The sequence below is a fragment of the Leopardus geoffroyi genome, chromosome A3, assembly GCF_018350155.1.
Source record: "Leopardus geoffroyi isolate Oge1 chromosome A3, O.geoffroyi_Oge1_pat1.0, whole genome shotgun sequence".
Lineage (NCBI taxonomy): Eukaryota > Metazoa > Chordata > Mammalia > Carnivora > Felidae > Leopardus > Leopardus geoffroyi.
Window position 1 is genome coordinate 66,876,985 of NC_059336.1, and position 143,038 is coordinate 67,020,022.

The following is a 143,038-nucleotide window of genomic DNA, read 5'->3' on the forward strand; positions in this document are numbered from 1 at the left end:
TCTGTCTGTCTCTCTCTCTCTGTCAAAAATAAATAAATGTTTTTTTTTTAAATTTAAATGAATTAAATAAGTAAAAAGTTTAAATAAAATAAATTCTTAAAAAGAAAATTTAACACCCATTTATGATACTCCCAGGAAACTAGAATTTAAAAAAAAAGTTTTTCAACCTGAAAAAGGGCATTCATAGTAAAAAACTCACAGCCAATATAATACTTTATATCAAGCAATTGAATGCTTTCTCTCTAGGATCAGGAATAAGGCAAGAATGTCTACTTTCATCACTTCTATTCAGTGCAATAAATAATATTTAAAAGAAAAGTAAAACATTTTTTGAAGATAATATGTTTGTGTACATATCAGAGCCTAAGAAATCTACACACAAAAAAAAGCTGCTAGATCTATTAATGAATTTAGCAAGGTTGAAGGGTATAACGTCAATATATAAAAATACATTGTATTTATGTATACCAGTAATGAACAATTGGAAAATGAATTTACAATACAATTGACCCTTGATAATACGGGTTTGAACAGCACAGGTCTGCTTATAAGTGGATTTTTTACAGTACTTTATTAAAAAAAATTTTATAGTACTGTACTTTAATTGCATTTTCTCTTTCTTATGATTTTCTTAATAACATTTCTTTCCTCTAGCTTGCTTTATTGTAAAAATATAGTATCTAACACATATTATAGTACATAACATAAACTTTTGTTAATCAACTGTTTATGTTACTGGTAAGGCTTCCCATCAACAGTATGCTATTAGTAGTTAGGTTTTGGGGAGTCAAAAGTTACACTGGGGATTTTTTTTTCTTTTTAAAAAAAATTTTTTTTAACATTTTATTTATTATTGAGAGACAGAGCGAGACAGAGCACGAGCATGGGAGGGGCAGCGAGAGGTGGAGACACAGAATCTGAAGCAGGCTCCAGGCTCTGAGCTGTCAGCGCAGAGCCCGACGTGGGGCTCCAACTCACAAACTGAGATCACGACCTGGGCCAAAGTCTGTTGCCCAACCAACTAAGCCACCCAGGCGCCCCTACACTGTTGAGGGTCAGCACCCCTAAACCTTGTGTTGTTCAAGGGTCAGCTATAACATCAACAGATGAAATGCTTATGGTTAAATTTAACAAACTATGCATAAGATCTTTACACTGAAAACGACAAAACATTTTGAGAGAAACTAAAGTGAGTTCTAAATAAATGGATAGACCTTGACATACACTAGAAAACTCAATATTACTAAAATGTTAATTCTCCCCCAAATTTGATGTATAGATTTAATGTGATCCCAATAAAAATCCCAGCAGGCTTTTTCATAGAAATTGACAAGCGTAGTCTAAGATGTATATGGAAATGCAAAGGACCAAGAATAGCTGAAACAACATTGAAAAAGAACCACAACATTGGAGGGCTTCTGCTCCTTGATGTCAAGACTATCTTAACCAAGCTGGCAGAGTCCTAGAGCAAGGACAGGCACGTACGTCAACAAAACCAGAGAGTTCAGACATTGACCCCACACACATATGGTTAACTGAGTTTTGATAGGTGGCAAGGATAGTTTTTTCACTGTATGGTGCTGGAACAACTAGCCAGACATGTGAGTTAAAAAACAAAACAAAATGAAAAAAAAAAATACGCGCACAAAAACCTTGACTTTAAAAAAAAAATTTTTTTTAATGTTTAGTTATTTCTGAGACAGAGAGAGACAGAGCATGAGTGAGGGAGGGACAGAGAGAGAGGGAGACACAGAATCCGAAGCAGGTTCCAGGCTCTGAGCTGTCAGCACAGAGCCAGACGCAGGGCTCGAACTCGCAAATCGTGAGATCATGACCTGAGCCGAAGTGGGTTGCTTAACTGACTTAGCCACCGAGGCGCCCCTTGACATTTTTTTTTAACATAAATTAACGTATTTATTATAGGCTATCAGTGTTTCAAATGGTGGAGCTTCTACTGGTCTTTCAATTCCTTCAGTCTCCTGATGGCAGATTTTCCTTGTGACGGCAGAAATGGTGTTTGTTATAGATCCGGGCTCCACCAGCCACCGTTTTCATGAAGGAACCACAGTGCCAGATCCCCACAGCTCATCTTTTCATCTTGGTTTTGCCACAGAGGGAGCAGGTGTACTCGGTGTGCTGGCTTATTTCAATTTTCTTCACCATTTTCCTGAACGAGGCACTTCAACAGTTTCCTGGTACGGTTAGCCATGTTGCCACAGATGAGATCCCAGCCCAGTCAAAAACTTTGACTCTTATATCATACATAAAAATTGACTTGAAGTAGATCATAGATCTAAACTTAAAAGCTAAAACTATGAAAGTTCTAGAATAAAATGTTGAGAAGACAACAAAAAGTTGGATGATTTCCACATAAATAATAATGGAGAGATGCGTGTGAGAGAACTTTGTAAGAGAGAACTGTCTTGTACAGTAGGATAGGAACATGTACCATGTGAAGCTGGGGAGAAAAAGCAGCTGACTGCCTCTAGTGGAACAGGAATCAGGGTGGGGAAGGGAGCTCCTGGTTTTTATTTTAACGCTTGTAGTACGATTTGACTTTTATACTATGTACATGCATTTATTTGATAAAAGTAAAAATCTGTATTATTTTTAATTACAATAGATTTCACCTAATGAGTATCTACATATTAATGTAGGAAATAGTGTACTAAATAATTATTATGTAGCGCTTTACATTTTATGAAAGAATTTCAAGGGCCAAAATATATAAAAAACAGTTTTTTTCATGGTTAGGAGCTAGAAGTTTTGATTTGGAGACAAAGTTAACTTTTTTAATTACAGATAAAATGACACTTGATAAAAATTATACACATACATATGTGTATATATTAAGGTGGGGCCCGAATATACAAATGCAAACTAGTTTTATAAACCTAAACCAAACTGAGTAATATCCCCATTTTATCAAGAGTACATCCAATGAGGGGTGCCTGGGTGGCTCATTCGGTTAAGCATCCGTCTTCAGCTCAGGTTATGATCTCGCAGTCCGTGAGTTTGAGCCCCGCGACAGGCTCTGTGCTGACAGCCTAGAGCCTGCTTCTGATTCTGTGTCTCCCTCTCCCTCTGCCCCTCTTGCACTCTGTCTCTCTCTGCCTCTCAAAAATAAACAGGAAAACAATTAAAAAAAAAAAAAGAGTACATCCAATGAAACCCGGTTCTTTAGAATTAATGAACACATGGCATCAAACTGTTTGACAATGATAATCTAGGAGAGAGAGAGGTTTGCTGGGTAGTGGTCAAGAAGAACTTTCATTCTTCAATCTTTTTTTTAAAGATTTTATTTTCACGTAATCTCTGTAGCCAATGTGGGGCTCAAGTTCACAACCCCCAGATCAAGAATTGCATGGGCTACTGACTGAGCCAGCCAGGTGCTCCTCATTCTTCCCTCTATATAATGTACCTTTGTTTTCTACTAATATATTATTACCCATGAAATATCAAAAATTTTAAGAACTAATAGCCCATTATAGTAAACGTTTACACATTACACTTCCTTTTAGCCATCTGCAAGAATAACATTTATCCTATTTAAGGTTTCATTAAGTTCATATATTATGTGTGTGTGCAGGAGTGCGCACACACACACACAGACATATACTCTAAACCTATGTGAAGAAACTAGTATAGGATATTAACTAGGTAATGTTCTTTTTTTTTAATTTTTTTTCCAACGTTTATTTATTTTTGAGACAGAGACAGAGCGTGAACAGGGGAGGGGCAGAGACAGAGGGAGACACAGAATCTGAAACAGGCTGCAGGCTCTGAGCAGTCAGCACAGAGCCCGACGCGGGGCTCGAACTCACGGGCGGTGAGATCATGACCTGAGCCGAAGTCTGACGCTTAACTGACCAAGCCACCCAGGCGCCCCTAGGTAATGTTCTTAAAGAGCACTTCTAATTGTTTCTTAAGGAACATAATTCTTTTCTCCAATGCTGATTATATTTAATATGATATATTTTTGTTTTAGAAGTATCCTTTATATAGTCAAGAAAAACTCAAAATCCAAATCCCTATTCAATCAATTAATACTTTATATTACTCATTGAATTTTTTGTATTATTTTTTTAATATTTATTTTTGAGAGGGGGGGAGGGGGAGGGGCAGAGATAGAGGGAGACACAGAATCTGAAACAGGCTCCAGGCTCTGAGCTGTCAGCACAGAGCCCAACGTGGGACTTGAACTCATGAACCACAAGATCACAACCTAAGTCAAAGCTGAATGCTTAACTGACTGAGTCACCCAGGCGCCCCCCATAAATTTTTTTAAGTGTTTATTTTGAGAGAGAGAGAGAGAGAGAAAGAGAGAGAGAAAGAGTCTGCATGCAAACAGGAGAGAGGCAGAGAGAGAGAGAGAGAGAGAGAGAGAGAATTCCAAGCAGGCTCTGCACTGTCAGCACAGAGTCTGATTCGGGGCTTGATCCCACCGAGAGATAATGACCTGAACTGATATCAAGAGTCTGACACTCAAATGACTGAGCCACTCAGGTCCCCCACCCATTAAATTTGTATTAACTACTTTCTCTCCTTTTCCATCCAGTCTTTGGCTTTGATGTTGTTTTTTCAGAAAGAGAGAGCATGAGAATTGGAAAGAGGGACAGGGTGAAGTGAGGAGAGAGAATCTTAATCCATGTTGAACACAGAGCCTGAAGCCTGACTCAGGACTTGGTCCCATGAGCCTGGGATAATGACCTGAGCCAAAATCAAGAGTTAGGGTCTCCATCACCTGAGCCACCCAGGAGCCCCTGATGTTGGCTTTCAAATTTGATTCTTATTTGATGGAATGTAGGAGTTTGGTCAGAAAAGTTTAATTTTGGGGTGCCTGGGTGGCTCAGTCGGTTAAGCATCTGACTCTTTTTTTTTTTTTTTTTCCAACGTTTACTTTATTTTTTTTTGGGACAGAGAGAGACAGAGCATGAACGGAGGAGGGGCAGAGAGAGAGGGAGACACACAATCGGAAACAGGCTCCAGGCTCTGAGCCATCAGCCCAGAGCCTGACGCGGGGCTCGAACTCACGGACCGCGAGATCGTGACCTGGCTGAAGTCGGACGCTCAACCGACTGCGCCACCCAGGTGCCCCAAGCATCTGACTCTTGATTTTGGCTCAGGTCATGATCCCAGGCTCATGGGATCGAGCCCCACATCAGACAGTGCAGACCCTGCATGGGATTCTCTGTCTCCCTCTCTCTCTGCCCCTCCCTGCTCACTCTCTCTCAAAAATAAATAAACATTTTTTTAAAGTTTAATTTTTAATTTTGTCATATTTCTTTCTTAGTCAAATATATCAAACTGGCTTCTGTCAAAATTTAAAAGCAACATCTGTAAAATTTGAGAATAGTTTTAGGAGTATACCTGGGTATGAAATCTTGCAAAAATATTGACATTTCTTCCATAGGGCACTGGAATCACAAAAGACTAACAATCAAAGCATAAAATGAGAGTAATTTTGAGCAGTGAGTGAGAAATTACAAAGGTGTTAAAGAGCTATAAAAATAGATAATATCTTGGGGCATCTGGGTGGCTCAGTTAAGCCTCTGACTCTTGGTTTCATGATCTCGCAGTTCGTGGTTTTGAACCCCACATTGGGGCTCTACACTGACAGTGTGGAGCCTGCTTGAGATTCTCTTTCTCTCCTTCTCTCTCTGCCCCTCCCCTGCTTGTGCTATCTCTCAAGATAAATAAAATAAACTTTAAAAAATGTTTAAACAGGGGCACCTGGGTGGCCCAGTCAGTTGGGCAACCAACTTCACTTAGGTCATGATCTCACAGATGGTGGGTTCGAGCCCCGTGTTGGGCTCTGTGCTGACAGCTCAGAGCCTGGAGCCTGCTTCACATTCTGTGTCTCCCTCTCTCTCTGCCCCTCCCCCCACTCATGTTCTCTCTCTCTCTCTCTCTCTCTCTCTCCAAGAGTAAATAACATAAAAAAAAATTTTTTTAATGTTTAAATAAAAAGTAAATAATATCTTGGATGTGTATTTAGATACAGTGAGTTAGAGATTAATGTGGTATTTTGTCAATTAATAATCATTTACTCAATTCTCTTAATTTTGATGAACAATTTAATAAACAGCCTTCAAGTTATAAGAAGATGAGGTAACAGAGTTAGATCTGGCAATGAAACATTTTGCAAATAAAGCCACAAAAATTAGTGAGATTATTCTTGGGAATAGTATGTATAAATTTTTTTTTTCAACGTTTATTTATTTTTGGGACAGAGAGAGACAGAGCATGAACGGGGGAGGGGCAGAGAGAGAGGGAGACACAGAATCGGAAACAGGCTCCAGGCTCTGAGCCATCAGCCCAGAGCCTGACGCAAGGCTCGAACTCACAGACCGCGAGATCGTGACCTGGCTGAAGTCGGACGCTTAACCGACTGCGCCACCCAGGCGCCCCGGGGAATAGTATGTATACTTTGGGGGTTGGCAGTGTGCAACTTCCTGAAAATACCCAAAATGCAAAAGCAACAAAAATCAGGTTGATAAATTGTTCTTGATTTGATACTATTCATTTCACTTAAATTGCTGAACAGATCATAAAGTTCCAAAACCAGGTCTAGCAACTCAGATTTACAGGTTTAAAAGACTGATAAGATTTCCTTATGAAGTCAATAATCAAATAGTTTTTTTAATGTCCTAGTAAAATTCAAATTATACAGGTAGCCATTGTAACACAGTGACTATTTACATTAATCAACTGACAATAATAGGAAGGTACAACTTAAATTATTGCTCAATAAAAGCATAAATTTTTACTTGATATATACTCGAAAAATCAAATTTAGTTGAATCTTAAAATTGCTTTTTCACCTTTCCTCTTTTGCACTTACTCTGATGATATCTAAAACAGAAAAAAAAAAAAAGCCAGAAAAAAAAAGCCTCCCCCCAGCCAAAAAAAAGCCTTTTAAAAACAGGCTGTCATATTACAGCTAGTCCAGATAACATTAAAAACACTCGAGTCATTACAATTATTTTAAGACTGTAGTAATAGCGTGTTGTAGTTTGAATTCATTTGCAATGAAATTATTGTCCTTCGTTTCTCTTTGTATTTTGAAAGGACTATCGACATTGTTCTCCAATATTAATCAAAGCTGGAATCATCTCAGTTCTCAGCATTTGGCTCTTTGGGAACATATTTTCTTACATCTTCAGGTGCTAAAAATGCTTATAAAAATGGGGAAAGAATGAGAATAATTATAAAGAACACACGGATTTGTCATCTCCTGACAGCCAGGGAGAGTTTTCTTTTCTAGCTTAAAAGAGTAAACGGCCAGGTAAAGTTCAAAGGTCGACTTTTTTATTGTTGTTCCGACGGTTCTCCAGCTTCCCTTTACATTCCATTTTAGCTTCCGCCTTCCCAGACCCCTCACTCTTTCCTTCAGACCTCATTTCTTCAAGGTTTCAGAGTCGTGCTCCTTCTGGTAAAGGGAAGCCTCAGTTTTTTCAAATTTTCTCCGTAGCTACCAAGGTTCCCTGCCGGCTGTCAAGGTCATAGCCCACCGCCCCTCCAGCTCCACCAGCAGCCACTGCTGGAAGCACCTGCTGGCGGCGTGGGGCGGGGCGCCGCCCACGTACACCTGGGGACGGGGTGGTACCCCCCCCCCCCACCCCCGACGGCCTCGCCAGGTGTGGGGGAGGGGAGCTTACTCTTTCTCTCTCCCCCGCCCCCAGGCGGTGACTCACCGCCGGAGACCTGCGGCTGAGGTGTGCAGCCCGGGGCAGGGCCCGGGAGGCGGGGCCGCCAGGTCCGGCAGGTCTGCTCCGCCCCGCCGCGCGCGCAGAGTGAGCAGTTCCTCGGGGAGCTCGCACCGTCGGTGCGGTGCGGGTATAGCTCTCCGCCGTCCTCCTGACGCTGACCCGCGCAACCCACGCCCGTCCGCCGGCTCCTAGCGCCCCGCTTCCTCCGCACGCTCTCCCGCGAGACCCCAGCCCGCCTCGCGCCTCTGTCGCACAGTATGGCGCTCCCCCAGGTTCTCGCGTTCGGGCTCCTGCTCGCGGCGGCCACCGCGGCGGTGGCCGCGGCTCAGAAAGGTAAGCAGCAGAGTTGTGGGCTGGGGCCGGGTGGGGACGTCCCACGGCATCCGAGACGGAGATGGTGGGGAAGGGGCGGCCGGCCGCGCTTTCCCGTCTGGAGCGGATGGCGCGGGGCTGCAGCAACCCAGGCCCTCTGCGCTCTGCAGGCGGTGGGAAGGCTCCCGCTCGCCCGGCGAGGAGGAAACCTCCTCACTGTGCGGCTTTGCACCGCTCTCTAGGGAAATGGCCCGGAGCAGGGGCGGGGAGGCAGTGAACGAAGTGGCCTCGTTCGGTAACTCCTTGGCCTCGGAGTGGGCCAGGAGGGCTTGGGGAGGCGCGGCGGCCGCGCCACGTCTGGGCGCGCCCACCTACTCCCGCCGAGGCGCGCTCTTGGGGTCCTAGTGTGGCGGAACCAGCCGCGGCCGGGAGGGGAGTCGGTGGCGAAGATGGCCCGGCCCCTCCTCCCCCGGGCACCTGAGGCTGGCCCCGGATGTGGGTCTCGGGCGGGGGCAGGTGGCTGCGGGGAGGCCGTGGGGCCCGCTGCGCATCTGAGCGGGTAGCAAGTCGTCCTGGGCCTCGACTACCTGGGGTGTGAGAGTGGGTGTTTCCACTTCTTTAAGGATCGTGTAGGTAATGCCAAGTTTATTGTAGGAACCCAGAAATATCGGTAATTGTAAAGAGTAAAAAGAAAAACTCACAATCTGACCGCTTCAAGAGAATCTCCTAATAACTGACTATACTTTTTAGACATTGCTTTAAACGTTCCTGTAAACCGAAACACAGTTTTATATCTTGGTGTGTGTGTGTGTGTGTGTGTGTGTGTGTGTGTTTACTCCAACATAACATCCAGATTTTCCTTCTCTTTTAATCTTGGAAACCACAATTTAAGTGGTGATGGAACAGTCTCTGGTGTGGAAGGTCACGCCATTATCCGAACATTGGACATATGGTTTGATTACATTTTTCTTAGTTTGTTACAAACATCTTGGCTGCCATCTCTTGATGGTAAGATGGTGGCCAGAAGTAAAGTGGCAGTTGGCGGAAGCTTTCTGGAAAGGTCTTTAGACCTTCACCAACAGGGCTTGGGCTTAATTCATTACACTTTCAAACTGTGCAGTTTAATTAACTCATGTTTTTCTAGCTCCAATCTAAGGCTAAATACTTAATGTTAAATTGTTTTAAAGTGATGATAGTTGCTATAGAGTATGTTCAGAAAGCCTGTACATGATTGGTCTGTTCTAAATTTCCACATCCCTTGGGCATGAAAATGGGCTTTGGAGCAGGTATAGTAGAGTGCTGCATAAGACTTTAACTCTTGGAGGACAGCCACTATCTCCTTTTGTGATCCCAATACGGAGTTTAGTGCTGGACCGATTATATAGGTGGTTCATATCAATTATAATTTAAACAGGGAATAATTAAAGCCAACTTGAGATGAAGGATCAATATAAAAATTCTTTGGTTTGTCACAGTAATTTTTGTTAATGATTGTATTCTCTTAGCTAGACAAATAAACGGAATTAGAGGGGCTTGCCAATTTGAAATTAAAATGAGGTTTTGAGATAGTGAAAGATAATGACTATTAAACTGGCACTAATACCCAGGATAAGCTGCTTAATATCACCTTCAAAGTTGGGAACTTAGAATTCAGTTTAGTTAAGAAGCCCACAAACAAAAGTGACCCCTAAATTCACCAAAAGTATAATTTTTCTAAGATACAAAGTTGTCCAAGGGCTGAATATATTCCCACTAAGCTTAAATCTTTAAAGTTCAGATTTTAAGAAAATAGGCTGGGAGGAGGGAGGAAATGTGAGTTACTTACAGATCCTAGAATTGGAATTGTTGATTTTCGGGAAATGAGTCAGCTGACAAGCAAGGGTTTATCTAACAGAACAGGAGGAGGGAAGGATCTGAGACTGAGAGTATCATCATGGAGATAAGGCTGAATATGATGTTTGGAGGGCTGTATTCTTGGTTTAAAAAAATCAAAATGGGAATGCATGCAAATTAGACTATGTGTCTGTATAATATATACAAACTATTCACCATGATATCAGCCACTCAAATTACAGCTGAAAAATAAAACATTCAGGACCATTTTTTAAGGCTTTGTGGCCCTATAACTTAAGCATTATTATTAGAACATAATTTAGCTGGGACACTAGAGTTCATAGTTGGATCCACATTTTAAAGTGGGATTTTGTTTTTTAATTTATCTAGGATGTGTCTGTGAAAGCTACAAACTGACCACAAACTGCTCTTTGAACACACATGGTCAGTGCGAGTGTACTTCAATTGGTGCACAAAATTCTGTCATTTGCTCAAAACGTGAGTAGAATATCCTCATTGCCTTTAAACTGTATTTTGGTTTAGCCTTCCTTAATTGATGTGTCTTGAGTTGGGAAGTGTTATGTTTTGGTTTTTTTTTTTTTTTTTTGGTTCAAATTTGAATCATGTTATTTTGTCAAAATTATCTCCTGTAGCTGAACCATCTGAAAACTTAGAAAGTGAATATGGAACCATGTAAGTCTGCAATAATCTTTGGCTCTGGGAGTTTGGAGTTAAATTAAAATGTTTTTCCTTATGCATAAAACTGCAGTTACTTTTCAGTATGACATGAAGCTTTCTTTTCAGTGGCAACCAAATGTCTGGTGATGAAAGCAGAAATGACTGGCACAAAGTCTGGGAGAAGAGCGAGACCTGAGGGGGCTTTCCAAAATAATGATGGGCTCTATGATCCCGACTGTGATGAGAAGGGGCTCTTTAAAGCCAAGCAGTGCAATGGCACCACCACATGCTGGTGTGTAAACACTGCTGGGGTCAGAAGAACTGATAAGGACACGGAAATATCCTGCTCCGAACGTGTGAGGACCTAGTGAGTTGAGCTGTCAAATGTTCCTTGTTTTCATGCTTTTCAGATTCGTTTAATGACATTTATCTTTGAGTATGTAATGTGATTGGGTGGTTTAGAATTCAAAAGGTAGAAAAGGGTATACAGTGAAAAGCTTCCATTTTTTTTCTCAACCCCCCCCCCACAGCTACCCAGCTTACTTCCACAGAACCGATGTCACCAGCTTATTATATAACTTTCCAGAGATACTTTTATGAATTCACTAGCAATATATTTTTGTTATTTTAAGAATTGTTTCTTATAGTAGCCTACTAAACAAGGATTTTCCTCTTACATTTTTACTTAACACTGTTCAGATTTTAAAGTTGGATTAGTGTTAAATGTATATGAAAAATTTAAGCTGTTTATGTATTTGCCTATTTATTGCGTTTTAAAACGAGGTGTGGTTGTCTCGGGCTCATGCAATAAAAAGGAGCGGAAGCATACTCAAGCTAGCTTAAGGAAAAAAATTTTTATTTAAAAAGTGACTAGAGCTGGAAAGTTATCAAGACCAAGGCAGGCACTCTCTCCTTCGGTGTTCTGAAGCCTCATGGTCACTTTTCTCTGTTTCACTCGGTGCCTTTTTGTCTGTTCCCTTGAACGTGACCCAGCGTGAGCAGCTAAGCCTTGGCTTTATGTGACCTTGAGTTTAGTGGCCCAGCGCTAGAGGTTGACCTGTTGGAAGGGTGTTCTCTCCTGGATGAGTGCTTTATGAGCAACGTGTGAAGGCCAAGGAAGAAATTAAGGGCATACCTATTGCATAAACCCTTTTCTGTTAATTATACTGTAATTTCACTTGGGAATTTTCCTATTAGTCAATCAATAAATACTGTCTTTTTACTTTACAGCTGGATCATCATTGAACTAAAACACAAAACAAGAGAAACACCTTATGATATTAAAAGTTTACAGACGTACGTACTATTAAGTGCATTCTATTTGCACAGTTAATACTCAGATCTTCATTCTACACCATTAGAAAAAGGAAAACAAGTCTTAATGCTTTTTCATATTTATGAAAAATAAGATACTATAAGTAATATTTTAACCTTATTTTGGAAATAGAGTTGCAAGAATAATACAGATTCCTATAGGAGTCTTCACTCAGATTCACCAGTCACCAATGAACATTTTGCCCCACTTTCTTTTTAAATGTGTATGTGTGTGTGTGCTTTTTATATCTATCTAAACATGTATAGATGTTTTTTTCTGGAACCATTTGAGAGCAAGTTGTAGATATCATGCCCCTTTACCCCTAAATACTTTAATGTATCTTTTCCTAGGAACAAAAGGCACTCTTTTAGTTTCTTTTTCTTTCTTGTAATCTCTACGTGCAATGAGGGAATCAAACTCACAACCTCAAGAGGAGAGTCGCATGCTCTACTGACTGAGCCAGCCAGGCGCCCCCGAAAGGCACTTTTTTCTATAACCACTCTATAGTTACCAAATTCAGGAAATTTAATGTTACACCAAATTGTGCCACTTTTCCCAGTGTTGATCTTTATGGCAGTTGTTTCCCCCTTTGACCCAGAATGCAATCTGAGATCATGCATTGCATTTAGTTGTGATTCTTCAGTCCTTTTTGATATGGAACACTGTCTTGGCCTTCGTTGGTCCTTCATTACATTGATATTTGTGAAGAGTATAGGCAAATTAGTCCATAGAATGTCCCTCAGATTAGGATTTATCTGTGCAAGCTAAACATTTTTGACAGAAAAACTGCATAAGTGATCTTATGTCCTTTTCAGTACTTCACATTAGGAAGCACCTGATGTCTTGTCCCTTTATTAGCGATGTTAACTGTAGTTAAGGGGATATATATATATTAGGTTTGTAAGGTAGAGTTACTGTTTACTTCTTTGTAATTAATAAATATATGGGCAGATACTTGGGTACTGTGTAAATATCCCATTTTTAATCAAACTAGAACTCAATTATTTTAGCATCAATGGATGATTCTAGCCTGAATCAATTATTAGTAGTTGCAAAATGGCATAAAAATTTTAAAACAAGTTTGGTTAATGACAGTTCTAGAGCTTGAGCTACCTGCTTAGTTAAAAAGTAATGCTTCTTAATGTTGTGTAGTACACTTTTTTTAAAACACAGGTTTTTAATTATTTACAGTGCACTTAAGGAGGTAATCACAACTCGTTATCAACTAGATCCAAAATATATCACAAACATTCTGGTAAGATTTTTGTTTTTTTTTAAATGAGCTTTTGCAGAAAGTTGGTGGGATAGTATGGTTTGGGTATGAATTTTGATAGTGGTCAAACTGCACTTGAATATCAGTTTAAACCCTGGACGCTTAATTCAAATTTCCTGTTCTTTTCCTTCCATAGCCTTTGAAAACCTCAAGTTTACCCTTAAGGAAAATGTAGTATCTCTAATTTCTGTCATGCATGCCAGTCATTTTAGCCTGGGAAACGTCTCTCAATGATTGCTTTTGGTACATTTTCTTTAGGATGCCACCTAGCTCCCATCTTCTTTGGTTTAAGGAGCTAATTCTTAACCAGGTTACCCCTTCCTTGACTCTTTGAACTCTGGTTGAAAAATACTTGAATAGTGTAATGGAACTTTTTCAAGGCAGAAAAGTGATGTCATTTTTAAGGACAGGAAGGAATATACTTTTTTGCTCTGTAAAAGCAGAATGTGGTAAATGCATACTGCATTTTGGATTGTATTTCTTTAGTATTTTATTTTAAAAGTAGTTCTAACCAAATAAGGTGCTTTATTTTTTTATTTTGTTTTTATTTAAACTTTACTTATTTATCCTGGGGGAGAGAGAGAGAGAGAGGTCAAGTAGCAGAAGGACAGAGAGAGAGGGAGAGGCAGAGAATCCCAAGCAGGCTCCATACTGTCGGCACAGAGCCCAGTGCAGGGCTTGAACCCATAACCTGTGAGACATGACTGAGTGGAAATCTAGAGTCAGAAACCTTTTTTTTTTTTTTTTTTTTAAGTTTTTTTTTTTTTAATGTTTATTTATTTTTGAGACAGAGAGAGACAGAGCATGAATGGGAGAGGGTCAGAGAGAGAGGGAGACACAGAATCTGAAGCAGGCTCCAGGCCTTGAGCTGTCAGCACAGAGCCCGACGCGGGGCTCGAACTCACGGACCGTGAGATCATGACCTGAGCCGACGTCGGACGCTTAACCGACTGAGCCACCCAGGCGCCCCACCTTTTTTTTTTTTAAATTGTTTTTTTTAATGTTTATTTTTGAGAGAGACGAGACAGAATGCAAGTGGGTTGGGGCAGAGAGAGAGGGAGACACAGAATCCGAAGCAGGCTTCAGGCTCCGAGCTGTCAGCACCAGAGCCCAACACGGGGCTCGAACTCACGAGCTGTGAGATCATGACCTGAGCTGAAGTCGGATGCTCAACCGACTGAGCCACCCAGGCACCCCCCAAGAGTCAGAAACTTAACTGACTGAGCCATCCGGGTGCCCCTTTGCTTCTTTTTTTAAAGTAAGCTCTGTGCCCAATGTGAGGCTTGAACTCATGACCCTAAGATCAAGAGTCACATGCTCTATTGACTGAGCCAGCCAGGTACCACCCAACTAAGATACTTTAAGATCTTGTTTGAAATCTTTTGGGCAGAAGAAAATTCTCTTTTAGAAAGAAAATATGCATCATAATTATTTTTAGTTGTGTAGCTGTCTTACTTCCCTTGGATAGATTTTAAAACTTCCAAAGAGTTTTACATTATTAGTTATAAATTCAGTTACCCGCTAATGGAAAGGAACACTGACACATTTAGATTATAGAAAATAAAAAACTAAATATTCTGATTATTGAACAGTAATATTTTTACATGATTTTGGTTGTGTTGGTATTAATTTGTATTTTTCATATTTTCCCCCAGTATGAGAATGATCTTATCACTATTGATCTGGTGCAAAATTCATCTCAGAAAACTCAGAATGATGTGGACATAGCTGATGTGGCTTATTATTTTGAAAAAGATGTGAGTATAATCTTCCTCATTTAACTCCTGTGTTTAGAAATGCAATGCTAGGGGCGCCTGGGTGGCTTAGTCGGCTGAGCATCCGACTTTGGCTCAGGTCATGATCTCGCGGTCGCGAGTTCGAGCCCCACATCAGGCTCTGTGCTGACAACTCAGAGCCTGGAGCCTGCTTCAGATTCTGTGTCTCCCTCTCTCTATGTTCCTCCCCTGCTCACACCCTGTCTCTCTGTCAAGAATAAATAAAGAAAAAAAATTAAAAAACTGCTTTATAAATGCAATGTTGTATGTCATGCTTCAATGGATTCAGGATCTTTCATTATCTTTTTTTTTCTTTTTTAAGTTTATTTATTTATTTTGGAGAGCACGCAAGCTGGGGAGGGGCAGAGAGAGAGGGGGAGAGAGAGAATCTTAAAGCAGGCTCCACTCTCAGCACAGAGACTGACACAGGGCTCAATCTTACAAACTGGAGCTCATGGCCTGAGCTAAAATCAAGTCAGACACTTAACTGACTGAGCCACCCACCCAGGCGCCCCTTCTTTCGTTATCTTTTTCTTCACTTACATATCAACCACACCTCTGTTCTCCATATGATTCTTGTGCTGCAATTAATAACATCCTCATCTCTGCCTTGCACCTTCTGCAAACACCTTTCTGACCTGTTTGTTGTGTATGAGAGAATATCTTCTCATAATTCTTACCTGTTGTATCCTTGGTAGTTACTTAGTTTATGTGGATAGCCTCTTCTCCATTATAATGTCCATGAACAAGAGGTGATATAAGAAGTGCTATGTAACTAGTGTGGTTAAAATAGTTTGTTTCGACTTTAATGTGTTATCAAAAAAATAAATTAACATAGTGAGCTATGTTTTTTTATTAAAAAATATTTTTTAATGTTTATTTACTTTTGAGAGAGAGACAGAGCATGAGCATGGGAGGAGCAGAGAGAGAGGGAGACACAGAATCCGAAGCAGGCTCCAGACTCTGAGCTCTCGGCACAGAGTCCGACTAGGGGCTCGAACTCACAAACTGTGAGATCATGACCTGAGCCGAAGACAGACGCTTAACCTGCTGAGCCACCCAGGCACCCCTACACTGAGCCATTTTCTGATGAAACCTGGGATTTGCTTCAAAGTAATCTGGCCCAGGGCTCCGGAGGGGGAAGGGAGGAAGGAGAGAAGGAAGAATGGATTAAGTAAGGTTGGCCATTTGTTTATATTGTTGACTCCAGGTGATAGGTACATGGGATTTCGTTATGTTGTTCTTTCTACTTTCATGTGTGTTTGAAAATTTGCCACAATAAAAAGTTTTTTTGAAGTTTCAGCATACACAATTGTTACTGCTGAAACCAAAAAGACCCTTGACAGCAGTTCTTTCCATGTATAATTGGCATCTAATTCTATGTGGCCATGGTAGGTTTTCTTAAATATTTTAAATTGCTTTTCTCCTTCTAAATATAGGTTAAAGACGAATCCTTGTTCCATTCCAGTAAAATGGATCTGAGAGTAAACGGGGAGCAATTGGATCTGGATCCCGGGCGAACTGCAATTTACTATGTTGATGAAAAACCACCTGAATTTTCAATGCAGGGTCTGCAAGCTGGTATTATTGCTGTCATTGTAGTTGTGACACTTGCAATTATTGCTGGAATCGTTGTGCTGGTGAGTGTAGAACAAGTCCACTTTCTTTTTTTCTTTTTTTCTTTATTTCATTTTATTTTAGAGAGAGAGAGAGAGTGTGCAGGAATGGGGAAGAGAGAGAGGGGGGCAGAAAGAGAGAATCCTGAGCAGGCTTTGCATTGTCAGTGAAGAGCCCAGTGCAGGCCTTGATCCCATGACCCTGGATGATGACCTGAGCCAAAATCAAGAGTCAGAGGCTCAACCAACTGAGCCACCCAGCCATTTGAAGGCATATTTTTTCAAGAAAAGGTGACAACGTGAGAGAACTATCTCCATATTTTAGAACATATTAATGAAGCAAAATCTTCAGTTTTTATAATGCTCTATAGTGAATGAATCTCTTGCATCTGGCCCTTTTTTATAAAACGGTCACTTTATGAAGTAAGAAAGGATACTAATCTGAGAAAAGATCATAGCTGAGCACCGCACAGGTCAGTTACGTTGCCATCAAGCAGCAAATGTCCTTTAGTTCTCTTGCTGCAAACAGCCCGACAGCCCTGCCAGCATCAGTGCAAAATACCTGAACTCCCAAAGCGTTCAATGAAATGAAACAACAGAACACCAATTATTAAAGTTAGCATGGAAAGGGTTAAAAGTGGTAAATATGAGGAACGATTCTAAACAAAAGATTAGCAAATTTAATTTAGCAGTGCCTCAGCAGAAGAAGGTACCACCTGGACAGGATTTATTCTAGAAATACAAGGATGCTCAGCATTAAGAAATCTTAACAACATAGCATAATTCAGAAATAGATTTGAGGGTATGTGAAAACTTAAATTTTCAGTTCAGTGGAATCATCATACTTGGCTATCCATCTGGACAAAAACAAAAGTTGAATTTCTATTTCACCCCCCCAGGGCAGGCCATATTGCCCAACTCTGGGAATGGTACATTATGGAGCAGGGTGCCCATGTTCAAACAAATTCCCGATGGATTATAGTAACAAATGTTGAAAAATAGAACAAGCCTCAAAATTAATTTAGGAAATGTTTGTACAACCTTGTGGTAAAGGAAACCAAGCAAGACAAGAAATCTAGAGTACATGAATGAAAAGTTACATATTTGACTAAGTTGAAATTAAACATTTTTTATGGCAAAGACATTATAAAGTGAAAAATAGCAATGATATGCTGGGGGGAAATATCCATGATGCATAAAACAAAAAAGATAGTTATGCATAATATATGAATTCTTAGAGGAGAAAATTAAATCAAGAATAGCAAACGGCACAGATAGATGATTCACAGAAGAAATCCAGATGGGAAATAAACACATGAGAGAATCCTAGAAATCAAATTGTCCTATAGAAATGAAAGCACAGGTACATAGGAAGGACAGTATAGGTTATGTATTGCACTGTTGCTCGTAAGGGTGAATCTGGAAACAATTTGAGTGCACCCCTGTAGGAAAATGGATGAGGAGATTGTGGAATATCTATGTTACGGAATAAAGCTGTTAAAAAGAATGAGCGCAATTTATAGCTTTTGCTTATCGGAAGGTTCCTATGATGTTGATATAGGCTGTGCCAAGAGGGAAATGATACTGTGTGATCCCATTTTTTTAGACTGCCCCCTTTCCCAAAACTCATATGTATGGTTTTGTGTATGTTTGTATTAGGATGGAACAAAATGTGGAAGAATGCGTAACAGGCCATTAGATTTTATTATTAAAGATTGTTTGTTGTTTTCTCAATGCCTTTTTTTTTTTTTTTTTTTTTTGGTTTGTTTAACTGGTTGTTGTAGGCTTTTTGTTGTTACTGTTCCAGAAGATTTTGGTGGGGGCCGGGCTCAAAGTTTTTGTTTTTTTTAATTGAAATATAATAAACAGTGTTATATTAGTTTCTGGTATATAAAATAATGATGCAGCAATTCTGTATATTAGGGGCACCTGAGTGGCTCAGTCAGTCAGTTAAGTGTCTGACTTCGGCTTGGATCATGATCTTACAGTTTGTGAGTTCAAGCCATGCATAGGGCTCTGCACTGACAGCATAGAGCCTACTTGGGATTCTCTGCCTCCCTCTTTCTCTTTGCCCCTTCTCTGCTCGTGCGCACAAAGTATACTGTCCTTCTCCCAAAAATAAATAAACATTTTTTAAAAACCTCTTTAATTCTGTATATTACTTAAGTCTCATCATGGTAAGTATAGGCTTTTGTTTTTTTTAGTTTAGTAGGGAAATTTTAACTTAAGAAATAATATCTGTAGATTTTAAAATTAAATTTGTTCAGATAGGAATAATGTTCATTAAAAACATTTTATGTGTCAATTTTTCTTCCATTCAGGTTATCTCCAGAAAGAACAGAATGGCAAAGTATGAGAAGGCTGAGGTAAACGGATTACTTAATAAAAAGGCCCCTTTTTAAATCTCTTACTCCTGATAATCACTATACCTACCTAGACACTGATAGGACTCCATTATACTGGAGCCCCTTCATAGTATAGTCCTTAAGGTCTTAGGGACAGTCTTTCAATGTTTCCTTAAATTCTCCTTCATGAGTTCCATGGCAGACCAGCTAATATTGAATTCTGCCTCAACGCATAGTGGGATAGGAAACCTGCAATTTTTGTTTGACAAAGTGTCAACTTTTAATAGAATCTTTCAGAGGCTTACTCTGTGGATTCACATTACAGAAACTTAATGTGGCTGATGACCTGAGTTATTGTTTTTATTCCAGTGAAATAATTATTAAAAAAGAGCTTAATACATGTCCTAATGAGTCTCTTCCATGCTAACTAGTCACCTACATTAGTGTGAAGACAAAGTGTGAGATTGTTAGCGTGTCAGTTGCTTGGAGTTGGATGTGAACCACACTTGTTCCTGAACTCTGTCAATAACATTTTCAGTATACCCACTGATTTTTATATATTTATGCATTTATTTGTAATTGTGTTATGTGCATTTTATTAATCTTCTACCAAGAAACACAGAAATGTAAAAGAGTATTGAAAAAAAATTGAATAGAACTAGAAAGTTGTAGCTTTTTTTTTTTTCCTACACCATAGTTGACCATCTGGCTTACCTGGTTTGGTGACCACAGGTCTGGGGGACAGACTCTCCCTGAACTGAAGCATAACAAAGTTGGAATGACAATGTAGTGTTGTGGTCAAGAGCAATATAGATGTGGGTTTGATTACTTGTTAGCTGGGCAAGTTATTTAACTTCTTTAAGCCTCCATGTTTCCTTATCTGTAAAATGAGGATATACGTACAGACCCATTGTAGGATTAAACACAGTAGTCTGTATACAGTGTTGGTCCACTGCTTGGCACACAGCAGAATGTTTGTCAGTGGTCGTAGTTTCCATTCATCTTGTCTCAGTTCTGCTTGTAACTAATTGTGTGATCTGTGACAAGTCAATTCTGAGCTTCAATTTCCTCGTCTGTAAAAAGAAAATATATTGTTTCTTACTGGATGTAAAAATGGCATCCATTTAATAAAGACCTTATCCATTCTTAAAGATCTAACTCACCTGCTACTTCCCCATCACTTTGGCCGTCTTACCTCCAAATAGTAGTTTGGGTCTTGCATTCAGTGCATGCTTCCTTGTAGTACATTTTTTCTTTTTCCAAATGGGGCTCATAAACGTGGAGAGAATCATCTTGCTTTCCTCTTTTTTTTTTTTTGTAACTATTTTAAGGATGAACAAAAGACTGGAAAATTATTTAAATTTGTTTTCTCTTTTTTTCCTCTATTTCAGATAAAGGAGATGGGTGAGATGCATAGGGAACTCAATGCATAATGACTATAATTTTGAAGAGTAACTACAAGAAGGGAAGTTAGCAAACATTACAAATGTACAAACATGGGACAAAGAGATCTTTGAGGACTATTGTTTTGTTAGTTAACATCTGTTTGTAATAGTGAAACCTGTACTCAATATATAAGCAGCTTCAAATTGACTTTACCAATCTTAAAATTTGACCACAAGTGTCTTATATATGTAGATCTGATACAAAACTCAGAACTTGGGACTGCAGAGTTAAAATTGTTTCTGCCTAACACTGAAGTGTGTACCTTAAATATGCTTCCACAGTAGAGATTTAATGACTACTGTCTCATCCATTTGTGATTGAACGCTGCCTTTCTGTTTACTTTGAGTCTTGTACATACAAACTTTTTTTTTTTACAAACTGAAATAAAACATTTTAAAACTAAATTTCCTAACTTTGAATCATACAGAATCAAATTTCATAGTATACAAATAAGATAACAGGTTAAGAAATGCTCAGAATGCTAACTGCAAATTGGAGTTTTATAGGAGTATTTATAATTATGTGTATTCAGTATAAAGTGTATAATCTCTATGTAACTTCTACACAGAAAAATCAAACAGTTTTATTCTGAATGAATCAAGTTTCTGTTTTAAACAAATTGGCATTTTGACAAACACCTTAGGGCAGAGTTGGTGGATAATGTTGTGAACCATGAATGCTATGGTTGGTTGAGTTAAAGCACCAGACATTCAACATCTTACGTGACAAATAATTACAGTAAGACACATTTTGTGTGAGTTAAGAGTATCCTGAAATTTTGCTTTTGATAGGAAATTTTTAAAAACACTATGAAGAGAACAGCATTAAAGAAAATGTAAAAGCTAGATTGAACATTTACCAACGATTTTTATCCCTTCTGTAGTAGGCACACTTCTAGGATGGCCCCCAAGATTACTTATCCCTGATGTACATGCCCAAATAATCCTCTTCCCTAGAGTGTGGGCGGGGCCTGTGAATATGATGAGCAGTCACTCCCAAGATTAAGTTACATTTTATGGCAAAGGTGAGGGGATTTTAGATGTAGATGTGATTGAGATCCCTAAAGCTTGACTATTGAAAGAGAGATTACAAAAGAGTGCCTGAAGGTAGGAGACAAGAAGTAGAAACTATAGATGAGCTCTCCCATTAGCCTTAAAGCAAACTGCCATGTGGTGGAGAGGGTCACCTATCAGGAAACAGCAGGCTGAGAGGAGGGCCTCAGTCCCACAACCACAAGAACTGAATTCTGCCAACAATCACTGAGCTTGGAAGAGGACCCCAGCTCCAGATGAGATCACAGCCCTGGCCAACATTACCGCAGTCTTGAGACCGAGAAAAGGACCCACTTATGTGATGACTAAACTCCTGAACCGTGGAAACTGATAATGTGTTTATTGTCTTAAAATGCTAAATTTGTGGTAATGCATTATGCAGCAATAGAAATTGATACAGCGAGTAGCAAGAAGGGAATAGATAATAAGGAGCAGCCATTACCCCCAGGCCTGAGACAGAGCACCCAAAGAAGAGAATCTCTACTTCGCCTAAGCCCCACTCCTTGGGCTGAGATCTGGACCCTGTGGGAGAGGGCAGTGCAGCTCACTGAAGAGCAGGGAAGTTGCTATGATGCTACCCTGGAGGGACTTACTGAAAATCTGCCCCATAGAACTTGCTGGAAATAATGCCCTCTAGGACAGGAGTCCTCAGGAACTTTCTGGAAATAATGCCCTCTAGGACAGGAGTCCTCAAACCAGCCTGCAGCCTGGCCTACCACCTGTTTTTATATAGCCTGGGAAATAAGAATGGCTTCTGCATTTTTAAAGGATTGAATATTTCCTAGTATGTGAAAGTTACATGATAAAAATGTCAGTGTCTGTAAATAAAGTTCTATTGGAGCACAGCTACGTTCACTTATTGTGTGTGGCTGTTTTGTACTACGGCAGAAGACTAGCGTTGGACCCACTGGCTGGCAAAGCTTAAAATATTCATTCTGGCCCTTAACAAAAAGGTTGCTGAACCCCTGCTTTAGGGTGCTGGGGAAAAACTGTTCATAGGAACATGTCCTATTAGACACCAAAGGCACTCCGTAAAGCTGCCTCCCCCACCCCCCGAAAGAGCACAAGCAGTAGAGAGGGAGAGAATTTTAAGCAGGCTCCATGCCCAGCTCGGAGACAGGGCTCAATTTCACAATCATGAGATCATGACCTGAGCCGAAATCAAGAGTCCAATGCTTAACCGACTGAGCCACCCATGTGCCCTTAAAGCTGCTTTTTGTCATTTGGGTGTGGGAGCAGGTGCTCAGGGAAGCTGAGGAGCTGGAGAAGCCCTGGGCTCTGCAAACTGGGGAAACAGCAGGTGTTGCAAGGGGAACGCACTCCCCCTTTTTCTTGCACTGTGTGTCCTGCACCCTGTACTGACAAAGCTTCAGGTGCATTTTTACCCAGAAGGCAAAAGGGTGAATTTGCATGGAAGAGGCAGTAATTAAGGCACATTCTTCAGTCCCATGCCTTCAAGTGTCTGTCCTCTTTTGAAGCTACACTTCTAAAGACAACACTGACTACTAATTGCCAATGGCCTTTTTTCCCCAGTGTTTAATCATGTGATCCCTCCACAGCTTATCACTATGACTGTCCCATTTCTTACCTCAGTATGTTGCTTACAGATTTTCTTCTTTGGCATAACTGGCATTAGTCTCCCCTGGTTGTTTTCATCTTCTACTGACTCTGAAGTACTGATCCAGGATTTAGCCTTAGTATTTTCTACTCCTGTGGATGTGATCTATTTAAAAACTGTGCCTTTTCTTCTGTTAATCTGCCTTCTGTCGATTTAATTCACACACTCCCAAGAACTGAAACTAACAGGGTAGAGGAAAGTTTCTCCTCAACAAATATAACAGTTAATAATAGATACAACATAATTTCACAACTCTTTTCTGTCATCCTGAAACATGGCCCCCAAGCCCTCTAAACATTCCCACTGACCTCCCTAAAAAGCTACCATTCCTTCTCTCTTTCATATCAAACTTTTAATTTTTTAAAATGTTTTAAAATTTTAATTTCAGTATAGTCAACGTACAACTTTATATTAGTTTCAGGTGTAAAATAATCCTATTACTCAGTGCTCACCACAATAAGTGTACTTTTTATTTTTAGGTTATCTCCATACCCAACATGGGGCTCGAACTCAGGACCCCGACATCAAGAGTTACCTGCTCCTCCAACTGAGCCAGCCAGGCACCCCACAATAAGTGTACTCTTAATCCCCATCACCTATTTCATTCATCCCCCTACTCCCTCCCCTCTGGTAACCATCTGTTTGTGATCTAAAGTTAAGAGTCTGTTTTTTGGTTTGTTTCTTTTTTTTCTGCTTTCATCATTTGTTTTGTTTCTGAAATTTCACACTTAAGTGAAATCATAGGGTATTTGTCTTTCTCTGATTGACTTATTTCACCTAGCATACTCTGGATCCATCCGTGTTGTTGCAAATGGCAAGATTTTATTCTTTTGTATTGCTAATATTCCATTGTGTGTGTGTGTGTGTGTGTGTGTGTGTGTGTGTGTGTATGCATACATATACATACCCACCACTTCTTTATCCATTCATCAGTTGATGGACACTTGGGCTGTTTCCATAATTTGGCTATTGTTGGTAATGTTGTGATAAACATAAGGGTGTATACATCCTTTTGAATAGTGTTTTTGTGTTTTGGGGGTAGTCGTGTGATTACTGGATTGTAGGGTAGTTCTATTTCTCCTATCCAAGTACTAACCAGGCCCAACCCTGCTTACCTTCTGAGATCAGACAAGATTGGGCACGTTCAGGGTGGTATGGCCATAGACCGGGTACTTCTATTTCTAATTTTTTGAAAAACCATAACTGTCTTCCATGGTATTTGCACCAGTTTGCAGTCCCACCAACAGTGCTTATGGGTTCCTTTCTTCTTCACATCCTTGCTAACACTTGTTTCTTGTGTTTTTGATTTGAGCCATTCTAACAGGTGTGAGGTGATATCTCACTGTTTTGATTTGCATTTCCCTGGTGATGAGTGATGTTGAACATCTTTTCCTACGTCTGTTGGCCATCTGAATGTCTTCTTTGGAGAAATGTCTGTTCATGTCTTCTGCCCACTTTTAAATTGGATTCTTTGGGTTTTTTGGTGTTGAGTTATTTAAGTTGTTTATATATTTTGGATACTAACCTTTTATTGGATATCATTTGCATCTTCTCCTATTCAGTATATTGTCTTTTAGTTTTGTTGGTAGTTTCCTTTGCTGTGCAGAAGCTTTTTAGTTTAACGTAGTCCTGATAGTTTATTTTTGCTTTTCTTTTCCTTGGCTGCGGAGACATATCTAGAAAAATGCTGTTACAGCCTATGTCAGAGAAATTACTGTCTATGCTCTCTTCTAGGATTTTTGTGGTTTCAGGTGTCACATTTAGGTCCTTAATCCATCTTGAGTTTATTTTGTGTATGGTGTAAGGTATTGGTCCAGTTTCATTCTTTTGCAACTCCAGTTTTCCCAACACCATTTGTTGAAGAGACTTTTTCCCATTGCATATTCTTGCCTCTTTATCAAAGAGTGACCATACAATCATGGGTTCATTTCTGGACTTTCTATTCTGTTCCAATGATCAATGTGTATTTTGTGCAAATACCATACCGTTTTGATTACTATAGCTTTGTAGTATAACTTGAAATCTGGAATTGTGATACCTCCAGCTTTGTTTTTCTTTTTCAAGATTGCTTTGGCTATTCAGGGTCTTTTGTGGTTCTATACAAATTTCATGATTGTTTGTTCTAGTTCTGAAAAAAATGCTGTTGATATTTTGATAGGGATTGCATTAAATTTGTTAATTGCTTTGGGTAATAGTAGATTACTTGTATTTGTCTTCTTTCCAGATTTTTTCTTGTGGTTGATTTCTAGTTTCATAGTGTTGTGGTTAGAAAAGATGCATGGTATGACTTCAATCTTGAATTTGTTCAGGTTTGTTTTGTGGCCTAAAATGTGATCCATTCTAGAGAATGTTCCATGTGCACTTGAAAAGAATGTGTATTCTGCTGTTTTAGGATGGGGTGTTCTGAATATATCTTGAAATCCATCTGTCCAATGTGTCATTCAAAGCCACTGTTTCCTTGTTGATTTTCTGTTTGGATGAGCTGTCTATTGATGTAAGTGGGGTGTTAAAGCCCCCACTATTATTGTATTACTATCAATTACTTTATGTTAATTATTAACTGCTTTCTATATTTGGGTGCTTTCAAGTTGGGTGCATAAATGTGTATAATTTTTGTATCTTTTTGTTGGATTGTTCTGTTTATGATTATATAGTATTATTCTTTGTCTCTTGTTACAGTCTTTGTTTTACAGTCTATTTTGTCTGATATAAATATTGCTACCCTGTTTTTTGTTTTCACTTCTGGTTGCATAACAAATGCTTCTCCATCCATTCACTTTCAATGTACATGTGCCTTTACGTCTGAAATGAGTTTTATAGGCAGCATATAGATAGGTCTTATTATTACTATTTTTAAATCTATTCTGTTGCCTTATGTCTTTTGATTGGAGCATTTAGTCTATTTACATTCAAAGTAATCATTGATTAAGTATGGACTTATTGCCATTTTGTTACTTGTTTTATGGTTGTTTTTGTAGTTCTTCTCTGTTCCTTTCTTCAGTTGCTGTCGTCTCATGATTAATTGGCTTTCTTTAGTAATATACTTGGATTCCTTTCTCTTTATTTTTTGCAGATCTATAACTGGGTTTTTGGTTTTTTTAAATTTTTTAACACTTATTCATCTTTGAGAGAGAGAGAGAGAGCATGAGTGGGGGAGAGGCAGAGAGAGAGGGAAACACATAATCTGAAGTAGGTTCCAGGCTCTGAGCTGTCAGCACAGAGCCGGACACAGGACTCAAACCTACGGACTATGAGATTATGACCTGAGCTGAAGTCGGATGCCTAACCAACTGAGCCACCAAGGTACCCCTATAACTGGGTTTTTGATTGATTAGGTTTATATGTAACATCTTCTGCATAGAGCAGTCTATATTAAGTTGATGGTAGCTTAAGTTTGAACCCATTCTTTACTCCTCTTCTCCCCACCTTTTGGGTATACGGTGTCATATTTTATATCCTTTTATGTTGTGAGATGGATACACTTATTTTTACTGCTTTTGTGCTCCCTACTTTTCTTACTTTTACTTATAGTCTTTCCACTCAAAGAATCCCCTTTAATATTTCTTGTAGAGCTAGTTTAGTGGTCCTGAATTTCTTTAATTTTTCTTCCTCTGGAAAACTCTTTATCTCTCCTTCTATGTGAATGATAGCGCTGCTAAATACAGTATTCTTGCCTGCAGATTTTTTTTTTTTTTTTTTTGAGAGAGAGAGATAGAGAAAGACAGCATGAGTCAGGGAGGGGCAGAGAGAGAGAGAGAGAGAGAGAGAAAGAATCCCAAGCAAGCCCAAGAATCCTCTGTCAGCACAGAGCCTGATGTGGGGCTGGAACTCACAAACCATGACATAATGACCCAAGACAAAATCAAGAGTAGGACACTTAATCGACTGAGCCAGACAGGCACCCTTGGCTGCAGAATTTTTTTTTCTTTCAACACTTTGAATATATCATGCCACTCCTGGCCTGCAAAGTTTCTGCTGAAAACTCAGCTGACAGCGTTATGGGTCATGTATGTAACTGTTTTCTTTTCTCTTGCTGCTTTTTAACGTTTATTTATTTTTGAGAGAGAGAGAGAGAATGAGTGGGGGGGGGGGCGCAGAGAGCGACTTGGACAGAGGATTCGAAGTGGGCTCTTTGTTGACAGCAGAGAGCCTAATGTGGGGCTCAAACCCACAAACTGTGAGATCATGACCTGAGCCAAAGTCAGACCAACTGACTGAACCACCCAGGTGCCCCTGCTCTTGCTGCTTTTAAAATTCTTTGTTTATCATTAATTTTTGCTACTTTAATTACTATGTGTCTTAGTTTGGACCTCCTTGCGTTGATTTTGTTAGGGGTTCTCTGTGCCTCCTGGTTCTGGATTTCTGTTTCCTTCCCCAGTTTTGAGAAGTATTCAGCTATTATTTCTTCAAGTAAGTTTTCTGCCCCACTTTCTTTCTTTTCTTCTGGGATCTCTATAATGCAAATGTTATTACACTTGATGGTGTCACTGAGTTCCTTAAGTCTATTCTCATATTGCTTAATTTTTTTTTTTTTCTCTCACCTACTTAACTTGATTACTTTTCATTACTCTGTCCTCCAGGTCTCATTCTTCTGCTTCTTCTAGTTTATTATTTATTCTATTAGTGTATTTTTTACTTCATTTATTGTGTTCTTCATCTCTGATTTGTTCTTTTTATCTCTTTGTTAAGGATGTCATTGAAGTCCCTCTTAAATCCAGTGAGTATCTTTATGATCATTACTTTAAATTTTCTATCAGGCATTATTACTTGTTTTCATTTCACTTAGGTCTCTTGCTGTTACTTGGTACTGTTTTTTCATTTGGGATATATGCCTCTGTGTCCTCATTTTGTCTAACTCTTTGTGTCTGTTTTTTATCAAACTTTTTTTTTTTTAATTTTTTTTTTCAACGTTTATTTATATTTTTTGGGACAGAGAGAGACAGAGCATGAACGGGGGAGGGGCAGAGAGAGAGGGAGACACAGTATCGGAAACAGGCTCCAGGCTCCGAGCCATCAGCCCAGAGCCTGATGCGGGGCTCGAACTCACGGACCGCGAGATCGTGACCTGGCTGAAGTCGGACGCTTAACCGACTGCGCCACCCAGGCGCCCCTTTATCAAACTTTTTAAAAGATCTTATTTTTAAGTAATCTCTACACCAAATGTGGGGCTTGAACTCACAACTCCACAATCAAGAGTCACATGCCCTACTGACTGAGCCAGCCAGGCACCCCATCAAACTTCTTAAAAACAACAAGCACATCTTGCTTTCAGAATGAACTCTTCAATCCATAGAGCTTCTGTTCTCCACAGTAACTAACCAAAGAACATTCTCCAAAACAAGTGACTTCTTTGGGTCCTTTGACCACTTTTAAATTGGTTTATTTATCTTTTTATTATTGAAATGTAAGATTTCTTTATATATTCTGGATACAAGTCCCTTTGGATATATGATCTGCAAATGGTTTCTCAGAAGAACATTCAGAAAACATGAAAAGGTGCTTAATGTCGGTAGTCATTAGGGGAATGAAAATCTAAATCACAACCACAGTAAGATACCATTTTTTTTTGAAGCAACAAAACGTTCTAAAGTTAGATTGTGGTGATGGTTATACAACTCCTGATAATATAATCATATGCTTTATTATTTTTTTTAAATAGGTTCCACACACAATGTGAGGCTTGAACTCATGATCCTGATATCAAAAGTCACATGCTCCAGGGGCACCTGGGTGGCTCAGTTGGTTGAGTGGCCAACTTCGGCTCAGGTCATGATCTCCAATTCATGGGTTTGAGCCCTGCAATAGCGAATTACATGGCTATACCATATTTCATTTATACATTCATCAGTTGCTCCGAAGCAGTCACTCCTTTTATTACCAAATAATATCGAGTTGCATGGCTATACCATATTTATTCATTCATCAGACTGCTCTGAAGATGTCTCCCTTTCTCTGTGTCTCCCTCTCTCTCTGTCCCTCCCCACTTGCACTCTCACTCTCTCTCAAAAATAAATAAATAAATAAAAATTTTTTTTTAAGTCACACGCTCCAATGACTGTGCCAATCAGGCACTCCCTTTTTCTTTCTTTCTTTCTTTTTTTTTTTTTTAAGTTTATCTTTTGTAGTAATCTTTACACAATTAAACTCATAACCCCAAGATCAAGTGTTGCATACTCTTCCGATAAGGGAGCCAGGTGTCTGTATATACTTTACTTTAATAGTTTTATTATTTTTTTTAGTTTATTCATTTATTTTGACAGAGAGAGTGCACATGCTAGTGGGGGAGGGGCAGAGAGAGGGAGAGAGAGAGAACCCCAAGCAGGCTCTGCACCATCACTGTGGAGCCTGACATGGGGTTCAAACTCACAAACTGTGAGACGTGACCTCAGCTGAAATCAAGAGTCAGACACTCAACCTACTGAGCCACTCTGGCGCCCCTCCATAAAGCTGTTTTTATAAAAAGATTTCTTGGGGTGCCTGGGTGGCTCAGTTGGTTGGGTGTCTGACTTTGGCTCAGGTCATGATCTCACAGTTTATGAGTTTGAGCCCTGCGTCGGGCTCTGTGCTGATGGCTTGGAGCCTGGAGCCTGCTTCGGATTCTGGGTCTCCCCTCTCTCCGCCCCTCCCCTGCTCATGCTCAGTCTCTCTCTATATCTCAATAATGAATAAACGTTAAAAAAAAATTAAAAATAAATAAATAAAGATTTCTTAATACCCAATTCCGAGGACCCTTTTATTCCTCCTGTCATTGAAACTGCAGCTTCTGACATGGTTGACAGCACTTTACTTATTGTCATTTTTTAATAACAGAGTAATAGAACCACAAAAAAATTGAAAACTAGAGTAGTGACAAAATCTGTATTGAATGTTAATTTCTCATGGATATATTACAGAAAATTGAATTAACAATAATAATTTACTTTTAAGGTTAAAGCACCTTAACGTACGCAATACTTTTCTATACTTGGTTGTTTTAAAATAGTAATTATTATTTCTTTAATGAGCCTCTTTGTTAGTACATATGCTTTTTTACCCAACACGTATTCTGACTGTAAAAAGAAAATAGTCATTATTGTGAATTTGGAAAATACATGAGAAAATTAAAAAAACATGTTGGGGTCATGATTTTTTGCACCCTATCAGTCATGTCATGTCTTCCAGTTATATTTGTGTGAAAGTTCTCTTGCCAGTTGTTTTTAGAAATGCATAGTTTCCTATGTAGGACTGGAAAACATATGAAATTCTGTAAGATGCCACTATTTGACATAACTTTAGAAATTTATAATAAATAATGTTGGGGAGAAGGAAATTACTTCCTTTATTCTCAGAAGTTCTTCTGGTCGGATTAATAATTGACACAGATTAACAGAAGAAAAAAACAAAATTACATGGGCACAGAGGTTCAAAAAAAAAACTGAGACCAAAGGAAATGACAAATGTATGCAGCAGTGTTTATACATTTTAGACAAAGAAACATAAATCTGTGAGGAATTGACAGGACAAAGAAAACATGTTTGGGAGTTTCAATTAGTAAAAGAATTCTAACCAGAATTTGGGCTGGGGTAGTAAATTAGTAAAAACGACAAGATTTGTTTATATAGGCTTCTTCAGCCCTGAATTCCCACCTCTGGTGATACGGATGCTACTCTCAGTCTCCAGGTGATGTGGGGGGCACCTTTCACATGGGAGACTTATTTCCTGCATTCAGGGAGATAAAGGGTCAAGAGGCCCTTCTTGCATTGCTGCTTTTTCAGTAACTTCAATTTAAAGCCATCAACATTCCACTGTGGCATATCTTGGGGCAGACTGCACTGAGCTCCAACAACATTGAATCCATGCACATGACTTAAAAAAAAAAGATGCTCTTGGGGCGCCTGGGTGGTTCAGTTGGTTAAGCGTCCAACTTTAACCTTGGCTCAGGTCATGATTTCAGGGTTCGTGAGTTTGAGCCCCACGTCGGGCTCTGTGCTGACAGCTCAGAGCCTGGAGCCTGCTTGAGATTCTGTGTCTCCTCTCCCTGCCCCTCCCATTTGCAGCCTCTCAAAAGTAAATAATAAACATTAAAAACAAGATTAAAAAAATAAATAAAAAGATGCTTTTAAGACAAACTCTTAGACAAATTCATTACAAGTGCATGTCAAAGTTTTATTTCAAGCTTGTGTTTAAACAGGTTAATTTAAAGAACCCACTTCTTGGGGCACCTGGCTGGCTCAGTGGGAAGAACATGCAACTCTTGATCTCGGGGTTGTGAGTCTGAGCTCGATCCTCTTCTCAAAGACATTTTGTAGGGGAATGTCTGGGTGGCTCAGTCGGTTAAACATTTAACTTTGGCTCAGGTCATGGTCTCTCAGTCAGTGGGTTCAAGCCCCACATCTGGCTCTCTTCGTTCAGCACAGGACTTGCTTCGGATCCTCTGTCCCCCTCTATCTCTGCCCCTCTCCTGGTGTATGCTCTCTCTCTCTCTCTCAAAAATAAATAAACTTTAAAAAAAAAAAAGACATTTTGTAGGAAAAAAGCATGTTAGGATCATTGTTATTAGCCTGGATACAAAGCAAAGGATCATTAGGTATCTTCTATGTTTTGTTAAAAGTCACTGTCCTCTGCCGAGGCTGATAGTCCTCTGGAGGAATTTTCTGGACTTTATGCCCATTATAGTCCCTCAGAAATGGTTTTAATGGGTGCCTGGGTGGCTCAGTCAGTTGAACGTCCAACTTCAGCTCAGGTCATGAGTTTACAGTTCATGAGTTAAAGCCCCACATAGGACTCTGTGCTGACAGTGCAGACCCTGCTTGGGATTCTCTCTGTCTCCCTCTCTCTCTACTCTACCTGAACTTTCTTTCCCTCAAAATAAATAAATACACTTAAAAAAGAAACAAAGAAATGGTAATAATGTCTCAAAAAGAATGGCTAAAGACATCAGACTACAAAACTCAGGTTTCAAACACATTATCTTTTTCAGAACTGCTGGTAGAACTCCCCCTGCCCAGGAGCAACCACCATGGTTATGGTGTTTAGAAGGCTCACGCTTTGGAGATCCATCTTGATTAGCATGGTGCTTCACCCCTAAACTGTACAAATATTCTGAAATGGGGCTTTAGCTCACAATCTAGAGTGGATTTTTTCAATTTTTATTTTTTTCAATTTTATTTTTTAAAATTTATATCCAAATTAGTTAGCATGTAGTGCAACAATGATTTCAGGAGTAGATTCCTTAATGCCCCTTACCCATTTAGCCCATCCCCCCTCCCACACCCCCTTCCAGTAACCCTCTGTTCTCCATATTTATGAGTCTCTTCTGTTTTATCCCCCTCCCTGTTTTTATATTATTTTTGTTTCCCTTCCCTTATGTTCATCTGTTTTGTCTCTTAAAGTCCTCATATGAGTGAAGTCATATGACATTTGTCTTTCTCTGACTAATTTCACTTAGCATAATACCCTCCAGTTCCATCCACGTAGTTGCAAATGGCAAGATTTCATTCTTTTTGATTGCCGAGTAATACCCCTTGTATCTATATACCACATTTTCTTTATCCATTCATCCATTGATGGACATTTGGGCTCTTTCCATACTTTGGCTATTGTTGACAGTGCATACCCAATAGGTGCCAGGCCTTATGGCACACAGACGGTTAAGCATACAGAATTTGGAACAAGACAGAACTGTATTACTTACTACCAGCTCTGTAATCTTGGGCCAGATACTTCACATCTCCAAGTTTCCATTGCTTCATTGTAAAATAAGAGTAACAATAGTACCTAATACCTAGCGTTTCAAAGATTGAAAGAGTTAACACATGTAAAAATAAGGAAAACACCTGTCAGTGAATGGTGATGAACATTAGTCGTTATCATTAACTATAAAAACTCATTGGTGTCCTTTCCAGGTGTTTAGTAAAATAAGTGAACAGGTATTATAAAACAATGCAGAAAATATTGTTATAATATGAATAAGGTGGTAGGTACTCCAGAAGATAATGCAACTGACGACACCTGCAGAAACTGGGCAGGTTGGACTGAGGAGACATTTGGGATCGAAGACAAAATGATGACTGGGAGTTTGCTACACGGACAGGAAAGGGCCATTCTGGAGCAGAGAGACAAGTTTGTGTTGAAGCCACAACTCTTGAAAGGTAAAGGAAATTTAATTATTAAGTAAGCTCTGTGCCCAATGTGGGGCTTGAACTCAGGACCCTGAGATCAAGAGTCTCGGGCTCTACGGACTGTGCCAGCCAGGCGCCCTGGAAGAGGAATTTACTGGCCCAGATAACAGACCTGGGGTGAGAGGCGAGAGCACTGCAGGCTGAGGGAGATGTTAAGTCTGTGGGAAAATTAGTCAGCAGAGGATCCAAACTTTTTCTGTTTTCCAAGATATTTGAATTTTAACTGTAGGCCACTGGTTTCAAAACTGATTGTCGGGAATACCCAAGGATGTTTTTAAAAGGATCCCAAAACCCCACCTTCATAAATTCCAAGCTTTTGTATGTGGGTGTGGCCCAGGTATATCTTTGAAAAGCCCCTGGAGTAATTCTGCAGTTGAATCAGGGTTGGAGCTGCTTCCTTGGGTAAAGAGTGAGCCAAACAGGAGAGTAGGATACCTTTCCTAAGGCAGGTAACTGTGCAGGATGCGTTCTGACCTCCTTCAGATCTTTGCTCAACATTAAACCCTATCTTTATTTTCCACCTATACAGTTATCTTCTAACAATTTTCTTACTATACATTTACTTAATATATCATCTGAATTCATTCATGAGAATACAAACTGAACAAAGGCAGTGATTTTTCTCTTTCCATTTCTAGTGCTCCTCAGATTCTGGAAGAGGCTGGCACATAGAAGGCCACATAAATATGTTTTTAAATGAATGAATCAGTCAAGGAGAAACGAGAAAGAATATGGCTAATACAGAACAATAAGGAGGTTGCGGAAGAAACCTGTAATCTTGATGTTGGCAGTTTGCTTAAAAAGGAAAAGGGAGACAGGGAAAGAGGGGTGATTTTATTTTTTAATTTCAGTATAACTCCAGTGTTATGTTAGTTACAAGTGTACAATATAATGATTCAAGGATTCTCAGCATTACTCCCTGCTCAGAGAGGGGTGCAGTTAAAAAAAAATGTATTAGGACGGGAAGAAAGGCTAGTTTTTCCTTGTTTTCAAGTTTCTTTCTGATCTCACTCATACTTCCGGGTTCATAATAAACTCAAGAGAGCCAAAACGTCCCATCCGGCCGCCTTCCCTAGTTATCTATCCACCTGGATTCCTTTCGGATGGAGCAGAAAAAGTCTCGAGGACCTAAAATCTTTTAACGATGGCTGTCTGCCAGGGTCGGCGCGCGACCTAGGCTCAAGCATGCGCAGTAGACAGTTACCAGCGTGCGCGGGAAGATGGGCCGCGTCCGTTTGTGATTGGCTGCCGCGGCGGACTCCCACCCACCGAAATGCAGCGCTCGGTGCTGATTGGGTGACTCCGCAGAGGCCGGACGTCGCACGGGAGGGAGGGAAGGGAGGCGGGAAACAGCTTAGCGGGTGCGGGGTCGCGCAGTTTTTTTCTGGCAGGCGGTGGAGAGGTTCCGAAATGGCGGTGCTGCCGAAGGAGACGCTGCAGCTGGAGAGCGCGGCCGAGATTGGCTTCGTGCGCTTCTTCCAGACCATGCCGGAGAAGCCGACCACCACGGTGCGCCTCTTCGACCGGGGCGACTTCTACACGGCGCACCACGAGGACGCGCTGCTGGCCGCCCGAGAAGTGTTCAAGACCCAGGGGGTGGTCAAGTACATAGGGCCGCCAGGTGAGGGCCGGGACGGCGCGGGCTCGGGGGGACCCCGCGGAGGGGGCTCCTCTCAGGCAATGGGCGGCGTGCGATTCTTGGGCGAGGAGGCACGGGGGCGGAGACGTCGGTGCCTCCCGGGGATGGCGCTTTCTGCGGTCGCTGCCTGGCCAAGTGGGGCGCCACCCGCCCCTGCCCTGCCTCCGTCCTGAGTCTGTCCCTCTGCAGCGGCTTTAGACCTGAACTAAGAACGGACACGGGGAGAACGGACACGGAGAGAGCGTCCCGGCTGCCAGGCGTTGGGCGAGGCGTTTTAATACATTGTTCTTTCTTGATCCCCTGCAGTCGCGTGGGTGTCTGCCCGCCGCCCCACCTTGGCCCTGTGGATCTTCTAGCAACTCCCGACCAGGAGTGAGATTTAAAATAGAAGGTGGTCTGGGAAACCGTTTTATGTCACCAGTGTGATTTTGCCCACACGCAGTGCAGGGATCTGGAATGGGTTACTGTTGATGGGCAGTAACTGTTGCCAAGTGGTCAGAACCTCGCTTCGAGCCAGATTGCCTGGATTCAAGTCGCGATCCTCCACTTAATAGCTGTGTGACCTTGGGCTAGTCACGTATGTCTGTGCCTCAGTTCGTCACTCCATGTCCTCTGTGATCCCAGCCCCATCTCTCCAGCATCATCTCTCCCTCTAAGGCTACATACAAACTTCTCACCCTATGTGAGCTATATGTTCTAGATGTTGTGTGTTGATCTTTACTGCCTGGCTCCATTTTGATGATGGAAAGAGCATTCTGGCAGGAGTGAGGAGTCGTAGCTTCTAGTGCTACTTTTGTCACATGCAGATGGGATGTTACTGACAAAAAGGATGTTTCATTCCTTAGACAAAAATTTGTTGAGTGCTGCTGTATCACGCAGGGTTATGGACACTGGGAAAGACAGTATCCCTGCCTTCACAGAGATCTTTCTGGTGGAGAGCAAGGCAGAAATAACAATTCACTGAGAAAAATTGTGGAGGTGTGCTCCGTAGCAAGTTGAAGAGACAAAGAGGCAGGAATGCCAAAGATTGGAGACCTCAGAAGCACTGCATGAGAAGCTGAATTTCACTTGAGTCTTGAAGGACCGGGTGTTTGCAGCCGAGAGGATTTGAAAAGAGGCAGATTGCTGTTGCTAGAGCAGAAAACCCTGAGGAGGGTGGCTCAGGTGGATGGGATCAGATGATGAAAGGCTCTTTATGTTGTACTGAGTTGTTGGAATTTTATGCTGTAGGTCCCTGAGAAGTTGGATGACTTAAGTAAAAGGTGAAGTGATATGTTGGATCATTTGGCTGTAGGGTGGAGGTTGTTAGAAGGGACAAGAGTAGAGGTGTTGGGATCAATGAAGACCAGCCAGAGATCATTATGGATGGCTTCATAGTTAACGATGGTCTAAGTTGCTTTCCAGTTTTAAAGTTTTTCCAGGCTAGTGCACTTAACTCTCTTATTTTTGTATTATGCAGTGTAGAATAGTTTAAGCATTTAAAGTGATGTAAAAAGTTCTAAACATACTTGTATGTTTGTGTACGTTGAATCACTGATTTTTCTATGCACCTGTTAATGATTCTAATAGTTTTTCTATTTTAGATTATGAAAGGAATAATGGATATTAAGCATTATACCCATTTATTGGGAAGGAAGTTTAGTATAAATATCCAGGAATCTTTTATACTGGAGTGTAGGCTTTTAAAAAACAAAAATTTTCCTTTTATTGCTCTTGAAGGTTGAAATGTGTTTACTGGGCACATTTCTAAGAATAGAGTAACCTAGACTGTCACCTCCTCTTAGTCATGCTGAGAATGGCATTAAGGGTGAATTTAACTTGGGGTCCCTGGGTGGCTCAGTTTGGTTAAGTGTCTGACTCTTGGTTTCTGCTCAGGTCATGATCCCACGCCATGGGTTTTTGGGATTGAGCCCCGCATCTGGTTCTGCACTGACAGCATGGAGCCTGCTTGGGATTCTCTCCCTCCTTCTCTCTGACCTCTCCTGATTGTGTGCATGTGCATGGTCTCTCTGTAAATAAATAAACAAACTTTAAAAACAGGTGAATTTAACTTTTCAGAGATTAGCAAGTAAATGGGTTATTCCTAAGGATCTAGTTCTTATGTTAGACATTTATGCCAAATACACATTTTAGGTAAATGATTGTCCTAATACATGTTTGTGTAGGATAATAGTTACAAAAAGATCAATCATTTGTTACTAGAAATCAGCTGAAATAACTGGAAGAGGGAGGGACTCAAAAGCAAAAATGTACTGTAGATCTTCAAAGCTGATGTCTTGCAGTTTTCACTATGCAGGATGCAGTGTAACTGAAGATCTTTTTAAATGATGTTTTATTTATTATTAAAAAAATTTTTTTGAAGTTTATTTATTTTGAGACCCAGAGAGCCAGTGGGGGAGAGGCAGAGAGAATCCCAAGCAGGCTCCATACTGTCAGCCCAGAGCCCAAAATGGGGCTTGGACTCAAGAACTGTGAGATCATGACCTGAGCCTAAACCAAGAGTCAGATGCTTAACTGACTGAGCCACCCAGATGCCTCTTGATTTTTTTTTTTTTTTTAAGTTTTATTTATTTATTTTGAGAGAGAGAGAGAGAGAGCATGCATGTAAGCAAGGGAGGGGCAGAGAGAGGAGAGAGAATCCCAAGCAGGCTCTGCACTGCCAGCACAGAGCCTGATGTGGGGCTCCAACTCATGAACTGTGAGATCATGACCTGAGCCAAAATCAAGAGTCAGATGCTTAACTGATGAGCCACGTAGGCCTCCCAATAATGTGTCATCGTTGGTGTAAGGCTGCCAATACTTGTTTCTTGGGAGGAATTTTCCTTCAATTTAATACTATGCATAATGTTAAAGGGTTAAAAAAACCTTTTTCTTTGTTTCTCTGTTCCACCTAGAAACCTGATCAAGTTAAGGTTAGTTATGTTTCTAGGCATCATTGCTTATTGCAGAACTGTAAGGCATGATGAGGACCACGTGTACTTGCACTCTACAAATCTTGGACCCTGTGACCTTTTCCCATATTATTGAGCAGTTGAACTTGTTTCTGACTAGAGAAAATAGAAATTATTAGACGAGAAGTCCCTCAATTTCCTGCCCTCAAACCTATACTTTAGGTAAAACAGATTTGTTGAGATATTATTAATATACAATATGATTTACACACTTAAAGTAAACGGTTCAGTTTGTTTTTATTTTTACAAGTCCGTGGTTTTTGTAATAAACCATTACACATGGCACATTTTATTTATTTATATTTACTTTCTAAAGCAATGTATGTACCCAACATGGGACTCGAACTCAAGACCCTGAGATCAAGAGTCGTCTGCTCTACTGACTGAGCCAGCCAGGTGCTTCCATAGTAAATTTTAAAACATTTTTTGGGGGCGCCTGGGTGGCTCGGTTGGTTAAGCGTCCGACTTCGGCTAAGGTCATGATCTCACAGTCCATGAGTTCGAGCCCCGTGTCGGGCTCTGTGCTGACAGCTCAGAGCCTGGAGCCTGTTTCAGATTCTGTGTCTCCCTCTCTCTCTGTCCCTCCCCTGTTCATGCTCTGTCTCTCTCTGTCTCAAAAATAAAAACGTTAAAAAAAAAAAAATTAAAAAAAAATAAAACATTTTTTGTCAGCCCCCAAAATAAACCTGTACCTATTAGCAGTCACTCCCCACCCCTTCCACCCTCTCCTGTTCTCCCGAACCTAGGCAACCACTAACCTGCATTCTCTCTAGATTTGCTTATTCTGCACATTTCATAAGAATGGAACCATAAAATATGTAGTCTTTCATGACTGGCTTCTTTCCCTTAGAAATATTTTCAAGATTCATCACTGCTATTAGTACTTCATTTCTTTTTATTGCCAAATAATAATCCATTGTATGGATATACTGTATCTTGTTTTTATCCATTTGCTAGTTCACAGACATTTGGGTTATTTCCTGAACCTATACTTTTTTAAAAATTTTATTCATTTTTGAGAAAGAGAGCACATGAGTGAGTCAGGTGCAGAGAGAGGGAGACAGAGAATCCTACTGACAGTGCAGAGCCCAATGTTGGGCTCGGACCCACAAACCACAAGATCATGACCTGAACCTAAATCAAGAGTTGGATGCTTAAGCTACTGAGCCACCCAGGCATCCCTTGAACCCATACTTTTTAATGTCATCTGTACCTTCTTTCGTTCCCTGTTGTGTCAGTGAGGAGGGGGTCTTTTGCTATGGTCTGGATCCCATCCCCACTTCTCAGATGTGGCTTTCTGTTGATCCTTTCTTTCTTCTCTCTGGTTCATTCTATTAGCATTTAGACTTAGTTGCATCTTCTTAGCTACTTTTGATTTTCAACATCTAGTGATAACATTATTGTAATAAAGCCCTGTGAGATGGGTTAGTACCTAGCTCCAATTTGTAGATTAGGAATCTGAATCACTGAAAAAGAAAGTTACTTAGCCTTTTGCCTCTTTTGTTGTCAGATCTCAGCTTTGAAAGCGTCTCTTTTTGGAAGTCTTTCTTGATTCCCACGTTAAGATGGTCTGGTTAGCTGTGCCTCTTAGGTGTTCCCTGACCTGAGACTTTCTCCCTACCCTAGACACAGCATGTATTCTACCCTATTGCCCATCTATCCCAGTAGACTGAAAGCTCCTAGAGGGCAGGAACTGTGTTTTAACCAGTGTCTGCCTCTGAACCTCAGCACCTGGCACAGTGCCCACGTGTAGCAGACACATGGTAATTGTCAGCTGAATGAGGTTGGGGGCTCCAAATTATTCCTGAAGAGAAGAATCTTGTATGAACATGAGGCTGTTCCTTCTGCTGTATCCCAGGTGGAGGCTGGGTAGCTTTCTGTCCCTTATTTCATACCAGGAGGTCAGTTTTACCTCCCATCTGATTAGTTATGTTTATTTTATTTTTTTACAATGTTTATTTGTTTATTTTGAGAGAGAGAAAGCAAAAGCGTGAGCAGGGGAGGGGCAGAGAGAGAGAGAGGGAGACACAGAATCCGAAGCAGGCATCAGGCTCTGAGCTGTCAGCACAGAGCCTGACGCGGGATTCGAACTCACAAACCAGGCGATCGTGACCTGAGCTGAAGTCAGATGTTTAACGGAGTGAGCCACCCAGGCACCCCAAGTAGCTGTATTTTAGATGCTTGTCAGTAAATAAGACTTAAAATGACTGCCACCCAGTATGTCACAAAAACTCCTTTGAGAGAAATAGTATCTTTGGAGGATAACCTTGGCGGTTGAGCAGCCCTTCTGTACCTTAGCAATGGAGGTAGGGGAGGCCATGGGGGGAGGGGAATTACCTCATTTGTCTCTTTACCCCACCCACTCTTAAGAAATTACCTCTGTTGTGAACCTGTGTTCTGTTGAATTTGTCGGTTGAAAGACTTGACCGGATTCCTTCTACCCAGAGCCAAGTAGATAACATTGATGTGCAAAGTAGTTGAATTAATAGGGAGTGGTGGGGCTTGTGGATCTGAGAGTGCTTGTTCATCCGGTGATAGCATTCAATTTCGGATGCTTTAAAAACCCTGTACTGGCCAGACAGTTCTGCTGACACATCTTACTGGGTTGATGATTTAAGAGCTGTTTCAGAATTTTGCCAGACTGATGATTTTTTTTTTCCCTCTCAGAATTGTTTTTGCTGAGTTAGACTTTACATTTTGCCTTCTAAAATGTAAAGGAAGATTTGAAAAGCAGTAGTTTTTAAATTCATTGTATTTATTGGAAGTTGCTGATAATCTTCACAGTGGTGTTTATAAGTGTCTTTGGGAGAAATTCCTCTGTGATTTTTGTGTCAGTGCTTTCCTTGAGCAAAATTTTTTTTCTTATTTTAATGATGTTTCATCATGAATAATATTACTCATGTGGAATTCAACTGGATGGGTTGGTAGGATGACCAATCATTCTAGTTTTCTTGGGATGGAGAGGGCTCCTGGAACATGGGACTTTTAGTATTAAAAATGAGAGGGGGGGCACCTGGGTGGCTCAGTCAGTTGAGGGTCTGGCTCTTGATTTTGGCTCAGCTCATTGTCTTTTGGTTGGTGGGATTGAGCCCCATGGTTGGGCTCTGTTGACGGCATGGAGCCTGCTTGGGATTCATTCATTCTCTCTCTCTCTCTCTCTCTCTCTCCCCCCCTCTCCCCCTCTCTCTCTCTCTCTCTCTCTTTCTTTTTCCCTTTCCCTTTCCCTTTCTCTTTCCCTTTCTCTTTCTCTCTCTCTGCCCTCCCCCCACTCTGCCCTCCCCCCACTCATTCTCTCTCTCTCAAAATAAACAAACTTAAAAAAAAAAAAGACAGGGGCGCCTGGGTGGCTCAGTCAGTTAAGTGTCCTTCAGCTTGTGTCATGATCTCACAGTCTGTGAGTTCAAGCCCCACGGTGGGCCCTGTGCTGACAGCCTGAAGCCTGCTTCGAATTCTTTAAAAAAAATTTTTTTTTTCAACGTTTATTTATTTTTGGGACAGAGAGAGACAGAGCATGAACGGGGGAGGGGCAGAGAGAGAGGGAGACACAGAATCGGAAATAGGCTCCAGGCTCTGAGCCATCAGCCCAGAGACTGACGCGGGGCTCGAACTCACGGACCGCGAGATCCTGACCTGGCTGAAGTCTGACGCTTAACCGACTGCGCCACCCAGGCGCCCCTGAAGCCTGCTTCGAATTCTGTGTCTCCCTCTCTCTCTGCCCCTCCTCCACCTGCATTCTGTCTCTCTCTGTCTCTCAAAAATGAATAAATGTTAAAAAAAAAAATTAAAAAAACAAAACACCAGAGAGTTTTGGGCAAAGTGGAATGAGTGCTAGGCAAAACCAGGAAATAATTTAAATGGGACCTACCATTCCACTCAGGTTCTCATCATGAGTGAGTGTTAGTTGGGAGATGTGAGTCTGTTGCAGGCTGGAGGCCTTCGTTTTGGAGGATGCCTCTGAGAAGTGTGAGTACAGGCTTTGTTGAATGGGAGTATAGAGTAAACATAATTTTCATGCAACTTGCTTTCTAAATGCAAGCTAGAGAAACAGCAATCTATTCAAGTCTAAGAAAAATGTGACTGAATTGAAGACTGGTGGCCTAAATAGTGTTTTGCTGTAAGTTTGAACTGATTGCCTGTATTTTAAACATTGGGACATTTCATGAAAAAAAATCATATTTTGAGCTGCTTTTGAAAAGTCTGCCCAGTTGAAAACTCTGGGTGTGAATATCCCCGCAGCAAAGCAGTGGGTTTGGAGCTGAGTGGCTGCTCTCTGATGTGTTCTAGATTCCTCCTTTACTCTCATGTGCTTTCCTTGTTTTGTCACTGTTCCCACCACTCTATATGATCTCTTTTGAAGCCACTTGTCATGTCAGCTCTGTTGTTCTCTTCCTTTGGCTTCCTTTGCTCATTTGATACCTGGCCTGGTCCCTGTAAATACTTGTTTGTCAGTCCTGGATGAGATCACGAGGAATGTTCTAGGGAAGAACCTTAGGCAAGATTTGAGCCCTTTTTTGAGGGTGGCAGAGAGTGGGGATTCTTATACTAATAACTTATAACTAATACTAGTACTTACAACTAATGAAGAAATGTTGGGAATATTAGCTGTGTTTAGGTGTACAGAACAGTTGAATTATGTCATTTAATCTTCATGCTTATTTGTATTTGATATTTATACTTGACATGATCTATTATTTAAAAGAAATTTTAAAAAATGTTTATTTATTTTTGATAGAGACAGAGTGTGAGCTGGGGAGGGACAGAGAGAGAGGGAGACACAGAATCCGAAACAGGCTCCAGGCTCTGAGCTGTCAGCACAGAGCCCAACATGGGGCTTGAACCCAGGAACTGTGAGATCATGACCTGAGCAGAAGTCGGATGCTTAACTGAGCCACCCATGCATCCCTATTATTTTTTAAAAATACTTCTTTTTAAGAGAGAGAGGGAGGGAGAGACAGCACAAGTTGGGGGGGGGCGTAAGGGGGGGTACAGAAGATCTGAAGTGGGCTCTGCTAAGAACTGAGTGCTAGATGCAGGGCTCGAACTCATGAACTGTGAGATCATGACCTGAACCTAAATTAAGAGTTGGATGCTCAACTGACTGAGCCACCCAGGCATCCCTATTCTGAATTACTTACTTTTTAGTTTTTATTTGAGAGAGAGAGAGAGAGCAGGGGAGGGAGCAGAGGGAGAGGGAGAGAATTTTAAGCAGGCTCCATGCTCAGTGTGGAGCTTAATGCAGGGTTTGATCCCAGGCTTCTGGGATATTGACCTGAGCTGGAATCAAGAATCGGATGCTCAACTAACTAAGCCACCCAGGGGGCCCCTTAAATACTTTTAAGTGGTATTATCACTGGTATTACCTGTTATTATAAGAAAATTGAATTTTTATTCAATTTGATGGTGTGAGTGATTTTATAATTTTGTAAGAAATTGACAATTGCAAATCAAAACTAAGGTGGGACACTGTTTTCTAGTAAGAGTTCTTAACCTTGGCACTATTGATATTTTGGACTGAGTAATTATTGTTATGAGGGGCTATCCTGTGCATGTTAAAATTTTTTTAAAAATATTTTTATTTTTGAGAGAGAGACCAAATGTGAACAGGGGAGGGGCAGAGAGAGAGGGAGACACAGAACCCGAAGCAGGCTCCAGGCTCTTATCTGTCGGTGCAGATCATGGGAGATCATGACCTGAGCTGAGGTTGGATGCCTAACCAACTGAGCCACCCAGGTGCCCCAGTATCCTGTGCAAGTTTAACAGCACCCCTGCCTTACCCATGCGATTCCATTAGTACTCTGCTGTCCTCCCTCCCTCAGTTGACAACGCAAATGTCCCCAGGCTTTGGCAAATGTCTGCTAGAGAAGCAAGATTATTCCTAGCTCAGAACCAGTAATCTGAGATGAAGACCAGAAAGTTTGAAAACTCTGTGTTGCTTGGATAGGGGAAATAAAGGCACTCATACTTTATGGATGATAGTGTTAATTTACACAGCCAACCAAAGGGAATAGTCTGGCAATATTTATCAAAATCACTGTAGGGGCACCTGGGTGGCGCAGTCGGTTAAGCGTCCGACTTCAGCCAGGTCACGATCTCGCGGTCCGGGAGTTCGAGCCCCGCGTCGGGTCTGGGCTGATGGCTCAGAGCCTGGAGCCTGTTTCCGATTCTGTGTCTCCCTCTCTCTCTGCCCCTCCCCCGTTCATGCTCTGTCTCTCTCTGTCCCAAAAATAAATAAACGTTGAAAAAAAAAATTAAAAAAAAAATCACTGTATTCTTTGATAAAATCCAGTTTTGGGGCTTTACCCTACAGATGTACTCATATTGGAGAGTGAAGCATGTACAAGATTATTCATGCAGCATTGTAATTGAGACTGGAAACAACCTATATGTTCATCAGTAAGAGACTAAATTATAGTACATCCTCAGAGTCATTGGAATGTTTGTAGCTATAAACAGAAAGAAGCTGATTATGTACTGATGGAACAATCTCCAAAATATATTAGGTTAAAAAAAAAAGCCAAGATACAGAGCACTGTTTGTAGTTTGCAACCATTGATGTAAGAGAGGAACAAAGTAATGTTTGTGTGTGCATAGCCTGTGTTTGGAAATATATTTAAAAAAATTTAGTGTTTATTTTTGAGAGAGACAGTGTGAACGGGGAGGCACAGAGAGAGGGAGACACAGAATCTGAAGCAGGCTCTAGGCTCTGAGCTGTCAGCACAGAGCCTGACGTGGGGCTCAAACCCACAAACCATGAGATCATGACCTGAGCTGAAACTGGACTCTTAACCCACTGAGTCACTCAGGCACCCTGGAAATACATTTTATAAACTGATGGTACTTGGCTGGTGAACTCTATGTGTAGGGGATCAGTGTGAAAGGGAAGTCTCCTTTTTGCTGTACTTTTTTTTCCTTTTTTTAAAATTTAAACCAAGTTAGTTAAAATAGTGTAATAATGATTTCAGGAATAGAATTTAGTAATTCATCACTTATGTCTAACACTCAGTGCTCATCCCAAGTGCCCTCCTTATGCCCATTTAGCCCATCCCCTCACCCAATACCCCTTAAGCAACCCTCAGTTCTCTGTATTTAAGAGTCTGTTATGGTTTGTCTCCCTCTCTGTTTTTTATATTATTTTTGCCTCCCTTTTCTTGTGTTCATCCGTTTTGTATCTTAAATTCCACACATTAGTGAAATCATATGATTTTTGTCTTTCTCTGACTGGCTTATTTCACTTAGCAAAACTCTACTTCCATCCACATTGTTGCCAGTGTCAAGATTTCCTACTTTTTGATTGCCGAGTAATACTCCATTGTGTACGTATACCACGTTATCTTTGTCCATTCATCAGCTGATGGACATTTGGGCTCTTTTCCATACTTAGGCTATTGTCTATAGTGCTGCTATAAACATTGGGGGGGGGTGTGTGCCCCTTTGAATTAGCATTCCTGTATCCTTTGGATAAATACCTAGTAGTGCAGTTGTTGGGTCAAAGAGTAGTTCTATTCTTAATTTTTTGAGGAACCACCATACTGTTTTCCAGAATGACTGCACCAGTTTGCATTCCCACCTTGCTGTACTTTTTCGAACCTTTGAGTTTTGATCTGTGTTACGTAGAACATTTTGCAATGAATAATGACTAATTTGTTTTTGTGGACCTTTTCGGAAAAGTTTAATTTCATACAAATACGATATAGTTATAAGACTCTTTTTTTTTAATGTTTATTTATTTTGAGAGAAAGAGAGCTAGTGGGGGAGGGACACAGAAGGAGAATCCCAAGCACGCTCTGTACTATCAGCACACAGAGCACAACGCGGGGTTCAAACCCACAAACCACGAGACCACGATCTGAGCCCAAACCAAGAATTGGCTGCTCAACCAGCTGAGCCACCCAGGCGCCCCATGTAATTATAGAACTCTATTCAGACTTCTGAGAAACTAATTATAAGAAAGGACAAGTAAGTTTATCTATATATGTATTTACTTATTCTTTTATCTTTCTTAATTTTTTATTTTGATGTGTAGGTTCCATGAAAGCAGAAGAGCCATATCTGTTCATTTTATACCCTTCAATTATGAAAGTCCTTCAGATATGTAATAAGGGCTTGATAAACAGTTTATTGAAGAAATGAATTACTGAGAGAAGAATGTGGCTTGGGGGAACCATTGTGTTACTACTTTAAATCCTTAAATCTGTAACATGTATTTTTAATATTTTTCTTTAGGAACAAAGACTCTGGAGAGTGTTGTGCTTAGTAAAATGAATTTTGAGTCTTTTGTAAAAGATCTTCTTCTAGTTCGTCAGTATAGAGTTGAAGTTTATAAGAATAGAGCTGGAAATAAGGCCTCGAAGGAGAATGATTGGTATTTGGCATTTAAGGTAATTATCTTCCTTTTTAATTTGGTTATTTTTAAGAGTAGAAAAAATAAAAATGTGAGGGAATTCTGTGTGCTTTAATATTTTAACCAGGTTGTGATAATAAAATACTTTGAGAAACTAATATTCTTTAGCATGTGGTTTTTAAAATCACAGTTTAATAGCAACTTTGAAATTCACTAAATCGTTATTATGAGTATGAATACTCTGAGCTTTGTCAGTATTCCTGAAACCTAAATAATAAAATAGATTTTACATAAAGTTGAGTGCCAGCATTAGACAGATTTGATTTTACTGTTTTTAAAGTAATAATGTCCAGATTTACTGTATCCCATATATTTCCTACACATCTGTAACATGTTTGTATCTTTGTATGTGCCTTTCTCTTCCATTAAGTTTATAATTTTTGTAAGTCAGGGACTTTGTTTAATGATGATCATTTCTTGGTGTCCCTGGAGAGGCTTATTTATTTTTTTTCTTATTTTTTTTTTTCCTGGAAAGGACTGTTGACATGCGTGCTTCTGTGCCTTCATGGAGATAGCACTATTTTATTTTATATAATGACTGTCTTCATTGCCATTCTGTAAGGTCCTGTTTTTGGTTGTTCAACTGCAGGTTCTGTAACCTGCAGAGTAGGTTCTCAATAAATACTGCAATAAATGAATGGTTAAAATGTTGTTGGGGAGTTACAATTTATTCTTGAAAGGGAATAAATGTGTGGTAAGGGAGACAGTGCTTTGGGCTTATAGTCAGCATATTTCATTTCTTTTCTTCTCTGCCCCTCTGGGTGTCCTTGGTGTATTTCCCAACCGTCTCCTGTATCTGTTTCTCCATAAACAGTAAAATTAGAAGGTTTTTAATTATGTTTTCCAACTTGAAAGTCCTGTGAGTTTTTTCTTGTGAGGTTTAATAGAATATCTAAACATCTGATCTTGGTACTACCTCAAATATAACATTCAGTCTATGTTCCATACTGTGTCCTCCTTCCCCCACCTGCCTTTGTAAGTACGTCTGTATTTACTGAAGATTATATCTGGGAGAATTTAGCATTCTACATTATGGAGTTTTCTGGGAATTTTCATTGGTGTTTTACTGAGAAAAGGGGCTTTTATTAAGAGTTTTAGTCTGTGTCTTGAAAGATTTTAGTAGAAAATTGAGGTACCACAAAGTGGTGTTTTTTCATTTTTCACAGAACTCAATTAGTAATAACACCAAAATGTAGAATCCTGAATTTAAGAGATTACCATGATTATCATCCCATCATACCTCACTCCTCTGTGTCCTGTCAGAATCCTTCAAGATGAATTCACTTTAACTCCTACCTTTTAAGTCAGGGGGAAATTTTTTCAAGTATATGTCTACCAGGTTAAAAAGGTGGTATCTTAATCCTGACATTTTAAGAAGTTCAGATCTAAAACTGCAAAAACTGATTTATCATGACATTTTTTAGCTTTAAAAAATTTTTTTTTAAATGTTTTTATTTATTTTTGAGACAGAGAGTGACAGAGCATGAGCAGGGGAGGGGCAGAGAGAGGGAGACACAGAATCTGAAGCAGGCTCCAGGCTCTGAGCTGTCAGCACAGAGCTCGATGCAGGGCTCGAACCTACGGACTGTGAGATCATGACCTGAGCTGAGGTCGGATGCCTAACCAACTGAACCACTCAGTTGCCCCAGACATTTTTTAGCTTTTTGATTCTATTGTAAATATTAGTGATATTTAAAGTAGTTGGTCTCTTATGATTGATTTCTTTCCCATGTTCTCAATGTACAGAGTGGGAAAGGATCTTGGATACAATCTAGTTGACAGATTAACAGTCTTATGTTGAAGGACCGTTAAGAACCCAATTTCATTAGCTACTATTCCCTTTTGGAAGTTTAAAGGTGTGCTTTGTAACCTGTATGTGCAAATCTGAAAAATGTATGTAAAAATATGATGTTTACATTTGCAATTGAATCAGTGCTTTTAAAATTTGAATGCAAGATAACACTTTTTCCATTTCGTTTTTAAAAACTTTAAACATTTTATTTTTAAGTAATCTCTACACCCAATATGGGGCTCAAACCACAACCCCAAGATTAAGAATCACATGCTCTACTCACTGAGCTAGCAAGGCACCCAGCGCTCCATTTCATTTTTTTTAATTGATTTTTTTTTATTTTAGAGAGTGAGGGAGAGAGAGTGCTAGCAGGGGAGGGGGCAGAGAGAGAGAGAGAAAGAATCCCAAGCAGTCTCCACACTCAGCATGGCTCCCGATACGGGGCTTGATCTTGACCTTGTGATCATGACCTAAGCCAAAATCAAGAGTCAAATGTTCAACCGACTGAACTACCCAGGCATCCCCTTCGTTTTCATTTTTGATCCAGAGTTTAATCAACAATCCATAGTTACAGGATATTTAGAGTCATTTTATGGAAAAATAAATGATTATCATGATTATGATGCTAAAGTCCTTCAAGAACTGTTGGGGCACCTGAGTGGCTCAGTTGGTTAAGTGTCCGGCTTTGGCTCAGGTCCTGATCTCATGGTTCGTGACTTTGAGCCCCACATCCGGCTCTGTGCTGACAGCTCAGAGCGTGGAGCCTGCTTCAGATCCTGTGTCTCCCTTTCTCTCTGCCCCTCTTCTGCTCGTGTTCTCTGTCTGTCAAAAATGAATAAATGTTTAAAAAAAAAAAAAGAACTATTGAACTATTGATGGCTATTGGTTGCTTAAGTTTGGTTGTCACCGTGGTCATTGGACTCTTGGTGACTCTCCTGTTTCATACCATGGGTGGTCAGTTGTCTCAGAAAATGCCTCATGTTAACGGCTTCTTATCAGCTTCTGATCAGGTTGATATATGTAGTGTCACCCACTGACTTGACACAAAAGTGAAGAAACTTGACCCTTTACTTGACTTGTGCAGTCTTACAGAGAGATTTCTAATCTTTTTGAAATATTGAAAATAGGCCAAGGATCCTTTATTTTGAAATGACTGATGTAGAGCAGTCTCTACATTTTACAGATAAATGTATTGATAGAGAATTAACTTTCCAAGGTCAGTATTTGTAGCTAATAAAACTGCTCTCCTATGTGGTATAGCTAGTCAGAGAAAATACAATGTGCAACCAATAGGTAGGCATTTTGGCAGGATGTAGAAATTTAAGCTTACAATTGACAGGATTATCAATTTGGGTATCTTAATTATTGTGTGTGTATAAATCCAGCTGCCAAATTTCAAGTAGGCTTCATACCTGGTGCAGAGCCCAATGTGGGGCTTGAACTCAAAACCCTGAGCTTAAGACCTGAGCAGAGATTAAGAGTTGGATGCCTAACTGACTGAATGACTTAGGCGCCCCTCCAGCTGTCAGATTTCAAACTGAAAATCTTTTTTGCCCAAGTGTCCTGAAAATAACTGGAAAACTAGGGAGGATACTTTATAGAAAATAAGGTAATAGTAATTGGAATATATTGTTATAAGCAATTTTTTTTCCCAGTAGTAATTGGAATATATTGTTAGGAACAATTTTTTGGGGTAACTCTTGTTTGCTATGAAATTTTTTAAGTGCATTCAACAATTCTTCAAATTTTTGTTTATTTTTGTTAAGGCTTCTCCAGGTAATCTTTCTCAGTTTGAAGACATTCTCTTTGGTAACAACGATATGTCAGCTTCCATTGGTGTTGTGGGTGTTAAAATATCTACAGTTGATGGCCAGAGACAGGTCGGTGTTGGGTATGTTGACTCCATACAGAGGAAGCTAGGACTTTGTGAGTTCCCTGATAATGATCAGTTCTCCAATCTGGAGGCTCTCCTAATTCAGATTGGACCAAAGGAATGTGTTTTACCAGGAGGAGAGACTGCTGGAGACATGGGAAAGCTGAGACAGGTAAGGGAATCAAGTCTAGTGATGGAGAACCTAAGCCTAGGAAAGGTTCTAATTAACATGCTATTTTATTTAAGAAAAAAATAATTTAAAAGTCAAATTTTTTTGTATTTAATTACAGTAATGTTTTATATTGAGGATTATCTTGATGTTTATCTTTCACAGAAACTTTGTATATTTAAGAGGATTGTAGAACAAGTTGTTTCTTGTTTTACTTCAGATCCTTCCTCCCTCCCTCCCTCCCTCCCTCCTTCCCTCCCTCCCTCCCTCCCTCCCTCCCTGAAAGAGTAACAGAATGCCATCTTGAAGGGATCACAGCTGATGAAAGGAATGCTTTCACAGTTGTGAGGGGAGGTGATTGAGGTCCACTTAAAAAAAACCAATTTATTACTGTATTTAGCATGGATTTATCAAATAAATAAGATGCAGATCTTCAGTTTAAGATAGTTTAAGTGGGACCTTTAGCCTCTTATTTTATTGAGTCTTTTTAAAAAATTCTGATTATACTGTTTGATTATACTGTTTGTGTAAGTATATGATTTATTTAGGTATTTAAGGGATATTGTATCCTTGAAGGATTCTTTTCTTTTTGTGGGCTTCAGATACCATAAGAACTGCTTGGGAAATAGGAAATATATAATGGGCATTGTTAGCATAGATAGTATCTAAACAACTTTCCACAAGTATTATTCTGTTAAGAGGTTTTTACTATTGGGACTATTTTTGGGGTGGGGGTGCTATTTTTAAAAACCTTTATATGAACATACTTTTAAATTACGTGAAAACTTAGTTTATAGATTTTAAAAATATGTGTTAGTATGTATGTCTTCCCAGTGTCTTGCACATTGTATAGAAGCTTAATGTGGGTCAATAATTTAAGTTGTTCTTACTATACTTGTCAGTGATATGATTTTTTCTCATTTCTTTTTTTATTTTCCTCAAAGTAATTTAAATTATTTTTTGTAAAATAGGTTATTCAGAGAGGAGGAATTCTGATCACAGAAAGAAAAAGAGGTGACTTTTTTACAAAAGATATTTATCAGGACCTCAACCGATTGTTGAAAGGCAAAAAGGGAGAGCAGATGAATAGTGCTGTCTTGCCAGAAATGGAGAATCAGGTATGTGGATTATAATGTGAATTTACTCTTAAATTATAATCATGGCTTTTGGAAAGCTACTTCTTTCATATCTCTCCAAAGTGTAAACTGTGAATCACTGATATTAATTAAGCTTATTTTTACTGTGATTAAACTTTTGAAAAACTTGAGGAAATGACTAGAAAAACTGAAACATAACCTTAAATATAATTGCATTATATTTACACAACATATATCCTTGGAGCAAGAAAGAGTTTTATTGATTTCACAGGAAAGAGCCTGATTAATGTCACTTAAGTAGATGAGATAGCATAGTGGTTGTAGAGGGGAAAATGACCTTTCAGAGCTTTATAATGTATAAGTTGTAGAGTCTTTAATAAATTACTTCATCTTTCTTTTTTTTTTAATATTTTAAATGTTTATTCATTTTTGAGAGACAGAGACAGAACATAAGCAGGAGTGGGGCAGAGAGAGAGGGAGACACAGAATCGGAAGCAAGCTCCAGGCTCTGAGCTGTCAGCACAGAGCCTGACACGTGGCTCAAACCCATGAGCCATGAGATCATGACCTGAGCTGAAGCCTAATCAACTGAGCCACCGAGGGGCCTCAATTACTTTATCTTTCTGAGAGACAGTTTCATTATTTGTTAAATACATAATAGGTATTAAAGGATTGTTGGGGAGATCAGGAATAAGAGTGAAAGTATATGTATATATATAGCACATAATGCATAATAAATACTACATTTAAACAGTTTGGCTAAAAAATTGGCAGATTATGTATGTGTAGTGGTAGAAATGAATATGGAAACAATGTAACTTTTATGGGATTTTCAGTGGTTGATGTGTTTCTTTGTTCAAATTTTCGAGGTCGATGTGGCTTGAGATGTATTTTTATGGTAAAATATTGGAAGCTCTTGACAGGATATTTGTGGGTCACTGATAAGTAACATGGAAAATTCTGTTGTATACTTAAAAAGACAGGACAAGCTGTTAAACTTAGAATTCCCAAAGTAGATTTCAAACTAGAATGAACTGGGACTGTTACGACTGTCATGATTTTGTGGTTATTGTTTATCATGTAATAGTTTAATTCCTATAAACTCCGTAATTCTTTTACTTTTTGTGTGTGTAACATAATCAAAAGCCAGTATGTATGAGCAGTAATACTGGTATTAGAAACTTACCTCTTGAAAATGTGAAGAAGCTTTTAGGGCTACAAAAAGTTTTTATCTGTGCTTCCTGATGACACTGCAGGAAGTGCAGTGCTGGAGTTTGTCACGGACAGGTAGATGACTGTTTTCAGTTAGGGAAAGCAGGTACATTTCACAAGTCTAGTATCAAATATATTTTAATATGTAGGATTTGTCGTTGGGCTGTTGGTTTGATGTCCTGAACTACTTATGTTATAATAATAACATAGATTATTTAAATTTTTTATTATTTAAATATACATGTAGGAAAGTGCATATATCCTAAGTGTATAACTGCATTTTCATGAATTGCAGATCCCCAGATAACCAGCACCCATGAAGCAGAATAGAGTATCAGGACCTCAGACCTTTTTTAGGCTTCCTTTCAGTCGTTACCCCAAGGGTAACCGTCGTTCTTACCTCTGCTAGCATAGACTAGTTTGGCCTGTTTTTGTAGTTTACGTTAGTGGAATCATATGGTTTATATTCTTTTGTGCCTGGTTTCTTTTGTTCAGTATGGTTTGTAAGTTTTACCCATATTGTCATGTGTCACGGTTGATTGTGCTTCTATCTTTGGTTGTGTAGTATTCCATAGGGGTGAACATGCCAAACTTCATTCATTTTACTCTTGATAGGCATTTGAGTCATTTCCACTTTTGGCTATTATAAATAATACTATTCTAACAGTAAATTTTCACTTTCTAAAACTAATTTTTTAACCTTAAGAGAGTTATTTAAACTTTGTCTGATTTTCTTGGTTTGGATTGAGAAGGAACACAAAGGAAAATGATAGTGTTCAGAATTTATTTTCATTTTGCCATTTGTTTTTTAAATACCTCTAGGATTTGTTTATATATGTTTTTATATATACTCTAGAGAGTGAGGGAGACAGAATCCAAAGCAGGCTCCAGGCTCTAAGCTATCAACACAGAGCCCGGTGCGGGGCTCAAATCCACAAACTGTGAGATCATAACCTGAGCTGAAGTTGGGACACTCAACCAGCTGCACCCCTAGAATCTTTACTTAAAATTTTTTTTTTTTTTTAAATTCTTAATCTTAGGTTGCAGCTTCATCATTGTCTGCAGTAATCAAGTTTTTAGAACTCTTATCAGATGATTCAAACTTTGGACAGTTTGAACTGACTACTTTTGACTTCAGTCAGTACATGAGGTTGGATATTGCAGCAGTCAGAGCCCTTAACCTTTTCCAGGTAAAAAATAACATGTCTTAAAAAACTTAATGCTTAAAAAATGTTTCCTTTATTCTATACTGAGGAATATTATTAAGGAGCTTAAATATTTTGAAATCTTACACTTAGACATGCAGCTTTAAATTACTATATTTTTCTAGGTGCAAGCTATATAAATAGTATTTGTCCTGGCTTTATAAATAATTTTATTATATTAATAGCAGTTCTTAAAAAATTAATTTTAGGAAGTTTTATGTCTAAAACTACAGTAATTACAAAGTAATTTTGGTGTGGGGGAAAACACAGAAAATCTAGATTAATAGGTTGAAAGTTGAATTTAGGAAGAGGAGCTTTTTGTTTTAAGAAAAAATTATCTTATACACATTTTACTTAAATAAATTTAAAAATATATTTTTTAAGTTTATTTTGAAAGAGAGAGGCAAGAGAGCATGAGTTGGATAGGGGCGGGGGTTGGGGGGCGGAGAATCCCAAGCAGGCTCCACACTGCAGAGCCTGATGTGGGGTTCTAACTGTGAGATCATGACTTGAGCCTAAACCAAGAGTTGCACGCTTAACTGACTGAGCCCCCCAGGCGCTCCCCAGAAACCTTTTTGTTAAGTTTATTTATTTTGAGAGAGAGGGAGAACGTACACAAATGGGGAGGAGGAGAGAGGGAATCCCAAACAGGCTCTGCACTGGCAGCGCAGAGCCTGATATGGGGCTCAAACTCATGAACCATGAGCTCGTGACCTGAGCTGAAACCCAGAGTCAGATGTCCAACTGACTGAGCCACCCAGGCGCTCCTGCACATCTTACTTTAATAGCCACCAAGACAACTGTTTCATTTCCTCTAATGGACTCTGTCTACCAATTATGTTGGCCTTCAACATATGGCCATAGCAATACATATGAGTATGTATCATGCATTTATACACACATGCACACATTCTAAAGCACCATGAGACACAGGCTACACTTTCACACAACTGGGGGCCTCTCATGTGCAATTGATCACTGGTTTGCTTTACTCAAGACTTTAATGGGCTTGGTCTGGCCATTAGTCCCAGTTCCCCAGAGAGGAGTTAGTATGACATAATGGGTCACCACACTTTGGACATCATAAAAGAATGGAAATAGGCTAAATGTGAAATGGCATCTTGAAGCCTCCACTTTGACCATGTGGATTCAAAATACTCAGGTGCTGTAGTATAGACTGACCCCCAGCCTGACAGTAAGCCGGCTGAGGAAGAGGAACTTCTGTGCAAATTTCTCATTTAATATCTGAAGAATATAAGTGTTCTTGTTCCCAAAATTATTTAATTATTTTTCATAGCACAGTAAAGTTTTCACTAATGAGCATGCTATTCTTTTTTGTTTTTTGTTTACTAGGGTTCTGTTGAAGATACCACTGGCTCTCAGTCTCTGGCTGCATTGCTAAATAAATGCAAAACCCCTCAAGGACAAAGACTGGTTAACCAGTGGATTAAGCAGCCTCTCATGGATAAGAACAGAATAGAAGAGAGGTATATTACTAATGTACACTTCTGTAAGCTTTGGGTAACTTCTAATTACTCCATAGGATTATGCCATTTACTCTAATATGCAAATTTGCTCCTGTATTTTTGCATGTGACTGCACAGAGAGCTAGCTACATAGTGATAAGAGTAGTAATGATTTAGATTGATTTGATAACTTATTAATAATTTTTTTTCACTATAAAAAAGTAAAGTTTTATCAGAGAGATGGATGGATAGTGTTTCAGAACATAAACTTAGGAGCGTGAGTACCTTGATGCAAGTTACGTCTCTAGCGCTTATTAGCTGTGTTATCTTGGGACAGTTACTCAACCTCTGTGTTGCAGTTTCTTCCCTTCTAAAATGACAGTAATGACACACCTATTTTGTAGGGTTGTTATGAAGATTGGATAATTTAGTATATATAAAGTGCTTTGATGAGGGTGTAGCACATAGGAAGCACTTCCTCTTAATTATTTTGGAAAGGGTTTTAAGGCAACCTAAACATATATTTCAGAAAGTCACTTTAATTGAAAAAATGAAAGGTTCTATAATTCTGCTACTTGAATATGATTAACATTTGGGTATATTTTATTTTTATCTTTTGTTTTATATATGGGTTATAAGACTTTAAAAGAAGTGTACATAAGAGTATAAATGCTAAGTGTTGCAGCTTGGTGGATTTTCACAAAGTGAACACATCAGTGTAACAACAGTCAAATCAAGAAACAACATAAGTAGCATCCTAGTGACTCTCCTGGAATCTCCTGCTAGTTCTACCCCTCCTCACTTCAAAGTAATCACTGTCCTTCTAACATCATAGATTAATTCGTTTTGCCTGTTTTTTGAACTTTATATAAATGGAGACATTTTAAATGACTTTTTTTTTTAAATGTTTATTTTTTGAGAGAGACAGAGCACAAGGGGGGTGGGGGCAGAGAGAGAGGGAAACACTGAATCTGAAGCAGGCTCCAGGCTTGGAGCTATCAGCCTAGAGTCTGACGTGAGGCTCGAACTCAAAAACCGTGAGATCGTGATCTGAGCTGAAGTCAGATACTTAACCATCTGAGCCACCCAGGCACCCCTAAATGGAGTCATTTTAGATGATGCACTCTTGTATTAATCTTTTTTTTTTAAACATAGTTGTAAATCTTAATATAGTTATGTGCCCCAATTTTTCCCACTTATACGTCAATTTTCATAAGCATTTTTTACTGTTGCTGTTTTATCTTCTCATTCAACAATTTTTTTTTTTTTTTGAAGTTTATTTACTTTGAGAGAGGAGAGAGTGTGAGCGGGGGCGGGGCAGAGAGAGGAGGAGAGAGAATCCGAAGCAGGCTCATACTGTCAGTGCATAGCACAGTACTGGGCTATATCTTGTGAACTGTGAGATCAACCTGAGCCAAAACCAAGAGTCGGTTGCTTAACTGACACCCCTCATTCAATCAACATTTTTAGTTTTTACCAAGTACACTATTTTATTGACAAGATGTACTTTATTTTACCTTTATCCATAATTAAGTTCTTTTTTTTAATGCATTAATTTTTATTTTTTTAGAGAGAGTCAGCGGGGGAAATTGGCAGAGGGAGGGAGAGAGAGAATCTCAAGCAGGCTCCACACTCAGCACAGAGCCTGATGGCAGGGCTGATCCCATGACCCTGGGATCATGACCTGAGATGAAATCAAGAGCTGGATGCTCAACTGACTGGGCCACCCAGATGTCCCAATAATTAGGTTATTTCTAATGGCCTTACTTTGTACCTAATGTTTTCCATTTGGCAAATAAGTGACACTGCCAGAATGGGTAAAAGATTCAATTATTTTAAGGCTACAATGTCAAATCATTCAAGAATTTGTTGAATACCTACTGAATGCTGATGATATACAAAAGCATAATGATCTTTTGACTATTTGGGACATTGCCAGACATACATAAAATAGTTGATTGGTATCATAAGACACCCTGTAAATAATTACCAAACTGAGTGTTAATCCTGTGGATTCAAAGAGCGTTACAATAAAAATAACTCAGGAGGTTAGTGGTTTGTGGATGTGCTGATATTTTATTGAAAATGCCAAAGTTGAGCGGTATCTGGCTGGTTCAGTTGGTAGAACATGTGACTCTTGATTTCAGGGTTGTGAGTTCAGGCCCCACACTGGGCATGGAGACTGCTTAAAAAACAGACAAACAGGGGCGCCTGGGTGGCACAGTCGGTTAAGCGTCCGACTTCAGCCAGGTCACGATCTCGCGGTCCGTGAGTTTGAGCCCCGCGTCAGGCTCTGGGCTGATGGCTCAGAGCCTGGAGCCTGTTTCCGATTCTGTGTCTTCCTCTGTCTCTGCCCCTCCCCCGTTCATGCTCTGTCTCTCTCTCTGTCCCAAAAATAAATAAAAACGTTGAAAAAAAAATTAAAAAAAAAAAGACAGACAAAAAACAAGGAAATGCAGAAGTTGAGATGCTATGGTGACTTTCTGAAGTCAGGTTTACTGGGAAGAAGAGTGGGATTTAGTAACTTAAAATAAGAAATAGGAAGGATTAGATAATTGCAAGTCATTAAAGCGGTTTACAGTTTTTAATTTTAATTATTTGTGAATAAGTAATAACGTGTACGTTTCAAGATTCAAACAGAACAGAAGGTTACACAGTGGTAATTCTTCTCCTCTTGTCCCCCAGTTCCCTGGGATCTCTTTCTCAGGGCCTCTATGTTCGACAGCTCAAGGGACACATTTCTTACTGTACTGTATGTGAGTTGCCATTGTTGCCCTGGGAGCAATCAGTCTTAATCAGCTTTTGAGTATCATTTAATGGAGAGTCTTTCTATAAACAAGTAAAATTTTATGCTATTGTCTCTCATCTTTTAGTGTTTTGTTTTGTTTTTTTTTTAGAAAAATTAGGTAATTTAACTCTCAAGCGCTAGGTCATTGGTTATATTTTTAACCTTGGTCTCCTGTGAACAGAGCAAGTGACACTTGTCCCCTTCTGGCTTAACAACTAGAGCACGTATGTATTAAGACTCTTCTGAAACCTGAGATGTCATTTTTATATTATTTACCACAGTAACAAATTACTTTAGAAGATATGAAAATTAGATTTTTTTAGAGGATAAAGGTTTCTTCACAGCACATAGCAATAATTTCCGAAATCTGGTAGTCTATAAGGCTTATTAATTAGAAATAGGATTTGCAAGGATGCCTTTATGAGTCAGAATATGATCTATTTTTCTGCACCTGTAAGGTGAGAAGAAATATTTTCTCCTATTCATCTTGGTGAGAAATTTTTTGTTTGCCAGCAAGTATAAAAGCCCTTGGTTTTCAAGACCAAATGCTGAAATTCACAGATTAGGAGGAGAAAGTTATACTCCTTATACAGGTTCTTATTTGGACAGTCCCCTTGTTTTATCTCCTTTTCTCAGTTCTATCTGCTGCGATACCTCTGGCTTCCTAGTTTACACCTTCAGGGTTCTCAGGGCGAATTCATTACCCCCTTCTCTGAGCATGTAGGATTGATCTCTTCAGGGTAACAGTAAAATCAAGTTTTCTGTTTCTTACTGTCAACATTGTTATGGGATGATTCACAAAAGAGTAAGTAGTGGAAGTCTGTAAGTGAAGAGTTTATTTAATTTTCTTTTTTAAATACATTTTATTTTATTTTTTAATAAACTCTACCCCCAGCATGGGGCTTGAACTCATGACCCTGAGATCAAGAGTTGCATGCTCTACTGATTGAGCCAGCCAGGCGCCCCAAGAGTTCATTTTAGGGGCACCTGGGTGGCTCAGTTGGTTGAGCGTCTGACTGTGGCTCGGATTATGATCTCTGGGTTGTTGGGTTTGAGCTCTGCATTGGGCTCTGCTGATAGGTCAGAGCCTGGAGCCTGCTTTGGATTCTGTGTCTCCTTCTCTCCCTGCCCCTCCCCTGCTCATGTTCTGTCTCTCAAAAATAAATAAACGTTAAAAACTTTTTTTAATTTTGTTGCTGTTGGGTGAATTCTGTTAAGGAAGGAAAAGTTTTCATTTTTCTTTTTTCATTAGAGGAGAGGTAGGGACAGATGTGATAAGATCTGAGTTTGGTGCATACATCTTATCAAGGACAGTAGCCCAGTTGATAGGTTCAGGAATAATGATGAAAATGGGATTACTTTTAGGTTATTACCAAGCTCTTAGGAGAAGGAGGATGATAAGACTGGTATCTACTTTGTGTCTGGCACTTTGCTAAGCATCTGCTATTCATCAGCTCTGATGTGGTGGGATTGGTTTTAAAGCCAGGCTGGCCTGACTCCAGACCCCTTGCACTTAATTGCTATACTGTATTTATTGCTTCTATCAATGGTATTTAATTTGATCCAAATTGGATTTTAACACCAGAAAGGAAGCATATTATTTTGGTTTTATTTATTTAAATTAAATCCATGGAATTGCTTTATATGTTGTCATGCTCATGTTTCCATTCACTAAAACCTACTTGCACAGAGACTACAAATGCTGCTTATTTTTAGCTAATGGCTTAAATACTTTTTATCTCCAGTGAGAATGATAAATTATTACCTTTTAGGAGTGAGTATCTAGGTGTTTCTTCTTTTTTGTACTTTATCTAACAAATTAGGAATTATAATAACTGCCATCTTTTGCCTTGTTGCTTCTGAGAGAGCAAGAAGGGTCATCCTACTGGAGTCATCTAAAAAAAAATTGGCCAGGGATGCCTAGCTGGCTCAGTTGGTAGAGTGTTCAACTCTTGATCTCAGAGTAGTGAGTACTAGCCCCACATTGTGGACAGAATTTACTTTAAAAAAACACAGAAGGGGCGCCTGGGTGGCGCAGTCGGTTAAGCGGCCGACTTCAGCCAGGTCACGATCTCGCGGTCCGTGAGTTCGAGCCCCGCGTTGGGCTCTGGGCTGATGGCTCAGAGCCTGGAGCCTGTTTCCGATTCTGTGTCTCCCTCTCTCTCTGCCCCTCCCCCGTTCATTCTCTGTCCCAAAAATAAATAAACGTTGAAAAAAAAAAAAAAATTAAAAAAAAAAACACAGAAGAGTATATATAGAAAAAATTCAGCCAGGATTCTCCTTGCCACATTTGCATAAACCTGTCTGATACAGTCCAGAAATACGGCCTCAATATGTGCCAGTAGTGTTTCCATCAGGATACTGGCTTCATTAAGTTGGGTTAAGTGAACTTCCTTGAGTGCGTCATCCAAGGTACCCATCTTACTGCAGATGTTCAGGATACCTACCCTAGTGCTAGCTAGCTCTTTGTACATAAATTAAAAATACTTGAATTAAAAAAAGAACTATTCATAATACTATTTTTTCCACTTGTTTTCTTTTTTTTTCTTTCTTTTTTTTTTTTTTTAAGTTTATTTTGACAGAGAGAGGGCATGCATGTGTACAGGGGAAAGGCAGAGAGGAGAGAGAATCCTAAGCAGGCTCTGCACTGATAGTGCAGAGCCTGACCCAGGGCTTGATCTCAAGAACTGTGAGATCATGACCTGAGCCAAGATCAAAAGTTCGGATGCTTAACTGACTGAGCCACCCAGGTGTCCCATCACTTGTTTTCTGATATGTCCCAGAGTCCTCACGTTTGCTCATATACTAGGACTGTTGCTCTTAATCTTCTAGGTTTTTGGTTTTTGTCTTCCCATAGATTCATATGAAGTCTTGGTAGTTTTCAAGTTAGAATTCTCTAAAGAACATTGAATACATGATAGTGAGCATATGAAATAGTTCACTCCTAAGAAATTGCTGGTGGGGGAACCTGGGTGGCTCAGTCCATTAAGCGTCTGACTCTTGGTTTCGGTTCACATCATGATCTCAAGGTTGGTGAATTCCAGGCCTGCATTGGGCTCCACACTGATGGTGCAGAGCCTGCTTGGGATTCTCTCTCTCCCCCTCTTTACTCCTCCCCTGCTTGTGCTTTCTCTCTCTCTCAAATAAACTTAAAAAAAATTAAATTGCTGATGAAAAATTTTGTTTATATTAAATCTGGTATTCTTACTGCCTTCTAATTTAAAATTGAATTACTTCTTTTTATATAAAATTTAGTATGATTAATGTGACAGTCTTATTAGAAACCTAAGTCTCTGAATAAAAGTATTGGTCCTGTAAATTTAGATAAGCCATGGGGATGCTTAGGTGATAGTATATCATGCTTTTTGAGGCAGTGTACTCCTAAGGTCCCTAGACTTCTTTCCAGGTTATATTTTTATGCCAGGGCAAACTAGTTAATAGTCCATATTTTGTGGAAACAGTGGTTTGGAGGTCATACAGTGAGTGTAGTTTCGTTATAACGGTGAAGCATTGCTCTAACCTCTAAGGAAGAGCCCGGAGGGCTTACATTCCATTGCTTTCCCACCATTATTTTCTTTGCTTCTAAATCAGGTTTAGTGGCAAGGCTTTATTCTGCTCTGAGCTGATCTGCTCAGCCCTTTGAAATTCATTTGCCTCCAATTCAGCCTGCACCACAAAGGCACTGCCTTTCCAGTGCTTTCAAAGGCACCATAGAATTTCTTGTGCTCCATTGGCCCTTTGTCATGCTGGCCTCTCTCCTTAGCTGTCTTTCTCAATTAAGAGTTGCTGGCTTTCATTGCTACTCAATTCTTACTTTTTTTCTTCCTCTGACCAGATTTATTAAACATATCAAAATTCTGTGTACAAAGTGACTTGGACCTCCTGCTTCAAAACATGATCCTTTCTTACTAATATCTTGATAAGTCAGTCCGTTGAGTGTCAAAAGCAGCTTAAAATTCTAAAATTAATAGAAAAGTGCCTAATGCACACCAAATAAATGGTCTAACTACTGGATCTTGAATAGTTCTACAAGATCATTAACGTAGGTAGAATCGAGCCTCTATGACAGTCTGCTGGAAAACTGACGTGAGATGTCAAGAGGCCATTTTGTGACTGCCACTGTGATCCTGTCCTGTTTTTGGATCATAATGTTCCCATTATCTGATTCTAGACGCACCACAGGAGTATCAGTGGGGTCTGAGGTTAGCTCGCTACTTGTTGGGCTAAAATAGATAGCACCCCAGCATGCTCATCTGACAGGGTCCCATGGCAGCCCAGATTAAGTCCTTGTGAACCTGTGCACAGGACTCCCAACAGTGGATGGATTCTTCACTGTTTCCTTGAAGTGCTGCTCCAAGGTCACTTCTATCCCATCCATGGTCCACCTGGCCCAGGGTCCTGCAGCATTTTGCGTTGTTCTCTGGCCCAGGCCTGGAGCATGTCTCCTCTTATTTTACTACATGACAAGTTACAGTGACCAACCCCCAATTTTTTACTTTCCTTGAAAGCCTTCAGCTGCCTTCTGCCTCTGAACAGATGATCTCCTCCTTAATCCTTGTAATCTCAAAATATATCTGTATTTTCAGTCTTTACTCCATGGCTCTTAAAAGAAGAGATAGTGCTTTTTCCTTTCCAAAGCAACCTTTTCATTTTACCTCTGGACATAGTTTTTTCCTATTTCTTCTCTGGTTCAGTTTTCCAGTGCATCCTGTACTTTTCTTCCTTCAAGTCTCTGCTGTGGCCTCCCATCCCAAGTCGTCTCCCCCAAGTCTTAGCTCTGTAAATCCCAACTTTTCAAAATACAGGCAAATGAAATACCCCAAAGTGAAGTTTCCTAGCTCCCATAGGAATCCTTACTTACTTATCCGCATCACATTGCATTGCATTTTGTATCTCAGTTGTTACTCAGCACTAACTGTAAGATGGAGCATGTCCTTCTCCATTAGATTGAATATTCCTTAAAAGCATTTCCTCTCTTTATATCTTGCCATACTCTTTCTTTTTTAATCTTCTCAGGCCTACCAGAATATGCATCAGATGAGTGGCTCTTGCTGCATTTAACCGTACCAAATTTGTTCTCAGCCATATAAATATGCTGTCGTGAAATTCTAGTCAACTATTTTTACAACGAAAGATCAGAAATGCTAGTTTTAAAGAAAGGACAGAATGTGGATTTTAACATATGAAAACATTTCATGATTAATTTCATGATTTATTCTGTCCGAATTTTACTCTAAAAAATTGTCTTTATTCCAGTCAGTTTGCAAATTAATGTGTCAAATTGTGTATAGCTGAGTAATTTTATTGAGGATTGACAGGTATACTATGTTATGCCAACAGTAACTTTGGAGCTTTTAAAATTGTGATTCTCTAAGAGTGGCATTGTCATAGAAACAGTTAGCAGAGCAGTCCTTTTTAAAAACTTTATTAGCCAGAACATAAACTGACACTGTAATTATTTCTGAAGTGGTGTACTGAACAGACTTGTGAAACTAGTAATTTATTGGGCTTTTAATGATACCTGGGCCAGAAACCGAGGGGGTGGTGTATATTGCCTTGTACTATATGTTTCAGAAGTGGTTTCATTCCTGTACTGTTCAACTTCTTAATATTCTTACTGAAATTTAATGTTCTTAAACTGTTATTTATTTTTTAAGGACACAAAGGTTGCTTTAAATATTTCTTTGGAGGAGGGGATACCACACTTATACTCAATGAAGAGAAACATTTTTACAGTCTAGAGGGTGGTCTGTCTGTCCTTCTTTTCTTTTCTTTTCTTTTCTTTTCTTTTCTTTTCTTTTCTTTTCTTTTCTTTTCTTTTCTTTTCTTTTCTTTTCTTTCTTTCTTTCTTTCTTTCTTTCTTTCTTTCTTTCTTTCTTTCTTTCTTTCTTTCTTTCTTTCTTTCTTTTTTCTGTCATACCATGAATTCATAGGGAATGGGTTCCAGCAGTTCAGGCTCTTTTCCATTAGTTCTTACAAACTTTTCTGTGTGCAGCAGGTTGGTGCTTCATTTGGACCCATGTATCTTTCTCTTGGCTTCCTTTTTTCCTCTGATCATTTTATTTCACAGGCTTCAGGAAGCTGAATGCTTAATATGCTCAATATGTACACTAGTTGTCTTGGCAAGAATCTTGCCCCTGTTTGTTTACAACATTGTTAACAGCATGCTGGATGACACTGGAGACTCTTCCAGTTTTGCCATGGTAACATTTGTGGGGCGTTCCTTTTTGAACAGTGCCATTCCCTTGATGTCTGCAGTGTCATTATCATCTCTTGTACATGTGCATGTATGTGGCTAAAGGACCATCTCTGTTTTCTAAAAGGCCTACAGAACATAGCAGGTGCCCCTCTTGCCCTTTGTGTTGGTCATTTTGGCAGATTACTGGAAGATGGTGGTATGGGCCAAAAGATGGTGTTGATGACGTAAGACCCATTCCCTGGTGAGTTTGAGAGGAAACCGTGATAAAATAGTTGGAATAAGGAAGAAGCATGGGAAAACTCTTCTCTTTTTTTTTATGTTGATTTTTGAGAGAGAAAGTGAGCAGGAGAGGGGCAGAGAGAGGGGGAGACACAGAATCTGAAGCAGGCTCCAGGCTCTAAATTGCCAACACAGAGTCCTGATGCAGGGCTCAAACTCATGAACCGTGAGATCATGACCTGAGCCGAAGTCTGTCGCTTAACCGACTGAACCACCTAGGTGCCCCAGCATGGGAAGATTCTTAATCAGAAATATCTTCTCTTTGGATTCTTAACATTTACCTGAGAGTAGCCTAAGGATACGAGAGTCTTGGGAAAACAAAAGAAAAAGAAAGATGAAGGGTGGGTCAGCCAAGCATCAGGTTTTTTATCCTTTCCTCACCCTCTTAACACTGCTTTCCCTGCTTTATCATGAGAACTCAGAGATTTCTTGTGATTGTTAAAACTGAGGCTTTATCAAACTGTTGGTGCATAAGAAGCTCATAGAAATTTCACAGCTGAGTCCCACCCCCAGGAATATTGTACTATCCACCTCTAAGTAACTTCCATGCTGGTGATCTTAGACCAGCCTTGGAGATGCTCAGTTAGAGCCAGAGGCTTAGGTAAGAAGGCCCATGTTTGTTTCATTGGATTATGGGACTTGACTGTGTTCAAATTCTGGTTTGTCTTTTAAATTTAGAGTACAACCATAGAAATCTTTTCTGGAGTAGTGAGTACTTACAGCCCCAGTGACTAGTACACAGTATAATACCGGCTTGGTAGCAGATTTTTCCCCCCACTAATTTGACATTTGCCAATTTGCCATAGCACGTATATCTGCTGCCAGCTGCCTAGATATTATCTTGGCATTCTATAGAGTTTCAGTTATTTTTCTGTTAATTTTCATCTTTTAAAAAGTGAACTTTTATTCAGGTTTTTTTTTTTTAATTTTTTTTTTCAACGTTTATTTATTTTTGGGACAGAGAGAGACAGAGCATGAACGGGGGAGGGTCAGAGAGAGAGGGAGACACAGAATCGGAAACAGGCTCCAGGCTCTGAGCCATCAGCCCAGAGCCCGACGCGGGGCTCGAACTCACGGACCGTGAGATCGTGACCTGGCTGAAGTCGGACGCTTAACCGACTGCGCCACCCAGGCGCCCCTTTATTCAGGTTTAAACCAGTGGTTCTCAACCTGGGGCACTTTCCCCACGAGGGAACATGTGGCAGTGCCTGGAGACATTTTGGGTTGTCACTGGAGAGTGTAGTGTGTAGAACTCAGAGATGCTATTAAAGAGCTCAGAAGAGCCCTCTCACAACAAGGAATTGTCTAGCTTAAATGTCAGTATTGTTGAGGTTCAGAAATCTTGCTTTAAATATATTTGGTCATCATGTGATTACTGTGGGGGCAGCATAATTTTCCCCTCATATAATATGCTGGATGAGCATTTTGGTGATAGAGGAATTATAAATGCTGATGGAGAGTTAAGTAAATACTTAAGAAATTTAGAAAGCTGATTTGTTTCCTTTCTCTGTCCTTATGTGATTTGAGGGTTAATTTACTGCTCATATAGTTTACAAATATAAGGAAAATGGTTGCTCATTGATAGCCTTCTGCACCTAGGACCATCTGTTATGCCCATGGCTATTTTCCTTACCTTTGTTTGTAGGCTCCACATCGAATGTGGGGCTTGAATTCACCACCCTGATATCAAGAGTTGCATGTTCTACCGACTGAGCCAGGCAGGTGCCCCTTCTCTACCTTTGATTACTCAAATTTACCTTTTGGCTATACTGAAATATGTGTTGTTGCAATAACCTCTACAACATAATTTTTCAAACTGCATGTTGTGACCCAGTGGTGGGTTATGAAATTAGTGCATTGGGTGAAAACTAGTATTTTTGACAAATTAAATATAAGAGAAAAATGAGTCCATTACATATAGTAGGAGTAAGTATTATTTGTGAAACCTGTTTTATGTATTTATTTTTAATAGTTTATTTATTTATTTATTTATTTATTTATTTTTCAACGTTTATTTATTTTTGGGACAGAGAGAGACAGAGCATGAACGGGGGAGGGGCAGAGAGAGAGGGAGACACAGAATCGGAAACAGGCTCCAGGCTCTGAGCCATCAGCCCAGAGCCTGACGCGGGGCTCGAACTCCCGGACCGCGAGATCATGACCTGGCTGAAGTCGGACGCTTAACCGACTGCGCCACCCAGGCGCCCCAATAGTTTATTTATTTTTGAGAGAGACAGAGACAGTGTGAGCGGGAGAGGGGCAGAGAGAGAGAATCCCAATCAGGCTCCCTGCCATCAGTACAGAGCCTGATGTGGAGCTCTAACTTACGAAACTGTGAGATCATGACCTGAGCCAAGAGCCAACCAAGAGTTGGACACTTAACCAACTGAGCCACCCAGGCATGCCTGTTTATTTATTTGTTTATTTTAATGTTTATTTATTTTTGAGAGAGAGAGGGAAGAGACAGCGCACGAGCAGAGGAGCAGAGACAGGGAGACAAAGAATCTGAAGCAGGGTCCAGGCTCTGAGCTGTCAGCACGGAGCCCAGTGTGGGTCTCCAGCTCTCAAACCATGAGATCATGACCTAAGCCAAAGTCAGACACTTAACTGACTGAGCCACCTAGGCATCCCAGACCTATTTTAATTATATATTGTAGGTAAGGAAAATTTCTTTTTTCCTACTACCCTCTAGGTTCTCTGGCAGAGACCCTATAAATTAGACTGACAAAAGACAGATTAACAAGAGAAAAACACACTGAAATTTATGCTTATACGCGGGAGCACTCAGATGAGTGACTCGGGGTTGATTAGAACTTGGGCATATATAGCATCTTAGCAAAAAGGAACAATAAATTTTCGAAGAGACTAGACAGAGGAGAAGAATTTTGAGTTCCTAAGGCGAAGTGATGGGAAACTAATGATAGATAAAGGCTAGTAAGTAAAATTTGGTGTGTGGATTCCTCTGGTACCGTTTCCAGGCTGATAAGGATCTAAAGTTGTGGTTAACTTTTGTCCTTTCTGGTAAAGAGAGAAGAGAGGACATCTGTAAATTATGTCCTGCTTTTAGGCAAATGGGGAGAAGGCAGAGAGCTTTTCTTTCTGCTTCTTAATTGTCGTCAGCTCAAAATAGTCCTTAAGGACACTAAAGTAGCATGTTTTGAGGTGGCGTGTTATGCCTCCTACGATATCTATGCATGCATATGCTGGATCATGCTGTAAAAACATTTCTTGCTGTGAGTTACAGGGAAGAAAATGGAAAGCCACGGATTACAATAAATTGCAAAAGTAATATGAGCTGCATGTTTTATAGTTCTTAGAACAGACCAAGATTTTATTTATTGACTTGGGGAAGCAATAAACTTATTTGCTTTTTAATTAGAAATTTGGGGCTTTGTACTGTCAAAAGGTAATTTTAGAATGCATTCTGAAAATTTATAAGACCTTCTGATAGAATAAATATTGGATTTGGCAACATTCTTGAATTGTAATTCTGTTTTATTGAAGATTATTGTTTACATGTTCATTGATGTGTCAGTAACAACGATATCCCAATAATGAAATTCTTCTGCTTAAAAAATGGCAATTCGATGAAAGGCAAATGAAATGGGTATGTGTTATATCTTCTGATACTACTACTTAACTAAACATTAATTTGGTTATTAACTAATCAGAAACTGCTTACATTTTCTATTATGGAGCTTTCCATCCTAGGAAGTTTACATTTCAGAATAGATTCAAGCTTCCTGTGTGGAATTTTTGAGTTAATTTAGTTGATTCTTATGTACGTAGTAGACAGATTTTAATTTTAAGCCAAAATATTTAACATTAATTCTAATGTAATTTATTTCAGACTAAATTTAGTGGAAGCTTTTGTAGAAGATGCAGAATTGAGGCAGAGTTTACAAGAGGATTTACTTCGTCGATTTCCAGATCTTAACCGACTTGCCAAGAAATTTCAAAGACAGGCAGCAAACTTACAAGATTGTTACCGACTCTACCAGGGTATAAATCAACTCCCTAATGTTATTCGGGCTCTGGAAAAATATGAAGGTAACAATGATTTTGTTATTGTTTTCTTTCACTCTCAATATACTTAGCAAATGTACTGTCCTTACAAAGTTGGGTCTGGTAACTCACTTCAGGTTTTTCTAATAACAGGTTTGTATTGACCTGTAGCTATGTTGTAGAAGTCCGGAATCATGAGACAACTTATAATTTTTGCTTTTTACAAGTGAATGTCAGAGTAAGTGGGTTTATTGGACTAGCAGGGCTCAGTTGCCATAGAAGACTCAAGGGCCCAAAATGACATTGCTTTCAAATCTACAGTTTATTGAAGGAAAGGGGTGCAGTCTAGCAGCAGCACTAACGTAAGGATAATGTATCACAGCCAAAGTTTCACAGCAGGGGTCCAGGGAGGTCAGTTGTAGGCTCCTATTGTCCTTCCTTTTCAAAGGTCCTTGGTGAGGTGCACTTTTCTCTCACATTAGGAACCACCAATGTGTGCAGAACACCTTGGAGCTAGGGAGCTTAAAATGGAGTCTTGCTAGACTTTTTTTTTTTTTTTTTTAAGTTTATTTATTCTGAGAGAGAGAGAGAGAGTACAAATGGGGGAGGGGCAGAGAGAGAGGGAGAATCTCAAGCAGACTCTGCACTGTCAGTGCAGAGCCATATGTGGGGCTCAAACTCATGAAACTGAGATCATGACCTGAGCTGAAACCAAGAGCCAGGCTGCCTCTTGCTGGACTTTTCATATATTTTCCTGATCTTGTGGGCATTTTCCTGTTCTATAACTAGCCTGTATAGCAGAACTTTCCAGTGCAAGGAGGCCTCATTGAGACTCTTGCAAATCATCAATCAAAAACAGTGCTGACAAGCTGAACAAACAATTTTGAATTTCCTCAGATCTATGATTACAGAACAACAGGATATGTTTGATGCCTTGACCAGGGAACATTGCCATAAAGGAACTTTAAGAAAACCGTTCAGGCTAATTCCAGGCTTGCTGGAGTGAACCTTTCCAGCATACCTATAAAATCAAGTTAAGACAAAAAGTTTTGATGATCTCTAACAGTTGATGTCACAGTGAAGTTACCAGAATGAAGTGAGCAAAGTTTTACATACTGATATAGTATGGATAAAATCAGTTTGCTCTTACAAGTGTAGTTTTTAACTTTTAAGTGAATCCTAAATTTATACAACAGTTCAGTGATTATGAAGTTATATGTCTCATACATAAAGCATTTTAAGTTTTAGAGTTAAAAATCACCATCCCTTAGAACTGTTAAACCATTCAGTATTATGAGAAAGCTTTTTCTGCAGACAGACTTAAAAAATTCAACTCTATGATGACAAGCTATAAAATAAGCATAGATTTAATTTAAATTTCATGATGACCTTTTCCCTTAAAGTGTAGAAGATACCTAAGTGCTGCTTATTTTAAAGTACCACTGTGGAAGAAGTATTCCCACTCAAGACAAGGCTCCTCCGCAGACTGATGAGACTTAAATGCCCTTGCATTTTGTTCCACTAACGTGGAATTAAAAGAAATGGGTCTTTATCTTTCCTGTTTCTGCATTCCTTTAGTGTGGCTTAGGCAGCCATTTACCTTCCCTGTGCTTCAGTTTCCTCGTCCATTAAAAGAATATCTTTTATAGTGCTGTGCTTTTCTGATTCCATATCCTCTGGCCCCATTCCAATAGGATCCATTGGAAGCACAAGGGGATTGACCAGTATTAGGGCTATGATAATCAGATTATCATGGGGGTAGGCTCTGTAAACAGTTAATTCACTCTTAACCACTTATAGCTATTTTGAACCTTACATCTTTTCCTTCCCATAGTAAAAAAAAATAAAAATAAAAAAAATCCTTATTCCTGTACTCTTCTTGTACCTACACCTCTTTTTTGCTTTCCATTCCTAGTCAAGATTCTGAAAGCCTACATTTCCATCTTCCATTTGCTCAGCTGCCTTTCAGCCCTGACCACAGCACTGAAATGGCATTTGCTAAGTTACTTACTATTGCTAAATCCAGCCAGCACAGTCCAGTCCTTATCACACCAGCTTTAAATGCTGAGTTTGACAATTTTTTTCCTTCTAGTTTCATTGAGCTGTAACTGACATATAACACTGTATAGGCTTAGGTGTGCAACATAATGATTTGATATACGTACGTATTGGAAAGTAGTTACCACAGTAAGTTTAGTTAATATCTGTCACCTCACATAGTTACAATTCTTTTCTTGCAATGAGAACCTTTAAGATCTAATCTCTTAGCAGCTTTCAAATATACAGTACAGTATTTTTAACTGTAAGTCACCATGATGTACTTACATCTCCAGAACTTAAATCTTATAACTGGAAGTTTGTACCTTTAGACCCCCTTCCCCCTTTTCCCCACCCCAGCTGCTGGCAACCACCATTCTTTTCTTTTCTTTTCTTTTCTTTTCTTTTCTTTTCTTTTCTTTTCTTTTCTTTTCTTTTCTTTTTCTTTCTTTCTTTCATTTTTATTATTTATTTATTTATTTATTTTTGAAGGAGAGAAAGAGTGTGAACAGTGAAGGGGCAGAGAGAGAGGGAGACACAGAATCTGAAGTAGGCTCCAGGCTCTGATTTGTCAGCACAGAGCCTGACACAGGGCTCAAACCCACGAGCTGTGAGATCATGACCTGAGCCGAAGTTGGACGCTTAACTGATTGAGACACCCAGGCACTCCTCTTTCTTTCTTTCATTTTTAAATGTTTATTTTTGAGAGAGAGCACACACGAGTGGGGAGGGGCAGAAAGTGGGAGCGGACAGAGGATCTGTCTGATGCAGAGCTTGAACTCATGAACCGTGAGATCATAACCTGAGCTGAAGTCGGATGCTTAACTGACCAAGCCACTTAGATGCCCCTCTTTTTTTTCTTTTCTTTTTTTTTTTTTTCAAAGTTTATTTTGAGAGAGAGTGGGGGGGCGGGGAGGGGCAGAGAGAGAGGGAGAAAGAGAATCCCAAGTAGGTTCTGTGCTGTCAGTGCAGAGCCCAACGCAGGGCTTGATCTCACAAACAAGAGATCATGACCTAAGCTGCAACCAAGAGCCAGACGCCCACTATTTTCTGTTTCTGAGTTCAGTTTTAATTAGATTCCACATATAAGTGAGATCATACAGTATTTGGCTTTCTCTGTCTGACTTACTTCACTCAGCAAAGTGCCCACCATGTTATCACAAGTGGCAGGATTTCTTTTATTTTCTTTTATTTAAAAAAAAAATTTAAAACATTTTAAAAGTATTTTTATTTTTTTATTTATTTTTTTATTTTTTTTAAATATTTTTTTTAACATTTATTTTTGAGACAGAGAGAGACAGAGCATGAACGGGGGAGGGTCAGAGAGAGGGAGACACAGAATCTGAAACAGGCTCCAGGCTCTGAGCTGTCAGCACAGAGCCCGACGCGGGGCTCGAACTCATGGACCGTGAGATCATGACCTGAGCCTAAGTCGGCCGCTTAACCGACTGAGCCACCCAGGCGCCCCAGTATTTTTATTTATTTTGAGAGAGTGCAAGTGAGCAGGGTAGGGCAGAGAGAGAAGGGGAGAGAGAGAATCCCAAGCAGGCTCTGTCAGCATGGAGCCCAGTATGGGGCTCGAACTCATGAACTGTGAGATCATGACCTGAGCTGAAATCAAGTCGGTCGCTTAACCAACTGAACCACCCAGGCACCCCAGTATTTCCTTTTTTTTTTTAATGGCTGAGTAATATTCCATTGTATATATACACCACATTTTCTTTATCCATTAAAAAAATTATTTTTAACGTTTATCCATTTTTGAGAGACAGACAGAACTTGAGTGGGGGAGGGGCAGAGAGAGAGGGAGACACAGAATTTGAAGTAGACTCTAAGGCTCTCAGCTGTCAGCACAGAGCCTGACCCGGGGCTAGAACTCACACACGGTGAGATCATGACCTGAGCTGGTCAGATGCTTAACCGACTGAGCCACATAGGTGCCCCATTCTTTGTCCGTTTATCCATCAGTAGACCCTTAGATTATTTCTATATCTTGTTAGTTGTAAGTCTACTGCAGTGAGCAAGGAAGTGCAGATATCTCTTTCAGATATTGATTTTGTTACTTTTGGATATATATCCAGCAGTAGAATTGCTGGATCCTTCTATGTTTTGCCTTTCCCTTAAGACTCCCCCCACCCAAGTTCGGTTTTTGGCACTTTTTTCGTTCAATACCAGGAACTTTAAAGCTGGGAGTTTTGAATGAATTCTTAGAAGTGTCTTGACATTTCATACAAGATTTTGTGTATGTGTCTTTTCTGGGAAAAGATCTGTAATTTTCATCAGCTATTCAAAAGCATATATAAACTACTCTTCCCCCTCCAAGAGAAAGGGTAAGAAATACTCTTGTGCCTATTCTTTGGTGAATCTTTTTCATTGCCTGGGATAAGCACAGAAGTTAGGAATTGGTCTTGAGAGTAGCTTGGCTCTCTTCCTCCTGCATATATGGGGCTTCATGTACTCAAGGAGAGTTTTGCAACAGGTCAGTAATTTCCTACTTTTTGGGGGCTACACTTAAGTTATATAGACCTTTGAGAGATCGTAACATTATCTAAATCAAATGCTTCACATTATCCACTTTGGCAACCGATGTCTGCTTTAAAGTATTTAAGTCACCTAGCCTAGAGAATATTAGGGGAGGAAGACTGTTCCAGATATTGTGGTACCAAGGGCCACGTTCTTTTCTTTCTATAACATGGAATATTGGATACTCCAGGTGTGCCCTAGTCATTAGGAACCTAACTAATCTGAGTTTTCTCTAAAAAAACCCCCAACAGAATGGAGGTGCCTGGTTGGGTCAGTCGGTGGAGCATGCAACTATTGATCTTGGGGTTATGGTTTGAGCCCATTGTTGGGTATAGAGATTGCTTAAAAATAAAATCTTACAAAACAAAATAACAGAATGACATTTTGATGAGTTTAACATAGCTCCTAGTTTACTGATTTCATGGAGAGAGCCAAAACTGAGGCCAACTTATGAGGAAAATGAACCAAATTCACTATTTTTAAAAGCAGAATCATGACTTAAAAAAATTTTTTTAAGTATGTGAGTATATTGCTAGAAATTGAGTATGTTCTCCTATCACCTTGTGATGTTTTTGTTTTTGATTAAGTCTAGGTTTAAAGTTATATTAATGTTATTCCTAAAAAAAAAATAATAATAATAAAAGTAAATTCTGAGACAGCAGAGGGCAGCAACAGTCTACAAAGCTGACTTGGGTTGAGTGATAGAAGCTCTACTCTAAATCATCTTTCTCCTGTAAGAAATAGTTATTTGAAAAATATACTCGGCTTCCCTTCTTCCTTGTATCTTTTTTTTTTTTTTTTAATGTTTAAGTTTTGAGAGAAAGGGAGAGGGAGAGACAGAGCATGGTCAGAGGAGGGGCAGAGAGAGAGAGAAGAGAGGGAGACAAAGAATCTGAAACAGGCTCCAGGCTCTGAGCTGTCAGCATAGAGCCTAACATGGGGCTTGAACTCACAAACCATGAGATCATGACCTGAGCCAACGTCAGACAGTTAACCAACTGAGCCACCCATGTGCCCCCTTGTATCTTTTAAAATTAAAAAGTTGAGGCAAAATCTAAATAATATTGTGCATTTAGGGCAAATTTCTGATAGTGCTTAAAGCAGCTCCTATAAGTATCCAGATGATTTTATTGATAAATTTTATTGTAACAGCACTCATGCTGAGGTGCATAACTTTTCCCTCTTCCTGTATCCAATTAATCATCTGTTTCTGTTTAATATACTTCTTAAAATTTTCACATTTGCTATTTTTCCTCCCCTGCTCTGTGCATCCTCCTCGATGAAACCATAGTTATCTTTTCTAGCTCATCTCATTTGATCATGTCATTTCTTCCCCTTCAGAACACGTTAATTGCTTCCTGTAACCTATAGGAAGAAGTCCTCTGGTCTGCCTTTTAACAGCAAGTAATTCTATATTGACAGATTACTTTTCCAAGAAGGTAGTACTCATTTATAGTTCCAGTCACAGGATTTAGAAGAAAACTTCTTTGCATCCTCACCAACACTGTTTGCTTTCTGTTATGGTGATTAGTTAGTGTATTTTAGTGGTTAGTATATTTTGTTGCAAATGTTTAGTGGGATCTGGGTGGAAGTAATTTGATGGAGGGACAGAAATACAAGGGTAATATGACTCTTAGCCCAAGAATAGATACCAAAAGATTAAATGAGAAAATTGCTATAATAAGTGATGGGTGAGAGAAAGGAAAAATAATCTTATGAAGTTGGGACTGTAAAGGAAAACTCAGTTTTTCTCCTGTGAGTCGTTTTCCTATATCTCTCCTTTGATCTCATACAGAACACTGCACTTCTAGTCACCAGATGTTTGGAACTTTTCCCTCCACACCAAACAATTTTTTGTGACACCAGCTGGGTGTCCTACAGTGTAACTCAGCTCTGATATTGTCTCCCTGGAAATAACACCAGATTCCAAGGTTAAGGGTATAGTCCCACAAGACACCAGACCAACTGACTATAGATTGAAGATTCCTGTGATAACCTCCTTGGATTTTTTTTTTTTTTTTAATGTTCATTTATTTTTGAGAGAGTGAGTACGAGTGTGCAAGGGGCAGAGAGAGGGAGACAGAGGACCCAAAGTAGGCTTCCCCTGACAGAAGGGAGCCTGGTGTAGGGCTTGAACTCATGAACTGTGAGATCATGACCTGGGCCAAAGTCAGACACTTAACCGACCGAGCCACCCAGGGGCTCCTGATTTGCTAGAGCAGCTCACAGAAATCAGGGAACCATATTTACCAGTTTCATTAGAGGATACAGATGAACATCTAGAGCTTCTAGTCATGGTTTGGTCTGTCTGGTAACCAGCCCTCATCCAGGAGCCCACCTTTATTTTTATTTTTATTTTTATTTATTTTTTTTAAGTAAACTTTACCCCAATGTGAGGCTCAAACTCATGACCCTGATAGGTGCCCCTAGAGTCACCTTTTAGAACAAGAGATGCTCCTAGTGCTCTTAACACTTAGGAAATTATGGGGGCTCCTGGGTGATTCCATTGGTTAAGTGTCTGACTCTTGATTTTGCCCCGTATGATGATCTCATGGTTTGTGAGTTCGAGCCCCAAATGAGATTCTCTGTCTCCCTCCTCTCTGCCCCGTGATCACCTGCTCTCTTTCTCTCTCAAAAATAAACAAATATTAAAAAAAAAAACGGGAAATTACAAGGTTTATAGGAGCTCTGTGCCAGGAACTGGGGGCAGAGACCAATAGGTTTCTTTTGATCTCACAGGGACTAGCACAAGTATAAAATGATACTCATAAATAATCCATGAAATCAGAAGAAAAAGTCAATATAGAAAAGTACTATTTTGTCAAAATGACAGTAGTCATAAAGGAGAATGAGGATGGTGTCAGAGAAGGTAATACTTGCATGTGGGGGGACTAAGACAGGTGGCTGTGCTTAAACAAAAGGGATGACATGGCTGGAGAAGCTGACAAGAGAAGATGAGTGAAGGAAGGGGGTGGGGCATGAGGAAGGATGAGAGGCCCGTACTGCAGAGTGCTGGCCATGTGCCAGAGGTCGTCATTCAGAGCTATCTGATTACTTAGACATTTTACCATGATTCACCTGCGCTTGGCTTTTTTGTTTAATTTGGTAATTTATTGGCTCCAGCCTCATATTTGTGTGAATACTTAAACTTTCATTAGCAGTATCTTACTAGTATTTATTCCACTTACCTGGACTTTTAAATCTATTTCATAAATCTTGGGGCGCCTGGGTGGCGCAGTCGGTTGAGCGTCCGACTTCGGCCAGGTCACGATCTCACGGTCCGTGGGTTTGAGCCCCGCGTCGGGCTCTGGGCTGATGGCTCAGAGCCTGGAGCCTGCTTCCGATTCTGTGTCTCCCTCTCTCTCTGCCCCTCCCCCGTTCATGCTCTGTCTCTCTCTGTCCCAGAAATAAATAAACGTTGAAAAAAAAAAAAATTAAAAAAAAAAATAAATAAAAAAATAAAAAAATAAATCTATTTCATAAATCTATTAAAGGGATCAGATAAAGTTTAATTATGCTTAATAAAACTTCTAGTTTAGAATTGATAATACAAAGAATTTGTGTACAATTAGTCAAGGAAATGTAGGCATAGAATAAATTGTTTAAATCTTTGTTAATTAAAACTCAAGTCTTTTTATTACCATTTACCAAAATATTTAATAGAATAGGCTAACTTCATAATATACATTTTAGGTTGAGTTTCTCAGTCATGGACTATTTGAACAGTCTGATTTAGCTCACCTGTGACTAGGGCCAGGCATGGATCTGAGGATAGTGTCACAAGGGCATGTGTAAGGAGGTACCTCCTATGTGCTGTCCAGAACTGTCCTGTAGTTTGTTTTGATTTTTAGTGTTATTTGCTCATTTAACTTGAGATTAGATAGTCTTTCTTTATTTCACTTAAAATTTTTTTGAGTACAGTTGACACAATGTTACATGAGTTTCAGGTATACAGCATAGTAATTCAACAACTCTGTATGTTATGCTATACTCAAAAGTGTAGCTGCTGCCTGTCATTGTAAATACTATTATAATACCGTCGACTATGTTCCGTATGCTGTACATTTCATCCCTGTGACTTATACATTCCATAACTGGAAGCCTGTATCTCCTAATCCCCTTCACCCATTTTACCCATTTCTCTACCCCTTACCCTTCTGGCAGCTATCAGTTTTCTGTATTTATGTGTCTGTTTCTCCTTTTTTGCGTATTTGTTTGTTTTGTTTTTTAGATCCCAAATATAAGTGAAATCATAAAATACTTATCTTTCTCAGTCTGACTTATTTCACTTAACATGATACCCTCTAGATCCATCCATGTTGTCACAAATGGCAAGATCTCATCCCTTTTTTTTTTTTTTACGACTGATACTCCAGTGTTTGTGTGTGTGTGTGTGTGTGTTTGTGTATTTGTGTGTGTGTGTGTGTGTGTACATACATACCACATCTTCATTCATTCATCTATCAGTGGACACTTAACATTGCTTCCATATCTTGGCTATTGTAAATAATGCTGTACGGGTGCCTGGGTTGCTCAGTCGGTTGAGTGGCCTTCAGCTCACGTCATGATCTCAGATTTGTGCGTTCAGGCCCTGCATCGGGCTCGGTGCTGACAGCTGGGAGCCAGGACCCTGCTTCAGATTCTGTATCTCCTTTTCTCTCTCTTTTTCTCTGCCCCTCCCCTGCTGTGTGCTTTCTCTCTCTCTCTCTCTCTCTCTCTCTCTCTCTCAAAAATAAATAAATAAAACTTAAAATAATGTTGCAGTAAACGTAGGGATGGGTATATCTTTTCAAATTAGTGTTTTCGTTTTCTTTGGGTAAAAAATGACCAGTAGTGGAATTACTGAACCATACAATATTTGTTTTTAATTTTTTAAGGAACCTCCATACTGTTTTCCACAGTGGCTGCACCAGTTTGCATTCCCACCGATAATGCATGAAGATTCCTTTTTCTCCATATCCTTGCCAACATTTATTTTTTATCTTTTTTATTCTAGCTATTCAGCAGGTGTAAGGTGATTTCTCATTGTGGTTTTGATTTGTATTTCCCTGATGATTAATAATGTTGAGTATCATTTCATGTGTCTCTTGACCATCTGTCTCCTTTGGAAAAATGTCTATTCAGATCCTCTGACCAGTTTAATCTGATTGTTTATTTGGTCTTCAGTTGTGTAAGTTCTTTATATATTTTGGATATTATTCCCTTAACGAATATATCATTTGCAAATATTTTGTCTCATTCAGTAGGTTGCCATTTTGTTTTGTTTCTTCACTGCAAAAGCTTTTTATTTTGGTGTAGTCCTAATAGTTGATTTTTGCTTTTGTTTTCCTTGTCTTAGGAGACATATCTAGGAAAAAGTTGCTACGGCCAGTGTCACAAATTACTGCCTACGTTTTCTTCTAGGAATTTTCTTGTTTCATGTCTTACAGTTAGGTCTTTAATCCATTTTGAGTTTATTTTTGTGTATGGTGTCAGCAGCTCCAAGAAATTAAAATCTTTTGGTGGCTGGCAGCAAATCTAGTGTTCCTACAGAAATTATTTAATGATGTAATTACTTAGATATTTCACATTTTGATGTACTTACGAAGCTAACAGTTATTTCTTTGTGTCATCTCTGGTATCCTTGCTAGATGAGTGTTGTGTGTATCAAAACTAATGACCAGGGGCACCTAGGTGTCTCAGTTGGTTAAGTGTCTGACTCTTGTTTTCGGCTCAGGTAGTAATCTTGTGGTTTGTGAGTTTGAGCCCCTTGTGGGGTTCTGTGCTGTCAGTGCAGAGCCTGCTTGGGATTCTCTCTCTCCCTCTTTCTGCCCCTCCCGTGCTCACTCAGTCTAAATAAATAAATCAATAACCAACCAGTGATTGATTGCCTTCTCAGGCCCTTGCTTCCTTCCTTCAGTAAGTCATTCAACAGATGATTAATTTGTGCCAGGCCTTATCCTAGGAGGTACAATAGTAGATATGGCAGATAAGATCCCTGTTCTTATGGAGGGTCAGTAATAGTGGAAGATTAGAGGGAGATAGACAATAAATCAATGAGCAAGAATTTAAATAGTAATAATACAATAAAGAAAGCATAATATATTGATAGGATAGAGTGACTTGGCTGGGGCCAGGGGAAACACTAGGTCTTTTGGTCAAGGATAACCTCTCGAATTGCTTCTAAGGTGGAACTTGTATGAGGAGAAGTTGCCAGCTGGTAAGATATAGGGGGAGGCTAGTGGGACCAGCCAGTACAAGTGTCTAAGGCTTGAATTGTTGATGGAGTGAAGGAGAGCTAGAGTGGTCAAGCATAGAGATAGAGAATAAGGGCCATGTTAGGAGTAGATGCCAGAGAGGTAAGATCTAGCTGAGGTTTTTAATTTTTTTGTGCTGTGGACCCTAAATAAAGCCTATGAACCCTTCTTCAGAATAATGTTTTTAAATGCATTAAATGAAACACATAGAGTTGCAAAAGAAACCCAGTTATATTGAAATATTGTCATCCAAATATAAAACAAAAATTTTTAACTTTAATTTGAGAGCTAGAGTAAGAGAGAGGGCATGCACTAGTGAGGAGGGGGCAGAGAGGGAGGGAGAGAATCCCAAGCAGGCTGTGTGCTATCGGTGCAGAGCCAAATGCAGGGCTTAATCCATGAGATAATGACCCAAGCCAAAATCAAGAGTCAGTTGCTTAACCAGCTGAGCCACCTAGGCACCCCTAAAACAAATTCCTGATAAAGAAATAAGTCCTTTTTATTAATGCATTAAATAACATGATTGGAGTGAAGTTCTAACATCTTTAATGGTGGTTTATTGCCTACATTAGTAATGAAAGTTAATGCCAGATACCAGTTAGAGGTTAGAGAAAATAAAGGTGGAATTTATTTCTTTTCTATGTTTATGTAGTATTTTATTTCAAGGGTCTGTAGTCCTTGTGTTAAGACCCTAGAATATTGTATAGGGCTTTCTAGACTGTGGTAACTAGTGAAAAACGGAGTTTATAAAAAACCAATTGATGCCCATCACTAGATGAATGGATAAATAAAATGTGCTATTTTTATGTAATGGAATATATTTGTCAATAAAAAGGAATGAAGTACTGATGCATGGTGCAGCATGGATGAACCTTGAAAACTAACTGAAAAAAAGGCAGTCACAATATCATATCCATTTATGTGAAATAGCCAGAATAGGCAAATCTATATACCAAAAGTGGATTGCCTGGACTTGGAGGAGTGGAGGAGGTTGGAGGGGAACTGAAAGTTACTGCTAATGGGTATGGGTTCCCAGTGTTTTGGAGGGCAGTGACAGAGTTCAAAAATCAATTGGCAGTGGTCCCACAAATCTGTGAATAAATAAAAACCATTGATTGTACTCTTTAAAATGGAGAATTGCTTGCTATGTGAATTATAGCTTAGTAAATTTAATTAATTTAATTAAAACATAACCAGTTGGGGGGAAAAAAAAAGTCAGTTGGAAATCAGTGCCTGGGGCTTAGTACAAAATATAGGTAGGGGAAAGAATTCAAGATGTTAGTGAAAGTTTGCAGGATAGGGAGCCAGTGAGCTCAGAAGGGGCCTATTGACTCTGAGAAGAGCTGCAGTAAGGTGGGTCTATATGCTTGAGGGACTAGAGGACATGTTGAGGATGACAGGTTCTGAAGTTTATACAGATATTTCTGTAATAATACCACATGTTTATTCTTGGCATATTTTATTTCAAAGTCATATTAGAAAACATAACAGAACTTATAGAAAAAATAGAGTTAAGGTGGACCTCAAAATACATGAAAAAAATTTTAATATTACTAATTGGGCATCTGGGTGGCTCAGTTGGTTAAGCGTCCAACTCTTGAATTGGGCTCAGGTCATGACCTTGCAGTTCATGGGATCGAGCCCCGCATCAGGCTCTGCAGTGACAGCATGGAGCCTGTTTGTCATTCTCCCTCTCCCCATCTCTGCCCCTCCCCTATTTGTGCACATGCATGCTTTCAAATAAATAAACATAAAAAAATTGTTAACAGAAGCAGTAGTAGACTTTAATAAAACAGTTGCCTACAGAAGTCTCCATTGCATTTGTACCCAGCAGCAGCATCATGTGACTCTTTGCAGCCTTAAAGTCTAAGGTTCTTGTTACCTCCTTTGAGATGCCCTGTGAGGGCATTTGCTTCTAATAAAGGTCATTTTCACAAAAGTTAAAAATCTGAACCAGGGTAAAGAATTAATAAAAATTCTAGTAAACACCAGCAGATGTTTTTGTGCTTCTCGTGTATTCTCTGCTTTTCCGTGTATCTTAGCATAATGACAAGTACACTGGCCATTAAGCCAGCTACTCTGAGGTCTTCATAGGTTGCTAAGTTTACTCTTCCATTGTGTGACGCTTGCCTTGATCACTTCAAAACATTAATGGGATGGGAAAAAGATCATTTGTGAACCAGTGCTGCCTCCACACTTTGCTTCCATCATTCCCCTATTTACCAATAGCATATGAGCTAATTCAGAATAAAGAACCAGGCGTTGAAGCACAACAGACATTATGTGGGCAAAGTGTTGGTTATAGACTGTCTAAATAATGTTTCACACATAGGTACTGTTTTCTAAATGTGTGTAGATGCTGTTGTGATTAATAAAACATGAATTCTTAAAACAATTTTGCTGACTTCATAGTAGCTTTTCATCATTTTCTCAATCGAGAGCTACTGATATTTCTAGAAAAGGTTGAAGCAAAATGCAGTATGCTAGAGATCACTTGCAGAATTCTTGTAAAAGAATTTATTGGAGATCAGAAAAAAAAAATCCTTGCAAGGTAACCAATTATAATACATGGTAACTATAGCTGGGCTTCTGTTAAGTGTCAAGTCTTATGTTAAGTGTTGTGTAGCCTTATCTCATTTATTCCTCTTCGGGGTAGCTATTGTCATTACTCCTATCGTAATAGATAAGGGAAAGGGGCTCAGAGAACATGCTGTAGATCACAGAGCCAGGAGATAACAGAGTTGGGATTGGCACCCAGGTCTGTACTCAGGCCTTTCACACTATACACTTTGTTGCTTCACTTACTCCTTCTGTAATTCCCCAGCATGTGCTCTTAAATAGCATCAAGTAAAGTGCCAGTGTAAATACTTGACCTGATTTAACCTCTGTTAATTGGAACACTGTATTATTAATGGAAATTAGGGATATAAGGTAAGTTAGAGACATTTTAACGACTTTGACTTTGGGTTATTAAATCTACGAAGAAATGCAATTCATTTAGTTGTAATTAATGTCATGTTTCTGCATCTCTAGTGCTCTTGATGAAGGAGATTACAGACAGGCAGGGAAGGTAGTGTTTTATTAGTAGGAAGCTTAGAGAGTCAGATCATTTCCCTTTCTATAAAATAAATACTTAACACATTTGACTTAAATTTGACTTAAATTTACAGGAGTAAATAGTAACTTTGGAGACCCGCTGCACTATTTGCGCTTTTTGGATCAAATGCTGTTTGTTATCTTAGACGAATTTTTAAAAATGGGACCATTTTGGGACGCCTGGGTGGCTCATTCAGTTAGCCATCTGACTTTAGCTTGGGTCATGATTTCGTGGTTCGTGGGTTCTAGCCCTGTGTTGGGCTCTGCTGACAGCTTAGCCTAGAGCCTGCTTTGCCTTCTGTGTCTCCTTCTCTCTTTTTCTCAAAAATAAATAAACATTAAAAAAATTTTTAGATAAGAACGTTTTATTATTTTTTGCTTTCTTTTAGGAAAACACCAGAGATTACTCTTGGCAGTTTTTGTGACTCCTCTTATTGATCTTCGTTCTGATTTCTCCAAGTTTCAGGAAATGATAGAAACAACATTAGATATGGATCAGGTATGTAATGTACTCTTTTTTTTTTTTTTTTTTTTTTAATGTTTGTTTCTTTTTGAAGGAGAGAGACAGATTGTGAGCGGGTGAGGGGCAGAGAGAGAGAGAGGGAGACACAGAATCCAAAGCAAGCTCCAGGCTCTGAGCTGTCAGCACAGAGCCTGATGCAGGGCTCGAAACTCACAAGCTGTGAGATCATGACCTGAGCCGAAGTCGGATGCTTACCGACTGAGCCACCCAGGTGCCCTTGTAAGGCACCTTTGAGACAGTGGATGTAAGATTAAGTGATGAGGAAAGTTTGTTTTTGTTTTTGTTTTTTTTAAGAATTGTTTTAGTGGACGAAGAAAGATTAACAGAGGCAATGAATATTGGGCACAACTGGCTTTGTTAAAGGAAATCTCACAAATAAAAGATTTCACATATGCAATCTAAATTTTGCTTTAATTTCAAGAGAGAAGGGAGATAGTCTCTGGAAAAGAGAAGAAGATAAATGTAGATGTGGAACATAAGAGAAGGCAACTTCTCTTTTGTTTATTTTCCATGTAGGAAAGTCTTTGGGAGAAGAGGTTAGATTATACGTGTGTCTCCTAAGTAGCTGTTGATATAACTAAAAAGTTAACTGTAGTAAATACTGTTTAGTTCCAAATTTCTAATTAGTTGAGGAGAGCTTTTAGATTATAAGTGACCTGTACCTCGGGTCTTTAACAATGTTAAATAGTAACTTATATATATAAATATAAAATAGGAATAGTTTTTGAAGTAGTCGAAGATACCTTTTATGAAAATGAATTTGAAAGCAAAATTTATGAAATGGTAATTTTTACTGTTAAAAGTTTGCTTATAGAACAAATTTATTATGGGGCCACTGAATGTAGTGTTTTCCAATTTTGTGACATTAAAAATAATATTTAAAATATTTTCTACACTAAATTTCCTGTCAAAAATGATCATGCAGGGAATATGTGCTCTGATATTATTCATATTAAGGTAACAGTTCGGTTTGCAAATTGTTACATTCTTTGCATTCTTAATAACTGGATTTGAGTTGTTTGTCCCATGTGATGTCGATTTATTTTGTTTTTATTGAATTGTTAACTGAGGTTTAAAGAAGTTAAACCTCATTTACTCTGTGTTCTTTGGATTTTAGAAGTACATGAATATGTATATATAGGTGTAAATGCTTCACTTTTCTGGGACTGTTTTGTCAGTGATGGGCCTAAACAGCCAAAAGACTTGCATTGTTCACCCCTCATTTGGGAAAACTTGCATTTTAGCTATTGTTACCTCTGTAATGTTGCTATGAGTGGAATGATTTAAGGTGTGCAACTTTCAGATCAATGGGAGGCAGAAATACTGCTAAGAAACATCTAATCCTGAAATACCACTGCCTCCCAAGTGGAAGATGTGGCCTTCCCGGTGATTGGGTGGGGTTGGCTATTTGTAAACGATGTTTAAATGAAAGCTTGTAGAGGCATAGTTCTTGGAGGTTAACAAAAAGTCTTACTAGCTTAAGGATGTGGGGAGGCAGGAATCTAGAGCCCCTCATTGTCACCACAGCTTAGTTCTGATGAAATGCTGCCATTGATTTTGCCCTTCGTGGCCAGCTTTATTCTTCTAAAAGTTGCCATGCTTTAATATTGTGGGTCTCAAGCTTAAGCATGTATCAGAACCACTTGGTGGGTTTGTTGAAACAGGTTGCTGAGCTTCATCCCCAGAATCAGATTCTTTTGGTCCGGGGTGGGGTGAAAAATTCACATTTCTCTTTTTTCTTTTTCTTTCTCTTTTTCTTTTTTTCCTTTCTTTTTCGTTTTCTTTTTAAATACAAGTTAGTTAACATAAAGTGTAGTAATGGTTTCAGGAGTAGAATTTAGTGATTTGTCACTTACATATATCACCCAGTGCTCATCCCAACAGGTGCCCTCCTTAATGCCTATCATTCATTTAGTTCACCCCCCACCCCCCCCCCAACATCCCTCCAGCCACCCTGTTTGTTCTCTGTATTTAACAGTCTCTTATGGTTGGCCTCCTTCTCTGCTTTTATTTTGTTTTTCTTGTTTCCTACTCTTTTTTTTTTTTTTTTTTTTTTTTAACGTTTATTTATTTTTGAGACAGAGACAGAGCATGAACGGGGGAGGGTCAGAGAGAGGGAGACACAGAATCTGAAACAGGCTCCAGGCTCTGAGCTGTCAGCACAGAGCCCAACGCGGGGCTCGAACTCATGGACCGTGAGATCATGACCTGAGCCAAAGTCGGCCGCTTAACCGACTGAACCACCCAGGCGCCCCATCTTGTTTCCTACTCTTGTGTTCATCTGTTTTGTTTCTTAAATTCCACATATGAGTGAAATCCTATGATATTTGCCTTTCTCTGACTGACTTACTTTGCTTAGCATAATAGACTCCAGTTCAATCTACGTTGTTGCAAATGGAAGATTTTCATTCTTTAAAAAAAATATTTTTAATGTTTATTTTTGAGAGAAAGAGAGAGTGAGAAGGGGAGGGGCAGAGAGAGAGGGGGAGACACAGAATCTGAAGTAGGCTCTAGGCTTTGAGCTGTCAGCAACAGGGCCTGATGCAGGGCTCAAACTCACGAACCGTGAGATCATGACCTGAGCTGAAGTCGGATGCCTAACCAACTGAGACACTAGGTGCCCCAAGATTTCATTTTTTTTTTATGGCTGAGTAATACTCTAGTGTATATACATATCACATCTTCTTTAACCATTCATCAGTCAATGGACATTTGGGCTCTTTCCATAATTTGGCTATTGTTGATAGTGCTATTATAAAATTGGGATGCATGTGCCCCTTTGAATCAGCATTTTTGTGTCCTTTGAATAAATGTCTAGTAGTGCAATTGCTGGGTCGTAGGTAGGGCAGCTCTATTTTTAATTTTTTTGAGGAACCTATACAGTTCTTCAGAGTAGCTGCATCAGTTTGCATTCCTGAAAATTTGCATTTCTAACATGTACCCAAATGATGCTGCCTGTCTGGGGATCACACTTTGAGAACTACTTGCTAATAAAATAAATTACTCCTAATAAATTAGGAGTGTAATCTCATCTCAAAGTGAGATAAGTGTGCGATTTCCTTTCACCAATTTGCATCCTACTGCAAAGGCTGTGCTCTTGGGCAATCACTGGGCATTATCTGGCCAAAAGTTGGTGTATATAAATTGAGAATGTTCGAGTTTCTTAAAATTTGTAGCCCCTCTGTCAAAGTACAGATCTTCTATTGAAAACCCTGTGCAGCTATCTTTTTATCTGGGTCATCACACTGACAGCCTGTCCAGTAGATGTGGAGGCCTGCCTTTTAGGACCTGTCTTCCTCTCCTGCTCTTGGACAGTTTTAAAAGCTGTCTCCGGCAATGAGCTGTTTGTTTTCCTTATACTCAAGATGTGGGCCACTACTATGATAATTACAAGAAGCAGCAGGATGATAAAATGTTGGATACTTTTGGGGCACCTGGGTGGCTCATTCAGTTGAGCATCTGACTTTAGCTCAGGTCATGATCTTGCTGTCTGTGAGTTTGAGCCCCACGTCAGGCTCTGTGCAGAGAGCTCAGAGCCTGGAGCCTGCTTCGGATTCTGTCTCCCTCTCTCTCTGTCCCTCTGCTGATTGTGCTCTGTCTCTCTGCCTCTCAAAAATGAATAAATGTTATTTAAAAAACTTTTTTTAAATGTTGGATACTTTTGGTTCATATTTTGCCTTTTGATTTATTCCCTCTCTCCCTCCCTCTCCTCTTTCTTGCTCTCCTTCCCTCCCTTCATACAATATTCTGACTGCATAGGTCCAGCCCTTGAGATACATAGCTGCTTGATAACAAATAAGCCAAAACATTCCCTCACAAATGATGATGTACCAAAATACCAAGATGTAAATTTTTAAAGTATTTTCTTTATTTGAAGCTTTTCTACTTAATAAAGATAACACATCTGTTAGACAAGTGGAACGGGGCGCCTGGGTGGCTCAGTCGGTTAAGTGTCCAAGTCTTGATTTCGGCCCAGGTCATGATCTCAGAGTTGTGAGATCAAGCCCTGATTAGGGCTCTGCACTAGGCATGAAGACTGCATAGGATTCTGTCCCATTCACTCCATCTCCCTCTCTTTCTCTCTCTCAAAAAAACCCCAAAAAATCAAAAGCAAGTGAAACAAAACTATACGAAGAAGTATAGAGACGAAAGTGACCATTCTTCCCTCTTCAGATGAACAGTGTTAACAGCCTAATGTGCTTCTTCCAGCTCCATCTTCCTTATTGTGGGTTAAGATTTACTTTTATCTGAAACACTTGATACATATCTGTTAATTTAGACCTTACTGTGATTGTATAAAATAGTTTTTAGGAGATTTTTTTTTTTTTTTTTTTTTTTTTTTAGAGAGAGGGAAAGAGAGAATCTTAAGCAGACTCCACTCCCAACGTGGAGCCTGACCTCAACTCGGGGCTCAGTCCCACGACCCTGGGATCATGACTTAAGCCAAATTAAGAGTTGGACCCTTAACCGGTTGGGCCACCCAGACGCCACTTTTTAATGTCAATTTTTGAATGGTGCTATGGGATTAGAGTGTTGTAAGATTTTGTGTTTGGGAAGAGGAGATTTTAGGAAGGCAAGCAGTGTAATTATATTGATAAAGTCTGGGAAAGGAGAGGTCCTTTGTCTTAATTTTATTGCTGTCACTTAAGATTATGACAAAACTTGATTTCTTAAATCTGAAAGTAGTTAACTTTATGGGGGAGAAAAAACTTTTTTTTTTCTGCTTTCTTTGGTTCATTGTTTGGAAGTCTGCTAGTTAAACTAATAAACAGATTATTAGCAAGAGAACAGATTTTTGGGTTCACAGAAAAACGTGACTCAGGGAGGCTATTAGAATTTGGGGCTTATGTATTATCTTAGTAGGGGAATGGGAGAGGGAGAAAGGGTACTTCCAGGAAAACGAATGACTTTTACAAGTGATTAATGAGCCCTTGAGAGAATAGATTGAGGATATGATAATTTTTACTTCCTTGGTTGTGAAACTCCCTGGGAGGGGATTTAACAACAAATTAGTTCTTTTGGGAGCCTCTGTTTTTAGGGAGATAAGAGAGTGCAGAAACAAAGTCTATTCTCAGATGCTTTCATCTTGGAATAATTTTTATGCCACTATAACATTCTGAACCCCCCTTCACTGTTAAGTACTGTGTCAATAAGTGAGCTGTGGATTTCCTCCCTGCCCCCAGTAGATTATCTGAGGTTAAACTTAGTATTAGTTAGGACTCTTTATTTTTCACATAACCTAAAACTCACTACACACTGGCTCATGAAATTAAAAGTCTAGAGATAGGGTAGGCTTTAATTTAGAATTGCTTATCCACCAGCTCAATAATACCATGCAAAGGACCTAATTTCTTGATCTCGTCTATCTTTTGTGATTTTAATACCAACCTAACGCAAGTTCCTCTTTTGGTCCTGCGTTGAGTATCTACCAGTAGTAATTCACGTAACATTCCTAGGAAGAGTCCTGCAGTTTGTTTTGATGGGACCATTTAAGCAGTGTTTTTGGCCAGAGATCCTAAAATGTGACGATGGGCCTAAGATAGCTAGGGGTGGGTTATCCCTCTGTTGCAGGTAAACAAAATGAAAGCTCTACTGGGAAGGGGAAGGAGGGAATGAATGACTGTTGTGTAGACAACCAGCCTTGTCTGCTAAGACAGGGTCCTGTAACTGAAGGCTTTCATGTTTTGTGGTGTGATGCTGTCTTTTAAATAAATACAATTCCTACTTAAAACCTTCTCTGGATTCTCTAGGGAATTGACCTGATACAATATCTTCTTTATTCTCAGTTACAAACCTTTAAACTTAGCTCGGGGTTATAAAGTGAATTCAACCCTTCACTGTCATTGTAGATATTTGTAGTGAATTTAGGCATTTAAATTACGTGACTCAGAACTACTTTGAGCAAACCTCAGAGGATAGCAATCATTTCATGTATGATTCCTGAAAGCTTTCCTCATGTTTTCCAGCTGTGCACTTAGGAGCTCATGTGATGAAGGGAACAGTCATTCACTTATTTATTTATTTACTTACTTATTTATTTATTTTTAAATTTTTTTTTTTTTTTACATTTATTTATTTTTGAGAAACAGAGTGAGACAAAGCGTGAATGGGGGAGGAGCAGAGAGAGTAGGAGACACAGAATCTGAAGCAGGAGCAGGCTCCAGGCTCTGAGCAAGCCGTCAGCACAGAGCCTGATGCGGGGCTCAAACCCACGAACTGTGAGATCATGACCTGAGCTGAAGTCGGACACTCAACCGACTGAGCCACCCAGGCGCCCCGAAGGGAACAGTCATTTATATGAGTAGTTGCATTATTTCTTTTTTTTTTTCTAGGCTTAGCTTCGTATGTAATACTTAAGGTATTTTTGTGTCTACTTTCCATACATCTTATGGAAAGATTTTCTATTTCTGAAGTACAATATAAATGTATCTCTACCACCCCCAGGACAAGGTTCAAAATGGCAATGATTTTTCACAAAAAAGTAAACAATTTCAGTTAGATTGGATGATTCAATGAGATGTATTAAATTTTAAAATTCATTTTATACTATATTTGGGTATTTCATCTTTGAATGTTAGTTTTCTTTTTTTTTCTTTTTTTAAAATATAATTTATTGTCAAGTTAACTAACTTATAGAGTATACAGTGTGCTCTTGGCTTTCAGAATAGATTCCCATGATGCATCACTTACATACAACACCCAGTGCTCATCCTAACACATGCCCTCCTCAGTGCCCATCACCCATTTTCCCCTTTCCGCCACCTTCCCCCACTTCCAGTCAACCCTCAGTTTCTTCTCTGGGGAAGAAACTCTATGTAAGAGTGTCTTATGGTTTGCCTCCCTCTCTGTTTGTAACTATTGTTTTTCCTTCCCTTCCCCCATGGTCTTCTGTTAAGTTTCTCAAATTCCACATATCAATGAATGAAAACATGATATCTGTCTTCTCTGACTGACTTATTTCACTTAGCATAATACACTCCAGTTCCATCCATGTTGTTGCAAATGACAAGATTTCATTCTTTTTCATTGTTGAGTCGTATTCCATTGTTTACATATACCACATCTTCTTTATCCATCAGTTGATGGACATTTGGGCTCTTTCCATAATTGACAGCACTGTTATCAACATTGCGGTACATGTGCCCCTGTGAATTAGCACTCCTGTATCCTTTGGATAAATTCTTAGTAGTGCTATTGCTGGGTCATAGGGTAATTCTATTTTTAATTTTTTGAGGAACCTCAGCACTGTTTTCCAGAGTGGCTATACCAGTTTGCATTGCTACTGACAGTGCAAGAGGGTTCCCCTTTTTCCACATCCTTACGAACATCTGTAGTTTCCTGAGTTGTTAATTTTAGCCACTGTGACCAGTGTGAGGTAGTATCTCATTGTGGTTTTGATTTATATTTCCCTGATGATGAGTGATGTTGAGTGTCTTTTCATGTGTCTGTTGGCCATCTGGATGTCTTCTTTTGAAAAGTGTCTATTCATGTCCTCTGCCCATTTCTTCCCTATTTTTTTTTTTTTTTTTTTTTTTTGCATGTTGAGTTTGGTGTTCTTTCTAGATTTTAGATACTGACCCTTTATCTGATATGTCATTTGCAAATATCTTCTCCCATTCCATTGGTTGCCTTATAATTTTGCTGATTGTTTTCCTTTGCAGTGCAGAAGCTTCTTATCTTGATGAGGTCCCAGTAGTTCATTTTTGCTTTTATTTTCCTTGCTTTCTGGCATTTGCTGTGGCCAAGGTCAAAGAGGTTGCTGCCTGTTTTCTCCCCTAGGATTTTATTGTTCCCTGTCTCACATTTAGGTCTGTCATCCATTTCGAGTTTATTTTTGTATATGGTGTAAGAAAGTGGTCAGTTTCATTCTTTTGCATGTTGCTGTCCAGTTCTCCCAGCACCATTTGCTAAAGAGAGTGTCTTTTTTCCACTGAATACTCTTTCCTGTTTTGTCAGAGATTAGTTGGCCATATATTTGTATGTGGGCCCAATTCTGCATTCTGTATTCTGGTCCATTGGTCTATGTGTCTTTTTTTGTGCCAGTACCACGCTGTCTTGATGATTATAGCTTTGTAGTATGGGCTAAAGCTCAGGATTGTGATGCTTCCAGGTTTGTTTTTCTTTTTCAACATTACTTGGGCTATTCGGGTCTTTTGTGGTTCCATACAAATTTAGGTTTGTTTGTTCTAGCTCTAAGAATGCTGGTACTACTTTGATTAGGATTGCATTGAATGTGTAGATTGCTTTGGGTAGTATTGACATTTTAACAATATTTGTTCTTCCAATCCATGAGCATGGAATGTTTTTCCATTTCTTTGTGTCCTTTTCAATTTCTTTCATAAGTTTTCTATAGTTTTCAGCATACAGATCTTTAACTTCCTTGGTTAGGTTTATTCCTAGGTATTTTATGGTTTTCGGTGCAATTGTAAATGGTATTGATTCCTTGATATCTTTTTCTTTTTTAAATGATTATTTATTTTGAGAGAGACAGAGACACAGCATGAGTCAGGGAGGGGCAGAGAGAGGGAGACACAGAATCCCAGGCAGCCTCCAGGCTCTGAGCTGTCAGCACAGAGCCAGACGTAGGGCTTGAACTCACAAACTGCGAGATCATGACCTGAGCAGAAGTCAAACACTTAACCGACTGAGCCACCCAGGCGCCCCTCTTGATATCTTTTTATGTTGCTTCATTATTGGTGTATAGAAATGCAACCAGTTTTTGTACATTGATTTTATATCCTGCGGCTTTGCTGAATTCATGGATCAGTTCTAGCAGTTTTTTGGTGGAGTCTTTGTAGAGTTTTCTCTGTAGAGTTTTCTATGTAGAGTATCATGTCGTCTGCAAAAAGTGAAAGTTTTGACTTCTTCTTTGCCACTTTGGACACCTTTTATTTCATTTTGTTTGATTGCTGAGGTTAAGACTTCCAAAACTATGTTAAACAACAGTGGTGTGAGTTGAATATTAGTTTTCACATACACTTACTATTGGTATATCTTCTATTATTGGAAAAGTAGTAATATTAGATAACTTTTTTAAAGTGTATTTATTTATTTTAAGAGGATGGAGAGAATCCCAAGCAGGCTCTGTGCTGCCAGCACAGAGCCCAACATGTGGCTTGAACTCATGAACTGTGAGATCATGACCTGAGCTGAAATCAAGAGTCAGACGCTTAACCGACTGAGCCACCCTGGCACCCCTAGATAAATTTTTATTGACAATACTGGGACAGAAAAAATTGAAATAGTTTTTAAAAAGCCACAGTTCCATGATCATACTACAACTAAATGATTATTGTATATGTAAGCTGTAAAGATACTAATAGTATATAAGTGATTCAGTATTTTTGTTCTTGGAAATAAATATACATGTAATATATATATATAAAGGAAGTATTCATGGGGCGCCTGGGTGGCTCAGTTGGTTGAGCATCCAACTTCGGCTCAGGTCATGATCTCACAGTCCATGAGTTTGAGCCCCACGTTGGGCTCTGTACTGGCAGCTCAGAGCCTGGAGCCTGCTTCTGATTTTCTCCCTGCACCTCCCCTGCTTGCTCTTGCTCTCTCTCAAAAATAAATAAAACAGTAAACAAAATTTTTTTAAAGGGAAGTATTCATATTCTCCTACCTAGATTTAATTCTAAATACGTGTTGACATTTTTGCTTATAGTTATCCTTGTTTTCTGTTTTCTGTTTTTATATTTTGATTAAACTATAGTTGACACACTATGTTAATATTAATTTCAAGCATACAACTCAGTGGGTAATGCTATGCTTACCATACAGTGCTATTACAATACCATTAACTGTATTTCCTAAGCTGCACTTTTTGTCATCCCTGTGAGTTATTCGTGCCATAATTGGAAGCCTGTACCTCCTACTCCCCTCTCCTCATTTTGCCCATCCCGAACACCCCTCCTTTCTGGCAGTTATCAGTTCTTTGTAGTTATGGGTCTGTTTCTGCTTTTTGTTTGTTGGTGGATCTTTAAGTTGTTTTTAACTCTTGGCTATTATGATTAGGACTTTCATGAGCAGTCATGTACAAGTATTTGAGTACCTGTTTTCAGTTCTTTTAGGTGTATATTTAGGAATAGAAATGCTGGGTCATATGGTAATTTTATGTTTAACTTTTTGGGAATCACTAAATTGTTTTCTAAAGTGTCTGCACCATTTAACATTCCCATCAGCAATATAGGAGGAATCCAGTTTCTTCACGTTGCTGCTAATAATTATTATTTTCTGTTTTTTGGGGTGTTGTCTTAGTAGTGGGTGTGAAGTGATATTGTTTTTGTTTTTTAAGGTTTATTTATTTTTGAGAGAGAGAGACAGAGACAGAGACAGAGCGGGAGTAGGGGAGGGGCAGAGAGAGAAGACGACACAGAATCCAAAGCAGGGTCTAGGCTCCGAACTGTGTCAGCATAGAGCCCGACGTGGGCCACAAACCCACGAACCAAGAGATCGTGACCCAAGGTAAAGCCAGACACTCAACCAACGGAGCCACCCAGGTGCTGCCATTATGGTTTTGATTTTCATTTCCCTGGTGGCTAATGATGTCGGGCATCTTTTCATATGTTTGGTGCCTATTTATTTGTAATCTTTAGGAAAATGTCTGATCAGATCCTTTGCTCAATTTGAAATTGGGTTGTCTTTTTGTGTTTGAGTTGTAAGAGTTCTATATATATTCTGGACATTAGACCCTTTTTCTAGGAAATAAATACTTCTTTCTGGGTTTTCTACTTGCCACAAGTTGTTTGTAGTGATTTGCTTTTTTTTTTTTTTTTTTTTTTTTAATTTTTTTTTTTAACGTTTACTTATTTTTGAGACAGAGAGAGACAGAGCATGAACGGGGGAGGGTCAGAGAGAGGGAGACACAGAATCCGAAACAAGCTCCAGGCTCCGAGCTGTCAGCACAGAGCCCGACGCGGGGCTCGAACTCATGGACTGCGAGATCATGACTTGAGCCGAAGACAGATGCTTAACCGACTGAGCCACCCAGGCACCCCATTCCCTGTTTATTTTTAATATAATTTGTGCCTCCCCCAACATTTCCTCCCTTCCATAGTTTGTTTTTTAAGAGAATCATCTTATGACTTTTAATTTTTATTTTGTATTAATTTTTTTAAAGTAGGCTTCACTCCCTGTGTGTAGCCCAATGACCCTAAGATCAAGACCTGCTCAGAAATAAAGAATCTGTCTCTTAACTGACTCAGCCACTCAAGCACCCAACTTGTGATTTTTTTAAAATCCTCTTTTGTGTCATTGCTTTTTTGTTTCATTAATTTCAGTTCTTATGTATTTTTTCTATCTACTTTTTTTACTTTAATTTAGTGTTCACTGTTTTTCCAGCCTTTTTCAGTAAGCATTTAAGATTACACTTTTTTTTCTATATATTTAGCTGAATGTATCCCATAAATTTTAAAGGTAAAATCTCTTACTCAGTTTTAAGAATTTTATTCCCATTATCATTTATTTAGAAATAATGTTTTTTAATTTGTAAGCTTTTAGTACATATCAGTTTCATAAAAGTTCTCAGTGTACTTGAGGATCACTTGTGCTCCCTAATTTTGGTTGCAGAGTTTTCTATATGTTTATTAGGTTAGATAGGGCTTTAGTTGTTTTGTTCACATTGTCTGTATGCTTGCTAATTTTTGATCTGAGTTACTAAGAGAAGTGTGGATTTCTTATAGTTCAGTCCATTTTTGCTTCATATGTTTTTAAGACACAAAGCTATAGTTTCTTTGTGGTGAACTGAACCTTCATCATTCTTTAGAGACAGTATCCTTAGTAATGCTTTTTGCCTTAGATATAGTTTGTCTGATAGTAAGAGGGCTATGCCAGAGTCCTCCTTTTTAGTTTTTTTACATGGTATATATTTTTCTGTCCTTTGTGAGTATGGTTAGAAAGCTTATAGCTGGATTTTATTTATTTTAAATTTATTTTCATCTTAAAAAAATTTTTTTTAATGTTTATTTTTGAGAGAGGGAGAGACCGAGCACAAGTGGGGGAGGGGTAGAGGCGGGGGGCGGGGCGGGGAGACAGAATCCGAAGTGGGCTCCAGGCTCCGAGCTGTCAGCACAGAGCCTGATGCGAGGCTTGAACTCACAAACTGCAAGATCATGACCTGAGCTGAAGTCAGATACTCAACTGACTGAGCCACCCAGGCACACATTTCATGATCTTTTTTAAGTGGCAATCTGGATTTATTTCTACATTATTTTGTGATTCCTATTCTTCCTGGTTCTCCTTATTGCTCTTTCTTTCTTGTATATTGATTGGGCTTTTTAAATTCCATTTTGCCTTTCCTTGTAGCCCCTCCCCCATCCTATCACACATGCACTGGTTTGGAATTTATTCACAAATTTTTACAAAATGTGTATACATAACTCAAAGTCTGTCAGTATCTTCTCACTTAACCCCCCAAATACTAGGACCTTAGGATATCTGAGATCAGAATATATTTTTCTTCATTACTGGCTGGTATTTTAGTTCTGTCTTTTCCCCCTTAAATTTCCATTCTATACAGTCAGTGTTAAATTTAGATTTGCCCATATGCTTACCAGTTTCTTAGCTATTGATTCCTTCTTCCTGAATATTCTTTAGGAGTTCTTTTATTGGCAGTCTGTTAGTCAGGTTTTGTTTGTTTGAAAATGTGTATTTCACCCATGTTCTTGAAGGATATTTTTTGTGGGTATACATTCCAGGTTGAAGATTAACAGTTATTTTTCCTTAATATCTATGAGATTGTATTGTGCTGTCCTTTGGCTTGCATTATTATTGTTTAGAAGTCTTGGTTCCAGATACTGATTCCTTTAACTGCTCTGTGTCCAAAAGTGGATTTCTTTTTCTTTTTCCTGTTTGGATTTACTGTGTTTTCTTAATCAGAGAATTCATGTCTTTCATCAGTTTTGGAAAATTATCAATCATTACCTCTTTGAATGTTGTGCTCCTTCATTCTCTTCTCCTAAAACTGTGTTTGGACATATGTTACACTTTCACATTTTTTTTTCTGCCATGTGTCTGTGCTGCTCTCTTTGTGATTACTTCAGATGTTCCAATTCACTGAGTGTCTCTTCAGCTCTGATATGATGTTTAACCAGTCCATAGGGTTTTTTTTTTCAGTGATTACATTTTTTATTTATAAAAGTTATTTGGTTCATTTCTAACTCTGCCTAGACCTTTTTTTTTTTTTAAATAATATTTTGTTCCTTGCTCATGTGTTCCATTCTCTATTATATTACTTTAAACACTTTAATATACTTAAAAACATTTTTTTAATGTTTATTTATTTTTTAGAGTGAGAGAGAGAGCGCACAAGTTGGGGAAGACACAAGTTAGGGAGACACAGAATCCGAAGCAAGCTCCAAGCTTTGAGCTGTTCGCACAGAACCCGATGTGGGGCTCGAATCCATGAACCCGTGAGATCATGACCTGAGCCGAAGTCGGTCGCTTAACTGACTGAGCCACCCAAGCGCCCCAACATTTTAATATACTTAACATTCCGTGTCAAAAATTTCTTGGTTTAAATCTGCTCCTTGTTTCTGCAGAGGTTTTTTTTGTTTGTTTTGTTTTGTTTTTTTGTGTTTTTACTCTCACTGTTGGTGGCTTCTTTCCTTGTCCATTGTTTATTTTAAATGTTTATTTATTTATTTAGAGAGAGTGGGGGAGGGGCAGAGAAAGAGAGGAAAGAGAATATCAAGCAGGCTCAGTGCTGTCAGCATAGAGCCCAGCGTGGGGCTCGATCCCCTGAACCTCGAGATCATGACCTGAGCTGAAATCAAGAGTCAGACTCTTATGCCCCTGTTATGTATATTTAGATTACGAATTCTCGTCTATTTGGGTTCTGTCTGTGCAGATTATACACCACCCCCCATATAATATTTGCCCTTTTGCTTTTGCCATATGTCCCACATTGTAATTAAGCCAGGAACACTTTTCTTTTTTAAGTGTATTTATTAATTTTGAAAGAGAGTGCAAGCAGGGGAGGGACGGAGAGAGAGGGAGAGAATCCCAAGCAGGCTCCATGTTGTCAGTGCAGACCCTGACACTGGGCTCAAACTTCTGAACCGTGAGATCATGACCTGAACCAAAATCAAGAGTCGGATGCTTAACAGATGCTTAACTGACTGAGCCACCCAGGTGCCCCTGGTACAGGTAATTTGATTCAAAGGTATCTCTTCTCTTCTCTGGTATATTGTTTATTCATATTTAAATTATAGTATGAGGATCTTTCTTTCTTTGTTCTTCGATCTTTTTTCTGAATTTCATCTTCCCATTTTGGAGTTCCAAGCCTGGGTTTCTTTTCCTCCATCTTTTTTGTGTAGTCTGATGTAATGAGTGTGTGGGTTTTCCTGGGGATAGGTGGGTGATGTTGTTGGAAAGACAACTAGAGACTAAAGGTCATATGTCTTGGTTCTGGGTTAGAATACTGAGTTTGGTGGTATATTTTAATATCCCAGATTGTTTGGGAGGGGTGATGTCTTGCTGAAGGGTACCCTGTTCGGAGTGTGGGCCTAGAGTGTTTTAGTGCATTAGGACCCAGTCATTCACTTTCCCTGTTTCACTCCAGTCTCCTCAGCAGTGCTTTCACAACAGTATTTCCCCTTCCCGAGGAAGGAAAATGGAAGGATACCCATTCAACTTTCTTCTCTCCAGATTTGGGATTACTAGTGATGATTCTCAGGGTTAATTTACCAATGAACGGGCTTCTGGAAGGTGGGGGTGAGGAAAGGAATATGATTTGGCTCTGCGTCACTTCTTTTTAAGTTCATTAGAAGAGGCAAATTCTTTAGCTATGTCAATCCACCCTTGTTGCATTATTTTCCCTGAAATTATCCTAACTCTTAGTTCTTGTTTCTGCATCATCTTCACTGTCTGTTTGAATAAACTGTATAATATTACTGAGGTACCATTGTGCAGATATTGTGATGTTTTATCATTTCTGGGTTCTGCTGTAACAGATAAATCTGCAGAGATCTTATTCATCCCTGTGTGGCTTTGCATCTGTTGCATTATTCCTTAGGTTGAATTCCTGGGAGTAGAATTGCTGTGTCAAAGGGTGTAACAAATATCTCTGAATCTTGTCGAATATTGCTTTTTTCTAAAGGTTATAACAACTTAGGTTCTCACCAGAAATGAATGAGTACACTAATTTCACTGTAGCCTCATTAGTATTTGATGGTAATATTTTTCTTAAAAAAAAAAAAATAGCTGTAGAATAAGATCTTAAGGTTGCTTAAATATTCATATCTTTTACTGTTGAGCTTTAGCATTTTCCTGTGGGTTAGTTTACTACTTATTTTACTACTTACTTTCTCATTTGTGAGTTGTATGTTTTCATATTTGCCCATTGAATGACCTTGATATTTTTCTCATACATGCAAAACCAAGTTCCTTTATAAAAGAAAGTGTTTAACATTTCTATTTTTACATTTTTTTACAAATATAATTAAATCTCTTATCAGTTTCAACTGAGAAATTTATGTGATAAACTGAGAAATTAAGCTAACTTTTTTGGTTAGCTTTTTGTAATTTTAATTTCTTTTTCTTGTGTTTGCCTTTGGTATGTGAGGAAGATGTGTTCTCATTAAGTAGAAAGTAATTGGAAAGAAATTATATTAACCCCATGTACTAAGGTGTTTTGTTTTTTTAGAGAGAGAATGTGGGGAAGAGGGTCAGTGGGAGAGAGAGGGACAGAGAGAGAATCTTAAGTAGGCTCCACACTTTGTGCTGAGCCTGACAACCCATGGTTCTGATGCCAGGACCCTGGGATCATGACCTGAGTCAAAATCAAGAGTTGGATGCTCAACCAACTGAGCCACCCAGGCACCCTGCCAACCCCCCACCCAATTTGTTTGCTAAATTAAAATAAATCTCCTTGGGACACCTGGGTGACTCAGTTGGTTAAGCAGCCGACCCTTGATTTTGTCTCAGGTCATGATCTCATGGTTCATGAGTTCCAGCTCTGCACTCACAGCGCCTGCTTTGGATCCTCTGTCTCCCTCTCTCTGCCACTCCATGTGTGTGCCTACTCTGTCAAATATAAATAAATGTTAAAAAAAAAATATCTCCTTGTCTTCAAGTAGGCTCTATACCCATTGTGGGGCTTGAATAGGAGTTGCATGCTGTACTGACCAAGCCAGTCAAGCACCCCTAATTTTTTTTTTTTTTTAAGATTTTATTTTTAGGTAATGTCTATAGCCAACATGGGGCTTGAATTTACAACCCAGAGATCAGGAGTTGCATGCTTCCCCGACTGAGCCAGCCACACACTCCTCCCCTAATCCTTTTTAATAGTTCTTAATGGCTGTAAGGATATGCTTCATTCATTTTTAAAAATATTCTAATTGTCTCTGTTTTTTAGTCATTTTGTTTCAAAAAGGGATTCCTATTGGACTGTCACTAGGAATGAGGAAATGCTAATGTTTAATTTAGTTTCCTCTTTTCATAGTTTACCTTTTTGCTTACCAATCGTTTTAAATATTCCAATAAGCAGTTATTTATATATATATATATATGTCTTCTATAGTGGGGTGTGTGGGTGGCTCAGTGGGTTAAGTGTACAACTTTTGATTTCGGCTTAGGTCATGATCTTGAGGTTGGTTGGTTTGGGCCCCATGTCAGGCTTTGCGCTGATTGTGCGAGGTCTGCTTGGGAGTCTCTCCCTCCCTCCCTCTCTGCCCCTCCCTGCTTGCTCTCCCTCTCTCTCAAAACTAAATAAACAAAAATAAAAAAATAAAAGTCCTATATAGGGCACCTGGGTGGCTCAGTCCATTGAATGTTGGACTGTTTATTTCGACTCAGGTCATGATCTTATGGTCGTGAGATCACAGCCGGAAGTCAGGCTCTGTGCTGGGCATGGAGCCTGCTTAAGATTCTCTCCCCCTCTGCCCTTCCCCAACTTGTGAATCTGCATGGGTGTCCTTGCTCGCGCGTGCTCTCTCTCTCTCTCTCCCTCAAAAATATATAAATAAGTAAATTGTGAGTTTAACATAAAAGTCTTATATAATTAAGACTTTGTTTCTAAATACCTTGTGTATACATTTGCCATTGTAAGTGAGATCTGTCTTTCATTATGATTTCTTGCTGGCTGTTATTGATAAGAATTTAGGGGAAACAAAGTACTTGAGAGATTTTGATGAACTTAACATTTTAAGAAATAAAATTCTATAGTTTTTTTGTAAACTTTGAGATCTTAAGATGCATCCTTGGTTTGGGTAAAAACTACACATTCTGTTATAGGCTATGAACATTGAACATTGTTTAGTAATGTTTAGGAAGAATGTAGTGAACATTGTTTAGGGGGAACTGTAATTAAAAATAGTGAATGCTGCTAGTGAAAGAAGCACTGCATTTTTTCATCCAAGTAACTTTTGGACATCTAGAGCTCTATAAGCTCCTTATAAACAGGATTTTACATCTCCTAATAAATAGAAACTCTTTAAAGTATTGGCTGAGTAACTTAAAACATAAGTTTAACTCAAAACACAGTGACATTTAAATGAAAGAAAAGAAAATACATTGGGATTCTTTACCCATCATTTATAAAATGTAGCTATTCTTGGGGCTATTCTCGGGGCGCCTAGATAGCGCCTAGATAGCTTAGTTGGTTAAGCTCCAACTTCAGCTAAGGTCATGATCCCACATTTGGTTTGTGAGTTCCAGTCCCGCGTCGGGCTCTGTGCTGACAGCTCAGTCTGGAGCCTGCTTCAGATTCTGTGTCTCTCTCTCTCTGCCTCTCTGTCTCAAAGAATAAACAAACATTAAAAAAAAAAATGCTGCTCTTTGTTCTGTCCGTAGGTGGAAAACCATGAATTCCTTGTAAAACCTTCATTTGATCCTAATCTGAGTGAATTAAGAGAAATAATGGATGACTTGGAAAAGAAGATGCAGTCAACATTAGTAAGTGCAGCAAGAGATCTAGGTAAGAAGGGTTCATTGGAGGTTTTTGTCTATACAGTATCCACACTGGTGCCAGAATTACTTCCCAGGAGGACACAGTGGATCTTGCCAGTTCCTTGTTTAAATTGCCAGGCCTTTCTTCTGCACAGTAAAATTACAAACACTTCAGGTTAACATACAGGAATACTTTGCATTCAGAGCCACACCCTCTTCCAGACTTCTCTCTTACTAACTCGCTAACCCAAGGATGATCCCACATTCCTTCCAGACAGTTCAACCAAGAGTCCCTTGCATCATTTCCTTTAAACAGGATCTGCATTAAACGTCACCTCCACTACAAGCCTAATTCTACTAGGAATAGTTCATTGATTTGGCTTTGAGGTTCCCTACTACTTCAATAACTTCAGCCTTTTTTTTTTTTTAATGGCTGCCTTCCCTACCAGATTATTAATTCCCCCAATTAGTCTCAGACTATTCACACAGATTTGTTCTGAATTTGTAAACCTCTTTGCTTTGAGCATCTCTCACATGTATGTTAAATGAATAAATAAATCTTAGCATATTAGAAGACCCCTTGAGCAGTAATACTTAAACTTTTGAAGAATCTGATGAAAGTTATGAATCCTCTTTCCTGAAATATGTCCATACCTACATATACAAAAAGTTTTGCAAATAGTTTCCATGGAGAATTCATGTATGGACTAGACCCTAGGTAAAGAATTCTTTGCCTTACTTTACTTCTTGTTTCATAGCGCTGTCTACATTTTTTCTACAGTCTCTTTCCTCTCCAGGACAGTGATTTCCTCCCCAGTCCAGTGAGGTCTGTCTTTAGTTGTTTGCTGCTACTGATATTTCATAGCCATGCTTTAGCAGTTAAATTTGTAGGTATGATCTCTCTTCTGGTTTGTACTCTAAAGATCACATTGATGTGCAAGATGATGAGGACAGACTTAGAGAAACTTAAAAATCTTAGGTGTACAAACTCTAGCTGATTGATAATTGCTTATTTTGTGACGTTTCCTACCCTTAACAGAAAATACATGTTATAGTTTTTCTAGAGTTTCATTGTCAAGAGTCTTAAGTTTTTGTTTGGAAAGTGTATTTGTTCACTTTAATCATCCTTTATAATAGTTCCAGAGAAATGCTTTAGTGAAGTAAAGAACCCTGGTGCAGAACTCTCCAAGGGAAGGGGCCATATCTTAGCCCACTGCTGTACTCTGCACCTTCGGATGGATATACCCAGAAAGCGCTTCGACATCAGAAGCTAATAACATTAATGCAAGAGTTTAAGGATTTTATAGACAGCCTTCATTCATGTAGTTTTTGAATGAAGTAAAGTTTGACTCTTTCCCAGTTAATCTTAATAATTTCCGCTACACTGTCTTGCCATAAAAGTATGTTTTTCACCATTTAGAGATAATTATTTTAAACATTTTATTAAAAAATGGCTCTAGACATCTGTAACATACTTTTTCTTTATTTCCTTATCCTGAAGGCTTGGATCCTGGCAAACAGATTAAACTGGATTCCAGTGCACAGTTTGGTTATTACTTCCGTGTAACGTGTAAGGAAGAAAAAGTCCTTCGTAACAATAAAAACTTCAGTACAGTAGATATCCAGAAGAATGGTGTTAAATTTACCAACAGGTTTGTATTTATATTACTTTATTAAGTCTTCAGTAGTTCCATGGAACTAAATTGTTCTGTGAAACGTGAATGCTCTATGATAAGGAAGTTTTACCTTATTAATTGATACAAGGCATAAGGTAAGAGTGAAACGTTATTTTCTTATAAGAGCCTAGTCAGGTGTTCCAACACCCCCGTGTTAAATAACTCTTCTCTTCCTCATTGACTGAAGTGACACTTTGGATCTGTTTTTAAGATTCTTTCACATGTCAGTCCCATAATTCTTTTGTCAATATGAAATAGATTAATTATATTACAGTTATTTATACTATACTTCCATATCTGTTAGAGTTAGTTCCCCATCATATCTCTGCTTTATAGTTATTTTCATGTTTGATTTTTCTAAGAAAACTTTGCTATAATTTATCAATTAAAAAAATTCTGCTATATCAATTGGATCTATAAATTAGTTTAGGGAGATGCCTACCAGCCTTAGCAAGGTCACTCATTAGATTATTGCTTTTTAAAAAATTTCTCTTTCTGGGGGCGCCTGGGTGGCTCAGGCAGTTAAGCGTTTGACTTAGGCTCAGGTCATGATCTTGTGGTTCGTGGCTTCAGGCCCCATGTCAGGTTCTGTGCTAATAGCTCAGATCCTGGAGCCTGCTTCAGATTCTGTGTCTCCCTCTCTCTCTGCTCCTCCCCTGCTCGTTCTCTCTGTCTCTCTGTCTCTCTCTCTCTCAAAAATAAACATTGACAAAAGATTTTGCGAGTTTTTCTTTTCCTTCACTGATGTTAAGTTTCTGAGGCAAATTATGTATGGGTGAAAAAAGAATTATTTTAAAATAAATCTTCTGTGGAGTTCCTGGATAGATCAGTCGGTTAAGTGTCCAACTCTTGGTTTCAGCTCAGGTCATGATCTCACGGTTTGTGAGTTTGAGCCCCGTGTTGGGCTCTGTGCTAACAGGGCATAGCCTGCTCTGGATTCTTTCTCTCTCCGTCTCTCTCTGCCCCTCACCCACGCTTGCTCTCTGTGTCTCTCTCTCAAAAATAAACTTAAAAAAATTTGTTTTCATAAATAAAATAAATCTTCCATTACTTGGGTGGGGACATTTATCTTTTTCCTTCTGTACTATATTAGAATTTATGGCAGCCTAACACCCACCCCTCTTCAATAGTCCCTGTACTTTACAGGTAGTTTTTGTATATGTGATCCCCTTTTATCGATTTATTTAGCAAGTCTTTGAGTGCCTCTTATGTGCAGACATTATTCTAGGTGTTCAGACACCCCAGGAATGAAAACAATCCATCTGTTAGATTTCTCATTACAATTCTGAAATAAATAGGTTTATTTCTCTCATTTTTTACATGAAGCTGAAACTCCCAATTTCCCAGGGTTAGACAGCTAGCAACATTAGATACTCACTCCTACATCTCCTGTCGCTAAATTTAGTAGTAGTTGTTTTTCCAGTAAACTATCCCTGACTCGAGAAATATATATGTATATTTTGGCTTAGATAAGGCAGAACTTGTGGGGTGTTATAACCGTCTTTGAAGCACACCATTGATTAATTTATAATATATGTAGAAGAGATAGAACTGATTGCATTTATTCCAAAAGTTGTGGAAAATTTATTAATTCATTTTGGTCAACAAATGAAACGTTTGCTGTGTATCTGAGTTTTGATCATATAATTTTCCTTCTTCCTTTTTTTTGTAATGTTTATTTATTTTTGAGAGAGAGAGAGTGAATGTGGGGGAGGTACAGAGAGAGAGGGAGACCGAGGATCTGAAGCCGGTTCTGTGCTGACAACTCACAAACCACAAGATCATGACCTGAGCTGAAGTCCAACTGAGCCACCCAGGCACCTCTATGATTTTCCTTCTTAAAAACTTCCAGTGTCTGTCTGCCATCCAGAAAAATCTGGAACCTGTATTGTAACCTGCACAGTCTTGTCCCTGGCCCCCTCCACTTTCCTCTGTTGCTACTCTTCCTTCACATAGTGGTCTCACTTTTATAATATCTTTGCCTCCTGTTTTTCTTCCTTTAATTCTTTCTCTTTGCCTGTTTCATGGTCTGCTGCTGCTCCTTGCCTGTGCACTGTTCTTGAGCTGTGTATGTGTATTATGCCATTGGCTAATCCATCAACTTCACAATTATTGCCTTGGTTGATGCCCTCCTTCATCTAGTGAATGCTTCCCCCTTTTTGTCTTCTCTGTGCCCCCCATCTTGTTTTTTTTGTTTTTAAGTTTATTTATTTATTTGTTTTGAGAGAGAGGCAGCATGAGTAGGGATGGGGCACAGAGAGAGAGAGAGAGAAAGGATCTCAAACAGGCTCTGTGCTTTCAGCGCAGAGGCCAATGTGGGGCTTGAACTCATGAAACCGTGAGATCATGACCTGAACCAGAACTGAGAGTCGGATGCTTAACCAACTGAGCCCCTCAGGCACCTCATTGTCTTTTTGTTTTCAATGTCCTTCCCTTCCTTTGATATTAGTGAATGTTTTTCCTTCACTTTATTATCTTTCTTCACTTTTTATTTCAACCTATAGTTTCATTTTTTCTTAATGAGATTTGGTTTTCAAAACATTTTCCTTACTTTGACAGCCTTCAGTATCAAAAGAAGGGCTCTTCTAAACAGTGTAAATGTGGGGCGCCTGGGTGGCGCAGTCAGTTAAGCGTCCGACTTCAGCTCAGGTCACGATCTCGCGGTCCGTGAGTTTGAGCCCCACGTCGGGCTCTGGGCTGATGGCTCAGAGCCTGGAGCCTGCTTCCGATTCTGTGTCTCCTTCTCTCTCTGCCCCTCCCCCTTTCATGCTCTGTCTCTCTCTGTCTCAAAAATAAATAAAAACGTTTAATAAAGAAGAAAAAAAAATAAAATAAACAGTATAAATGTTAACATAGTGAATTCCAGCCACATTTTCTCCTAATGAGTTGCCCATTTTCTACTCACATTTTCATTTTAATTATTGTTTTGGTTCTTTAGAGGATAGATACTCTGTATATATTTTATGTAGTACGTATTACCTCCAGTAGATGTTTTGGTATTTTTAATAATATCATTATCTTGATTTGCAGTAAACTGACTTCTCTCAATGAAGAGTATACCAAAAATAAAACTGAGTATGAGGAAGCCCAGGATGCAATTGTTAAAGAAATTGTCAATATTTCTTCAGGTAAATTGAATAGACCAGTACATTAACTGTTCTGAATATAATCTGGTTTTTGGTAATAGAAACATCAGGATGTTTGAAAAGTGTTTTTTTTAACAGCTGTTAAATGTTGTGAATGTTTATTATGTTAGACTGCGTATAAGTATTTTATAGGTATTGTGGTGGGACAAGTAGCTGGAAGTTACTCTTGTAAGTAGAAAATTAAGTTAGTGCAGGCTAAGGAATGCAATGGGAACAGCCTGAAAAACAGATGTACATAAAAGCGCAATTTATTGTTTTGTTTGTTTTTTTGTTTTTAAAGCACAAATTTATTGTAACAAGGAAAACACCAAGGGCTACAAGGCACTAATAATGTTAGATTATCTATGGGTTCATGCTCTAAGTTTTGGAAATAAGTACCACTGAAAAACAAATAGAAATTACACATGAGGCAAGAAGACTTCTTTTGGGTTTTGTGTGCCGTTTTGCAGATTTCCAGAGTTTATTCTAGAGGGCACTGTTGAGCAGACTGCATGACGTGACACTGTGGTATTGCCTGTAGTACGGAATGAATATGTGGTTAGCACAGGGTAGGGCTGATATGTTAAACTGGAAGGCTTTTAAAAAAAAAAAAATTAAAAAAAAAAAAAATTGAAGGGGCGCCTGGGTGGCGCAGTCGGTTAAGCGTCCGACTTCAGCCAGGTCACGATCTCGCGGTCCGTGAGTTCGAGCCCCGCGTCAGGCTCTGGGCTGATGGCTCGGAGCCTGGAGCCTGTTTCCGATTCTGTGTCTCCCTCTCTCTCTGCCCCTCCCCCGTTCATGCTCTCTCTCTGTCCCCAAAATAAATAAACGTTGAAAAAAAAAAAAAAATTAAACTGGAAGGCTTTGCCTGTCATCACGGACACCTTTATTGTGCCTTTCAAAAAGACAACCAAAGAACTGCTTCAAACAAGTGATCAAAGTTGGCATCATCAATAATGGGACAAATGACATCATAAATAATGCTTCCTGATGTGATGTAGAGGGAAGAGCACGGTACTGCCCATGAGATATTCTTGACAAAAATGTTTAACGTGATAATGAATGAGAAGGGAAAAACTTAGATAAATTTAGATTTGTGAGACACTACTTTTAAGGCCTGTATTATTTTTTTTTTTTTTTTTTTTTTTTATAAAATTTTTTTTTTTTCAACGTTTATTTATTTTTGGGACAGAGAGAGACAGAACATGAACGGGGGAGGGGCAGAGAGAGAGGGAGACACAGAATCGGAAACAGGCTCCAGGCTCTGAGCCATCAGCCCAGAGCCCGACGCGGGGCTCGAACTCACGGACCGCGAGATCGTGACCTGGCTGAAGTTGGACGCTTAACCGACTGCGCCACCCAGGCGCCCCAAGGCCTGTATTCTTTAAAAATGTGTGTGTCGTGGAAGCAAAAAAGGAATGGGCAGGATCTGTTCTATCTAGATTAAAGAGACACGGCAAGCAAATGCAGTAGACAGTCCTTGATTGGACCCAGGACTAGGAGTTGGAGGTAGGGAATAGCTATCAAGGACCTTGAGACACATTGGCAAAGTTTAAAAGGAAATAATACGGTATTGGTGTCCTATTTCTTGGGTGTGTATTGTGAGTAAGTAGGAGGATGTCCTTGTTTTCATGCTGAATTATTTAGGAGTAAACAGTCATTTGAAAACTCTGTGTTTATATAATTCTGTAAATTATTTTACTATTAGGAATTTTCATAGTAAATCAGAAATATAAAACTTAAAGGGTTCTAATACATTTTATATATTGGTGTTGAGGTGAGTGAGATTTGTAAAGATTACATTTTTGCTTGGCAGTATCAGATAATCGTGGCATGACAGTCTCAGTTGAATTACATTCCTGAGTCTAGATTGCGTTTTTAAGGATGCTGTAAATACTATATATTCACACTTCCTTTAAAAAAAAAAAAAATTACTAGCTCCTATTCATCAAGCACTTACTAGATTAAAGCTGCTAGCTTTAAACATTTAAATGGAAGGTTTTTTTTTATTTAGAGTTACCTTGAATTTAAATGAAGCCTTTTCTTGTCTAATATATGCATTATTTTTATTTTAAAATGTCATCGATCATTTTTGTAGTTTTCTATCTTGGCTATTACACCAGAAAAGGTAATGCTGTTAAGAGCCAGATGATGTAAGATACCAAGTATAGACTTAAATAAGAGGCTTCGGTTTTCCTTTTTTAAAGTAATTACAGTAAGTACTCCATTAATATTTAAGTAATTTCACAGGTTCTTGTTCCTACATTATAGAGTAGTGTGAGCTGTTTCTTTTTTTAAAAGAAGTACATGTTAGATAAAACGGAATAAATTTGAAAATGGTGAAACAATAAGAGAGTTATTTGTATTCAACCATTCATAAGTTAATTTTTATTTTCAAAACATTTTATCACTTTTATGGGAAACAAGGGAACCAAAGATGAATTATATATCCTGTCATTTGATTAAACTCATAAATGTTTTTCTAAAACACTATTCTCTTGAATGTCCTTTGAAGCTTTTGACACACTGATGCCCGTGTAATAGTTCTACATAATGTGTGTGTGTTATGTTACACCAACTCCTCCAAGCTATTAAAATTTAGAACCTATTCTATAAGTTTTGACCATTTTTATTGCTTAAACATGCATTGCCCCGCATGTGTCAGGGACTTTTTAGTGTACATAATAGCTTTTAGTATTAATGTTCTTGGAGAGGAGAATCTCATTGAAAGTGTTTTAAGTGACAATTAGGGATCTAAATTATGCTAAATTTCAACTGCATGTGGTACTGATGGGAAGAAAAAACTCAAGTAACAGTTGTATGGTCAAGTTTATACATGCACAGGCCTTGATGGCCACAGTATTATATTTTAAACCTAGTATTTGTATGTTTCCTAAGATAAGCAGCTGTGTGCTTTTTAATTTTAATGGATTTTGGTAAGGGAAGGCATCACACTCTATTTTTGAAATCTGTTCATACTAGGGGAAGATGTAGTTATAACATTTTAAACTCGTGAGGTTGTAGGTATTCCTTTCAAATTTAGCATGGCAAACTTCTGTTAATATTTTAAGTATATAAATTAGAAAATGGATTTTAAATTCCCAAATAGGGAAGTTAAACATATTTCTGTGGCTGTTTATATGTTGTTGTTTTTTTCAGTATTCCTATGCACATTTTCTGTTTTTATACAGGTTATGTAGAACCAATGCAGACACTCAATGATGTATTAGCTCAGCTAGATGCTGTTGTCAGCTTTGCACATGTGTCAAATGGAGCACCTGTTCCATATGTACGACCGGTCATTCTGGAGAAAGGACAAGGAAGAATTACGTTGAAAGCATCCAGACATGCTTGTGTTGAAGTTCAAGATGAAGTTGCATTTATTCCTAATGATGTTCACTTTGAAAAAGATAAACAGATGTTCCACATCATTACTGGTAAAACAAAAAAAAACAAAAAACATCTAATTTATGGGCTTTCGGGGGGGGGGGTGGGTAATGTTTCCTTTTTTTTATTTTGGAGTGGAAATATTTAAGACTGATGAAGCAAATTCTAATCCTTGATGTTAGAAAAACAACATTAATCATACTGGTTAGTAATGTATTCACATTTGGGTTAGAGGGAAGATTTGGAAGGAGAGGGAGGCCCGTATGAGAGAATGTCATCTTTATATAAAACTTCTGTTCCAAGGGGTTTATTAGTGTATTTAAAAATGAATTTTCCGGAGTGCCTAGGTGTCTCAGTCAGTTAAGCGTCTGACTCTTGATCTCAGCTCAGGTCTTGATCTCACAGTTATGAGTTCAAGCCCCACGTTAGACTCCACTCTGGGCGTGAAGCCTACTTAAAAAAAAGAACATCCCTTCAACCTAAAGATTACTGTTAGCCAGAGGTCATTGAAGGTCAAGTAGAATGGACTGCTGGAATGACCTCAGCTTAAGGTAGCAGTTCTTTTAAAGACATGGGACTATATTCATGTGAAATTTGAGAAAAGTTTGCTTATAGACTAATGTTGCATGTTTCAAACTAAAGTGTTTTTAGATCTTAACCAGATTCTAGAAAACAGAAGTGGAGGGTGGGTGGGAGTCTTGGACAAATATATTGGGGGAATAGTCAGTGATAATATTCTAGTTCCCCAAACGAATTTTCAAGTTGTTAATATAATCTAACCCAAACAAAGAAATTGTACTTTTACAGAAAATGGGGTTGTTTCTTAGGGCTTTAGTGTGGAGTTTAAGTAATTTGAAAGATTTGACCATACTGATCCATTCACTAATAGCCTTGTTTATTAATGAGTTATAGTGTTTAGTTAATTAATCATTTAGGTGTGTACTACTTTTCTGGATGACATCAAATTATTACGTAGGCGGTTCTGTGAGCTGTGAGAAAATCTATGGTTTTTCTAGGCAAATTACAGGTAAGGTATATTTTTCATGGGTCCTCTTGATGAAGGGTGCAGTGTAGGTTTGACTGAAGAGAAAATACCATTACTTAGGCAGTTGGTGGTTCTGCTGCTTATATGCCATGTCATATGACCTAGGTGATTAGTCATAAATGTGTAGTTGAAGACTAAAAATTTATTAGCAGAAATAAATTTAACGATCTTGCTTTTCGATGTAATTTATTTTATAGGCCCTAATATGGGAGGTAAATCAACATATATTCGCCAAACTGGGGTGATAGTTCTCATGGCCCAGATTGGGTGTTTTGTGCCATGTGAGTCAGCAGAAGTGTCCATTGTGGACTGCATCTTAGCCCGAGTAGGGGCTGGCGACAGTCAGTTGAAAGGAGTCTCCACATTCATGGCTGAAATGCTAGAAACTGCTTCTATTCTCAGGTGAGTGAATTTCCCAGTCCCCTCAAAATGAAAATGAATGTCCCTGTCCTGTGAGAAGTGCATCTGCAGATTCATCTATAAAACATCTGAGAACCTTCATCTAGTTTAATAGTTTTCTTATGAACTTTTGTCTTAAAAGGTGATTGGTAATAGTTGGGGAAAGCTTCTTTGATTTTTAAATTTGTCTTCTTAAGATTTCTGGCAGTTGTTCACCTTATAACCTCTGCCACTACTATGCTTTTGCTTGTGCTGTTCACAGTTATGTGGAATGTTTACCCATGTCCTTTCCAATCTTTAAAGGCCTTAGTGACAGACATTCTACTTCTCTGATGTCTTTCCTTGTCACATAAGCCTCAGGTCATGGATATTTCTTCTGTGAACTCTTCAACATGCCTTTAATTTTATTAGATTTTTTATTTTAGAAGTTACTAAAATCTCTTTGTTTCACTTTTAGGTGCTTCTTTAAAGGTAGGGAAGCTGTGCCTTCTGTTTCTTAGTATCTTCTAAAGTACATCACATATAGTAGATCCCTAGTAAATTACTATTGATGATTAGAGAGGTGGTACAAATATTTGGTATAGTAATTAGTCAATAAACTAATATTTGTAATTTAAAAATTAAAGAAATAAGCAAAAGATGCCAGTGGCAATTCACAGAAAAATAAATGACCAGTAAGCACATGAAGAACTGTTACATTCTCTGATTGAGGGAAAAATATTCCCCTCCTTACATTTAGTTAAAAATGAGAAAAGAAAGAATGCTAATGTCTGATTGGTAGGGCTGCAGCAGGCACAGGAATTTACATGACCACCAGCTGTACGTCCTTGCAGGTGTCCATATGCTGACAGCCTTTTCCCATCCTCTTGTGGTATTAATCTCTAAAATCTTGGTTGATTTGATTGGCAAGAAATGAATGATAGCTGATTTATTTGGAAATTGATTACTGCTAGTGAGATTGGTAATTTAAAAAATATTCACTGTTTCCTTTTCCATAGTTGTTTATTTATGGTCATGCCCATTTTTTAAGTTTCAGTGCTTTTTATTCACTGTTAAATTTTTTATATATTAAGATAATCTGTTATGTGTGTGGCGCATCTTTCCTATTACATTGCCTTAATTTTTTTTTTTTTTTTTTTTTTTTTGCATTACCACATATTATATAACGGGGAGTTTTCATTAATTATGTGTTTCAGGTCTGCAACCAAAGATTCTTTAATAATCATAGATGAACTGGGAAGAGGAACCTCTACTTACGATGGATTTGGATTAGCCTGGGCTATATCAGAGTACATTGCAACAAAGATTGGTGCTTTTTGCATGTTTGCAACACATTTTCATGAACTTACTGCCTTGGCCAATCAGATACCAACTGTTAATAACCTACATGTCACAGCACTAACTACCGAAGAGACCTTAACTATGCTGTATCAGGTGAAGAAAGGTGAGTGTGTACTGCTAGTGTACCGTAGATTCAGGTGTGACAGTGAGAAACTTACTACCCTTGACATCATCAGTGATTGCCTTATTCTAAGTATGAATTGTTGATATTTGTACAGAACACATTTACCTTTAAATTCATAATCTGGGTACAAGGATGTAGTACATTATTTATATTTCTGTGTCTCATAGTAGACATTCATCATAACACAGTTGCAGAAAGAATAACTCTTCAACATTATCACAGAGGGTTTTGTACTATCTCTACCATGGCAGCATGATTTCTTATCAGATTACCTACGGCTAATGACAATAATAAGCTTTGAAGTTCCAAGGCTTTTTAACAAACTATTTATTATATTATAATTATCTAATTGTTTTTTTTTGTTTTTTTTTTTAAGTTTATTTCTTCACTTTGAGAGTTGGGGGCAAGAGCGGGGGGAGAGGAACAGAGAGGTAGAGAGAATCCCAAGCAGGCTCTGTGCTGTCAGCACAGAACCCTACTCGGGGCTTAATCTCACCAGCTGTGAGATCATGACCTGAACCAAGATCAAGCATTGGACGCTTAACCAACTGAGCCACCCAGGTGCCCCTAAAGAGTGTGTTACATGAACAGGTTCATTTAAAGGTAGGGTTTCCACAAATCCTGAAATTGTTAGTAGTTCTCACATACAGAATGATTTATTTGTTAGCATTTCATCCTTTCAGAAGAGTTTGTCATTTGTGGGTCTGGCAGCTAATGAGCTTACAGGGTTGATGAGATTAACATGCTGCCTAAACATTTCACCAGTCATTGGAATAGTTTTTTCAGATGGCTTTCTGATTTTCCAGAACACGTTTTCCTGCATCAGTGGTTGCACATAAGTGAGATATATTTTTGGTTCTTTTATTCTTTGTTGCTTATGCTTCATTGGGAATCCTTTTGAGTTATTATTGATAAAAAATAAAGATACTTTTAGTTGGACCTGGAATTTAGCATGAAATTGAGGTTATGTTTTGTGTTTTTTGTGATAAAGAAATGGGTTCAGAATTTTAAAAGACCAGATGATGTGAGGAGATGATAGGAATAAATCCATCCAATCCATCTCCAGCCCCAGAACGTCAGAGATATGTAACTAGGCAAAAAAATTTTATAGTTGATACATAGTTGAGGCAAAAATGGAATCTCCATCTTAACTGTCTGCGAGCATCACTTGTATTAAACGTCTGGAAGGAATGTCTTAAGTCAGTTTATTTTCTGCAAATGGGGATGAAGATAAGCTACCTAATCAATAAATTTACTAGTGACTTGGGTCAAAAATTACGTTTTTTGGAATTTTTGCAGTAGTTTAGAATCAGTAGTCATGTGTTTGCAGTAGTTTAGAATCAGAATAAGACTATGTAAGAATGGTAAGTAACTTTTCTAAGACCAGTATTGTAAATATATTTATCTAGCCAATTTTCTGAAGTCATTATCTCTAGAAAATGATGTAGGCAGATCTAGAGGATAGACCATTGAGTAATAAATCTGTATATTTTGAATTAAATGCTCTTAATTAGTGATGCACATTTATCTTTTTTTTTTCTTAATATTTTATTTAGTTCCTCAGTTATGAAATGAGAAGACCTCAGGAAGATTGAATTGATTAATTTTTCTTCAGAATCTGATATTTGTGTAAACCTTTGAGGGTTCTTATCAACCTTTTTTTCCCTGATATTTTTCCTACTACATTTGTTAAGGATAGAATATAACATTTTGTGCCAAGTCCTAGTTACTTTCCATTAAGGCCTAATTAAAATTCCTTCATCTAAGTTACTCTGAAACATTTGGCTAATGTATTTGAAATACAAAATTAAGCTTCCTAATTACAGGGTGAGATGGATAAGTTCTCTTTACATTAATTGCTGTCTTTTTCTACCCTGTTCCTCATGATCCCCAAATTTCATAGGTGTCTGTGACCAAAGTTTCGGGATTCATGTTGCAGAACTTGCAAATTTCCCTAGGCATGTAATAGAGTGTGCTAAACAAAAAGCCCTGGAACTAGAGGAGTTTCAGAATATTGGCAAATCACAAGACTATGGTGAAATGGAACCAGCAGCAAAGAGGTGCTATCTGGAAAGAGAGGTTTGTCAGATTGTTTTTGTAATTATTTAATTCTGTATTATATCTATCAGGTCACCAAGATGAGTTATTTCTTCCCTATGTGATTCTAATATTTATTTGTTGATCATTCATTGTTGGCTTTCACTTAGATTTCTTTGCATGGCAAAGACTTCATTCATCTCTATTATTTTTCTTTCTACACTATGTACATGACCAAAGGAGAACATTTCAAAGTACCAGATTTAAAATCTTTGACGACAGGAATATTAGTCTAGGTGTGTGTTTGTTTTAGAGAGAGAGAGTGCACATGCATGCACAAGCTGGGGAGGGGCAGAGGGAGAGGGAGAAAGAATCTCAAGCAGGCTCCAGCTCAGCGCGGAGCCCAACACAGGCTCCATCTCAGGACCCTGAGATCATAACCTGAGCTGAAATCAAGAGTTGGATGCTTAACAAGACTCAGCCACCCAGGCGCCCCCTTTAAAAGTTTGTTGTGTTTTGTGTGTGTGTGTGTGTGTGTGTGTGCGCGCGCGCGCGCGCGTGTGTGTTTGCTTGCTTGAACTTAGGATCCTGACTGAGATCAAGAGTTGGAGGCTTGGGGCGCCTGGGTGGCGCAGTCGGTTAAGCGTCCGACTTCAGCCAGGTCACGATCTCGCGGTCCATGAGTTCGAGCCCCGCGTCGGGCTCTGGGCTGATGGCTCAGAGCCTGGAGCCTGTTTCCGATTCTGTGTCTCCCTCTCTCTCTGCCCCTCCCCCGTTCATGTTCTGTCTCTCTCTGTCCCAAAAATAAATAAGCTTTAAAAAAAAAAAAGAGTTGGAGGCTTAACTAACTGAGCCACCCCTAGTCTAGGTTTGAAGTAAGTAATTCAAAGGAGTAAAAGATGTCTGAGCACTTTTTTGTTTACTTCATAAACAAATAGATCAAATCCAGTTATTTGCATATTTACTCAGTGCTTAGTTAAGATGATAACAAAGAAAGAAACATAGTTCCTGCCTTCCAATTGTTTAGAATCTGGCTGGGGAGATAAGAATAATGAATATGTCATAGGGTTCCTGGTTGGCTTAGTTGGTAGAGAATGTGAGTCTTGATCTCAGGTTTGTAAGTTCAGGCCCTATGTTGGGTGTAGAGATTACTTGAAAATAAAATCTTAGGGGTGCCCAGGTGGCTCAGTCAGTTGAGCATCCGACTTTGGTTCAGATCATGATCTCGCAGTTTGCAAGTTTGAGCCTTGTGTCCAGCTCTGTGCTGACAGCTCAGAGTCTGGAGCCTGCTTCAGGTTCTGTCTCCGTCTCTCTCTGCCCCTTCCCCACTCATGCTCGCGTTCTCTCTCTCTCTCTCTCTCTCTCTCTCTCTCTCTCTCTCTCTCTTTCTCTCTCTCATAAACATGAACAAATTTTTTTTTAATCTTAAAAAGAAAAATATGTCATAGAGATTAATTAAGTGGTATATGACTAATGTTTATTCTGGAAAGCTCTTTGTGGGCAGAATGTTTCAGTTCTCATGGGAGAAGTTCATTTTAAGTTAAGCCTTATCTCTAAGTGATGGGTGAAATTTAGATACTAGCACAGGAAGGTATAAGCATGTGCCCAGTGTATTTTTTAGACGTTAAAGGATTCTCTGCAGTAATGAAAATAAAAGAATCTTAATTCACTGCTAGGTCCTGGCAGCATTTACTGTAGTTATACATTGTGAACTTCTTGTCATGTCTTTAGCTTTAACCAGTGAGTTTTTGGTGGTGTTCTTTATTGAAGGATAGATAATTGTTACAGTAGATTATTGTGTATGACTTTTAAGCTTTGAAAAGGCCTAGTTTCATCTGTTGTACCTATACTGGCAAGAGAAACATATTCTATCTCGTTGCCAGTTTTAAGTTTGGAAGGTTGCTGTGAAATGGTCTTGGTGTCACCAGCACACCTAGTGGTGATCTGGGGTTACATAGGTTCCTTCATGTAATTCCTGGTTTCCAATTAGAACAGAAACCATGTACTTTTGATAATACTAATTACACTTTTTTGAAAAAATTTTAAGCTAAAGAAGATGCTCAGTCTAGATTATATCTTTATTTGAAAAAGTGCACTTGTTATTTAATAGAGAAATATTTCTTCATTTCTTACCATTTGAATATCTACCTTTCAACCCTTAAGGTACTTATCACCAACTAGCTCCCTGTATGAAAAACAGGCTTTTTAGTTCTGCTTCATATGTGACGATAAACATTTACATAGTACTTACCTTTGCCAGGCATTGTTCTAGGCACTTCTAAGCACGCATATTCACTCTCCATTTCTCCTAACAGCCCTGTGGAGGTTGGTAATATTATCATCCCATTTTATGGATGAGGAATGTGGGTTAAGGGATTTGCCCACAAATGACATGGCAAGTAACAGCCATGTTTTTTAGAATGGCAATAAATGGCCAGTAAAATAATACTGATTTTAAAATTATGTGTATGAGTACTGAATTTTCAGTGACTATTTATGCCTTACAGTATTTATAAACCTTGAGTTCTTTTTCTCCCAGAAGACTGTTTATGCATCGATTATAAAAGGTGAGGGATTTGGAAACTATTAAAATATTCAGCCCCTTTCATTAGCAGCTGAAAAGATATTTATAAATGTCTTTTAATAACTTGCTATTAAGAAATATGGTCAACTAAGGCCTTTGTGTATATTCTATATAGTGCACACTTGTAGTTTAAAGAATAGTCTTTGAATATTGGGTGGTGTGTTTAGATTGAAATTTAAAGAAACAATTCATTACAGTTCAATGTGACTTTTTAAAAAGACATTTTAAAGACTAATGGATCATTCATATGTCTTTCAGCAAGGTGAAAAAATTATTCAAGAATTTTTATCCAAGGTGAAGCAAGTGCCTTTTACTGAAATGTCAGAAGAAAACATCACAAAAAAGTTAAAACAGCTGAAAGCTGAGGTAATAGCAAAGAATAATAGTTTTGTAAATGAAATCATTTCACGAATCAAAGTTACTACATGAGGAAATCCCATCAAAGGAACGAAGATAATATTGATAAGCTATGGTCTGTAATACTTTTGTATTGTTTTTATATTAACCCTTTTTTTCATAGTGTTGGCAATTTGATGCCCATGGGATATCACCTTAATAAAATATTTAGTAATACTTTGAGTATAATTTCAAAGATCTTTATTTTGAAGAATGAGAGCTGTAACTGAGGAATACATAAATGGACATGGGCAATAGTAGTCAGTGTGTGGAATTTTATAAATAAAATCATGTAGTTTGTGAAATTTGATATGTGTTATATTTCTTTGTAATAAGACTCTCTATTTAAACATTTATTTATGTTTTTGAGAGAGAGTGAGAGTGTGGGGGGGTCAGAAAGAGAGAGACCCAAGTAGGCTCCACACTGTCAGCGCAGAGCCCCACACAGGGCTTGAACTCACAAACTGTGAGATCATGACCTGAGCCAAGATCAAGAGTCTGATGTTTAACCAACTGAGTCACACAGGCGCCCCTGTAATAGGACTTCTATATGTGTTTATTCCCAAATGGTATGGAAGAAACAAGTAGCACCCAAAGACTTTGTAAAAGTAAAGGATCTTCAAACTAGAAGGAACCGTGGAAATTATTTCCCTTGATTCCCCAGAGTGTCTGTTTGTTGGCAGGAGCTAGGGTAGCTGGATACACATTAGCCAAGGAATTTGTTACAAATTCCTTATTTCCTTATTTTACAGGAAAGAGATGGAGTGGTTAAGAGTTAGTGGCTAGCTTGCTGAATATGGGTGGGGGGTGGGAGGACCATCTTTTCAATAAATAGTGATTGGATGATGGGGTATCCATATAAAGAACAAAGTGAAACTGGATCCCTACTCCATATATGAAAATAAACTCTAGTGAATTTTTTTATCTAAGTGTACAAGCAAAACTGCAAAGCTTTTAGTGTTTAGTTTTATATTTCTGCAGAAAATAATATAGGGAAGTATATTTTCATGATCTTGGCTTTGGGAAAGATTTCTTAAGTCACAACACCACCCACTCAGCTGTATTGAAACTAAGCACTTTTTTTCATTAAAAGTCATCACAAAGTGAAAAGACTTAGATCCATGATGGGAGAATATGTTGGTACTACATAAGATATCAAAAGATTTATTACCAGAGTATATAAAGCACTACTATACGGTTACTAAGAACATGAGCACTTAAGAGTCTTATTACAGAGTCGGTCGTGCAGGAGCCATCGCTCAGGGGCAGGTCCGGCCTTGGGGCTGGCAGGCTGAGTGGAAGAAAGATGGCAGCAGCAATGGTGGCTGGTGGGGCCCCTGGGCTGCCGGGTCCAGTGGCACAAGGATTGAAGGAGGCATTGGTGGCTATGCTCACCTGGATCCTATCCCCAGTGCAGGAGGTGCAGTTTAAGTTGCTCGAGGTGACAGGGATAGCATAAGCACGGTCACCTGCAAAGGTTGCTCCTCAAGGATTCAGACACATCATGTGTCAGGCACTGAGCTGAGTGGAAGGCAGCCACACTTGGAAAAAAGCTGGTAGTGGAGTTTTCTTTTTTTCCTTTAGCTGTGGTTTTTGTGGTTCTTACCAACCCCCATGAGGTAAGGGGGGTTTCTTCAGAGCTCTACTCAGAACTACCTCCTTTCCCAACCAAATTCTATTTGCAGTTCTCCCTAGTAGTAGTTTCCATGACTATCAAAGCACTGCCAAGTCTCCTGTCTCTCTAGTAGACACTTAAGATGGTAGTGTATGTTTCTTAACTTATCCTTTGTCCTCCGTGCTCTCCTGTGGATCTTTCCTGCTAAGCCAGGTTTTAGATGGATAATGTTTTTGCACAGTGGGATGAAAGAGAAAGGGGAACAAGGATAATGAGAGAGAGGAGCAAAAGACTAAAACACCAGAGAATGAGTTAGGGAAGGAGGGCAAAAGCTTTCTTAGAAAGGAAGTCCGAGGATACCATTTTGGACTGGATAAAGGTATACTCAAGAACCTAAAGTCAGGGTGAAAACCCAGATTGACAGAATGGGTCTGTCTTACTTCACCTAAAAACATCTTAATACATCTCAATAACAAAAAGATAATCCAGTTAAAAGCCAAAGGATTTTAAGAGATTTTTTCCAACTAAGTTATGCACATGGCCAATAAGCACATGAAAAGATGCAGGGTATCATCAGAAAAATGCAAATCAAAGCCACAGTGAGCTACCACTTCCCACCCATTAGGATAGCTAAAATCAAAAGTCATATAGCACACTTTGATGAGGGAGTGGAATTCTCACATACTGAGAAAATGTAAATGGTGCGGTCCCTTTGGAAAACAGTCTGGCATTTTCTCACAGTTACTGTATAACTCAGCATTTTAACATCCCTAGGTATATATCCAATAGAAATAAACATGTCCACACAAAAATTTGTACACAAAGTTTATTAGCAGGGATTGTTCATAATAGCCAAAAAATAGAAGCACCCCAATTAGTCAAGGCCAATGGATGAATTAATAAACATAAAACATGTGGGATATCTATACAGTGGAATATTATTTGGCCATAAAGGGAATGAAAGTGATACATGTTACAACTTGGATGAGCCTTGGATGGACAGGAGTTGATGAAGCCAGACACAAGAGTTTATGTATTACATCATTCCATTCATATGAGTGTAGAATACCACGGAAAGAGGGGTTTAGCAGTTACACAGGGCTGGTGCACAGAAAATGGGTAGCTGGGGAGGTGATATGATAGCTAAAGGGTATAGTTTCCTTTTGAGGTGAAAATGGTCTACAATTGGTGGTGGTTGCACATATCTGACTATACCAAAAGCCATTGAATCGTATACTTCAAATGGGTGCATTGTATGCTTTGTGAATTTTACCTCCATAAAACTTGGTTTAGAAAAAATCCAGACACTTTACCCAAGAGAAATATAGATGGTCCATACATGAAAGGTTCTTCATTCACCATGTAGAAAAATGAAAACTGCTGTATTCCCCCTTCCTCTCTACCAGATTGACAGTCATTCAAAGTGTGACAGTGCCAACAGTTGGTGAGGATGTGGGACAATGCTGGTGGGAATAATTCTCTAGTACAGCTGAAAATATGCATGTGACCCAGCAGTTCTCCTCCTAGGTGAATACTCTAGAAATGCTTGTGCATGTACTACGATGAGTATACAAGATGTTTGTGATGGACCCTAACTGGAAACAACCCAGCTATGGAAATGAGCTCTACAGCTATACAAAATAACGTGGACGGAATCTTAACAGTAAGCAAAATAATGAGAGATAAGGAATAATAGTTTTTCCCCATTCATATGAATGTGAAAAAGAGGTAAAATACTGTCTATTCATAGAGGCTGAGAACATTGAATATGTAAGTCAGGAGAGTAGTTGTCTCTGGAGACCCAGGTGCCGATGGGAAGACGGCTCCTATAAGGCTTCCAGAGTGCTATGCCGTTCTGTCACCTGGGTGGTGGTTATACAGGTGCTTGCTTTATAATTCTTGTTAAACTGCCATTATGTTTGGTGTGAGAACAAATGAAAATTTAAGGCCAGTGGGCCCTTTAAAATGCTCATTTTAATTTACCATGCTCTTTTTCATCATCGATAGTTTAGAATGAGTTCTATCAGGTTTTTCTTTTTTTTTTTTCTGGATCTCAGAAGCTTAGAAAGAAGGTGAACTTACAGAGGAAAAATTTAAACGTGGAAATTTTTATTGGTGACAAAAGCATTTAGTCATTTCCAAGTGGAAGACTTTTATATAATTCAAAAGCAATTTTAAAATTCCAGTGAAATATTTCACCCCCTAGTTAGCCCTGAAAGTGTTTTTAGGTTGCTACACAGAAACATGCATAAAATGGAAATCAGCCCATGGTTTTAGTTGTTAGCCCTACAAGAAATGGAGGGGGGGGGGGTGTTGATGCTACGAAAACGGAGTCTATTGAACTCCGATAAATCAGGCTGCTTTCATTTCTCTAAAAGAGATTTAGTGTTTAGTTGTAAGATGTTTTTGAAAATGAAAAACACATAATAGAGCCCTTTAAGATATTTCAGACTTAAGCTGAGCTTATTACATGAATATGCTAATGAAGCAACCAGGCCTTCAATTAGAGTCCCCTTCCTTTTGGAATGGTGGATGTAAAGCAAAAGAGAGTTGCACTTAAAATTTTTAATTGTAATGTGGTTTGGTTTTTCCTCCCTCAGACATGAACTTGGATAATACCAGAGTAAAGCCGAATATATATTTTCCAAGATTTAGAACTCAGCCATACTGTTACCAAATGAAATCTGTTGGCCACATAACCACGTTTCTGAGAAAATCCATGATTTTTGCATTTTTTAAAAGTTAGCACTAAGAATCCATCCAAGATGCAATTGTTTTTGTAATTAATTTGATTTCTTTCCCTAAAATACTGTTTTGAGGATAAAAATTGTAACAGAACAGAAGAAAGATGTTTTAGGATAGATATATTTAAAGAATAACTTTTTCCCCTTAAAATCTCAATGTTCCACATACTAAGCACATCCTGTTAGACTCCTTAAGTATTAAATGCATCTTCTATCCTTGGTCTTTCTGCATTTAGCTTTTTTGGGAAGTATGTTTTTACCCACAGCATATGGTATGAGCTGCTGATTCAGTATTGAGTGGCTCTTTTAAGCTCGTTAGCTACATTCTGTTGATCAAAATGGTGTGCCGAACAGTCAGAAGAAAAACCAGTTCCTGATCTGAAATAAATTAAACACCGCTAATCAGCTTATGAAGAAGAAGAAATGAGTAAAGAAGATTTTGTAAGGAAATGTATCATTGCCTTCCTAGGCGGGTGTGTTTGGGTTAAGGGGGTAGGGTGTGGCTGGGGACGGGGATGAATATGCCCAGAATGGTACGTATAGTTTTAGGCTAAAACTGGAAGTGGAGCCCAAATTAAAATAATAGTTTTCTGCCTGATGTTCTCCCCACTCCACTTTTCCTTGATAGATAGAGCTGCTGCTTTCTCTTAATTCTGCTTCAGAATTTACCCATTTTGCCTTCAGATGTCTGTGATAATTCTCTTGCTTGGGTGTCACGGAGAAAGTAGTCCCTTGTAGAAAACGTCACATTGCTGGTAGCGATGCCTCCCTTTCTCTGAAGAGGGAAATGGGGAGCCCTCGCCTTGCCTTTGACACAACAGCTTCCCCGCGTCCCTGGAAGCAGTGTTTCATGGTGTCAGACAACATTCAGAACATGGTCCAAATTCAATGTATGTTAGCATATTTTTGCTTTGGCTTGTGGTTTGTCCAACAGAAGTGCCCACACACATCTTTCATCCAGCTATGTGGGAAATTCAGCTGTGGCATGAACAATATGAGATGTTGGACAGCCTTCACTGGACCATCCTGATCTTATTTCTAGACTTGGTGAATAGAAGACCTGCTGTTTTCCTTTGGTTCACCTCAAAGAGGTAAAGAGAAACTATAAACTCCTTTAAATGGTTAAATTTAGAAGGAAGGAATATTCTGTCAGTGGACACTTAATTAGTTCTAAAGAAAGAACAATGGCAGTGAATTCCTTGGTGTTCAGAACCAACCAGTAAATGTAACCATAGCAATTAACCTGTATTATCATGCTATTACTAGTGTGTTTATTTCCTAGAATTTTGGTGACACGTAACTAGCAGTTAGTTTGATTTTACAAATAGTCTTGAATGGAAGTAGTTTAAGACCAAATTAAGCATAGTTAAATCTAAGACAGTGCAACTATTTTCAGTTCAGCCGCTGATCTGAAAATTTAATATGCACTGTCCAACCAGTGAGATGTATTTTATCCATCCTCTCTTCACATAATGATCAGGACTTCCTATTTAGTATCAATTTTCATGGGATATTTTATTGTTAAACATTGTGTGGCTCAGCCAAATCAATCATGAAAGTGACCTTACACATTGAATCCTTAGTATTACAACATGGATGAACAATTTGGCCACATTGAATACTTGATGAGTATCTGAAAAGGACAAGGTACTGTGCTGGGTTCCTCTCAAAGCTCTTAAAGGTCAACACTTCAGTCTGCGCTCCACAGAGGACACCTAGGCTCGGAGGTATGGTGACTTGTCTCGGTCACACAACCAGTAAGTGGCAGAGCCGGGATTTGCACCCCAGGAGTACACGTGTCTCCAAAATCTGTACTTTTCCCCCTTTCCATTTAGAGCCTTAAAATATAGTTAGGAATCTGAAAGGCACACATGTGATAAATTTAATCTTTCTAAATATTATTTAGTGTCAAAATGAGTGGTGTAGGCAATGGAACAGGAGTTAAGGAAAATAGAGGGAGGTGTGGTGCAGATGTTAGGTATTTCTAATTCTGTTGTGGAAGCTGACATTCCTGTGGAAGGCTTCTCTCTGGGCTGCTGCAGACACAGCAAGAGGTGTCCAAGCACTGAGGCCCTGCTGCCCACCTGGTTTCTGGCTACTATAAGGTGACTCTCAGGGGCTTATTAACCCAAAGGATGCCGAGAAGCTAAGAAGCTACATTCTTTCAGAAGTTTACCGGTCACCAAATACTGACATCTAATCAAGTGATTGCATTGTACTCTGGACAAAAGATTGTTTAAATGAAAAGAGATGATCAGCCAGAAGCTTGCAAAATGGGAGGATGAAATGAAAAGTCAGCAGTGTTTATAGCAGGACACTGAAGCTGGTGCCCTCAAGTGTTCTGATCACTTGACTTGGAGGTTATGTATGTTCCTTCTTGAGCCAGGAATGTTTTATCCCGCCTATAGGGAATAACCCTGGAGGTTCTCTCAATCGCTGTGCTCTAAATATGTTCCTAGTGAGTAAACTGATGACTAAGCCTGCACAGGCCAGGACATGTGGCTGAGTTACAGTGAGCGGCAGTGTGGTATATCAGGAAGGCTGTTTGGGTTGCTTAGTCCCTGCTTCACCACTTAGCTGCGTGACTTGAAACCGCCCCACCTTGGATTCCCACCCCCCCCCCCCTTCTGTGTTTTAAGGGGTTGCATTGTTAGAGTCAAATAGCCACACCAGGGCCAGGCAGGTGCAGGGTATGGAGGGTAGCCCGGTGATGGTGAACGTCCAATGTGAAAGCATTCAAAACTTTAGAAACATTGCTGGCCAAGAGAATATGTGTGTAGGTCTGACTTTGTCCAAGGGTCACCAGTTTGTGTCCTCTAGGGCGGTCTAGTATTTCCTGATGATATGAAATGATTTTTGCATACCTGCTAAAAAAGGACTCAAGCCTCTGTTGCAGCTTGTCTATGCTGGCATCCAAATAGCTACCCTGAGGTGGTCCTTGTCCTCGTCCTTCTGTCTCTAAGCACCACACTTCTAATCTAGCTGGCCATTCTCTCATCAGCAATGGCACACGTGGCTGCTTTATTTTCTATGACTAGCTGTGATCTTAACATCCAAGTATGTCGAGTAGAAATATTCGTTGATGATGTTTTTCCCTGAAACTCTTCTGGAGGTCCCTTCACTAGAATCAGACACGAAGAAAAAAGACCCAGTGAATTCTAAGCAGGTAGAATGAGGGAGGATGTCTGGTTACCTGGGAAAGGAAAGGCGAGGTGTCTGGATCAAAACAGCACCTCCAAGTCTCCATGAGCTTAAGTCCAGGCTTTGGGGAGAGTGGGGGGTGAGGAGATAAAGCAAGCTGTAACCTTTGGAATTGGCTCTGACTTAAGTAACCTTCATGATTGAAAAATAGTAGCTTGAGGGGTGCATGGTCGCTCAGTTGGTTAAGCGTCTGATTTCCCCTCAGGTCATGATCTGACAGTTCATGTGTTTGAGCCCCACATCGGGCTCTGCTGATAGCAAGAAGCCTGCTTTAGATTCTATGTCTGCCTCTCTCTCTTTCTCCCACTTTTTCTCAAAAATAAATTTAAAAAAACATTAAAAAAAATAAGGAAAAATAGTAGCTTGAAGCAAATCCAGACACCAATCAGCTGGGCGACAGGAATCCCTGGAAGGGTAGACCTGCTGAGTCTGAGTATAGTGGAGGAGTATGGGGTTCAATTAATAATAGCAACAAAGAAAAAGAAGCAAGGCGGCTTGGATTATCAACTCTGGAGACATCAAGACTCAATTTTAAAAAAGTAAATATGATAGAGTAATGCCCACTTCAACTATGAATTTTGCTCAGTTATAATAAACAAGCAATTTAAGAAAAATAGTATAAAAAAACTCATATATTTTAAGAGCATAAATCCGCCACTCTTTCTGTAAGATAATGTCTAAAGTTGCAAAATAAAGAAGTAGCAGTGTAAGCATGTTATTATAAAATGTGGAGACAAATGCCACCAGATTCCAGGAGCTGAGAGTGGCTACCTCTGGACAATGAACAGGGCAGTACTGAGAAAGGGACTGCAGTTTTCTATTATGAACCTCATGATAATACAATTTCTTTTTTAAAAACTATGTAGTTTTTAAAACTTTTAAAACTATAAAGTTTTAAAAACTTTCTTTCATGTAAAAGAAATCCAGAGGTAGGAAGTCTAGGTAAATGTAGGTGGCTCTGCGGACATCAGGGACCCTGGATCCCTTGAGCTTGTTTCTCTGCTGTGTGCAGCTTCTCTTCTCAAGGTCCCCTCATGGCCCAAGATATGACCAGGGCTCCAGCCATTGCACCCACATTTCAAGCAGCAGGAAGGAAGAGCTTGTAAGGATGTTCTTCCTAGTTTTAAGGAAACATGGAATTTCTACGCATTGCTTTCACTAGCATCTTCTCGGCTGGAACTAAGTCGCATGTCCACGCTGAGGGGGCTGGGAAATGCCGTCTTTTAGCTGTTCGCCCCCCCCAAAGGGCAATTGAGCAAAATTCATTCTGTAAAGTGCATTTTGGGCATGGCAAGGGATTTTTAATTTGGTGTTTATGTTTCTGCTTCTGCCCACCATCTTTGTAGCCCCACCTTTACTTTAATATTTATTTCCTCTCAAAGCATCATTTGGCTTCAGTTCTTTCCTTCTCTTTCCCATGTAATAACTTCTTTGGACTCCACTCTGTTCTGTAATCATGTTTCCACTGAATCCAACTAACCTACAAACTCAGGACTTTGTCTGTCTTGACCCCAGTTCTGAACACAGTAGGCATAGAGTACGTTTTTAGGAAACACCTATGCACGGAGTATGAACTCTGGGGGGACCTGGATTATTATTGACACCTTTGAGCCTGGACTCTGGCGTGCCCCAGTGTATATACCTCACCCTCTGGGCTGTCATGAAGGGTTGTGGAGGACTTGGACATCGGCTTGGCTGGAACAAAATGACCTGCACAGAACAGACTGGTAGAGTGTTGAAGCCAGCATGCAGAGTTGGGGTGATGGGCCCCGGGTCTCATGGCTGGTTGGTGGCGGAGCTTCCTGGATGGTGGGCCTCCTGATCCTTAGGCGGCGCCTCCCACCACAGAACTCCATCAAACACTGAATTCAAGGCAAAGCCTCATCCCACGGGGTCACTAAGAAGACAGAAATGGATAATACATTTTTACGTATTCAGAAATTGTTTCTCTCCTCCCCTCATCTTGGGATTGATTAAGTTAGCTGGAAATGATGCACCTGGACTGATTTTTGAGCACCAGGTTTAAGTGGTAATTACTGTTCTTATTCCTTGTTTATAGACTTTTGGAAGACGATAATACTTATTAAGATGATCCTTTTCTCTCCCACACACCCCCACCATTTTTTCGCTTGGTGTAGAGAACTGAGGAGCCAGAACATAAATGAGCTGGAAGAAAGAACAGTTTCTTTTTTCTAGGAGTTGTGTCATATTTCTAAAGGGCAGTGCTGTAAATACCGTCCTCCCCTTGGGGAAGAAATCGTGCTTCAAGGACACCTAACCGGAGAGCAAACTCCAGGGGAAGAATGGCCGGTTTGGGATTTACACAGTCATTGGCCAAATTCCTGCCTTCCCAGAATCTTGCTGACAGAAGCCCAGAAGCCCAGCCCAGGGTCACCTCATAGGTTTGGTTTTGTTTTTTGTTTTTTGTTTTTTGTGTTTTTTTTTTTTGAGGCCGTTTCTTTTTTCTTCTGACTTTTCTCAGTAGATATTTGTGGCTTTCTTGAGGACACTGTCTTTTAGACGGCTTGAAATCAATCCGTGCCTGTCTCTTGGTTCCTTCTTACATGAAGTAGACTCCTATTTGTCCTCAGCTGGCCTCATGGTTTCCCAGGCAGCCCTCCCTCCAAGTCTCTCAGGGATTAGAGGGCAATTCCATCTACATGGGTGGGAACATTTGGTGAGCTTATAGGGGCATCACAGCGCCCCCCGGAGCTAGTCCCATGATGACTCCTGCCCAGGTTCTGTAGTCACACTTGGTGAGGTCCCAGGTGACAGCTCAGAGAGGGAACCACCTCCTGGGAGCCCTGGGGACTCAGCTTCTTATTAGCTTTAAGATGTCCTCTTGTATATCCCACCTGGGCCCTGGCAGCCCAATGGCCAAGTAAGAAAAGTCCCAACCTCCTTGGCCTGAAGCTGAGTTGCTTCCACTCCACATGTAGCTTTTACCCTCTCTGGTTCCTCTTGTGGAGCTTCCAGATCTCTGCTGTTCTGGCCCCAAATGCTCCCTTCTCATCCAGGCAGCCGAAGGACCAAGTTCCTGGAGCACTTTCACCACTTTGAATGTCTCAGGCCAGTTCTCCTTACCACACACAATTCAGTCTTCCCTTTGTGCCCAGGCCTAGCTGTTTCCTGCTCTCAGCTTTGCCTGGACTGGCTCCTGCTGTCTAGCTTCACCCCTTTCCCTGCCTTGGGGAGGACATGTTCCCTAGAGGAAATGGGGAGCATGTTGACCCAAAGGAGTGAAGAAGGGGTGCTGGGCTGAGAACAGCATGTCCATACACTTCCTTACAGGAGGCAAGGATTTGAAGAGATACGGCAGGAGAAAAACTGAGCAGTGTCTGCTGGTCTCAAGCCCTCAGTAACAATCAGCTGCTGCTGACTGGTGGTGGTGGCGGTGGTGGCAGTGACGGGGAAGAGGAGGAGCAGGAGGAGAAGGAGGAAATGGAAGGAACAGGAGCAGGGCTCTGCTGTGCTCTGTGCCTTGCTTCAGGGCGGCCAGCTGGTGGCTGAGTGGGATATATGCCAGCCTTGGCTGCACTGTGCCCTGGCCCAGGCTTTGTCTGCTCGGAGGGCCGCCTCCTTCTCATTCCCACAAAGGACCTGTATGAGCAATGATGGCCTCTAATGGGGAAAAAAAAAAAAGTGTCTTTGTGTTGGGACACAAAGAGCTAAAATCCCTGAACTCACAAAGGCCAGAGCTGGAAAAATGATTCTGAAATCTTGTAAAGGAATGCTGAATGGGAGTGTGAATTTCTGGCTGGTGGTGTAGTGAAATTAGGAAGGGTTTGGGAAAATCACTTTCTAGAAGCCAAAAGCTACTGAGCCTGTGTTGGTTTCCAAGTGGAAATCAGCCTAAGGCATCAGAGGTGTTACTTAAGGCCTTAGCTGGGGGACCCAGGGAGACCCTGACCTAGGCTGAGGGGAACTGAGCGTGGACAACAAAGGTCTAGAGGAAAGGAACTAAAGCCAATGAGCACCCAGTCTGCGCCATGAACTCTGCACACAAGCCTATAATTGATGCGGATGCAGAAATGGAGGCTCTGAAAAGGGAAGTTACTTGCTAGAGGTCACTGAGCTGAGTGATGGAAGGATGGCTTCCCCCCATACCTCCTGCCCCCGAGTGCTCACCGAAGAGCACTGTCAGAATGAAACCAGCCGCTGCACTCCCCCTGCACCAAGCAGGACACAGAGATTTGAGAGCTGGGGGACTTTGCCCAAACGTGCTTGGCTGGCAGGGTGGGCGGCCATGTTGGCTCCTCAGCGTCTTTGTAGAGATCTTGCACTCAGATTCCACCTGCAGGGTGAGTAGTGGTCTGCTGAGAATTCTGAGTGTTTGATTTATCATGCTGATGGGTCCTTCTTTCTCACTGTGGCAACAAAATTTGTCACATTTTCCTCTTTCATGTTTGAGAAATGCATCTCCAGGCTGTTTATTGGGCACTTTTATAGCAAGATACTTTCTCTCTAATTCTTCCTGGGGTTGAGGACTTAGGTATGGGCCAGACTCCCTTTGTGGGGAGAGGTGTCTAAGGGGGTGGAGGTTGGCTGCTGATGCTGAGCCACCCTTCACCCACCCACTCACTTGCGCCCTGCTGTGGAGGGACCATCAGGCCTGAGGCAGCTGTCTTTAACATATCCATCACCTTCTCATTTAGCTCATTTTGCTGGTTTCAGAATCCCTCATGGAGGGTTCAATTAAGATCTTGGAAGGAATCTGGGCTGTGTACATTGTCCTCAGTGGAGCAACTAAGAGATGAAAAGAGTAAAATGAAAAGCAAGACAAAGCCATTGCTCAGGTTAGGATAATTAGAATTCGAGGCTTCTTCCTTGGGAAGGGAAAAAAAGGGGGAAAAAAACCTGTCCTGGTGGTTTCCATTAGAGAAAGAAGTGTTTTATTAAACAATATGTAATCCTGCCAATTGGTTTCTATTGGAGCTTGAAGAGAGGCCTGGGAATGTTTCATCTCCCAGCACTTTTTCTGTACCTCCCTCATGACACTCTTCCGTTTCTGCCAAGTTATTTACGTCTGGCCTTAATGTTTAATTTTTGCCTTTAGGTGGTACATCCCTATATTTACTTCTGTGGCAACTTGCAGTGGTTTGTATGTGGAAGGTGCTCAATACATGATGTAATATAAATACATGGTGGGTGGATGGATGGAAGGATGGGTGGCTCCTTTCCTATAGGAAAAGTAGAACTTGTGGATTGAGGAGGGGATGGAGAAGGGGAACTGATATCCATTGTATGTCTCTGTCCTTGCTAGATACTGCATTTGGCACTTTATAACCATTCCAATTCCTTCCATCAATGCAGTTAGATGGGTTTGTTTTCTCGTTTCAAGGTGTTTAATGCTCAGAGGGTTCCAGAATTTGCTTAATGGGACCCTCATCTAGACCAGTCTGAATGGAAAACCCACCACACTGTAAAACTCAATCCAGCACCAAGCGGGCACCAAAAGTTGACTTTTACAGTGTTGTTTAGTCAGTACGCTGACCCTGAAATTATGTGAATGCAGATTAATGTGGAGTGGATTTGGGCCTGACTGAGGGTCTGCTGTGGGGGCTGAGGGAGCAGCTGGCCTCCCCAGGGCCTGGGTGACTCAAGTGTCAGCCTCAGAAGACTGCTCCCCTCTTTGGTTTCAGAGGAGTCAGGACAGGTGTGGCCATGTCCTCAGCATACCTGTCCTACAATGCTGTATGCTGGGACAGATGGCCTTCTCCCCTTCTGTGTCCCCCAGCCCTGCCTTCCCCGTTAGGCAGCAGACTGTACCCTTCTCAGTGCCTACTGCGGAGTGTAAAAGCTAAGAGCAAATGTCACCTGAACGGCAGCCTCAGAGGAGGAGAGAGAGGAGGCCTCATTCCAGGAGCCGGGGGCTGCCCCGGAACAGTGTTGGCCAGCCCTGGCTCCGCTGATGTTATTATCAAAGAAGACAGGGCTGGGAGCCAACAGGCAGCAGGGTTTGGGAGCCTACACTGTGGGTTTTGTTCTGGAGATTGAATCCTCTGTGTAACTTCCCTGCCTGATGGTGGTCTGCCCTGAGGAAGCATCCTGGTTCCAAAACCTATCCCCACCAAACTGAGTGGGCCTGTCCCTCACAGATGCCCTGTCTTGTGTGGTGAGGGGCAGGACTTCCCTCAGCAGGCCCACCCCTTGTTCAGTTGCCCTCATTGCTCTGTCCTCTTTGAGGTGGGGCTTCTGAGCTTCTGACAAACCATGAAGCTACTCAGCTTTTGTGAACTCCCCATAAGCCCCTCTTCCCACCCCCTCCCTTGAGGTACCAGGGAGGCCTACTATTTCTTCCTTAAGCTTTGCCATAAACCACCCTCTGCAAGGCTTCTGTTATCAGTCATTTACTGGCAAGCGAGTCTAAGTGGAAACCACAGTATCTCCTTTCTCCCTGGTTATTTACACTTCAAGATCATATTGTGGAGAAAAAAGTTTGTCAGTCAAAGAAGACTAATCATTTTTATTCGTAAGGCCTTTAATAGTACACATTTTTTCATGTATGTCTTTTGGGGTTGTTATAATGCCGCTTTATTGCATCCCTGGGGGGACTCGTTTGCTTACTTGACAGCTCTGGTAGGCCCAGGCTGTATTGGCGCATATTGTACAGGGTGGCCTTGTGGCCTTTGGAGTGGGTGATTGGCTCCTGGAGCACATCCCCCAGGTGGATGAAGAGATCGCCCCCTCCCCTCCATCAGGGAGTTGATGAGGTAGAGAAGAAAGTCCCCATGAGGTTGAAAAGACTGGAGGCCCTTGTCCTGGACCTTGTGATGCTAGGGGGAGAGGCGCTTTTGGTTAGGGTTCTAGGTAGGGCCCTATGGGTGCCCTTTGACCCTGCTTGTCCCTGGCTTCTTGAGCAACAGGGCTATAGGAAAAAGAGTCAGCCAGGCCCCTTTTGAAAATAGTCTTAGGAACTATAACATTGTTTGGGAGAGAACCCCCAACCCCCAAAAGAGTAGAAAATGAGATGTGTGTGAAAGTGATACAGTAGAGGGGTGTCAACAGTAGCCATGGGTGAGACGTGTGTTGGCCCCCCACTCACTGCAGGGCATCAGCAGGTAGAAGGGACAAGACATAGGCTTCCACAGGGTAGTGAAGGTCACCACTGACGGACACACGGGGACAACTGAATGGCCACCAAGGAGAACGCATCAGCCCCTGAGGTCCCTATTCAGGAGAAGGAGTCTTTGGGGCTGGGGTCTGGGCTGATTCTGCTGGGGAGGCAAGGAGCCAAGGGCAGCTCTGTTCCACTGTTCTCCTTGCCCACTTTGGCCACTGGCCTCTGTTGGCATAACCCAGAGAGGCAGAGGCTGCCTATCAGTGAAGAACTGGGCCTGAGCACAGGCGTGTGCAGGAGAGGGTCAACCAGCAGGGCTGGGGTGCTTGCACCATACACATACCGAAGAACTGGCCCTTGATCTGCTCCTGGGAAATAACGTCTGAGCCCCTGGAAGATCTTGCCTTATAGAAGTGTCCTTGTACACCTGAGCCCTTGTGTTATGACAGATAGTATACGCTCGCAACATGATTCATGGTCAACACCTGTCTGTTCACCTGGGGCCCTGGCCAATGCCGTATCAGTTTGATCTCTGGAGGGGCTGAATTGTGAGTAGCTACGGTCAGTTATGCGGGTGCTCCATGGCTGTGGGGCTGACCCCCCACCCCCAATAAAAACCCTAGACATTAAAGCTCAGGGGAGCTTCCCTTGCTGGCAAGACTTTACATGTCTCACATCATTACTGGGAGAATACATGCCCTCCATGTAATCCCACTGGGGAGGACCACTGGGTGCTTGCAGTTGGTTTCTCCAGGATTCTGCTTACTCTTCTTTCCTTTGCTGACTTGAATCTATACCCTTTCTCTGTAATAAGCCACAACTGTGAGCCCTTCATTGAACCTGAGGGTGGTCTCAAGGACCCCCAATGAAAGGGGACCTGAGCCCCATGTTTCTTTCAAAGGCCCTAGAGCATGTGGTCTTACTGATGCTCAGCTCTAAGAAGCTGGTGGGCAGTGTTATTTTTCTTTAAGTGGTGAATGAGGGAGAGATGTCCTGAAATCTCATCTCAGAGGCAGCTCTGCTTCTATTCTAGGCTGAGAAGCCTAGAATACAACCAGGAGGCCTGGGAAGTCACTTCCCTTCTCCAGCCAGCCTCCTGATCTGCAACACAGGAGGGCAAGCCAAACCGTGGCTAAGGGTGGCCAGTGCAGCCTCTGCAGTTCGGGCGCGGTTCTTGTGGCTCCCCCTTCCTTGTGTCACTGGCTTCCCGGGTGTGCAGTAGGTGAGCTGGAGTGGGGAATGAGATGCCAGTGATGCTCTGCTTGCTCCTTCTGTGACCAGGTGGCTTATGTCACCACTGCCTTTTAAGGGGGCACTGGGATCTGGTTTGCACAGCAGGAGTGAAGCTCTTGTATCACTGACAGTGGAACAGCCTGATGTGAGCCCAGCCTGGAGCCTGCACACAGGCCCCGCAGGTGTGGTGCAGAGAGGATGGGGTGCTCACTGCGCTGAGGCTGTGGGAGCAGTGGGGCTTTGATGCCGTCAGGGGCAGGGGTTGCAGGGCTGTGACACGCAGGAAAAAGCTGCTCCCTAAGATGTCTCTGGGCCAGAATGCTTGATTCCGCCTCCAGTGCTTTTGCATTATTCCTGTTAGCTTGTTTAGGATGAATAAAATTGCCATAATAATAAAATCCTCCCCGTTTTATTATTTTGACTTTTAACCAATGGCAAGAGAAATCTCTTACTGGGGAGGGTGAGATGAGGTGAGAAGTGGGCTGTGGAGGGGGCAAATGTTCCCAATTTCTGAAACAGAGATGCTCTCTAGCCAGTAGAAATCTCCCTAGGGCCCTCTTGCCCCAGGCTCTGGAGGCTCTGGAGAGAATCTAGAAAAGGTGGAACATGGAAGAGGGAGACTGACTGAGAGACTCTTGCACTTGGAGCATTTGGTTAATAGTATTAGAAGCTGGGCTGGCAGAGACCCTGTCACAGAAACATTAAGTCAACACCAGAGATAGCAGAGATAGCATTGTTAGAAATGTAACGAGGAATGGCTGGAAATTTGCCTCTCTCTCTCTCTCTCTCTCTCTCTCTCTCTCTCTCTCTCTCTCGACAGAGCATGCAGAGGAGGGGCAGAAGGAGAGGAAGAGAGAGAAACCCAGGCAGGCTTCGTGCTATCAGCACAACAATGCGGAGCTCAAACTCACAACCATGAGATCATGACCTGAGCCAAAATCAAGAGTCGGATGCTCAGGGACACCTGGGTGGCTCAGTCGGTTAAGCATCCAACATCGGCTCAGGTCATGATCTCACCACGGTTTGTGAGTTTGAGTCTTGCGTCAGGCCCTGAGCTATCAGCCTGCCCTAGATTCTGTGTCTCCCTCTCTCCCCCTCCCTCCCCCCCCTCCCCGCGCTCACACTCTGTCTCTCTCTCTCTCAAAAATAAATAAATAAACATTAAAAAAAAAGAGAGATGCTTAACCGACTTAGCCATCCAGGTACTTCCAGAACTTTGTTTTCTAAGGGAAGGAGTGTTAGTTGGGGCATACATTCAGCTTCAGTCCTCTGAAGCCCAAAGTCAGCAAGGTGGCTCCATGATGTTCTCAAATGGCCTTTACTGTGGCCTTTATCTGATTCGTAGGATTCCCTTCTCCATCTGCCAGGAGCCAAGGCTTTCCTCTCCTGCTCCATCAGAACCTGGTCTTGGAAGAGGCTCTGCTACTGGTCATTTACACTTTAGTGTGAATATGTCATTGTACTCCCTGTCCCGGAGATGTCTGCATTCCAAGACTGAACTTTCCCATGAAAGTTGCTATTGCTACAAGTGACATTCCAGTTCTCCAAGAGCAAGGAAGGAGTTAGCTTAGGTGTAGGGACAATGTTAGCTCACATTTTTTCAGTTGCAGGATAACCTAATTCAGCCCGTAGACGAAGGGGAAAATTATTGGCTCACCCTCATGGGAAGAAAGCTGAGAAGGCTCCCAGATTTGGAGGAAGAACTGTAGGCACCAATGTTGGGGAGCGCAGCTGGGCTGCCTCTACTTCCCTTTGCATAGTGATTTTCCACTCTCTTCCTGCAGAGAGGGAGGACAATTACCTCCTGACCGCCCCTGCAGGCAGGATGCAGTAGACTGACTGGCACTCAGCACCTATCCCACCCTCCTTCTAGAGGGCTGTCCTATACTGCAGAGCCTAGAAAGCTGAAAACTATATACCCCAGACTCTCTTGCAGCTACCAATCGGATGAGATGTGGATTCTGCATGTTAGGTGCATTTGGACAAGATTTGAAAGGCAGATTGGAGGTAGAGCCTGGGCCTCTGCTGTTTGCTGCTGGCAAGGGGGTCTATCTGATTTTTCTGGAGTGGCTTCTTCATCATGGTGGCCTTTATGAAAACAGCTGCTTCCCCGATCGTAGGAGAGGTAGCAACCCCCTTAGTGCCCTGGCTCTCTGGGTGTGTCTGTCTTGAGAGCCTTTTTGGCTTTCCCAGTGATGTACAGGCTGTTTGCTAGCCCAGGGTAAATACAAAGTAAAGCCCATCAGAGACTAAAAATAGAATGAATAAGTTTTACAGCCAAGCGGAGAACCTGATCGAGGAAAGGGTCTGGGAGGGCTGTTCAGATGAAGTTTGGGGAGGGGAAATGGAGTAGGTCTTTTTTTAAAAGATTGCAAATTCTCTCTGTGTCCCACAGCAGGAAAGCAAAGTCTCCTAGTGATGCTGACTGGGTCTGTCAGTTGTGTAAGCACAGAGGGTTGGATGGGGCCTGCTGGCTGCTTGGTGCCCGTCTTAGGATTATAGTGCCCAAGTGTCTCTCCCAAGCACATAAGACCCTGCTTGGAGACTATGGCAGCAGTGCCCTGCAGCATCACTGAGTCAGTGTCAGTGACCTAGGTGGCCAGGTCAGAGTTTACCACCTATAATAAATGTGTTATGCTTAAACCAGGTGGACTGCATTCTACTGCATTAACTTTGCCTTGACTGGTGCACCAGGCCTACTTGTAATTTAAAAGAAGAAAGGGCCACTCCATCACACCCGATCCTTGTAAAGCCAATGGGGTGCTCCCCTGGCCTGCGGCGTGTGCCCTCCCATGGGTGATCCAGCCTAGAGGGAGGATGCCAGGTCCAGTATGTAGGTGGTCTCACTCCTTACCATCCAGAGGCTCTCACCCTTGCCATGCTCCTGTAAAGAGGATTGTTCTGGCTCCTGGCCTCCCTTGTAGGTGATGGTGAACACGTGACACTCTTCTGGTCAGTGAGATGCCAGCAGAAACTCCCCAGGGAGGCCTGGGCAAGCCACTTACCAGGAAGTCGCCCTTCCTACTGCCTGCTGGTGGTAACGTAGACATGAAACTTGGAGGTGTGGCTGCCTCCGGCACCTGAGGTGATCAGCATGAGGACTAAAGCCAACATGCTGAAGATGGTGAGTGGGAGAGAAGGCGAGCTGGCCTTACTGCCTTACTATGGCACCTGCTCCCAGACCTCTGGCAAACATCAAATAAAACCCTATTTCTGTCTCTTTGTTCCTCTCTGTTGGATTTTCTGTTAATTGCAGCCAAACACATTCCTAATTAACACAGGAGGCACCCTATGATTGACAAGTCCACTAGACCACAGGGAGATGGGGCAGGTTGTTCAAAAGGACAGGACAGGGATATCGGTCCCAGAAGAAAGTGACAGGAGAGCATCCTGGGCAGACAAAAGGAAAGGCTCCAAAATCTACTTTGATGGGCCTTCTCAACACCCCTAAACCCTCACCTTCAGGCAGCACTCAAACTGTGGGTATGTGCTTACTGAGTGAAACTCAGCAGGATTGTGACCTGATTATGAGCAGAAGGACTTTAAGAACATTCTGGATCTGGAGAAACAGAGAGGATGGAGTATAGGTAGAAAAGGTCTATAAACTTTGGAGTGTTAATTGGCCGCCGAGATTAAAAAAAATTTTTTTTTAATGTTTATTCATTTTTGAGACAATGTGAGAGACCGAGTGCAAGCACTGGAGGGGCAGACAGAGGGAGACACAGAATCTGAAGCGGGCTCCAGGCTCTGAGCTGTCAGCCCAGAGTCTGGCGCGGGGCTCGAACTCATGAACCATGAGATCATGACCTGAGCCAAAGTCAGACGCTCAACCTACTGAGCTACTCAGGTGCTCCTAATTGACCACTGAGATTTTGATAAATACCACCCCCCATCCCAGGGTGGCCCTGGAGTTCAAGCTCTCTGACCCAGAGCTACCTAGAGCCATCCTTTGTAATAGCCCTTGCTGCAGTGACAGAAATAGTTTTTAGCTGTGCCGTCCAATGTGGTAGCTGTTAGCCACATGTGAGTATTGAACACTTGAAATGTGGCTCCTGCAACTGAAGAGCTGAATTTGTAATTTAATTAAAATTTAATTTTAAATTCATTTAAATTTAAATAGCTGTGTGTGGCTAGTGGGCACTGCCTTGAACAGCAAAACTCTAGAGAATGGTCCTATATTTGTCCTGGAGGAAGCAGAGACACATGGAAACGGTGACCTGAAGCTCACAGAGGTTCTCACAGGGTTGGGAATGTGTGTGGAAGCTGCAGCTTTCGGCAGGAAGCTGGCCAGCCTTCAGTGGGCACATTTCCTTCCATCCTGCATCCAGATGGCCAGTCCTGCTTAGCACAGCCCATGGAGAAAGAGCTGGCATAAATTGTCCATGTTGGGTTAGCCACTTGGCAGATGTTTGCTAAGTATGGTTCTTGAAGGAATCCTCATGGACACTTGCATTTCTCCCCCCTCCCCTCCTCTCCTGAGCCGCAGTGACAGAGCCCAAGGGCCAGCCCTCACATTGCTGATGTGGAAGAGGAGCCTCAGTGAGAGCAAGAGGTCTGCTGGCAGGCAGCCAGAGAGGCAGCAACAGGGCAGAAGGGAGCGCTCATCGCCTCTGGTTAAGTGATTCCACTGACCGTTTCCTTCAAAATGGAGTAGGAAGGGGCCAGGGAGTAATTTGCTTTGCCCACACTCCAGTTCTTCCAGCCAAGAGATCACTCCACCCACTTCCCCTCCCTGGTCCCTCACTTGCCACTCCCCCTGCCCAGCTGACTTCTGCCCCTCATCAGCATGCTCACCTTGGACACCCTGCCTCTGAGGGCCTTCTCCACCTGGATGAAGAGCTGGCTGCTTCCCCCTGGGCGCTCCCACAGCCCGGACTGCCCCATGGATGTGTGGCTCCCATCCTGCCATACTGCGGGGCCTGGTCTCCCGGATGGTGAGGGCTGTGCTATCCTTTTCACCCTTGTCTCTCCAGCCCCTAATATGACGAGGCGGGGGGCTGGCCCTAAACTAGACAAGTTACTTAACATTCTGACCCAGGACAAAATGGGGGAAAATACCAAATTCCTAGGGGAGGTAGGGGATAGTGAGATAAATATGCAAGGGCCTGGCTTGATAAATGTAAGCTCCTTTTCTTCTTAGGCGAACTGAAGGGTAACCTACCATAGAAGGGAGAGGGTTGGCAGTCCATTGGGCATGGCTGCCTGGGGGTCTAAAACGTCAGAGGAATCATAGGCCTCCAACTTGAAGGAAGGCAAGGACTCCTTTGTGCAGCTAAATCACCTGCCTGAGCAGATTATGCAGCTGGGGCATGGGGTCCAGAGAGAAAGGAGGCTTGCTGGGCTCCTCCACTACCACAGTTAGCTAATGGGTCTTAGCTGGAAGCAGGGTGATAGGAAGCTTTCATTCCAGAAACACTGTAGGCCAGTGTTTTTTCAAACTGCTGAGTGTGATTCATCAGGAAATCAATGTAATAGCTTTGACCAGCATTAAAACAAAACAGAATAGAAAATAGTACACTGTTTCACACTACAGTCTGTGAAACTTTTGGGGTAGGGGGAGAGAGTGATTTTGTAGATTGAGGGGGACGGGACCCATCCTTGAGGGACCTGTCAACTACTTCTCATCTCTAGGGAAGGCACCCTGAGGGAAAAAGATGACCTCCATGAGGCTGTGGACTTTGCACTAATATGCTGATTAAGGTGGTGCCAAACAGGCAAGGTTTGCAGAGGCCAGAAGCAATCATCTAGATGGAACCTCCTTCCCCAGCTGGCACTGCAGAAGCAGTGGGGACTGCCTGGTCCCTCTCAGGGTGACACCTTGTGTTTATGGTGAGCTTACACTTTTCAGACTTCTCAACCTCTCGTTGAGTTTTTAGAAGACTCCTGAGAGGTGTGGGGGGGGGCACAATATCATTATCTAACCATTTTAGAGATGGGGAGACTGAGGATCTGAGCCAGCACAGTGACTGCCTGAGGCAGAACGAGAATTCAGACTTCCTAGCTTCCAAGTGAGTGCACTTTCCACACCGTGACGAGAGTGCTCTGTTTAGAGTGTGGGTTCAAGGCCCTGGATGTCCATTAGGAGCACCTGGGCAGCTTCCAAAACTGGAAGCTGCCGTTCGGCCTTCCTGAACAAATCTTGGGAGTGAGGGGATGAGGGTGGGGGGCAGTGGTGGGGTGGGTCCTGGGCATCAGTATCTTCTCAAGTGTCCTTTGGAGAATCTGGCACACCACGAGGGTTGAAAGCCCCTGCCACAATGAGGCCAATGTCTTCTGTGCCTGTCTTCCTTCCAGGCCTGGCCCTTGGAAACTAGCCCAATTCAGCCCAGTTGCCTGTGAGATCCTTTGGTGCCCCCCACCCTCCAGATGGATGTCACTGTTGTTTTGCTGAGTAACTTCCCCAGGGAGCTGCTGCTAGGGCCTGGATCCAAGAAACTGAGGTCTCCTGGGGCCCCCTGAGAAGAGGTGTGATCAGGGAGGTGGGGAGGCAGGAGACTCTGACAGACAGACTGCAAACAGCTCAAAGAGGTGGCAGGCTGCATTTTATTCATCGTTAATTTAAACACCCTTCAACTCCTGTCTTGGAGTTACTGCTCAGAAAAATAAATGTATTGTTTAAGAAACCCTGCAGGCTCACCCCGCATGCTCTAACCCCCTCCTGAGAGAACACAGTAGCATAGAAAATGATTTGTAAAGCAAGGTGAAACTTCCCTAGGGAGGGGAGAGAGGAGGAAGAGGCTGAAAGAGAGGGGAAGAGGGTCTTGGGCCAGGTTAGTACAGAAATCTCATCGCTTCTCAGCGCTTAACGAGGTGCCTGAAAGTGCCAGGCCTGCCCCAGGGGCAAGAGTCCAGGCCCTGAGTCCATGCTGAGGAGCCTGCCCTGGGTCGGGAATGGTTCCAGCAGCCCTTCCCCCTCCTCTCCTCTCCCCGCCTAACTCCCACAGAGTGTGCAGCCTTCAGTGGCACCGGCACCGCGATGAGCTCGCTGTACAACAACTCCTGCGACAGAGAAGCCCCAGCGCCTCTTCTGGACTCAGAAAGGCCCTAAGCAGTCTGTCTGGATGTGCTTTCCAGACAGTGTGTGTGTGGAATTGTGCTTTTTGTTAAGAATGTAAGAAATTACAGTAAGACGGAACCACCTGGCCCACAGCTCCTGCGGTCTCCACCTCTGTGGACTTCCATATGCCTCAGCTCCCCAGAAGCTTCTCCTTCGGCTGTGAGGGCTCAGCCACCCTCACCCCCAAAGCACACAGGAAGAGGGCATTTGCTAGGAGGCCACAGGGATGGAGGAGCCCTGCTGTAAATTTAGCAGCTATTTTCCAGGGTTTGGCTTGGGTTTGGACGCTGGCTTCTATGTAAAACACAGATTCAAATTCATGCAAAGTGTACGTGAAACTCCCCCAAGGAGGAGAGGAATTTTCCAGGCCCTAGTAGATCTCCAGGGAGTTAAAAATGGGGAATCTTTCTTCTCAACGTGATCTAGACTGGGATTTTTCCTTGGGGGAAGGGGCTAGTAGCTCTTTGTAAGGCTGGTGTGTGAGTGCATGTAGGTGCACATGATGCTGTGATGTGTGAAGCTCCTGGGCAAATGCCCAGGACTGACTGGCATTTTCCACAAACTGAGGGCATGACACTACCTGAGCCTTCTGACTCCTTCTCCAGGCCCAGAGGCTCTGGCTTCAATCAAAGGACAGAAGAGCCTGACCACCTGGCCTTATTAGCAAGCAAGGACATCAAGGGTGGCTTCTTTATTTGCCTGCTCATCTCTGAGAAGTCCCAGCTGCTCACTAAGACCCTGGCCTCTGTGTGGCCACAGCGGGTGTCAAGGGCTGCTTAGGGCCCCATAGTCCCAGCCTGGGAGGGGTGAGTAGGGGCCTAAGGTGAGGCAGCAACCTGAGGAGCAGGGACAGTGGCAGACTGCGGTGAGCTACCAACTTTGGGTCAAACTGGAGAGTCCTGCATGGTGGGATGGGCCACAGTATCTAAGCGAATGGGGAGCCTTTTCTTATGGGGTCTGAGGTTCAGAAGAACCTGCACCAAAGAAAGGGGTCCCTATCAGTGTCACTATTCCTGAAATGATGGTAGGACCCCCGTCCTGGTTCTCAGGGCTCACCCTCAAGCAGGATGCCACATAAGTCTGTAGGTATGGGTCTAGGCTCCATCAATCCCCCTAAGTTTGGGAGCCCAGCTTTTCCAGAGAAGCAACCCCTGGCATTTGGAGCACTGAGCCCTCTGGCCTGAAGTGAAGGACAATAACATACTGAATTTGGGTGGGGGACTAGGGGAAAATGGGCAAAAATATGAGCATGCCCCTGGATCCTGAGCTACCTTAGTATGCTGGAGGCTGGTGTTTCTCTGGGAGGTTGGTGAGAGGGGAGGCTCTCTTCCCTGCCCCCATAAGCCATGCTTAAGGCTCCTTCAGCAGCTTGCTCAAGCTGCTTACAATGGTCTCCTTCCAAAGGCAGAACATAGGAGAAGAAGTGAAAACAGCTAAGGCTGCAGCATGAGCAATTTAGGATAGACTTTAGGAAGCACTCCTGACAGAGAAGATTGCCAAGGAAGGTCTTAAGTGCTTCTTCTCTGTAGGCAGGTCCTACTCCTCCTGCAGAGACACGGTTCTGTGCAGTCCTGAGCACTGGTCAGGGGGATGGCTTGGACACGTCTTTGGCCTGTCTAGCTCAAAGAACCTCGATAGCTAGGTCTTAAGCTTCCTGTGCCGTTGCTGGGGCTCACTTCCTCTGGGTTGGCTTCTATTTTGCCTGTTATTAAGTCCTCATGATCTAGATGCCTCTATCATGGGGATCTCTCACCCCCTCTGTATGCTTCAGATCCCCAAGTTATTGCTCGTTGCCTGGGTGACACCTCTAATTGGATGCCTTTTCAGCTTTCCTTCATTTGGAGGGATAAACATGACACTTTACTTCTAGATCCTGTGAGAGGGCCTTGGCCTAGAGCACTTGTGCCTCTGAGTGTGCAGTCACTGCAGTGGGACTAAAGCCATGGCTCAGGTGGGGCAGGGGTGGGGTGCTCACCAGCGGGCCTGAGTGACAGTCATGGCGAATCCTCTCTGGAAGCCTACCCTTCAGGATCTAGCAAGACTGTCCTCTCTCCTGGCTGCTCTGTGTCACTGGTTTACCCTCAGATTAGGAGCTGTGCTTAAGTCCCAATCCTAATCTGAGTTAGAAATTAGCTACCCGAAGTAGCTAGAGAATCATTCAGATCCCAATGCATTTTTCCCTTCTTGTCATGAACGGGAAGGAGAAAGGGGAGGCTGACATTCAAGCATGACTCTTAATGCTGTGTGTGTGTGTGTGTGTGTGTGTGTGTGTGTGTGTGTGTGTGTTCCAGGCACATATGCTTCCTTGGAGGCCAGGGGGTGCAGATTTCACGGCTTTCCATGCCTCTCAGGCAGACAGTGTGAGGTGTCCTGGTGCTTTAGGAGTCTTAGAAGTAAGACTTCCTATCAGAAGCTGTATATATTGGTGTGTCACATTGTTTCTGTTGCATTTGTCCTTGGGACCTTCTTTTCAGATGAGGAAAATGGGCTGAAGGAGCATTATTCATTTACAGTCCAAGACCCCCAGCCTTTCGATGAAGGCAGCATCTGACCTTCCTTCAGTTCAGTGACCTCTATGCAGCAGAGGGCGTCCCTCAGCTTAAGGATCATCCCAAGCAAACCTTTAACTCTAAAACCGCTTCCATCCACCCATTCCATCAGCTTCCTACCTCCTGCCTTCCCCCACCTCCAATACAGACTGTGCGTGGAGGAAAATCCACTTGATTGTCAGTGGGGGCCAAACAGGGTTTAGAATGGGATCTGTCCCCCAAACATTATGGGCTCTGGAGCCAGAGAATCTGGAGCCAGATTCTCTAACATTTGCATGATGGCTGCTTTCTGGTGAGGCAGAGCCCGGTCCTGCAGAGCCCTGACTCAGAGAGGAGGAGAAAGGGGTTCTGGGGACTGCACTCTGCACCCTCAGGTTCTCTAAAAGAGGAAAAATGAACTGCTCAACGGGAGTTAAGAAACAAAATCCACACCAACAAAGCAAGATCTCGTCTGAGAAGACTCAGACATTCCTGGTTAGTAATGAAAAGCATTCCCAAGGACAGCGCTGGTGAGAGAAAGGAGGGTTGGGGGGTTCTGAGATGTGCCTGGAGCCTCAAAGATCAGCTGGCTGAAGCAAAGCAGGGCTCCTACAGCGCTAGTGCTCCCTTGCTCCCTGCCCTGCCGTCCACTCTGGGTTTTCGGCATTGGAAGTAGCTGCCCTGTGTGCTAAGTGCACTAACTCCAGGCTGAGAAAGGCCAGCTGAGCCCCTTACCATCCCAATTTCTAAATCTCGGGGAAATGCCACAGTCCGCAAGTTGGTGCTATGTTTCATCTCATTGCATAATACTACACCATTCTCCGTGTGTAGCGGCTGTTCTATTTATATACATCGGTAGGCAACATATGGCTCTCCCCACCCCCACCTGTCAAAACTGTGACTACATCACTTCTGACGACCAGAAGGAAGCTGCTAGGCTGGGCCAGGATTCTAAATGCTGCGGAGGTAAT

At 40.5% G+C, this 143,038-nt stretch overlaps 2 protein-coding genes and 1 pseudogene across 2 annotated transcripts; 2 read left to right on the forward strand and 1 right to left on the reverse strand.

The window, feature by feature from the left end:
• The first annotated feature begins 7,753 nt into the window (after positions 1-7,753).
• Positions 7,754-22,202, forward strand: EPCAM (epithelial cell adhesion molecule). The gene is made up of 9 exons (XM_045445967.1): positions 7,754-8,045; positions 10,248-10,355; positions 10,662-10,902; positions 11,766-11,831; positions 13,042-13,105; positions 14,779-14,880; positions 16,338-16,538; positions 18,836-18,880; positions 20,251-22,202. The coding sequence occupies exons 1-9, from the start codon at positions 7,970-7,972 to the stop codon at positions 20,290-20,292; spliced, it is 945 nt and encodes a 314-aa protein (XP_045301923.1). The 5' UTR covers positions 7,754-7,969; the 3' UTR covers positions 20,293-22,202.
• A 12,231-nt stretch (positions 22,203-34,433) lies between these two features.
• On the forward strand, positions 34,434-116,939 carry MSH2 (mutS homolog 2). The gene is made up of 16 exons (XM_045445968.1): positions 34,434-34,756; positions 45,949-46,103; positions 49,685-49,963; positions 50,932-51,078; positions 53,310-53,459; positions 54,828-54,961; positions 68,057-68,256; positions 82,493-82,602; positions 100,420-100,543; positions 102,017-102,167; positions 105,222-105,319; positions 108,508-108,753; positions 109,946-110,150; positions 111,344-111,591; positions 113,516-113,691; positions 116,492-116,939. The coding sequence occupies exons 1-16, from the start codon at positions 34,546-34,548 to the stop codon at positions 116,660-116,662; spliced, it is 2,805 nt and encodes a 934-aa protein (XP_045301924.1). The 5' UTR covers positions 34,434-34,545; the 3' UTR covers positions 116,663-116,939.
• On the reverse strand, positions 61,789-62,221 carry LOC123579745 (annotated as a pseudogene).
• Positions 116,940-143,038: the final 26,099 nt, after the last annotated feature.

What these genes read in the sequence shown, in the direction of transcription:
- EPCAM (XM_045445967.1), top strand. Translation starts at nt 7,970, where the DNA reads ATGGCGCTCCCCCAGGTTCTCGCGTTCGGGCTCCTGCTCGCGGCGGCC. An exon ending in GATATTAAAAGTTTACAGAC is followed by an intron (nt 11,832 to 13,041) that starts GTACGTACTATT and finishes AATTATTTACAG; the next exon opens with TGCACTTAAGGAGGTAATCA. An exon ending in TTGCTGGAATCGTTGTGCTG is followed by an intron (nt 16,539 to 18,835) that starts GTGAGTGTAGAA and finishes TCTTCCATTCAG; the next exon opens with GTTATCTCCAGAAAGAACAG.
- MSH2 (XM_045445968.1), top strand. Translation starts at nt 34,546, where the DNA reads ATGGCGGTGCTGCCGAAGGAGACGCTGCAGCTGGAGAGCGCGGCCGAG. An exon ending in TGCCAGAAATGGAGAATCAG is followed by an intron (nt 51,079 to 53,309) that starts GTATGTGGATTA and finishes TCTTAATCTTAG; the next exon opens with GTTGCAGCTTCATCATTGTC. An exon ending in GCTGTATCAGGTGAAGAAAG is followed by an intron (nt 111,592 to 113,515) that starts GTGAGTGTGTAC and finishes CAAATTTCATAG; the next exon opens with GTGTCTGTGACCAAAGTTTC.